At 33.9% G+C, this 116,880-nt stretch overlaps 15 protein-coding genes across 20 annotated transcripts; 8 read left to right on the top strand and 7 right to left on the bottom strand.

Moving 5' to 3' along the window:
- Positions 1–2,489: 2,489 nt before the first annotated feature.
- Positions 2,490–15,717, bottom strand: LOC108206566 (ATP-dependent DNA helicase Q-like 4A). 2 transcript variants are annotated; one of them, XM_017376905.2, is made up of 26 exons: positions 15,498–15,717; positions 13,121–13,202; positions 12,857–13,033; positions 12,046–12,103; positions 11,315–11,740; positions 10,795–10,968; positions 10,452–10,582; positions 9,827–10,178; positions 9,618–9,749; positions 8,912–8,998; positions 8,686–8,813; positions 8,054–8,174; positions 7,818–7,969; positions 7,607–7,742; positions 5,696–5,819; positions 5,538–5,608; positions 5,363–5,431; positions 4,857–4,985; positions 4,619–4,777; positions 4,402–4,482; positions 4,147–4,308; positions 3,842–3,897; positions 3,524–3,650; positions 3,326–3,420; positions 3,130–3,207; positions 2,490–3,052 (listed from the first exon to the last, which is right to left on the bottom strand). In XM_017376905.2, exons 2-26 carry the CDS (start codon positions 13,141–13,143, stop codon positions 2,668–2,670), a joined length of 3,633 nt encoding a protein of 1,210 aa, XP_017232394.1. In that variant the 5' UTR covers positions 13,144–13,202; positions 15,498–15,717; the 3' UTR covers positions 2,490–2,667. The 2 variants fall into 2 exon arrangements, with proteins under 2 accessions (XP_017232394.1, XP_017232395.1); XM_017376906.2 differs by having other exon boundaries at positions 12,857–13,030; positions 15,498–15,716.
- A 1,898-nt stretch (positions 15,718–17,615) lies between these two features.
- LOC108205712 (thiamine biosynthetic bifunctional enzyme TH1, chloroplastic) lies at positions 17,616–23,535 on the top strand. Of its 2 annotated transcripts, none has more exons than XM_064087696.1 (10): positions 17,616–17,735; positions 18,245–18,510; positions 18,604–18,678; positions 19,273–19,348; positions 19,424–19,499; positions 20,416–20,553; positions 21,350–21,414; positions 21,521–21,648; positions 22,482–22,738; positions 22,877–23,535. In XM_064087696.1, exons 2-10 carry the CDS (start codon positions 18,262–18,264, stop codon positions 23,418–23,420), a joined length of 1,608 nt encoding a protein of 535 aa, XP_063943766.1. In that variant the 5' UTR covers positions 17,616–17,735; positions 18,245–18,261; the 3' UTR covers positions 23,421–23,535. The 2 variants fall into 2 exon arrangements, with proteins under 2 accessions (XP_063943766.1, XP_063943767.1); XM_064087697.1 differs by having other exon boundaries at positions 17,637–17,735; positions 18,250–18,510.
- A 444-nt stretch (positions 23,536–23,979) lies between these two features.
- On the bottom strand, positions 23,980–29,835 carry LOC108210015 (serine/threonine-protein kinase SRK2A). The gene is made up of 9 exons (XM_017381247.2): positions 29,475–29,835; positions 28,832–28,906; positions 28,619–28,720; positions 28,445–28,498; positions 27,553–27,645; positions 27,373–27,465; positions 25,596–25,700; positions 25,420–25,518; positions 23,980–24,504 (listed from the first exon to the last, which is right to left on the bottom strand). The coding sequence occupies exons 1-9, from the start codon at positions 29,592–29,594 to the stop codon at positions 24,184–24,186; spliced, it is 1,062 nt and encodes a 353-aa protein (XP_017236736.1). The 5' UTR covers positions 29,595–29,835; the 3' UTR covers positions 23,980–24,183.
- Positions 29,836–32,101: 2,266 nt separating this feature from the next.
- Positions 32,102–40,949, top strand: LOC108209514 (transmembrane 9 superfamily member 1). The gene is made up of 12 exons (XM_017380456.2): positions 32,102–32,358; positions 34,237–34,429; positions 34,522–34,626; positions 35,981–35,998; positions 36,089–36,183; positions 36,258–36,410; positions 36,522–36,656; positions 36,729–36,895; positions 37,826–37,920; positions 38,012–38,385; positions 39,821–40,094; positions 40,444–40,949. Exons 1-12 carry the CDS (start codon positions 32,269–32,271, stop codon positions 40,509–40,511), a joined length of 1,767 nt encoding a protein of 588 aa, XP_017235945.1. The 5' UTR covers positions 32,102–32,268; the 3' UTR covers positions 40,512–40,949.
- A 1,776-nt stretch (positions 40,950–42,725) lies between these two features.
- LOC108206976 (MLO-like protein 4) lies at positions 42,726–48,603 on the bottom strand. The gene is made up of 15 exons (XM_017377431.2): positions 48,253–48,603; positions 48,103–48,160; positions 47,670–47,893; positions 47,472–47,588; positions 47,214–47,274; positions 46,730–46,821; positions 45,115–45,189; positions 44,772–44,857; positions 44,555–44,604; positions 44,439–44,479; positions 44,172–44,342; positions 44,044–44,079; positions 43,830–43,897; positions 43,528–43,588; positions 42,726–43,297 (listed from the first exon to the last, which is right to left on the bottom strand). The coding sequence occupies exons 1-15, from the start codon at positions 48,376–48,378 to the stop codon at positions 42,908–42,910; spliced, it is 1,656 nt and encodes a 551-aa protein (XP_017232920.1). The 5' UTR covers positions 48,379–48,603; the 3' UTR covers positions 42,726–42,907.
- A 1,035-nt stretch (positions 48,604–49,638) lies between these two features.
- LOC108209888 (cleavage and polyadenylation specificity factor subunit 3-I) lies at positions 49,639–53,348 on the top strand. Its single transcript, XM_017381086.2, has 6 exons — positions 49,639–49,777; positions 49,911–50,090; positions 50,204–50,301; positions 50,891–50,936; positions 51,048–51,197; positions 51,568–53,348. The coding sequence occupies exons 2-6, from the start codon at positions 49,938–49,940 to the stop codon at positions 53,206–53,208; spliced, it is 2,088 nt and encodes a 695-aa protein (XP_017236575.1). The 5' UTR covers positions 49,639–49,777; positions 49,911–49,937; the 3' UTR covers positions 53,209–53,348.
- A 1,122-nt stretch (positions 53,349–54,470) lies between these two features.
- On the top strand, positions 54,471–58,834 carry LOC108206309 (uncharacterized). Its single transcript, XM_017376564.2, has 3 exons — positions 54,471–54,702; positions 55,944–57,086; positions 58,176–58,834. The coding sequence occupies exons 1-2, from the start codon at positions 54,648–54,650 to the stop codon at positions 57,065–57,067; spliced, it is 1,179 nt and encodes a 392-aa protein (XP_017232053.1). The 5' UTR covers positions 54,471–54,647; the 3' UTR covers positions 57,068–57,086; positions 58,176–58,834.
- Positions 58,835–60,412: 1,578 nt separating this feature from the next.
- On the top strand, positions 60,413–65,693 carry LOC108209318 (uncharacterized protein At4g06598). Its single transcript, XM_064087694.1, has 5 exons — positions 60,413–60,706; positions 62,179–62,917; positions 64,343–64,422; positions 64,511–64,633; positions 65,017–65,693. The coding sequence occupies exons 2-5, from the start codon at positions 62,199–62,201 to the stop codon at positions 65,232–65,234; spliced, it is 1,140 nt and encodes a 379-aa protein (XP_063943764.1). The 5' UTR covers positions 60,413–60,706; positions 62,179–62,198; the 3' UTR covers positions 65,235–65,693.
- Positions 65,694–65,907: 214 nt separating this feature from the next.
- Positions 65,908–69,277, bottom strand: LOC108209319 (ubiquitin-like domain-containing CTD phosphatase). The gene is made up of 6 exons (XM_017380158.2): positions 68,947–69,277; positions 67,983–68,127; positions 67,145–67,259; positions 66,999–67,062; positions 66,665–66,830; positions 65,908–66,433 (listed from the first exon to the last, which is right to left on the bottom strand). The coding sequence occupies exons 1-6, from the start codon at positions 69,201–69,203 to the stop codon at positions 66,188–66,190; spliced, it is 993 nt and encodes a 330-aa protein (XP_017235647.1). The 5' UTR covers positions 69,204–69,277; the 3' UTR covers positions 65,908–66,187.
- A 1,046-nt stretch (positions 69,278–70,323) lies between these two features.
- On the bottom strand, positions 70,324–71,885 carry LOC108208034 (serine/threonine-protein kinase-like protein At5g23170). The gene has a single exon (XM_017378508.2). The coding sequence runs from the start codon at positions 71,720–71,722 to the stop codon at positions 70,631–70,633; it is 1,092 nt and encodes a 363-aa protein (XP_017233997.1). The 5' UTR covers positions 71,723–71,885; the 3' UTR covers positions 70,324–70,630.
- Positions 71,886–79,179: 7,294 nt separating this feature from the next.
- Positions 79,180–81,193, top strand: LOC108205675 (transcription factor TCP8). The gene is made up of 2 exons (XM_017375685.2): positions 79,180–80,843; positions 80,935–81,193. Exon 1 carries the CDS (start codon positions 79,327–79,329, stop codon positions 80,815–80,817), a length of 1,491 nt encoding a protein of 496 aa, XP_017231174.1. The 5' UTR covers positions 79,180–79,326; the 3' UTR covers positions 80,818–80,843; positions 80,935–81,193.
- A 1,840-nt stretch (positions 81,194–83,033) lies between these two features.
- Positions 83,034–90,700, bottom strand: LOC108209139 (probable magnesium transporter NIPA4). The gene is made up of 9 exons (XM_017379897.2): positions 90,198–90,700; positions 88,776–88,832; positions 87,385–87,475; positions 87,150–87,310; positions 86,811–86,938; positions 85,758–85,895; positions 84,614–84,706; positions 83,651–83,756; positions 83,034–83,400 (listed from the first exon to the last, which is right to left on the bottom strand). Exons 1-9 carry the CDS (start codon positions 90,367–90,369, stop codon positions 83,294–83,296), a joined length of 1,053 nt encoding a protein of 350 aa, XP_017235386.1. The 5' UTR covers positions 90,370–90,700; the 3' UTR covers positions 83,034–83,293.
- Positions 90,701–93,335: 2,635 nt separating this feature from the next.
- LOC108209138 (uncharacterized protein At5g49945) lies at positions 93,336–96,817 on the top strand. Its single transcript, XM_017379896.2, has 3 exons — positions 93,336–94,456; positions 95,912–96,115; positions 96,201–96,817. Exons 1-3 carry the CDS (start codon positions 93,404–93,406, stop codon positions 96,429–96,431), a joined length of 1,488 nt encoding a protein of 495 aa, XP_017235385.1. The 5' UTR covers positions 93,336–93,403; the 3' UTR covers positions 96,432–96,817.
- Positions 96,818–97,086: 269 nt separating this feature from the next.
- On the bottom strand, positions 97,087–109,578 carry LOC108209621 (embryogenesis-associated protein EMB8). 4 transcript variants are annotated; one of them, XM_017380621.2, is made up of 14 exons: positions 109,090–109,578; positions 108,263–108,352; positions 107,246–107,307; positions 106,749–106,837; positions 106,385–106,474; positions 105,863–105,985; positions 104,783–104,860; positions 103,525–103,610; positions 103,326–103,374; positions 102,699–102,755; positions 102,497–102,627; positions 101,120–101,203; positions 99,939–100,008; positions 97,087–97,873 (listed from the first exon to the last, which is right to left on the bottom strand). In XM_017380621.2, the coding sequence occupies exons 1-14, from the start codon at positions 109,380–109,382 to the stop codon at positions 97,364–97,366; spliced, it is 1,812 nt and encodes a 603-aa protein (XP_017236110.1). In that variant the 5' UTR covers positions 109,383–109,578; the 3' UTR covers positions 97,087–97,363. The 4 variants fall into 4 exon arrangements, with proteins under 4 accessions (XP_017236110.1, XP_017236109.1, XP_063943763.1 ...); XM_017380620.2 differs by having other exon boundaries at positions 106,749–106,840; positions 109,090–109,513; XM_064087693.1 differs by lacking the exon at positions 97,087–97,873 and adding an exon at positions 99,398–99,794 and having other exon boundaries at positions 109,090–109,386.
- Positions 109,579–111,781: 2,203 nt separating this feature from the next.
- LOC108207605 (exopolygalacturonase) lies at positions 111,782–114,421 on the top strand. The gene is made up of 5 exons (XM_017378042.2): positions 111,782–112,065; positions 112,383–112,688; positions 112,963–113,252; positions 113,342–113,558; positions 113,650–114,421. The coding sequence occupies exons 1-5, from the start codon at positions 111,808–111,810 to the stop codon at positions 113,884–113,886; spliced, it is 1,308 nt and encodes a 435-aa protein (XP_017233531.1). The 5' UTR covers positions 111,782–111,807; the 3' UTR covers positions 113,887–114,421.
- Positions 114,422–116,880: the final 2,459 nt, after the last annotated feature.

Genomic DNA, 116,880 nt, shown 5'->3' with positions numbered 1-116,880 from the left:
TTTTATCTATATTGTTATATTTAATTTTATCATAATAATAATAATTATTGATAAATATTGTCTGGAAGGGCGAGTCAAACAATTTTTTTATTAGTATTATGTTTGACAGAAGGGCACTTATATAAATTTTTATATTAATGATATGTTTAACGGGAACATGACTCAAAATAACTTTTATGCAATTATAATATTAATTCGTTTAAAAACTTATAAAAAAGTTTCTTAATTAGTATTGTGTTTGAGGGAAGGGCCGCCCAAATTAATTTTTATCTAAATAATAATTAATTTTATTGTGTTTGACGGGAAAAGCGGCTAGAACAATTTTTTTTTTTAAGTTATAATGTATTTTTTTATTAAAACGGGACCACGACTTAAAAAAAATTTATCCTTATAATCCAATTAAAATAATTTTTATCAAATTTTTAATTTTATCATAATTATAGCAATTTTTTATTTGTATTGTGTTTGACGGTAGGACGACTCAAACTAATATCTATATTATAATTTTTTGTTATTAGTATTGTGTTTGACAAGGGAGCTACTCAAACTAATTTTTATCTATATTATTATATTTAACTTTATCAGAATTATAATAATTATTGATTAATATTAACATGGGAGGGCGGTGCAAACAATTTTTTTTATTAGTATTGTATTTGAAAAGAAGGCTACTTAAACAAATTTTTATATTAATTATAATATTTTTTATTTGTGATATGTTTAATGGGAAGATGACTCAAAATAATTTTTATCCTATTATAATTCTAATTCATATCAAAATTTACCACGCCGCCGCGAAGGAGAATGCGGGCGCCTCTAGAATTCCTCGATTCAGTATTCTGATTTTTCTTAAATTTCGGAGAGAAAATATAATTATAATTCAAAAAATCATGTTCAAAAATTCTAAAGGTAATACAATTCTTTTCTTATCGGATTCTAAAGGTAATACTCTAGAATCTATTAAAAGACTTCTAACCGGTATAGGAATCTTAAAAGAAAAGAGATATAATTCTAAACAGTAAAGAAATAGGAATCTTAAAGAAAAATATAATAGTTAAAATCTATGAAATTCTAAGTAGTGAAGAAATAGGAATCTTAAAAAAAAGAGATAATTCTAAACAATTAAGAAATAGAAATCTTAAAGAAAAATATAATAGCTAAAATCTATGAAATTGGATATATCTATCCAATTGTAATTATAATTTTGTCATAATGTAAATGATTCTTGATTAGTATTGTATTTCAGGGGAGGGCGGCCCAAATTAATTTTTATCTAAATAATAATAAATTTCCAATTAGTATTATGTTTGACGGGAAAACAGCTAAAATATTTTTTTATCTAAGTTATAATATTTTTTTTATTCAAACGGACCATAACTTAAAATAATTTTTATCCAATTATATTCTTTAATTTTATCATAATTTTTATTAGTATTGTGTTTGACGGTAGGGCGACACCAACTAATATCTATATTATAATGTTATGTTATTAGCATTGTGTTCGACAAGTGAGCGGCTCAAACTAATTTTTATCTATATAATTATATTTAATATTATCATAATTATAATAATTATTGATTAATATTGTCTTTGATAGAAGGGCGGGTCAAACAATTTTTTTATTAGTATTGTGTTCGACAAAAGGGACACTTAAACAAATTTTTATATTAATTATAATATTTTTTTATTAATGATATGTTTAACGGGAACACGATTCAAAATAACTTTTATGCAATTATAATATTATTTCGTATCAAAATTTATAAAAAAGATCCTTTATTAGTATTGTGTTTGAGGGGAGGGCGGCCCAAATTATTTTTTATCAAAATAATAATAAATTTTCTGTTAGTATTATGTTTGACAAGAAAATAGGTATAACAATTTTTTTATCTAAATTTATAATAAATTCATAACGCCGCCGCGAAGCGCGGCTTTATTCACTAGTTGTATCTTAAAAAATACAAAAAGTTCACTTATTTTTCTTGTACACATATTGATTCCAACCAGTGTTGTAAAAAGCAGAAATAGATTTAATCAGTAAAGTTACGGAACAGGGATTAATTGAATTGATCGGGAATTAATAGAATTGATCGGTGATTAATCGGAGATTTAATCAGTTCGGCAAGTTACGGAACAGAGAATAATCGGTGATTAATCGTGATAAATTACCGACTTTTAGAATAGAGATTCAACTATTCTACTTCGTAATTTGTTCTAGTCAAATACAGATAACGAATGAATCTTAGCTTATTTAAGATAAACTTTATAATTAGGGGAGGCAAAGAATAATGGGTTTGTTTAACCTTTATGCTGCCTTTGGATTGAACATACAACCAAATATACATAGATGCGCAAGGACGTCAAGAATAACTTACATTAAGCTATTTATAAGCCTTATTATTACATGATTGCATGCATTCAACAAGTATTTAGCTAATTATCCAATATTAATCTATCTAGTTAACTAAAAAAAAAAAAAAAAAATCTAATTAGGGCGTGACAGAATATATTTACAATAACTATATTTATCCGGTTAATTTGGAACTGGATTATATAAAGACCGCTTAACAGATCAGTTTGTAAAGCATGTGAAGCAACCATGGACTGCTGATAACTTATCTATGTTAAGCTATTAAATTTTGAACATTACCGTCTACATCCTAGAACTTAGTTTCCTGCTGTCCTTGACCATGAAGGTAACACTCTTCCTCCGCTATTCTGGTTTGAACGGGAGCCATCATTTTCAATATCAATATTGGATTCCATAAACTCTACGCATTCAATGAGATCGCTGTCAGCGAGCTCCTCGTAATCAATAATGTTAACAGGTTGATTAGGCCTGCTCAGCGCCCTTTTCTTTGATCTTCCTGTGCTATCTATAACATCGTCATTGCTCATATTTTCATTTGAGTTATTGGACCTGTTTCTTCTCCTCTTGCCAGAATCTGTACTTTCATTGCTGCTGCTGCTTATTTTAGTTGTCTTGTTGTGTTCATTGATAGTTGCTTCAATTGTCTGCAACAATAGGTCTCCGTATCTGGCTACCTTAACCCTGAATCAATTTTAAAACAATCATTAAGCTCTTAATAAGCATTGATGTAAACATTTAAAGGTTTAGTTAGAACTTACTCGCCCATGCCATTAATCTCGAGAAGCTCCTCTTTACTTCTGGGTATTTTCTTGCACATCTGCTGCAGTGTCGCATTGCTAATCAAAAAGTGAAACATTAACAACCATCTAATGTCCTGGAATAAAGCTTTATGAATTTACAGAGTAATTATACTACGAATATATGATGATATAAGAAAAGTGAGTTATAGCTTACTTATATATGTGGTGTGCAAACACGTTTTGACCTGCTTCATTAATGAGAGCAGTTCGAAGCTGTCTCAAAGCAGGGTAGAGCTTCGCTGAGATGCCCTGCAGAACACAGTATTACTAAAAATTAGACTTTGAGCAATGAGTGAAGACAATAAATCAAATATTAAGCATAAAAATCTGCTCATTGACACACCAACCCTACCGATTCTGCTTGAGATTGGGCAGACGAGTCCCCTAATGGAAGGCTATTCTTTCCTGATGTTAATAAAGCTTTGGCCGGTGTTGCATCATTTTTACCAGATTTTGATGATTTAGTTGACGTGGGGAATCTGCATGATGCATCATTATTAAGTATCAGAATGAGAATCATGTACACCCGCTAGCAGGAACTAATTTGTGTAAAAACATAGAAAACATATGAGTGAAAATACGCAGTATCTGCCCTAGCCATGACTGAACATTAAAATGCATATTATGTGAATTTGGCAGGATACATGTCAGGACTGTAGAGTAAGGTGACCTTAATTTAATTGTCTGGCCACCAGCACAAAGATTGTACACCTTGCTTTCATTCACCTGAATTTAACACAATCAGTGAAATGGCATGTTAGCCATTACAAGCTTGTCTCGTAACAAAAATAAAATGAAATATTTGCAACAACTAAATTCAAGCATGACAGTAACGAATGAAGTAAAGGTAAACCAAACACTATTCGCCAATATGTCTTTAAAGCCACCTTTATCATTTTTGCCAAAGTAAAACCAGAACAAAAAATTTGTAAATTCTTATATCATTATCATAGAGGTGCTTAAGTTTAATCTTACCTTCACCACTGATGATACGGATCCATACGCATCACTTTTCTTTACATCCTCGAAAAGGAAATCTTCAGTGACAAGATAACGCAACACCCGGGATGCCTCACCCTTAGCTAAATGTTTTCCAGCACCATGCAGGCTCAAGGAATCATGCCTGTGCTTTTTTACCTAGATTTATACATAAATATAGCGAAGTTGGTGGAATAATACAAAGGTATACAGAGAAAATTATTGAAGTTCGCATTTGACAATTAAGCATACAAATTGGTTTAGAGATCCCCTGTAGACTTCCAAGATATGAGCTGCTGAAAACTGCTGTCTGACCAACTTGACTAGCTCAACCTATGTAATAGATGTCTCAAATATTAAATTCAGAGTAACTTGAACAGGGATTCCAATTTAGATATATCTTGTGCAGAAATAGTAGCAAATAATACGAAGTTTGAGAGTTAATGAAATTGGCCATGGCCTTCCTAACCAATTGCTTGGCAATTAGAGTGCAGTCCTTCTCGATAAAACTTTGAACCTTGGAGCAATTGTCACATGTTTTTCCACATCTTCCAGAATCAAACTTTTCTCCAAAATGAACAAGTTGTAATAAACGCCGACAATCTACGTCATTTTCACAGTAACTGACCTGAAATTTTATAGGAAAAAATCATCACGTTCCCATTGGCGTAACTTTTTAAATCAACTGTATATCTAAAGTGGAGTACCATTCGCAGAAGATTTTCAGTGTTTGTTTCGAGTACCCTCCCATGATTTGTTGTACTTGTACGGCTATAGCCAGATGAAAAGGAACTTTGCTCGCTAGCTCCTTGACTTAGCATGTGTTTGACTCTTATCTGAATAAGCAAATGACAATGACATAACGTGGATAAAATATGGAAGACAGAGATAAGAAGTATAATGTTATGGAAGACAGAGATAAGAAGTAGAATGTAATTATCATATAACAATATTTGATTATAGGAGTGTTTGGCATTCCTTAATTTTCAAAAATAAGTACTTATTTCCGGGAAAAGGTGCACATTTACATACTTTTTCCTAGTAATAAGTACTTGCAGATATCCCAGATTGTAAAAGATATAACGATGAAATAATGGGTGTAAAATGAGTAAAACAAATATACAGATTAGACAATTGCAATCACGGAATCATCAGTGTAGATCATTTATTTCCCAAGTAGAAAAGATTACTTGTAGCAATCAAAACTACTTACATAATCACTGTAATTGTAGTACAACACACAAGACGAAAGCTGACCATCTCTACCAGCACGGCCACACTCCTAGCACAAACATATAAAACACAATAATTAGAATTAGTGAATTCTCACTAATATATTGGCTACTTCTTGGTTAACTTATGCTCGTCCAAACGCCTCTGTAGATTACCTGATGGTAGCCTTCAATAGATTTAGGAAGTGAATGGTGAATAACAAAACGTACATCAGGTTTATTAATACCTGAGTCATTTCAAATTATAAAAGTTATCACTTAAAAAAAGCTCCAAAAGGCTGGTACTCACAACAGAAATCAGTAATATTAAATACCCATTCCAAATGCCACTGTTGCACATATTATGTTGATTTCATCTTTGCTCCATTGTTCCTGAACATATGCCCGTTCAGAAGGATCCACACCACCGTGGTAAAATGCAGCCTTGTGTCCATACTCCTATATAATGTGCATGATGTTAAAGATATTTATATACGTAGCAAGATTATAGACCTTAAAATCATATTCAGAAGACATTAGAATACTTCACAATAATCAGGACAAGAGAAAGTTATCAGGTTATAAAAGCAAGCTACTAGTTCACATCCTTCTAAAACCATTTTACTATCTTAGTTACTATGATATATTACTAAAAGCATTATCAGTTGGCCCTGTGTGTAGAGATTAGAACCAGCAAGTTACTACTGTCTAAGGAAAAGGATTTTCACTTCTAAATAGTATACTATTGAATCTAGTTAAGTATAAGCTAGGAAGTGAAGCAAGCAAGATGATGTCACTATAATTACATCATAGTACCGTAGCATGAGTAGCCAAGTAACTACTGTGGCAATCTTTAGGAGGAAGCTGAGTTTATCTATAAAGAGTCTTACAGTTGTAATAAGACAAGATAACAGAAAATGCAGCAGCAGTAGCATAGAAAATATACACAGTTCACTACACCTCTTGTGTTCATAATCTCTCTCTTTTCTCTCCATGTTCTCTGTCTAAGCATATAAATTTGACACATCAGAAGTAGTAGTATAAAATACACAAAGCTCTCTCTCTCTCTCTCACAACATATAATTATAACTCAATAAAGGGGGTTTTCAATATTAGTGATCAACTCTTTAAAACCTTAAAATGTGGGGGAAGGCCACTGACTGAATCAACTGCAGAAAATCCACTAGCCAGCAATTTGCATGGATCACAACCCAAAACAGGAGACAATACAATCTCAATTCAGCAATCTATCAAAGTCTTCCAATATTAGCATATTAATTCTCCGTATATAAAGGAGTAAACCCTACTACTTGACTAACAAAACAAATCCTTTTTCTGAAATCCAGATTCTAGAATATTCCTAATAACACTTTCAAATTAATTACAATAAATTATATGTAAATAATAACATTAAAAAAATGCAAATTAATATTTAAGTTCCACGCTCTGCATTAAAAACCCATTTGGAAATTAAAAGTGCATCACTAGCTTCCCAGTATCCAATGAGCGTTACCATGGGCATGGTGTACACTTTACACTTTTAATATTTAGGAATTGGGATTACCACACTCAAACACGCAACATTTATATATGATTAGCAACCAACTTTTGCAAAACCCACTTGGTATATGACTAATGACCAACTTTCCCAAAATCTTAAGCTGTGGCCTGTGGGGGAAGCCATTAATGGGATCTTCATCTCCTTTAAATTTTATCTATACTTTACATGCAGAGAAATATATTGAACAGATTGCATAGTCAATATAATTTAATTTTACAAACAAATGCATGCAAAATTTGTGGAGAATTGTCAGTGCCTCACAGAAGCTAAGCATTAACATGATTATTTTTGTTCCAAAATGGCAGCCTCTTTTTTTATAAAGAACGACAAACTTTTGCAGGAAAAACAACACCTGACTCATAATTCAACTGATGACTAACAATAAAAAGTTTAATATGAAACAAAGATCCAAAGGATAAGTTAGTATTATTATGCTCCCTTATTTTTGTGTTACAAGATGATAAATCAACTGAAAACTAAAACTAATAATAATCAAGTGGTGACTTGACACGCATTCAAAATCATAAGTATGACCGATTATTACTTCTGCAATATTTGGAGGACGCATACTGGCATAATCGTGTTTCCCAAACTTAACCAATTAATTAGCATATCTTTACATTATTATCATGACCCTATCAGAATTCGGAAGATTGAACAACAAAGTGCATTATAAAGAGTATACCTTCAATTTTTCTGCAACTTTCTCACAGTCCATTTTTGAAAGACAATAAATTATTCCACAATCGTCACGATGAAATTTCTTAATGAAGCTGTCAATATCTTCAACACATTTTTTTGTCTTGGGCATTACAGAATACCTGCAATATTGTAAAGTTTAGCATGGCAGCAACTATTAGCATCATAAGTCATAACAGTTTAGATCAAGAGCTTACTGTAAATTTGGGCGATTGAAACTTTGACGGAATATAATGCAATCAACCAGACCAAGAGCCTGCACAACATCTTCCTTGACACTTGACGTGGCTGTAGCAGTTAAAGCCAGCACCGGTGTGTCTGGAAACTTTTGCTTTAAGATACCAAGACCCTGTAATATGGCTTAAACTACTATAAGTTGACAAAACAATAAACAACTTAATTACAGAAATTTGTAAGATCCACAAAGCATAACCTGATAATCTGGTCTGAAGTCATGCCCCCATTGGCTCACACAATGAGCTTCGTCAATTACAATTCTAGCAAGCAATTGACGAGAATATAGCTTTTCCAGGTGTCGCAACAGAACATCACTCCTGAAATCAATGTTCAGTTTATTACAATTGTATGGACTACAGCATACAATATCACAGGGTGAGAAGTCGACTTATTTACTAACAGTATCCACTATCCAACTAGTAAAAATAATGGAATGTAGTTATCATGACTAAACAACCCACAATCAGATCAGTTCATCATGTGATTAGTTTAATTTATTAACCACCTGGCACCTAGTAACACTACAGATTGTAATGGAATTGTATCATTATCAACAAAGTCGACGGATACTCATAGATGTTCATTTAGTTATTTACTTGTTCGCACAATACATTCTGACTGATTAGAAAATTTTATGTGACCATTGAGCAGAGCACCAAATTAAATAAGCCTTATAATATTAGTCTATATTAGTCTTTAACGGTCATATGGTTCCTCAGTTTTAGAGTCGATTAGTATAATGATTTATTTTTATTATTATTTTTTTTTTTTGGGGGGGGGGGGGGGGGGGTGGTTTGCTGTCAAAAATATAAGGGGATAAGCAATTACTTGGCTACTTTCTCTGGGGTGACATATAACAGCTTGTATCTACAACTATCGAGACAAAGCTCTCTAAAAATATCTTGTTGCTCAGTCCACTCCATGTTGGCACTGAGATAAGTAGCAGGTATGTTTGCCTGCAACACAAACCACCAACACCGGACAGGTGAAATACAACAGATCTTCTTAGCTACACAAAAAAGTCAGTCAAACAAAATATTATTTATGATAATACCTGAGATAAATGCATTATTTGATCTTGAATAAGCGAAACAAGAGGGGAAATGACCAATGTGATCCCTGGGCAAATATATGCAGGAAGCTGCAGAAAACAAGTACGCAAAAAATGTTGATGTTACTATACAGATCATTTCAAATATTGTACTATTCAGTTCAAAAGTAAAAGAGCTTTCAATTTTACAACAAACGGTTAAGACAAAAAAATAAGTCAGATCCGGAAATTTGAGATAAATATTCAGGTTAAAGTACAACAAAAGTAACCTATATCTATACTATATTATTGCTAAACATGCAAAAGCTTGGTCGTTGGTTTGTAGTCTGGTTGATTATAATCAACCATTAGATCACTTAAATCAAATTGCCGTTAGATAAAATTTTCTATATTTATGCTACTAAAGGTCTAATGTTCGAGTCCCATCAACAACATATCACACACACACACACACACACACACATATACATATATGTATGCATGTATGCAGGTCAATGATATTTACAGTTATACACACAACAAAAAACACATAAAATGAAGAATATAAGAAAGGAGTAATTATCTAATGTTCATGTGATGATATTATGATATGAAGAAATTTCTAGTATTAGATTTGACACAGTTTTATACATACTCTCATATTTCTGATTCAGTAAAGTATAGCCAAACATTATTCCTTTGTGTGGAGTAAGAACCCAAGAACTTTCACCTGATATGTCAGGCTCTTTCCCCCTCCAGTAGGCATTAAAACAAATACATCATGTCCACTCATTGTGGCATTTATCACCTCTCTTTGATTGGGCCTGAAGGAGTGGTTTCCAAATATTGTCTTGTTATTGACCTGAAGAACAGAGAAAAATATTAATCAGAAAACACTATACAAATTTAGATATTAGACCAATGTGTAAACATACAAACCTCCAGCTTTTTTGTCCATGGAAAGCTTAGACTGCTCCATTTTTTATCATTTGAACCCTCAATATAATTAACATCAATGTACTTTGGGATGTATGGTTCTCTCTCTACAGGAGTTGGTGGTACACCATACGATGAGTTCCATCTATCAAAGCCATCAGGCTCATTGCGCATGTGAAATTGAGTATCTAGTCTCATGGGATCAATATGAAATGCAGCTGCAGAGGGAGTTTCAGAATATATTGTGCGCGAAGAAGCTGTGGATGCAGAAAATTGTGACTTTCGTCGTTCTTCTTCGACTGATGTGGTATGAAGATGTTTCTCAAGTTGCTGTATTTGCTTTTTCAGCTGTGCCCTGAGACAGTAAATATGAGCTAACATAAAAGCAGAGCCAAGCAAATTGTGGTATTCAAATGGAGGCAGAAGACAGCTGTAACATTGTAAAGAGTAAAAATAAAGGAGAGATATGGGAAGGGAGGAACAGATATAAACAGACAGAAGGAGAATGTAAAAATATTTTTCAGCACAGAATTGAAGGGGTACAACATTCTTAGCTATTTTCCTGCCTCTAAATCATAGAGCCTTTTTTCATAGGAGATAACTATTGTATAGAGAGGGGAGAACCAACCTATCTTGGTGAAGCTTCCCTATTTGCTCTGAATTCAGGTCAGTGATATTGTCCAGAAGATCATTCGAGATAGAAATTAGCATATCTTTCATGCTTTGCAAATGTTTTGCAGCTTCATAGCAAAGTCCTAACTGTGCCAGGATAAAAATAGGAGGTAACTAAAAAATGTATAGCAGCATCAGAAATCACTAACAAGAAAGTAAGGAAAGAATACCTGACAATGAAAAACATAATATGTACAGATTTTATTATGTTGAGTTCCCTTTTATATACTTAAAACCCCCTACCATATCTTGTGTTCCCATTGTTACATACTATTTAATATAATCTACATTACCAATACCTTGAAACCATGACTGCAGTTTACACACAACTCTGGTGGCAAACAACTCTCTTCAGGTCTTGTGTTATTATCCTTGCTGCCAGTTGGGGTAATTGACGGGAGTTTTGACATTAATGGTTGAGGTGTGCCACTTGATTGGTAGTGTTCCATAACTATCTTGTCCACATCAAGACTCTGAAACACAGTCAAAATGATGAAATGCAACATCCTTGCAAAGAAAGCAAGAGAATAAAAAACACATAGTGACATTGACATCAAAAAAAAAAAAAAAAAAAAATAGTTTTGTTGCATTTTGGAATAGCATGTGCTATACTTTCTTTATTAATAATAAAGGCATTAAAGTGCTAGACACTACTAGATGTGTAACTCCTTTGTTTATTATCACTGCATATGTTGAGTCTGAGAAACATTATTGAACGACCGAGGTTACAACGGGATGATATGTGTTATCAACAGATGCATTTATGCTGTAAGTCAGCCATTTAGCTCTACGTAATTTTGAAAAAGAGTCATAACTTACCCCAAGTATGTCATCATCATCGATGTCATCAGGAAAATGTTTCTGAAACCCGTTTACTGTACTCGCATGAGTAGATTGGTTGTATAATCCATCAGTCACATTCGGATGAGAATGATTATGTATTGGAGCTTGACCATTACTTTGCCTACAGGCAACCTTTCCAGCTTCTGCAATGCCATTAATTCCAGAAGGATATGAACTAGCCATTCCCTTGGGTTTATCAGGCGTCGTATTACTATCATTGGAACTTATATATGGGGGCATTTGGCCTAGAAAGTTGCCATTAGCACCACCCAGATTTTGAGGGATTTTTCTTGTTGCATCTCCCAATGGGATCGTACCAACATCCTTAACTAGTGGTGAGCTTCTGCCAGGTTTTATGTACTTGTTTGAAGATAGCTTAATTCTGGATATAGCTTGACAAGCCTGAGAAGTATAAATTATCAAAGACACATGATGTCATAGATGCAATAAATTCACTAGAAGTACAGTATATTTGACCACAAATTTCTTAAGACATCACATACTAGTTTTTTTGTCTTAATATATAAACTTACAAGTACTGTACCAAAAGCACAAACGAGCTTGTATGGAGGTTCTGTCCTAGCCCACCGAACCTTAATTGTACAGTGGGCTAGTGCATTTGGGCTTCAGATATAGTATAGCAAGTTATGCCTTTGAGTCAGTTAACTTTAAAATTAATAAAAACTTATACATGATATTTCTGTTACCTTTTCTACTTGTGCACTATTTACTCCTTCAATATTATGAAGTTGACAGGTGATTGACCTGAAAAGAATGACAGGAATAAAGTACACAAGAATAATAAAGGACTGCACTTAAGTCTAAAACAACCTTTTGTAAAACTTTAGACAAATATTAAGAAGGCCTCTTGAGACGGAACAATATGTAGGAAGAGTTGGAAACAGGGGATACGGGATAGAGACACAAATGAAGTCTGGGAGATATCAAATTTCATCGAAGCATAGTTTTCAATCTCCTTAATATTGGATGATTACAGCTCTTTATATTGGATATCCACTTTATTTTGCATTATAAGAACTAATAAATAATTTCCTAGATTTGTAACAGATAGCTATCATCAAATATAAATTATTTGATATATTTGACAACTACCAGGTCCTTCTCCAAATCACTTCTTTGAGCTTATTTGAAATTGAAAAATGGAAATAAAACATATGCTCTATATAAACAAGTCAAGAATCATTTTGTTTTTTGCTAAGTGAAAAAAAATTAGATTCAAGAAACCCAAAAACCTAAACCCTACCTATTTATAACACAACATAGAAGCATCCATAATATACACCTAAATATACTATTAAGTCAATCTACTCAATACATGCATCACTTTCAAGCATAAAGATGCAACCAATATAAACTAGATGGGAAAATAAATAAGCATTGCAGCAAAAATGTCTCCCACGTCTAATAACTGAAACCATATTATGATTTTTATATAATTCACACATATGCATACCAACAGAGTGCCATTAAACATATTGTGAACTGTTGCTTGCATACCTCGCTGCCATTTCTCCTTCGATATGAGGCTTATGTGTCGAAAGCGAATACAAAAAATTTGTCCTTAGATGCTTATTTTGGTTTGAAAAGTTGGCATGTGCGTCAGCATGTTGAGACCAATTATGTTTTGGACATTTTTCACCTGGTATGGCCCCTCCAGTAGAGTGCTTCTTACTACTACCAGCAACAGTCGGTAAAAGTAAAAACAAAGCATACACTTTCCCAAAGAAGATAGAAATGTAGAGTTATAAACTAGCTTCTTACCTCATCAGATTTCCGTTTACCATCAGCAAACATACTCAATTTTTCATATAAGGCGAAATGATGTCAAGGCTCCATATTTACCCTGCAGATTCAACATTTTTGTTGAAGAGTCAAATATAACAGAGATCAAAATAAATAAGAGATGATAAAAGGTAAGAGAAAATTAGATAGGATAAGCTATTAAAAACATGGAAGGACAAGATCACAACTACTAATAAAATAGGTCAACTACAGGTTAACGGATCTTTCCTTCCACAACTATTAATAAAATAGGCCTAAAACATGGTTATGTTGTAGAAGCCACGTAGCCCTAAATAAATGTAGAGGGGCCAGGCCAGCCCATGTGGGTGATGCTTCAAATGGAGAAAGAGATGAATACATGGATACTCTTGCTACTCAAATCCGCAGAGATAGAATTATAAACTTTTAACAATGATTTTGAGAGAATTTAAGAATATAAAGTATGCTTCAGATATGCTTTGTTATTCTACTATATTATGGACATATAACTCAAAGCATGACAAAAAACTGTTTGTGTTGTTTCTGCACTATGGATATGTTGCATGTTTAGAGGTTACAAGGTCAGGTGTCTGACTTGTGAGAAACTCACAACACATTTTGACCAACTCGCATCAATTTTAGTAAGTCTTTCTACAACCTATTTTGTACAGTTCAAATCATTTGTCGTATATCTATTTTACCCCGACTCTTCATTTTGCCTCGAGTACCCGTGTTGGACACTCGACACTCGGACATAGATATGTACAGTTGTACACTTCGACACTTATTATGCCGAAAGTATAAAATTTATAAATTATTGTTGAGTCCAACACTCAGACATGTATCCATTTTGAACAAGTTTAGCCAAGTCCGGGTAACATAGGTAGTATCAGTGCAAAACAAACTCAAAGATGTTATACAATATAATCATTCAGCATTGCAACAAAATCCGACTGGTTGCCAGTAACAACAGTGAGGTAAAGTGATGTAAGATGAGATGTGAATACTAAACATTTCTAACTCCGACAAAAAGTCTGTTATGAACTTAAAATTTAAAATGTAGGGGTATGTATTCTTCTAACGTGTTGATCATACTTATGTAATATGATAGGATATAAGACATTGTGTGTGCGTGTGTGTGTGTGTGAGTCTTTGACTGTGTTGTCTAATGTTTTACGCTCCAGTTATCCTACTTCTGAGGGGACTATATCAGTTATCTGAAAAAGTCGTGAAATCCTCTAAGCTCCGTTCATTTCTGCTTCAATTTCTCTTCCTTCCACCAAACCAAATGAATGCATGTGCATCAACCCAAGCTGATTTCTAGCATTTCTCTCCCCCGTCTGTCCGATTAAAAAGGCAAACCCTAATTGCAAGTATATGTCTATGCATCAACTACTCTGCAGTTAACTTGATAAGTATTTCAAGGATAGGTGAATAAATAATTGATAATATGTCAATATTTTATAGCTCAACCAAGCCGCCACATTGACTCCGCAGACATTGTATGCATTGAGATGCTTCTCACATTATTAGACCAAAACTTATTATGTTAAGACTAGTTCAATGTAAAAATGTGCAAAATAAAGTAACGTCGGACCACTCTTTATACTACAAGAAAGAAAATGGCCATGTTTGGCAATTAGCAGTTGGCTCTTAACGGATTGAATTAGATGTTTGGACTGGCTGATTGAAGTAGTTGGTTTGACTGGTGAATTTAATTAGTTGTTTCGTGTGAAACTGTTTGGTAAATAAGTGTTTGATTAGCTTTTTTGTATTTTAACTAGACACATGTCAATCCTATAATAAAAAAAAAACTCTTCCAAATCAACCGGATAACTACCAAAAACTAATATTAGGGGAATCATGTGATATAACCTCTGATATAGCCCAAACCTCTAACCTCCAAACAGGGCCAAAGTATCTTGTATCGAGATATTTATAAATAAGTTATTTACTAATTACAAGAGTTCAACTAATAATACATTTTACACATATAATGTACAAAAGCAGGTAAGTTTTTTCGTGTTTAGAATTACAACACCATACAGTTTCTCTACATTGTAATTTAGTGAATTCAAATAAGTTTATCGATATAGTGAATTATTATCAGGGTAAGCCCCTTTTTTCGCCTAATCTCAGTCTCGGTTTGAGTAAGATAAGGCTATTTGAGCTATTAGAAAGCATAAACACAACAAGTAAATTCAAATTAAAGAGAAAAAAACTCAAAGCAAACGGAGAGCAAAAATTGGCAGTGGAAGATGTGACAATGAATAGAATAACTAAACAAACCCTGGCAGCTTACAAGCAATACAAATTCAAAAGAAAACATGATTATTATAATGGAAATTAGCGGAGATGTGTGTGGATATATACTTACAGATGCGAGATGGATGAGAAATTGAGCCGCCCCCGACAATACGGTGAGAGAACGAAACAGATAAGATGGATGTGTGTGAGTGAGAGAGAGCGAGAAGCGAGAGAGAGAGAGAGAGAGAGAGAGAGTATTGGTAAATGGAGAAGAAAGCTTCAGAGAGAGAGTATGTGTTGGTAAATGGAGAAGAAAGCTTCAAATATCAAAGCGCGGTAATGACCAAAATGAGAAGCGGGATAAATCTGTAGCGCTACTGCCAATTTTTTTACCCGGCCCGTATTGTTTTGGAGATGGGTCGGGTCGTCGGGATGAACGTTGAGCATGACATCATTGTCCTTTATTTTGATTTAAAGAAAACTATACTGAACAGACCTGTAATAATTTACAAATACAATCAACTACTTCTGATTTTTTAAATTTATTTAAAATTCTCGATGATTATTAATTAAAATTTAAAATTTAATTTATCAACTTATTATTAAATATTTTGATTTAATTACAAATTTCAAATTCATCAAGAAATTCTCTATTAAATTTTAAATTAAATAAATTGATTAATTTCAATTCTCAATTTTTAAAATAAAAATTAAATCTCCTACTTATGCACTGGAAAGGTTAATTTATGCTTTTTTTTTTTTGCTTTTAAAAAAAATAACATATTACTGTATTAGAAAATAGCGTTGTTCTAAAAATCGATTGATATACTCGCTTTTAACCTCTAGCGCGATTTGAGTTCCGAGTACTTGCGTCCAAAAACGTTTTCATCCGGATCTAGGCAAAATAATTATCGAGCATAATTTATTTTTTTCCACTAACGGACTAAAAAGCTATAAATACATGATACCTCATTTAAATTGAGCTCTACGGTAACTCGAAGTGATCAATTACAGACTCTGAATCAATATTATCGACATATGTTTTTTCAATGTGAAGCATCATCCAACTCGAAAGATATCTCACAAAAATTGTTCAAAGCTCGGTAGTTCAGTTGCTGGCTCGCTAATTTTTTAGCTCCGTGTTCTCTCTTCTCAATCTAATTTCCAGGGATAACTCACAAAAAGATATAATATAAATGAAACAAATATTTTATTTTTCTACTTTTTTACCCAGTAGTATTTTTTTTTTCTTTTACTTAAAATTTTTCACCCAGCTCAAGCGGGACAATACCCAAAAACATAGATGTAATAATATTATTTATTCATTAATAAATTATTAATTATTAATAAATAAAATATTTTTATATAATAAATTAAAAAAAATTATACATAAGTTTCAAGTTTGCACGTTTATAATTTGTATACTAAAATCTGTTTAAAATGAATTTATTTAGGAAATGAAAAAATAATGATATCCGAGTAGCTGTGCTTAGGGGTGAGCATTCGGTTCGGGTATCCATATACCGAATGGATATAGCCGAAATATTTTGGTTCGGATATCGAACCGATAAAATATAATTCGGTATATGGAATGTTTTTAGATAATTTCGGAATTTCGGTTTTTTAAATCGGACTTTTGGATTTATCCGAATTAATCAAAAATCCAAAATTTTGGAATAAATATCTTTTATACTATTCTCATCTACTAATGTATATAGTTATGTTGTAACTTATCCTTTAAGTTTTTTTTGAAACATAATAAACAATATCAAATTTCAAACATTATCTATGTGTATGTTTATTATTTGGTTGTCTCTAATAAACTATGATTTATCAATTTATTTCTCTAAGATAAATTATGATTTGCACTTTGTTTTATTTAAATAAATGGTGCCTTATGTTCCTGTAGTTTGACTAGTTAATATGGTCTAGAATGAATATTATAATTTCATTTTAAGAATTTCATTTTCTTTTTAATTTTGTTATACACATGCAGTTTGTGTTATATGCACAATTAAGGTTGTGTTATATGATACTTTTTGTTGTTTGGTTTTTTGGAAAGTTTGGAATCCGATCCGGATTAATATTAATGATTTGGTTTCCATCCGAAATTAATTCGGTTCGGTATTTAGAAATGAAATTTCGCATTTTTGAAAATTTGGATATCCAAAATAATTTCGGTTCGGTAACCAAATTTCCGAATACTCACCCCTAGCTGTGCTATACTCATTCAATAACTATCCGACGTGGAAAACAATCTAAAAGGAAACGAAATTCAACAGAGTGACGAATTGATATTTGACGAAGTGAGCGCATTCTCACAAGCTCCTCCTAGAATTGTGCTCTGTCTCATCCATACAAACAAAAGGTACTCACTGCCCACTGCTCACTTGAAAGGTTATACACAGTAAACTTTGCTATTCCAATGATCCCATTATTCAAGTAAATATGTCGAGGGCTTTAACCATTCTCTCTTTTTCATCTAGTTTTACTTTGATGCAGCTACCATTGTTACTTGATTATATCTAGTTTTACTCTGAATTGTAAAATTACAATCGAATTTCTAGATTACAACAACTCAGCTCGGGGGGGGGGGGGATTCTAGTCTAGAGATACAGAAAGACGGGAGCTTTCGTTCAATTTTACCAATTTTTTATTGGGATGGCTCGATCGCCACTTTTTCAGTTGTAATGTAGTAGCGGATCGTGTTACTACAGAATCCATTTTAACAATTAGAACTTGACTCGATTTGTAACTAAAATTGCCAAGTCGGTTCACAAGAGGGACGGATATGTTGCATGAGCAATCCCTGTTTCCTGTCCTTGTAGAAGGGGCAAAGCTGTATTGTTATATGATATTAATCTTAAAATCTTTTAGGCCAGGCCAGAATCCAGATGCAAGTTTTTATGCTAGGATTTCAGCTGTCTGGGGTCTTGAATCTCAAGGCTGTGCACGAAACGAATGTTTATGCTGTAACAACTGGATGCTCTAAGCAAAGATTACCTCATGTTTTGACTGTTGCGGGATCGGATTCCGGAGCTGGTGCTGGAATCCAGGCTGACCTTAAAGCTTGTGCTGCTCGTGGAGTGTACTGTTCTACTGTAGTGACTGCTGTCACTGCACAGAACACTGTAGGGGTTCAGGTCAGACTGCGTCCTTTTTCTGTACTGGTTATTAGGTATCGGACTTCGTATTAGTTACCAATTTATTCTGGAGAATTCTTGTTTCATTAATAGGGTGTGAACATTGTTCCAGAGAGATTTGTGTCAGAGCAGTTGCAATCTGTCCTCTCGGACATGAATGTCGATGTTGTAAGTCACTACCATTTGCGTGTTAGTTTATTATCATTTATTGTTGGATATATAAAACTGTGTTTTGTGGTGTTCACTTATTGAGTTATTGTGAGTCAATTACTTTACAATTGATAGGTTAGATTATTTTTCTGTGAAACATTGTAACTATGATGTAATGACAACTGAATATGTTGTATTTGAAAATTCACACCCAAACTGCACCAGTTAGCATTGAATCTCTTACAGTAAGCGTACGTTTTCCAAAGATTACATTGTGTTTGTGTAATAATTTATCTTAGTCAGCTGATGCACAAAGTTATACTGTGGCCATTAAACAGATCTGTCAGAATGTTTGAATGGTTTGACCAGGAATTGTTACATTAAGTTTTGGATTGGCCGAGTTTGGAAAACTGATAGAAATGTTCAATAGGGTAAACATAATTTCGGATAGAAGTGAGCACAAATATTCCAAACATGCGAAGGTCCGCATGAGATAGTCACAGATAGCAAGGGTATCATGGTGAACTGATTTAATATATGGATCAGAATTTTGATGCACTACACCTATCATTGAGAAGCAACCCCCTAAAAATAGTATGATATTCATATCAGGTAAAAACAGGCATGCTTCCCACCGTGGGCATAGTGAAAGCGCTCTATGACCGTTTGAAGCAATATCCAGTTCAAGGTATGTAGTGTTGATATTTTCCGCTTGCAGATTTTGTTGATTCAGAGCTTATTTTAGCTGAATATATGAAGGCAGCTCTGGTGGTTGACCCGGTCATGGTATCAACTAGTGGCGATGTGCTGGCTGGTCCTTCTGTTCTGGATACGTTTAGGTAAAGAGAGCCCTGGCCAAATCGGTGATCTCACGTAGACACAAATAAGGATTAGTTATGTACTTATATTATAAGAAAATTAATTATTGTTCCATATATATGCTTATCATTAGCTCCTGGTCTATGTCTTCTAATGTTCACATGTACCTTCTATATCTTTTCATTTCAAGACGAGTTTAAGGCAAAGAGCTTTTGTTTTTGGAGTTCTTTTCCATACAAAAACTAATTTGTGGTAGGGACACCTATCATCATTATCATTATATTTTTTTTGTTATTTAGAAAATAATTTGGTAGAAATTTATTGTTGATCTTGTTTGCTGGTCGGCCTGGTCCAAATTACTTATGTACAATTCTACATAAATAGCAGTATGGTAAGGGACTAAATGGTGACAAACTTCGACATATATGTATTTAAGATACAATATTAACATTGAAAACATGTCGTATCAAGCTCCTAACCATAACGAGATAATACTTGTACTTCTTTCCATATATCCTATGTAAAAAGTCATCACCTGGTTCCACGGTTCACTGGTGTATCAAGAATGTAAAGGATTGTTTAAATTGAAGGTTCAGTGCTGCCCTTGCGACATATTTGATTTTATACTATATATGGAATCTGAACTAAGTCTTGGCTAAAGTAAGTGTAGTTAATCTTTCACCTGTTAAGGCCCTTTATTGTCTAAAGTCCTTATCTACTAGAACTGGCATTGGCTGTGCCAAATTGGTAGAAAGTATTTGAACGACATTTGTTCCATGTTATGCTGCACTTGTGTTTGCATCCTTATATCTGAACTAGTAGGATTTGACTTGTAATGCATTGAACTTTTAGAGTCTCTTTCACAATTTTACAGTTGAACACAAATTCTGGCTTGTTAGCAACCATAAGTAGTCATGGTTTTTGGTATATATACAGGGACCAGCTTCTCCCCATGGCTGATATAGCAACTCCTAATCTTAAAGAGGCTTCTGCTTTACTTGGTGGCATACGTCTGCAAACAGTGTCTGACATGCGTTCTGCTGCGAAGTCCATACATAATAATATGGGTCCAAGGTTAGTTCTTTCCTTAGAGATTTTTTTTTGGTCTCAATTGCTTAAAGTTTCCCAAATCTGAATTTCGTTTTTTCAATGAGTTGAAGACCTTTACATGCTTTGACAGATGATTTACCTTTTCTTACTTTAGCATGGAATACCTTGAACTGTAATTTATTTTTTCTTCTAAATATCTAGATCTGCCCCAGGAATAATGTGAATCAGCTGACACTTGATGGGGCCAGTGACCAGATTACTTGATGTAATCATATTTGTCACACTGTCTATGTAAAAGCGTTGCTGGTTAACTGGAAATGTATCAATTTTATTCATTAAACAATTTTAGTCATCATTCAAATTATCCTTCACAATTCACATGCTATTTCCTTAAAAAAGATTATTTTGTAAATCAACACCTTCTGTATAATTAGTATTTGATTTGCAGTAAATGCTTGGTAGTCATTATTGAATTCGATTCACATCACCAAATTTACATTCTAAAGAGAATTATAGATTTAATTTCAGCAAAATTAACAGGAAATATATAATTACTATTGTTTATTCATGGTTTGAAAAATTAATGAAGTATTCATGACTCACAGGTACTATGTTTTATACAGTGATCTGTAAAAAGTGCAAAACAAAAGATAGCAGTATTGTCTACATTAAAACAGCTTTACAAAAATATCATATGGGCACGTTTAAAAATTTATATTCCTCTTATCTTGTCTTGTTCATGAAGAATGTATGCATGTCGTTGTTATCTCCTTACAATCTAAATGGCAGTGTTGCTGATAATTTGGTGATTTTCCTTTAGAAATGTGCTTATCAAAGGTGGTGACCTCCCAGCTTCATCAGATGCTGTAGATATTTTCTTTGATGGTGTGTCATAAACTCTTTCCTGCTTTGACTATCAACGTAGTAATCATGTCCGTGCTTCTCTGTTTTTCCTTTATTGCTTACACAATAATCTGATTGGGTCATTAAGGTGTGGAGTTCTATGAGCTGCGGTCCTCAAGGATACAAACTCGAAATAGTCATGGAACCGGTTGTACTTTGGCTTCTTGTATAGCAGCTGAACTAGCAAAAGGCTCTCAGATGCTGCCAGCTGTTAGGGTAACTTATTTTTATTATATGAATTTAGGGCTTAAACAGAAACTAGTGATTTTTGTATCATAAAAGTTAAATGAACATCATCAGGTCGATCGTGCTCTAGGTCTTGCTATATACAGATTCCTAAAGTGTGTTCATAGAGCTGTCAAATGAATCGGAGAGAAGAAAGACATACACACTCACAGAAATTAAGATGTCATTCTGTAATTAATTCTAAATTCCTAATGCTATCTAGAGACTAGAGTTATATTTCAGATGAGCGGGGAAACTGAAATGGAGCAGAAACAGGTAGATGTACGTAGTGCTTACTTTCATGCAAGTGGATAGGTGTGTCTGTGTGTGTTTTCTGATTCCGAGTAGATAAAATTGGTTACTATTTTGGGTATAACCAATCTAAGACAGAAGACCTGGATGGCTCGGATACCTGTTTTGGTTATGTTGATGGTTCTCAAATATATCTAAGAAAATTTGCAAAATGAGTTGTATGGAGAGATCAAATTTTATGTATATTGGTAGACCATATCCCTTAATGGTAAAACTACGAGTAGCACATGAACTTAATTTTACTAGTACTTCGAACTTAAGTTGTATTTCCCTAAAAATTTAAGTAATGTCAATGCTGAAGATATTACAGTAGATATTGAAGTTGATAGACATTTCATATTTTCTGTTAAGACAATCAAGGTTACTCACTGTCATTGTCTATAATCTGTGATGTTGATTTGCATTTTCTTCTATATGGCGTCAGATTTTTGCAATACATATGGGCGGCGCTGTCATTTTGTTACTCATCATGTACATCATAAAGTAATTTGTTGACTACGGAATATTGGTAGGTTGCAAAACACTATGTTGAGACTGCATTGGATTATAGCAAAGATATCCTCATTGGAAATGGGCTTCAAGGTCCTTTTGACCACCTATGTAAGCTTAAACGGAACATTCGAAATTCAAGTAAACCACAACGATTTGATCCAGATGATCTCCTTTTGTATGCCGTGACAGACTCACGGATGAATAATAAATGGGGTCGCTCTATCACAGATTCTGTTAGAGCTGCCATAGAGGGTGGTGCCACCATAGTACAGCTAAGGTCCAGTAGCTTCCAATTATCGTTTTATCCTTGATCTGATTAGCAACCGTTCATCCCCCGTCAAATTGCTTCACTTTTTATATTGCCTGCCACTGTACGATTATCCATGTTTTATAATGCTTTATTCAATGTATGTAGGGAAAAAGATATTGAGACGAGCAACTTTCTAGAAGCAGCAAAAAAAAGCCTGGAAGTTTGCCGTTCACATGGTGTACCTCTATTGATAAATGACCGTATAGATATTGCTCTTGCTTGTGATGCAGATGGCGTGCATGTCGGCCAGTCAGACATGCCTGTACATGTTGCTCGCTCTCTTCTGGGGCCAGAAAAGATTATTGGTGTATCTTGCAAAACACCAGAACAAGCTCATCAGGCCTGGGTTAATGGTGCTGATTACATAGGTAGCGGTGGCGTGTACTCAACCAATACAAAAGCAAACAATATAACTATAGGTTTAGATGGCCTTAAAACTGTATGCCTGGCATCCAAGTTACCGGTGGTTGCCATTGGAGGCATTGGTCCTTCAAATGTTCGTGCAGTGATGGAACTAGGTTTGGAAAATTTGAAAGGTGTTGCAGTTGTATCTGCACTATTTGACAGGGAATGCATCGCCTCTGAGGCACAAAATTTACATACATTGGTATCGGAGACCATGAAGGCGACCTCAGTATTTCATGATTAGAAACAGAACCATGTAAATTTTAAGAGGCTCGAGCATTCTGACATGGATGTTGTGGCATCTTTGAGGATTTTTACGTATAATTTTTCATTCTATTATATACATTTCCTTTTATGCATTCTCTTTTATCCAAGTGATCGCTGCATGTAGAGCTAGTCCTACAAAACAAGATACACTCCAAAATCTCTCGTGAATATATGAAGCCGGTACAGCCCCTAATTGTTTAACAGAAGTTGCTCCTACTTCTTGCTTCTACTTTTCTTGACCCGTTTGTGTAAAAAGATAAGAAGTGTTTTTTAAGAAGTCGTGAGAAAAAGTTGCAAGTGGAAAATGCTGGCTTTTCTTTATAATTTTTACTTCTTTTCCAAACACTTTAATAACTTATAATGAGTAATATACTTCTTAATTCTACTCCACTTCTTTACTTTAATCAAGAAGTCACTTCTTTTAAACTAACCTAAACGACCCCATAATATTTGCTCCAAATCCAGCTCGAAAAGATTTCGATACTGAACTCGATATAATTTGTACTATGAGTACTCTGATTTCAGAAAATACTACCTGAAAACAACCTGAAATATGCATATTAATATAAAAAGACCTGAATACCTCCAGAACAATTTTCTTGAAGCAAAACATTCAACAACCTAAATTCAAAGAGTTCATCACCAAATGTACACAAACTTATTACATCTCCAGGACCTATCAATAACACGTTTAATACAAACATTTAATTATCTTGAAGAAAGACTAGAAGGGTGCATTCTTAATTAGCAGACTCTTGGGCAAGAGGAACTTCTCCGCTTTGGTGGGCCTCCTTCACTTGCTTATCATATTCGTCTTCCTCCTCCTCCTCTGTCGTTGCAACACCCACATCCTCATCTCCCCATCCAAATCCTGAAACTGCACGGCTAACAGGAGGAGGTTTCTTAGCTTCTTCAACAATTTTCATGATATCCTCCACACTCTGGAGAGAAAATGCAGGGTCTTCCTTTCTGTAGTACATGAGTTGAGCTCCTTCTCTTAGTTCCCTTGGCAAGTTTTTCAAAAACCACGGGTGGCTCTTGATTTCCTTGATGGTAATCCTCTGCAGCAATAAATCCAACTATTACACCCACAATTTTCTCTAGCATATCGCTGTGGAGATCAAACTAGTAACAACTAAAGATCAGGGGTATATCAATGGCAAAATACACTAACCGCAGAGGTGTACTTGAGCAGAAAACTCTGTTAGGTAAACAAAGATTTAAGGCTTTGCTTTTTTTCACTTTACAACTCGGGGTGGGGGGAAAGCAAAGGCAAAGAGAGGCCAAGCCTCCAAAGGAAACTCGTTTACCCAACTCTGCCTACATTTATGTATTCTAAAGGGCTTATACAGTACATGAGGGAAAAAAGAAAAAGAAGCTCCACGCCCTCCAGCCCATATTATTTATCTGTTGGGCAAGTAATATGCGGTAGAAATGCAAAATTTAACCCTATTCGAATTACAAGACAACATGTACTCTGCCTATATTAGCAAAACAGTGAACTATGTGAAGCTGTGTTGTTTATAGGAGATAAGGTGTATTAAAGTGTGCTGAAGATAGTGTACTTTTCTCATATCGTTATTTTCTGTACATTAGGCTTTGGGCAGATATTAAGTTGTGTCTGTGATTACTATCGACAATGCTCACCTAGTTGTAAAAGACTCCATGACCTTTTGTCAGTTTGTTTCATATCTGTGAAACTGCAGCGACTTTTTGTGTAGTATGCAGTGTCAGAAAGTTAATGAAGAATTGACGATGACTATCTAACTTAAATGTTATGACAAGCTAAATTACTTTTTCCATAAGAAAAACTAATAGCAATGAGAGACTTGTAAACAGATTCATGTCAAAAGGAAGTGCATAAAAAAATTGGAAAAGAGTGAAGTGATGTAACATCAATTTTAGAGTGAGGCATACTCAAATTGGTTTTTATAAACTTTTCACACTTACAACCCAAAGTGATGGATGGTACGTACCCTGGTTGCAGACGGAACAAATATGCGAGAAAGGAGATTCCTGCAGTCTTGAGATATGTGAACATATTCTGGAATCATGTATTTTACGGCCATAATCCGCTGGGGAGAGATAAAAGAGTTCAATATTAGACAGTAAAATACGGTACTATGATACTACAAGATCTTAGACCATTTACCTGAATAGTCTTCCTGAAATTTTTTGGATCCTCTTGGTCTTCGAAAGGATATGCTCCAACTAGCATTACATATAGCGTCACTCCACATGACCATACATCTGCCAACTGGAAATAGACAGACCCAAATTTAAACAATAATCTCCTAAAGTATGTGCAATCTTCTCCATGTTAGAAAGAGAGACAAAAATGGATTCAAAGATCGATGATGTCTTCATTATCCCAATTACTACATACGTGACATAATTTGTTTATTCACAAGCCAAATGATTATCTGAAACTAATATATAACATATATCTATCTATAGTACACTACCAGAGCTGGGCCATTACATCTTCAGTAGTCTGCCATTGGCCCAAGTCATAATAATAAAAATATGGACAGGTACGTCTTTTAGACCTTTGAAATAATTAATAATATATGAAGATCTAAAATTAAAATGTAATATATAGTTGTACATAATATAGACCACTTAGTCTGTCAGGCTGGCGTAGAATGATAAAGATATGTAATTTAGATACTATTCAATTGAGTTGAAAAAAGATGAAAGTTTAAAAATAAGATCATAAATAGTACATTAGAACATTTAGGTTAATATATATGTACTCTAATTTAAGAAATATATGTTTCAGGAAAAAAAAATCCTAAATAGTATATAGTAGCATAATGCATGTACTACTTATTGATAAGTTTTTTTTTATATAGAAGTTTCGTATTCGTAATCTAATTACCAGTACTTTTTAAAATTTTCAAATATCCAATATATATTAACATACAGGCATGTACTTTGCACAGGTTCTGCAATGCTTGCAGACATAAATTTCAGAGTGGAGAAGAGATCAATAAGGGTAAAGGTTATTTCAAATGTCAGTCTCGGCTGCAACACCACAGTGATACACAATTTGTCAATTTAACATATTGAGAGTTGACAGTCTGTCTTGAAAGGATCGGTAGAAAGTCTCAGAGTGAGGATTGGTCAGAAAGCAAAAAAATTTCATAATCAACAAAGCACATAAAGTGCTAGCAGATTACATTTACTTAGAAAAAGACACATTTTTCAATTTGATAAATGTATCTATTCTTGTGATGTTGGAAACTAAAACTGCTACACTGCAAAAACTATACTCTCCCTCCGTCCCACTTTTATTGTCCCCCTTACTATTAACACTCATTTTGAGGTGAATATAATATATAGCTCTGTAACTCTTTTTTTCAATTTATTTTTCTTACATAAAAATACAAACATTAAAATTTTATTCAGATAGAAAGAATTGAAAAAAAAAAAAATGGACCTATATTGTATATGCACCTTCAAATGTGTGCCAAAAGTAAAGGAGACAAAAAAAGTGGGACGGAGGAAGTAAAATATTACTAGTAACTGTTAATAGTAAATACCCTAAGCAAAATATTATATATTACACATATGCATGTATGAAATAAAAAAATTTAAAAATTAACGTTGCAGATAATGAAAGCTAAACTATAACTGTAGATTTAATGATTTATCCAAACAGACATAGATAGCTTGGTAAATGGTAATAAATCATTGCACACCCTTAATAATGGACACGTTAGGAAAAAGCATATATTCCAATGTGTTACATAAAGCCGAATATTATAGGGGAGTAGAACTGGAGATCTTTAATTTCACAATCCTTTTTTAAGATTGTAAATCCAGTTTTTCTATAAAAAAAGAATCATTACTTCTATTTTTATTTGTGTTACGACATAAATACCCATCGTTACTTCTTAGTCTGCAAGCAAAAACTTAAGGTATACCTTGCCATCATATTCTTTACGAGAGAGAACCTCTGGAGCAATGTATGCCGGAGTGCCTACAGTTGATTTAGGCCTAGAATGGAGCAAAGACGACTGCACAAAGGTATGGTATTAATCAAAATAGGGTTTATAAGATATAAGAGAGCGAGTCACCCAATAGGTTTACCAAAAAAGAAATACCTTTGAGTAGCCAAAATCACATATTTTCAAGCGTGGTGCAGGATTCCCATCCAATAGAGTATTCTCCAGCTTCAAGTCTCTATGGCAGATTTGCTACCACCAAGGACAGATTATATACATGATGTTTTTCAAAATGGTAAGCAAACCTATTCTGAAACATGTTTCCACTATGATAAAAATATCACTAACAAATTATTTATTACCCCAATAAGTTTACAGTCTGGTCACCCAAAGGGACGTATTAATTGAAAAGATTATATCAACTAGTAGATCAGGCCTATTCATAATGGGAACCACATGTACCGGATCCAGAAATATCGAAAGGGAGTGCCAACTTAATTCCCCGGGTATAGTATAAAAAAAATAAACAATACTTGAAATTTTAAAATCTAGTTTTATAAAACGCCTAGAAATATGGATAGTACAACTTAGGTCTGCATATATCAATATCAAAAAAGATTATCAAGATTTATAATAATTTAAAAAGGAGACATATGATTAAAAACATATGTTTCGTAATAAGTACTGTAATGGTGCAGTGCTTATGTTTGCCCAACCTAAAAAACTTATTGGCATTGGAGTAGAGGAGTTATAACAAGTAAACAAGAGCCAACTAGTGGGCATTAATCTTTTACCATCTAATACACATAATCCACTATTTCCATAAAAGGTGTCATAAGTATATGATCCAAAGATAGGCTAAGCTCACCCAGCCCCCTTCTCTGTATCCGCCTCTGCATGTACCTATGAAAGTAATCTATGGCCTAAACTAAGTTATCACATAATGATTAGCAACCACCACAAACGCCGCATGAAACACAATGTCAATATTCATGAAAAAACAAGTGCATTATATAAATAAGAGCACGTGCACATTAAAGATTCTCCTTACCATAGAATGACAATAGTTCACTCCTGATATCAGCTGCTGGAAGAAGTATCGAGCCTAAAAGTTTGATGATGAAAAGCAACTCCATATCAAAATTTGAAAAATACATAATATTTCCACACATACTCCAGCTTCTCAGAAATTACTTTCTATGATGTAAACATTATTTATTAATACCTCGTCCTCACTGAATCTTCCAGCATTGCAGATGCGCTCAAATAGCTCCCCTCCGGCTGCATATTCCATCACTATAGCAAGGTGGGTTGGAGTGAGTACCACCTGAAAACTTAAACTCACACTTAATACGACTTTCAACCAGTACTACATTAATGGTCCACAGGAGATATTGACAGCAACATTAGCAGAAAATCAGCGGAAAAAGATACTTGCCTCCTTGAATCTTATTATATTTGGGTGCCTTAGTGACCTGTGATTAATGATCTCCCGCGCAACATTCTCATCAATCTAAAATTTAAGAACATATATTAAGGTTAATCCGTGACATGGAAGTCTAAATTCGAGCAATAATGACGACAAAATTACATGTAAACAGAGAAACTTTATGAACATGCACTCAACACATAAGCATACACAAAAAAACTAAATCCTACAACATAGAAAAGGTCATGTTCACAAACTATATTATCATACAAATTCTACAAACCAACCAGAAATCATCTAAGCCCCAGTCACAAATACACTACAAATCACCCATCTGTAGTATGCACAAAAAATACTCGTAAACAAGCACCTATATTTATATCACAGAAAGCAAAGCTAACCAATCAAGTGGGTAGGTAAGTAAAAACGTGAACATTGCAAATCTTGTGCCTTTATAAATATAATCACATGTAAACATCACAACATAGTACAACAATGGTCCAAACAAAGTGAATTATATATTAAAGTGGTTCAGCTATAAACAATTTGCCATCCTTGTCTCAAACACAAACACAAACACAAAATCAATATATTATATATAAACAAAATTGATTAAAAACATTAAAAGATGAATAATTTATGTATGCAGTACCTTGTGTCCTCTCTCAATGTATTTCATAGCAACAAGCTCCTTAGTGTCTTTGTTCCTCATGAGCCGAGCCACACCAAAATTCCCAGCCCCAATATCCTTGACAAGCTCGTATTTTTCCATCTTCAAAAACACACCTTGATCTTTAATTTTCTTGAAATCACGGCCGTTTCAGACAAATCACCAAAAGGGTGTGACCAAAACAACCTCAAATCTCTGAACCAGACAAGAATTATAAGCCCCAGATGGGAACACAGAATCCCTAACGGAATTAATGATTGTGAAAGATTGTGTTTTGAAAAGGAAGCAAGGAATATTATGTTCGCTACTTTTTCATATTTTATTGTTACTATATTATTTTTCACGCGTTTGTAATACTGATATTCATATTATATTCACTGGGCCTGTATTCGATCGGATATTAATCGATTGTTTTAAGTTCATGAATTTTAATAGATTGTATGTAATTTTGATTTTGTGTAGATTTTTGATAAAATTTCGCAGGGTTGGTAGGATTTACGGGGTGTATTCGATTGGGATTTTAATGGATTGTTTTTGGTCTATAGATTTTAATGGATTATATGTGATTTTGATTTTGTGCGGATTCTTGATAAAATCTCGCAGAGTTTATAGGATTTAAGCACGGTACTTCAAAATCCCATTGATTTTGGTGGGATTTCAAAATACTTAAAATACACTGAAAAATGCCACAAAATTTATCATTTTATGAAATCCAAAAAAATCCATCTGCATTTGAATACCATCAGATTTTAATGGATTTTAAACAATCTCAATTGAATACCACCGGATTTTAAAGAATAAATTAAAATCACAATTGAATACCACCAGATTTTGTAGTATAATTTAAAATCTCAATTGAATACCTTAAGATTTTAATGGATTTCAAACAATCTCAATCGAATACCCTCGGATTTCATGAATGCAAAAAAATGCTTTTAAATCCCAATCTAATACACCCCTCTTAAATACAGTGTTTCAAAATCTCATGGATTTTGGCGAGATTTTAAAAAAACTTAAAATACAGTGAAGAATCCCACAAAATCCATCATTTTATGAAATCCAAAAAAATTCATCAACATTTGAATAACATCATATTTTAATGGATTTTAAACAATCTCAATTGAATATCATCGGATTTTAAAACATAATTTTAAATCCTAATTGAATACCGCCGAATTTTGTAGCATAATTTAAAATCTCAATTGAATATCTCAAAATTTTAATGGATTTTAAACAATACAAATCGAATGCTCTCGGATTTCATGAATAAAACAAATACTTTAAAATCTCAATTCAATGCACCCCTCCTGGTATAATGTGACCTTTACCCAAAATAAACATCATAGTATATAAAGGTTTAATAAAATACTTACTATATCATATGTATTTTTATATAACATGGTACGTTTGCAGTGATATAAAATGATCCGATCGGGAAGAAACCGACACCTTTCTTATGAAGTACTGGACCGTTTTATTTCCCCCCCAAGACTCTCACTTGCAAGTGGTGATGTAAATCAATCTCGGGTATTTGAGATTCGAATCTAAATTGAATATGAGCCCGTGTCGTATTTTTAATTTTCAATATACAATAATAACTAATGCGGTCACGTTGAATAAATCATATATTTTAAATATTTTAAATTTGAAGAAGATATTAAAAATTTATAAAAGAATGACTATTTGTTTACAAATATAATAGGTTAAAATATAATTTATAGACGAGTTTGAATTAAATACAAATCATGGCGAAAAATACAAAACTTAATATGAGTGGATGTAGAAGTACTCATATTCGGAGTCATAATTTTTTAAAAAAAAAAAATCTTGGGGGGCACGCGACTCCGGAGGGCACAACGTGTCTTCGCCACTGCTAATTAGTGATACAAGGCATCATCAAGATACTGCTAGATCGATTTTTTCATCAAATATCCTAAATTATTATTTAGAACATGATATAAAAGATATACTGAACTTGCTCTTATCTTACCGGGTGTAAATAGACGTGTGGACACTTAGGGGTAAATCTAGCCATAGACATGTGTTTTCTTAAATTTTTGATATTTATTTTTATCATTTTGAAATTTATAAAATTGTGGAAGTGTCCCAGGAAAAATAAAAAAGATACAAGTATTTTTCAAAATTTTACTTGGTGCCATCTAAGAAAATAATTTTGGATCTGCCATACAGACAGACGTGCCTGGAACTGAATTGTAATCGCTCGACTGGTTATTGTCTCAACTATAATTTTAATTATTTTTTAAAATTGAACTTAAAATTATATTTTGAGCTGAAAATCCAATTTGAGATATCGACTCGAGTTCAAAACTCAATTTGAAATTGCGATTTGAGATAAAAATCCAACTTAAAATAGTATTTTCATCTTTATCCTTTTAAAAAATAAGAGAAAAATGCGCGATGTTATATTGTAATTTTTAGATATAAATAATACAAAATTAAAATCGCGTATTAAGATGATCCTAAAAATATTTTGAATGTGATTTTTTCGGGGATAATTATCAAAATTGTTGCGTAATGAGCCTGACACTTCAATAACAAGCACGACCGATTGCTTAACTGTACTGGTAATCTTATACTGTTTTTTATTTATTGTGCATTGACGGTGAATTAAAAAAATCAACTCCTCTCTCAAAGTCTTCTTCCTGAAATAAAACATTTTTTAATTAACATAGTAACCCAAATCGAAGAAACAAAGACCCCCAAATCAAATTTCTCTCTTCCCACCGTTAGATCTATTTCACCGCCGGCGATTCCGATGCGGACCTTTTTCCGACTACTCTCTCTCCTTTTCCTCGCCGCACACCTCGTCGTTTCGCCGGTCTCCGCTTCCGAGTCGGATCATAAGGTCCGTTTCTCGCAAACCCTAATTTCACATTAGATCTTGCTCTCATGCAATTCAGATCCCGCGTGTTGTGTATCTTTATTCGTATCAGCTGTTATGTCATTGCTTTTTGTTCTTGTTTGCGTAGAGTTTAGATCCCACTTATTTTTTTAATTGTTGCTGTGTGTATTGTAATGTGTTATTGTTATTGCTGTTGTCACATCAGCTGTTATATTGCATTCACTTTCTAGGGTTTCACATTTTTCCAAACTTTAATCGTTTGATTCGGTTGTCAAATTAACAGGATACCACTTGTTGCATTATTCAATAATATAATTACGACCCTTAAACTCATTTTGTGTAGCTATGGTTTGCTGTCTGCTAATGCAACTATGAAACTTGTAGAACTGATTTAATCCAAGGCCTTTAATCAAGAAAGACCAGTTCTCTAACTAGGTCTGAACAGGTTGCAAATTTGCCCCATTGGTTCATAATTTATTCCTTAAATTACTCATTTCAAGTAATATTGTCAGAGAAGAGGACTGATGTCTATAATGGTGTCCCAAACTACCTCTTTTTTTTTTTTGTTGAAAGCGTCAGTCTTTATGTTGGAAATTACTAATATGTGTTTTTTAGAACGCTGTGACTATATATTATTAATTATTCTCTCACTCATGCGTACAACACTGCAAGTATGACACCCGCACCACCAAGGTTTGAAACTTTATCATTCGAGTTGATTCACAGAGTCCCGTCTGACTATATCATGTTATAACAAACTTCTAACAAAAAAGTTAGCCGTGCTTTTGTACTTCATAATTCGACCTGATGGATACCTGAATCGTTTCATTCCGATTGTATTTACCGAACTTAAAATTTTGGGTTTGGATTTAATTTTTAAACATGAATTGAGTTGGATGTGGATTTCATGTGTAAACCGATACAAAATGTGAAATGCAATTTAAACTTGTAACTGATTAAAATCCAATGTGTTTGTGAGTGTGTGTGTATATTTATTTATAAGTATAATATAATATTATAAACCATAAGTCATTACATATAATATTTTAAATACAGACTAATATGTAACCTTACTATATTATTTTATGAGTACCCGATAGGCTATACTCATCTAGTTTTAAATCCTAACTCAGGTAATATATCATATAGAGCTAAATATTAAATTTAATAATTGATAAATCTATTTATTGTTTATATGCAACTGATGTTTTAGCTTGCACTGGTAATATTGAACTTGATTACATTTTTCTAATTTTTTTGGATACTTAAAAAAACCTTATCTGCCTTGAAACCCGATGGATTTGGAGATCATATTGAATTTTGTATTTGAATGTGGTTTTAGATTCTATTTTATTTTATTTTAAAAGCCACAAGTATTTGGAATTGGATCTGAATTTCATGAAACCCTTACCGACCCGTAGCAATCCCTATCAAGTAAATGTATACTTATCGCATAATGTACATTTGTGTCTTTTTTCATGACTTAATTAATATAAACGTTAAAATTTCCTATCCTAGTAGCTGAACTTTGGTTCTGCACAATACTTAGTTGACAGTATATATTTAAATGGGAACAGCCTGCAATTTGAATCTCTATCCATCAAATGATGAGATGGAATTCTAATTTTTAATTTGATGATACATTTAGGTCTCGCTATCTATATGTAGAAGTCAAATACTAATGGAGTGCTTCATTAGTTATAATTTGTTTTATTGACATATGTAAGGCTTCCCTTGATGCTACAAAAAATCTGTGCTTTACACTATCCAGCAAATTATTTTCTATTTCCCTGGGTGTTCCGAACTTTTTCTAGACTTCTATCAACAGTAGTTCTGACATACGTATACCCTTTGTTGATGCCACATTCATATTCTTTGCAGTATCAAGCAGATGACTCTGTAACACTATGGGTGAACAAGGTTGGACCCTACAATAATCCCCAAGAGACATACAATTATTACAGTCTGCCATTTTGTCATCCATCTGGCCATGCTGGTCACAAGTGGGGTGGTCTGGGCGAAGTTTTGGGCGGAAACGAACTTATTGATAGTCAGATCAGCATAAAGTTTCAAAGTAGAGTTATAATAAACACCTTTGAGTGACAGGGATTTTATTTATTTTTTGTTGTGAGGTTATTTTAATGTCTCTAATTTTGTCTATTACAGAGAATGTGGAGAAGAGTACCATCTGTGAACTTGAGCTTGATGATGCTAAGGTCAAAAAGTTTAAGGATGCTATTGAAAATAGCTATTGGTTTGAATTTTTCATAGGTGTGTAAGTTTTCTATCCTCTTCAGCTGTGGAATAGTGTACAACTCGTTTTAATACAAGAGCTATCTGTACACTAGAGATAATGTAGGAACACATACATGAAAGTTCTTGTTCTGCACATTACTAAGTTGGGCTGAAATAGTAAAACAAATCATTTAAGTCTCTTTAAATTGATATTAATGGTTGCATTACAGTTGGATCATGGATGACAGTCTAAAGGGCACAACTGTCCTATAAGTTCTATATAATATCAGACCATCTAAATAGCTACTTCTGTAAAACCAAATGAAAATAATTACAAGTATAGTCAACTTATATATATTGGCTGGTCTAAGGATGCTTCTACTCACTATGACAAAATTTCCTTTCATATGCGGGTGCATACTTTGCTGTAATTGTTGGCGGAATTGGGCCATGTATGATAGCTTCCAGTTCTATTCTTTATGCAAGTTGAAGCTGATCTATGTTTTGAGAAACACCCATAAGTTTGAGATTGGAGTGAAACAAATTTTGTGGATGGCGATGTGTTATGAAGTGGTGGTAACTTCTGAAGGAGCATTTCACTTTAGACATTTTAGCATGCAGGGCCGGTGTTTTTAGATCGCGACTAATTTTGCTTCTAAGTAGGTGAAGGTTCTGCGAGTTGCGTATTTGCAATTTAGTGGGATCATCAAATTGGCATTATATCGTGCTTTACGCGCGCATACATGCAAAGCACAAAATTCACATTAAAATAGCGTTGCACTATGTATAGAAAGACTGAAATACCCTGAACTAAAAGAACCCTGCTTATATTTTTGAACACTAATGTTGAAACCAGCTATATGTACTACTTTTAATGTGTGTTAGGTTCTTTCCTATTGGACTCACTAAATATATCGATCGATAGTTTGATACTTTTGTGTAAGATTTCTAATATGGTTGCTTATATTTTTATGTTCAAAACTAATGTAGGTACCTATTGTTGAATTTCAGAACACACATTTTCAAAATTATATATGTTCAATATATATATATATATATGATTTATTTTTTGGCGAAAAATCATGTGTTGTGCTTTAAAATTGGATATTGCACTTTATTTTTGCGTATTTCACAACACTGTGTAGTCCTGTAATCTTTTCTGTACATAGAGTGTTTCATTTAGACATTTTAACATGTATTTATTTTTGCTATATTTTTGCTATTAGTCTATTACTGCTTTGTATTAATCAGCAATGTGATGATTTCTGATTATGTATAGCCATACTGCTCTGATTAATTTATATATATATTTTTTACATAACCTTGTAACTTCACTTTACTCTCTAATATCAATTCTTTGTTTATTGACATGGGGTGAATACAAGCTCAGATGATCTGCCGTTATGGGGTATGCCTTCTTGCAACTCTTTGTAATATACCTCTTAATGTTCTGTTCTGGGATTTTGTGATTTAACTTGTGTTTATTGTAAAAACTCAGGCTTTGTTGGTGAGCTACACCCTGATAGGAACAACGATAACAAGCATGTTGTCTACACACATAAGAATATCATTGTTCAGTACAATAAAGATCAGGTCTGTAGCCTCCAACACCAGATCCCTTCTACTCATTTTATCTGTTTCTTCTTTTAACAATGATTTTTTTGCAGATTATTCATGTTAATCTCACCCAGGAGAACCCAAAGCCATTGGAAGCTGGGAAGAAATTGGACATGACATATTCAGTAAATTGGGAACCAACTAACATCACATTTGCTCATCGTTTCGATGTATACCTGGACTACCCTTTTTTTGAGCATCAGGTTAATGTCAAGACTTATAATCATCCCTTTAAAGCTTTTCCTGATATGTTAAATTGGACATGATCTTCTTCTTTGTTATACAGATTGCAATTATTAATTTACTTTCTGCAGATCCATTGGTTCTCTATTTTCAATTCATTTATGATGGTTATCTTTCTCACGGGTCTGGTTTCAATGATATTGATGCGAACTCTTAGAAATGACTATGCTAAATATGCTCGTGAAGATGATGATTTAGAAACTTTGGTAAGTTGATGTTATTAGATTGCTTTTCCTGTTTCTATTTTGCCATTTATATTATTGACACTATGTAAACAGGAAAGAGATGTTAGTGAAGAGTCTGGTTGGAAACTTGTTCATGGAGATGTTTTTAGGCCTCCACGCAATTTGGTGTTACTCTCTGCTGTTGTTGGTACAGGGGCTCAGCTGGCTATGCTGGTTCTGCTTGTTATCTTGGTCGCCATAGTTGGTACATTATATATCGGGTATGGGCTATTACTTTCAAAAAAATTGTAGATTTATACACTCATTGTTATACCGCAAATAAATTCTATTGTAACAGTTGTCCATTGTCTTGCTAGTGTATAAGAATGCCTTTCTGAAATGTATTGGCGTTGCTAAACTGTATTAACCAAATATTCTATTTGGAAAAACAAATGCATGTATTACAATATCATCAACTATTAAAATTTATAAATGTAAGCATATAGTTTATTTATAATTATGTAGACTACATAACTGGCATGATGTAGAATGAAGGAATAGAAATAGTACCTACATATGATTGAAGTATCTTCTTTCGACGCATTTTTCTTAATTATGTTTATTGTTACCATGTCAGAGGTAGACACATAAAAGGCCACTTAAGTTCTAAACTCACTTCCCCCAAATAATTAATAACTGTGAAATTATTTTAGTGGAAGTGAAGTATCACACATTTAAGCTATTTGTGTACACTTGTACTGATATAAGTGCAAATGTATGATGTAGGCCTTAGTTTTGATTCTAATTGTTGTATTATTCCAGCTTAAGAAAATATACTAAAATTAGATAGTCAAACATTAGGGAGTACAATAATAAGCATGAAAAAAGCTCTCCCAGAAAAGAAAAATAATAGCTGAATATAGAGGAAACTTTACTATGTGACACAGAATTAAATGCAACCAAGACAAAGGAAAAAATATATAAATGTTTGCAAATTCTTGTTTATTATGTTTGTTATTAAAAATTCAATCATGGTTCTGGTTCTAGCCATAATACGTCCTCATATATGTTGTCCTCATTATTGCATCTCACTCTAGTTGTTACTGTGGAGGACAAACAATTTTTCACTGATATTTAACATTCTTAATGTTCTAATCTATTTTCCTTGTGTTGGTTTCTTAACATGTATGCCATCTTTTTGCATGACCCAGGAGAGGAGCAATTGTTACAACCTTTATACTGTGTTATGCTTTCACCTCAATTATTTCTGGTTACGTAAGTGGTGGGATGTATTCACGAATGGGGGGTATGAATTCAATTGCTTTATCTTTAAACCTTACATGGGGCTTATATGCCAATCACACTAACTCTTATTAAGTTCTTATGCTTGTTTACAGGAAAAAACTGGATAAAGTCGATGATCCTGACGGCGTCCCTGTTTCCATTTTTGTGCTTCGGCATTGGTTTTGCTCTGAACACAGTTGCTATATTCTATGGCTCTCTGGCAGCTATTCCCTTTGGCACAATGGTGGTTGTTTTTGTGATCTGGGGTTTTATCTCTTTTCCCCTGGCTCTTCTTGGTACTGTTTTTGGAAGGAATTGGAGTGGTGCTCCAAACAATCCATGTCGGGTAAAGACAATTCCTCGCCCAATTCCTGAGAAGAAGTGGTATCTCACACCATCTGTGGTGGCAGTTATGGGAGGACTCCTACCCTTTGGCAGCATTTTTATTGAGATGTATTTCGTCTTCACTTCGTTCTGGAACTACAAGGTAATAATAACAATTTCTATGTAGTTTGGTGGTATTACATATATAGATAGATAGATATGTTGGTCATTCAGTGGGCAACCTATTAAATGAGTAACCTAGCAACTTCAATCCAGTCGTTACTCATATAGTATGAAAAACCTGAACACGCTTTTTTGTGAGTGCAAAGTTTAAAACCAACCTAACAAAAGTCAATTATGTCTCAATTTAAATACCTAGCACAAAAATACAATGTTCCGTTATTAGAATCAGTTCTGTAAGAAATATTAAATCTAGAGGGTTCTATTAAAAAAAATATGGTATGCAAAAGCATGTATTCATATTAAAATTTATAAAGAAATATATTACTTTTTAAAAATATAATGTCCTGTAAATGATGTTTTACAACATATACAGTGTACTGTAAAATATATCAATATGTAAAAAGTTAAAATATAGTACTTTGCGAGAAAACATATTTTTAAATAGATAATTTAATACAGAGATTTGTAAAAATAGTTAATGTAAAATAATATGTTCTATATAAATTTCACAAATAGTATGCTCCTTGGTTTTTCTATAAAAATAATATTGTTTTGTAAAAATATCTATAGTTTTTTTGTGTGTACTGTAATATATTGATAAGAGAAGTTCTGTTTAAAATGAATATGTTATGTAAATTGTATATGAAAATTGAAAAGTATATATCCTGTAATTATTTAATTTTATAAAATTAGTTTGTATTATTATTGTGCTCTGTAGGAATTGTAATGTTGAGTTCTGTACTATATGCTGTAAAAGAAACGAAGCAGTTGTACTAATGAATAAAACTGTAAGATAACCGACTGATGTAAAAGTAAGGCGGATGGTTAAGCAGTTGCAAAATAATATTCGATGGCTGTTACTACAAGTTACCAAGTTAATGAGATAAAATAGTTACTCGTTGAGCCTTGCACTATGTGCTCTCTCTCTCTCTCTCTCTCTCTCTCTCTCCCTCTCTCCCTCTCTCTCGCTCTCCCCCTCTCGCCCTCTCGCCCTCTCCCCCTCCCTCCCTCTCTCCCTCCCTCACTCAAAAGATAACCGACTGATGTAAAAGCAAGGCGGATAGTTAAGCAGTTGCAAAATAATATTCGATGGCTGTTACTACAAGTTACTGAGATAAAATAGTTACTCGTTGAGCCTTGCACTATGTGCCGTCTCTCTCTCTCCCTCCCTCCCTAGTCCCTCCCTCCCTCTCTCTCTCTCTCTCTCCCCCTCTCCCCCTCTCTCCCTCCCTCACTCAAAAATTTTAATCGTATGAAAGGCCAAGAGATAATAATAAGCGGAATCAGCTTTTTGAAGTTTGAAAATTTTGAAAACTTGAGAATATATAGCTATTACAATAATTGGCATCATCTCCCTGGTTGTATTTTTGCTATGCTTACCTTTAATTGATCAATTTTTTCCCTTGTATATGCAGGTGTATTATGTCTATGGTTTTATGTTGCTGGTCTTTCTGATCCTCCTTATTGTGACTGTATGTGTGACTATTGTGGGAACATATTTCTTGCTGAATGCTGAGAATTACCATTGGCAGTGGACTTCGTTCTTCTCAGCTGCTTCCACAGCTGTCTATGTGTACTTGTATTCAGTGTATTATTTCTCAGTGAAGACTAAGATGTCGGGATTTTTCCAAACCAGCTTTTACTTTGGATATACTTTGATGTTCTGCCTTGGTTTAGGAATTCTATGCGGTGAGTATAATACTTTCATATCTTATTATGTATCTGGAATAAGGATAATAGTTGCTGATGTTTCAACTGCATGCAAATTAATTTTAAGATTGGTAGCTCTTGGAGTAGACTTAAATGATAGTGAGGGAGACAACTTGTGAGAAAAAACAAATGTGAATAATCTAATACTTGATGGCCTGCTAGCTTTAGTATTGTGAGAAAGCTGAAGCACTTTGACATCATGGATATATGCTGTTGTTTGGAATTCCTATTTTTTTCCGAAACTAATTACGATATAAGTATTCGCTCAGTATCATCATTTTCTATCTAAAATTGACTTTGGCATTATATGTCTGCATCAATTATTCAGGAGCTGTCGGTTACTTGGGCTCCAATCTTTTTGTAAGGAGGATTTACCGAAATATCAAATGCGACTAATTATTTGCAAGAAGAGATTCCAAGGTTGCTTCCTGATGCCTTATTAGACAATTTGAATGATTGGAAGCATTTACTTCTTTTCGGAACTTAACATTCTTCCAAAGTATAATCCACAACCATCAAGGATGCATGCAAGTGTTCTGATCTGGAAGGGCCCATTTATGAATACTTTTTTTTCCCTGGGCTGTAGACGAAAGCTTTATTACTTCAATCAGAAATCCGGAGATTGTTTGTAAGCTTAAAGATTAGTGTGGTGTTGTTAGACTCATCTGTAATGTAATTAGTGCCCTTTACTGCATCCCTTCCTTTTAATGCCTACCGTTGAGTGTTGACTGCTACTGCAGTAACATTCAGAGCAGTAGTTTGAGGAAATGAATTTTGTGGCCATATCTAGTATAATACATATTTCAGTATATTATCATATTCAGTTTTTCCGAATATTACTTGACCAGCATGTCATCAATTATAGGACAACTAGTTGAATCAATTATTTTCTCCAAACCTTAGACAAATATTATGAAACGTAGGAATAATATTATGATAGATTGCTGTGACGAGTTGGTGAATGACCCAGGAATATAGGGGGAGAATGGATGGATGTCAGCAGCTGCTAATGATCTTTTTAGGCTTGTCTCCGCTGTTGCACTCCTTGGAGACATGATATCTGGGGAGAACTGTCCTCCAAATCTAGTGACTACTACCACCATAAACAGGATGCATCATTTTAGAATGGTACTGATCATCGAGAAAAGGCTTTGTATGTCACAATTTTGATAATTAATGTCCAGATATAGATGTGAAAATGGTCCTAATTTTTCTTTTAGTAACCAATGACATTATCATTAGCATCATTTTCATTGGTATAACAAGAACATATGCATCCACATTTTTCTATGAAACATAGTTATTAATTATATCTTAAGTGCAAAATAATATCAGTTTTAAGTATAATATAATGTATATTTTTATTCAAAAATATGTTATATTAAAATTTTAATAATAATCATAATAAATATTAACATCTATAATATGTAAATTTTATTGAAATCGTTGAGAGAATTATTGTTATGGACAAATACAGTGACAATATTGTACATTATTATCCACCTTGCATTGTCCTCTGATGGCACCACAAATGTCTATACACGTTTGATTACATCTCAATTCTGACTCACTTCCCGGCGTACATTCAATTTGAGTATCTGGACAACACTCCATCTTCACATCTCTGGTCGCCATGTCACCTTATTAAAATATCACCAAATATTTGAATATTAATAACAAATATTAGTATGTCTTAACACAACTTGCAATATACCTGCATGTACTCAAATTAGTTATTTAAATAACAAAATTTGACAAATAATGTTTATAATAAGATGGTGTTTAGTATATAAACCTGAAATGAATAAAAGCAGAAGCAGAGCGATGAATGATAATGATGTAACTTGTAATCGAGCCATTTCACTTGTGATAATAAGAAATAATGGCTATTTGACTATATATAGGGGTTGAATAGATATTTTTAATAATAGTTACAGATTTAGTAACAGTATAACTGTTATAATAATCTACTAGTCATAACTTTGATAAGGGTTTTACGTTACAAAGTTGGTAGCCGCATGTAGTTATAAATTTTTATAAATATTATGATCTTTTTATGATTAATTTTTATTTAAAAGATGAGCGAGTTATGATTACTTTTTTAAAATTTTATGATAGGTGAAAGAATTATATGAACTCTTACGAGAATATTACTATATCTATTACCTTTTTGTCAATGAAAAAAATTATCTTTTCGTCAATCTAAAAGGATTATCTAGTTTATATCAAAATTTCTCCTTCACTTTGAAATTAGATGCTCACCAAATTTATGTATTATATCTGTATAAAAACGATGTTGTGAAAAACACATTAAACGGCCGCCTAAGCGGAATCGGATCTAAAACGTTTCGATTTTGTACTAACCGGGTGATTAAGCGTCTTAATATAATATTATCAAATGAACATTATTTTTCTGTCCTAATTTCAAAACAAACGCTACAAATTTAACTCGCTAAATACCTTAGTGAATAAATTATTCTATAATCTTTGAAGGGTCTATGTAGACAAAAATACGTTTTCTTTAAATTTCTGACATTATAATTGTTTCCAAGACCAAAGTTATGTAATATAAACAAAAAATATTTTTGATGAGATTTGTTAACATATAAAAATTAACGAATAAATTTTTCCAAGAACACGGATTTCCTTTCTCTAGAATGAACTTTGGATCGAAAAGCTACTCTTAAGCTTTAGAGGGGTTCAAATAATGTAATGACTAATGAGGTGCAGATGCTTATTAATTCAGAGTAATGGATATTGGATAAGCAGTATAGTTGACAGATTATGAACCTTCATGTGTTTCTCAACAATTCAAACAATGTCACAGTTTTTTCGTCCTTACGATCTTCCACATTCCCATTGTTCACATCACCTGTTGCATATTCAGATGCCCGAAAAGAATGCTCGTGTTCAAATTGGTCAGGACCATTAGTTGGTGGATCACTTGATGCTATGCATAGTTGGTTCAGTGAAGCATTAGAAGAGCAGGGTGATATAGTAGGAGATGCCACTGTAATGATTTCATCGCCTTCGTCTATTGTTGATCCCAGTGAACATGTAGACCTTGTTGCTATGGAGTTTACAGCATCGCGCTTAGACCTTTCTTTCACTCTTTTACACCAACTGTGGAGTGAGTCCCTCACATTTTCTGCTATCAAGGCTTTCTTGCACCGAGAACCCATCTGTGAATTAGTTACTTGTTGCATTAGCTTAGATATAGAGATCTAAATCAACCAGCTTAACTAAATTCTATTTATTAAAATTTTAAGATCATAAAATGTACATATTTAAATCGGGCTACTATGTGTTTTGTGCCTAAATATTTCTCTCTGAATTTACGTAAAAAGTGATAAAAAAAAAATAGAATTAGAAAGAAGATGAACAAGTATAGACTGCAACAGTGTGACCAAACCTGTGTAATGATAACATTCAGAGGCACAGTGCTATAGCTACACCAGAACTGGACCATAATCCTGCAAATAACAAGTAATATCAGGGCTGATACTTGAAATTTTTATCATCAAGTCGGTATTTTTAAATGATGCAGCTCATGTCGTGTTCAATATTGCAACCAAACAAGTCTTTTGGTTTTAAGCTTTTAGCTAGCATTTTATCAGTACCTATTGTTTATGTATTGATGTTTATCTCTTAATGACACATCTTACTTATATTTTGCTTCTGAAGGAGGAGAGAAAGTACAAGATAGAGATATACCCACAAGCCAGCCGTATGATAATCATTGTATGGTTCTTCATGAAACATGATCGTTGCTTTAATCCCCACTGAACGTATAGAAAAGGAATTTGAAAGGGCTTATGAATTGTAATGTGATTTACTTTGTGTTAAGCCTTTTTTCTCTAATAATTTGAGACAAACATGCGACTTTAACTATGTAATTTTGGAGGGCAAATACTAGTTTTCTTCTTACCAAGGACCAAATAAAGGTTGCCATCTCAAAGGCATTCTGCAATCAGAAAATGTGCCAAGAGTAGAATTTGTTAGAAGCAAATTCCCACCATTATTTTATTCTTGTGGTGGATATATAATAATAATCACCTGAAATGATATGAACTGTATTAAGCGCAACATTATTTCTGGTTTTCGAAACCAAAAAAGATGATCACTTGGCTTTACTTGGCTTCCGACAGATGGATCCTTTGGTTCCACAATTTCAAGCGCTAACAAGGACACAATGTGTTGTTGTTTTGTTCCCACCAACATGGCGAGCTTCATGAGGAGATTATATAAGAAAAACATGAGGAATGAACCACCAGGAGAAGTGTTGTTATAGCATAAAAGCAATGGATATATGGCAGGACTTACAATTGCAGGAATGAATGCAATCCAGAAGTAAATATTTAGACCTGTGTCATAAGACCTAATTAGACTTTAAAATTGAATGGCTCCATTTAAAATTATTTTCTGATTTATAGAATCACCATGTATGTTTATGAAGATGCATATTATGGCATAGCCCCATAGTGGCCAGCTGCAAAATTCAGAAAAAGTTCTAGTTGTAATTATGGAACAAAACATATATTCTCAGAAAAGTTGATGAACATAGATGTCAGACCCTCTAAAGCATATGACTGACTAGTAACTACACTATAAATGTTAATGTGTGACTATTATATGCGGAACTTGAAAATTTTCTACCTTATTCCCACCATTCCATAAAATTCTTCTTCCATGCTCCGGACCATATAATTGTGGAAATTATAAGAAAGTGGTAAGTTGTGAACCTGAAAAAAACAATTATACTGATAGAGTCAAGATGGATATGGTGTCAGATGCAGAAAAAGCTAAGAAAATCTGCAAGCATCACAAGTATTTATTATGTCCCATGTATACGGAGACATACATAAAGATCAAAGTGCATTATAAGCCATACAAGGTTGTCCGTTGTCAAGTAAAAATTTAAGAAAATACTCGACTGCTTATACAGGCACACAATCTTTTTAGTGTGGAAAAGACTAGAACAGGAAAATAAAATACCCACGGTGATGAAACCCAGTCGTAGTGCAAAGTAATCTGACTTCTGAATAGTAGTCCTAAACTGTCTGAAAAAACAGAGCTGCACAACAGTGAAAAATTTAATCACACATAGGTTTATATCACTATAATATGAAACCAATCGAAGAGAAGATTAGATGTGGGCGCCATATAGCTACTTTTTTTTCTTTTTATCTAAACTGAAAAATGTTAATAAGCCCGATGGCGTTTTATGATTTTAGAATTCACAGGAAGGCGAAATGGAAAAAATTTGATTAAAAGCTAAGAGCATCTCCAGCAGCTTCCCTATATGGTGTCCTAAGCTATTAATAGGGTTAAAAATGGGGCGGGGAAAATGGGGAACCCGACCCAACCCGCCCCGAATGGAGCAGATCCGCCCCGCTAATATGGGGAATGGGGTAGTGACGGGGAATGATTTTCTACCCCGCCAAAATATAGGGCAAGTATGGTATTTGTTGAATCCCCGCGGGTATTCCCCGCCCCGCCCCGCATATATTTAATATAAATAAATAATTATATTTAATATAATATATTTATTATATTTAATATTATTATTTTATAATACACAAAACTATAATTTTACAATGTATGACATGTCTATTTGACTTCTATTATATTTAGTTTTTTGCTTTTAATATACATGTCTCGTACATTTTTATTAAATTATGAAGAAAAAATTACTAAATTTTAAAGTAATTATTTAAAGTGTAATATTATAGCGGCGGGGCGAAATTATATTAAATCCCCCATGGGGCGGGGATAGGGATTAAAAATAAATCCCCGCGGGGAATGGGGCAGGAAAAATATATATGGGGCGGGGCTGGGAAATGAAGTCCCCGCCCCGAACCCGCCCCATTTTGAACCCTAGCTATTAATATAAGGAATATGACATAAAACACAACTCCAGCAGAGTCTTAGCCATCTCCTAAAAAGTGAAGATGCCCACTTCATTCCTCATTTTTAAGGATTGTGGAACCATTCCTCATACTATTTTTAAAAATAAAATATTCACTTCTTTCCTTTTCCCCCCTCTTTCCCTCCTTTCTTTCTCCTACTTACAAGTTGAATAGGGAATAGAAATAGGGAATGTTGTTGGAGTTCCCATTCAATAAAATGTAGTAATCCCTTAAAAAATGAATATTTTATTATATATTTAGGGAACATGTTAGGACTCTGCTGGAGATGCTCTAAGGGCCCTCAGTCGTCAGGTCTCAAGTAATCTTTTAGTGTTACTAGATATTGTTCATGATCTTAACTGTACCACATTGTCCTGCTAAGAAGATGAAGTAAAATCCGTCATGATCCTGCACTCTTTAAATCTAGTAAAAGGGTATGCATTTTATGCTAACCAGTATTTCTACATGCTTAGACTACATATTCTCTATGTTTCTTCTTGTCTGTACTTTTTACGCGTATTCACCTACAATAAAGTTTTATGTCACTCGGGGTTTAAAAAGGTTAAATATTCAAAATCCTCACCATATGACCTATATACGGTTAAATAAAAAAACACTTTGGAAATTTGTGGTGCAGAATCAATAATTTACAGTCCAGGGGAACGAAAACTATGTAAAACAGAGTGCTTGAGGAAGAAAATTTACCATCCAAATGAGAACTCTACTCCTTATCCAGGGATGAGATGCATGATGTAAGATAAAGGTGGATTGTCGTCTCATAACCTTGTTTTTCTTTGCTATACAAAAAAAGTTGAATATCAACAATCAGAAGCAATTCGCAACTTAACACCGGTGTATACATATATCACAGTAACAGATCTCCTGATAAAGGAATAAAGAGCATGACATAAATTAGACATTCTACCTAAAGTTCTTATAATTGTCACAAATTAAAAACATTTCTTGAGTGTAACTTGTCGGACAAACTCTTTTTACCAGTACTTTGGAGCATTAAGATGTCATTTTCCGGAAACTACAGGAAAACGGTAGTATGGAACCTCAAACTGCAGAGAGTTAGCATGACTACTTCGCTGAGTCCTCTTGATCTTTATATGTGCATGATATGCAACTTTAGAGCGGCAGCAACACTATATATATATAAAAAAAAAAGTTTAATGAAACCACTTGCCTTGAAAATTGCTTTCCGCTGAAACTCTTGCTAGATATTCCCATTTCCTCCAGCTGTAAATCTGTGAACAATTACATTAAAAAGAACGCCATAGAATTATGTTTGCTTGGAGACAATGTACTAAATTGTGACAGTGTGGCTGTTTAAAAACTTAAGTTATGGATATTTGTGGATGCAGTTCTTTAAGTATGCAAAGCATATAGCAATTTCTATTACTGAAGTCGAAGTAAGCAGCTGCAAACTGGCTTGAATGCATACCTTGCTCATTGCCAAACCAACGGCAACACAACTATACAGAACATGAGTAATGCCAAGAACAAACAAGAAACGATTAAGCTGTTCAAGACCTTCATGAGAAACAAAAGGTTCACGCCCCTGAAAAAAAGTATACACAAATGCTTATTTCGCTGCTCCTATATTACATTCATACATAAATCAATTTCTCCAGCTAATTACCTTGCCACAATGATGAGTAACCGGAAATTTAATTTCTTTAGATGGATCTTCAGTCTCATTCAAGAACACGGACTTTCTGAGTGTAATATGCTCTTTGATTTCAAAATCTTCTTGTGAACATAGGAAGAACTTGCTACTAAAAAGAGAGGAGTCTAAACAGATCTGTGAAATCACATTTGCCCACTGCCCCAACAACAAAGAAATAAGTCCAAGCAGCATCAGCTCTGATAAGAACAACATAACATATGAGATGCCCCTCCAAAATCCAATAGAATATAATCTCACTAGTCCCAAAAATCAATACAATAAAAATTGCATCATGGTTTATGCACACTCACAAGAACTGTCTATAAGTGGTAACTTTTGGATCAAATAATTTTGATAAGTTAACAAAAAGCTAAAAAAAACAGATAAATCAATGACAAAGACAAACCCTCCTTAATCTTTTCCAAAGAAGCAAAAAGAGCCTTCCTTCTAGTCTTCTTCAACCACTAAATCAATCCAATAAAATAAGACACACAATCAGAACCACCCAAAAACATAGTACCTAGTTCATGAGAAACCAAGAAAATTATGAACTTGCCTTTCCAAAGTTATAGATAGATCTTTGGGCAAAAAAACACAAAAAGACCATGACAGTAGTGACTGCTGCAACTGACCATGTTGGTGTCTCCTTGAGAGACCTTCCTTCTCTTATGAGCTCCTCCATTTTTGCTTGCTTTTTCACTTTCTTGGTCTTGAAAAGATTTCACATTTACAATTAATGAAGAGACAAGGGAAGATGCAGGACATGGGGAACTTAGATTCTGAATATAGAAGTACATGCACACATGTGTGGAAAGAAGAGTTGGTCCTAGTGCATTGGAGTTGATGAGATCTGCAGGAGTAGAGTATCTTTTTTGCGTCTCCAATACCAGCACTGCACATGCAACTTGAATTCTCTATCTTTTTTGTCTTGCTCGTTTGGGAGATTTTAAAATACCCGGGCTAGGCAGTACTACTAAAACTATTGTCGTGTCTTGTGTTGCGTCACGTGTTTCACGTGTTCTAAAAATCGCAAAGTCAGCCAAGTACTCATTCCGAGTACTTATTTTTAACCCATGGTCCCATCCGAGTTCCGAGTAATCAGTTTCAAAACTGATTTATACAAACCGATCAAAACTTGGTTTGACTCGAGTACTTGAGGTCAAATCCGATTTTGACTTATCAATTTTTTATTATTTTAATTGAAAATTATTTCAAAAGAGACTAAACATAAATTTATATATGTTTTGATCTTTTTTGCAAAGTATTGACATTACTTAGAAGGTATATGTGTTTTACCATTAAAACTTGTGAATGATTATTATGTCAAAAAAATATCAAATAAGTAACTTTTATTTGAATTTCATTATTTCAAGTGTGTTATTAATAAATTAATATTATTAAATAGTTTTATTATTAATCAATATATAATTATATATGATAGAAAAAATCAATAAAGAAAACACCCGATTAGTTATCCGATAATTCATTCCGAATACTCTTCCATTTTTCCGGAACCAAATCGAGTTGGACTGAGTTTCGAATTTTACAACCTTGGTTATATCTGTATTGTTCGGTTCTTGAAATTTAGAAAAATTTAGGTGTTCATTCGATTAAAAAAAAACTCGAGAATTGTCTATATCTAAAATAAATAAATTGTTGATAAAATTTTATAATTGGACTAGTATAAGTAGGATTTGGATATATAATATTTTATCTAGCTATCTACAAATAACATAATAAACATTGATGAAATGATTAGTTTAATTTTTTATGAATCTAAATATTTTTGTATTTCGATAAAAAGAAATTTAGATTTGCAAATATACAATCACTATTACCAAATTTTAGCAAAAATCAACCTAAACTTTATATACAGACAAAGAAAGACACATGAATTCATTCCAAATTTTACTTTCTCCAACAAAGTAGAAATATCCATTGCAATTTCACAAAAAACCCGACCCATTGCACCCGAACATTATTATATCCCAAAAGAGAGAGCGGGCAAATTAAACCTCTGAAAATTAGGGTTTCAGCTCTGCTTCATTCCTCTCTTTAAAATCACAGTGAACTACCAAAAGGTAAATTGTCTCTCTACCCTTTCTTCTCCACATTGAATTATACATACATATATGTGCAATATCTATATGTATGCTTGTTATCAGTTTAGAATTTGACTGTGGATGTTTTCTTGCAAATTCTTGATTTTGTTAGTTAAAAAAGGGGCGCTTTTAGGTGAAAATGGCTTCAACGGCACAGCCCACGTCGTCTTTAAAGAGGAGAGATTCAATGCCAACAAGAGAGAGTGATCAGCTGATTATAACTCCTCTAGGTGCTGGCAGTGAAGTCGGTCGTTCTTGTGTTTACATGACTTTTAAGGGCAAAACTGTTCTGGTATATTAATGTTTTTTAATAAAATTTTCATCTTTTATTATCTTGGAAGTCGGGTTTTGTGATTTTTGTTGTGGGTTTATGTTAATTTTTTTTTGGGTATTTGATTTTTTTAGTTTGATTGTGGGATTCATCCGGCTTACTCGGGAATGGCGGCATTGCCTTACTTTGATGAGATTGATCCTTCCACTATTGATGTTCTTCTTATCACTCAGTAAGTTCTTTTCGGGTTCTTTCTTGCTTGTTGTGCTGTGTTTTAGTGAAAATGTAGGATTAGCCATGATTTCTGTGTAAGTGCTCTTACCTGTTGTAGTATATTAGTGGAACTGGGAAAATGCTGATTGGACTTTGTCAAGGTTTTCTGGGGTGATGTGTAATGGTTTGTTTCATTCGAGGTTTTTTGAGAGGATATGTTACTTCATTAGTGGGGGGATATTTTGAAGGGTATTTGACTGAAATTACATGAACCTTTATTTCCTATTGCGTTCACTTGATGAAGGATACATAAGACTATAAGAGCCTGTTTGCTTACCTTATAACTGTTCTACAAATGCACACTCGAATTATATGCTAGAAAGTATACAGGGCTGACATTTGGTGTTACATTATATTTGTATGACTAATGACTTTGACTTTACTAGTTCTTGAAACAACTGAAGTACTGAACATCATTTGAGTGGTATTTAAAATGATAGATGTAAACTTAGTCAAATATTGCCTGTTTAACAAAGCTGGCATCATTTTATTTTATTTTATTTTAAACTGAACATTCTCTGTTTGTGTCTGATATGTTATGTCTGCAGTTTTCACTTAGATCATGCTGCATCTCTTCCTTACTTTCTAGAGAAGGTTTGTTCTTCTGATAACAGTTTTTTTTTTGGAGTGTATCTTGATTAAAATTTGTATAGTTTCTTTTCAGACAACAATGTTTATTTTTTGATTATATATAAACAATTTCAGACCACTTTTAAAGGGCGGGTTTTCATGACTCATGCAACAAAGGCTATCTACAAGCTGCTTTTGTCAGATTATGTGAAAGTGAGCAAGGTTTCTGTTGAGGACATGTTATTTGATGAACAAGACATTCTTCGTTCAATGGATAAAATTGAGGTATGCACTCTGAACATTACTATCTATTCATTAAATCTATATGTGTAACTCTCTTCCTTTAAGAAAGGTTGAAATTTTACTCTCTAATTTACTGATCTTTTACACAATGGGTGTGCGAATATGACCATAAATTAGCATCTGCATGCGTTCAAGGTTTGTCATGTTTGCCATAAAATCTTAAATGACAAAAGCTTGCCCGAATGTAAAATATAATTAATTATAATGCTATAATTAATGCCTGTTGTGAAAGACCAGTTAAAAAATTAATGACACCGCTGGGTTGGTCCCCAAGATATGCAATTTTGTTGTCTGGAACTTCACATCTCATGTAAGTTATAAAATATTAGTTTGTAACTTTTCTGTTTATCAGGTTATTGACTTCCATCAGACATTAGAAGTAAATGGCATTCGCTTCTGGTGTTATACTGCTGGCCATGTCCTCGGTGCTGCTATGTTCATGGTTGACATTGCTGGTGTCAGAGTTCTCTATACTGGAGACTTTTCACGAGAAGAAGATAGGCATCTTCGTGCTGCTGAGCTCCCACAATTTTCCCCTGATATCTGTATTATTGAATCCACATACGGTGTTCAACTCCAGCAGTCAAGAAGCGTACGTGAGAAGCGGTTCACTGATGTGATTCACTCTACTGTTGCACAAGGTGGCCGAGTATTGATTCCAGCTTTTGCTCTTGGCCGTGCCCAAGAACTACTTCTGATACTTGATGAATATTGGGCAAACCATCCTGAGCTCCATAACATTCCCATTTATTATGCTTCTCCGCTGGCAAAAAGGTGCATGGCTGTTTATCAGACTTACATCAATTCCATGAATGAAAGAATCCGTAACCAATTTGCCACTTCAAACCCTTTTGATTTCAAACACATATCACCACTGAAAAGCATCGATAACTTTGATGATGTAGGCCCATCAGTTGTGATGGCAAGTCCGGGTGGACTTCAGAGCGGACTGTCAAGACAACTATTTGACAAGTGGTGTGGTGACAAGAAAAATTCTTGTCTTATTCCTGGTTATGTGGTGGAAGGGACACTAGCAAAAACTATCATTAATGAACCCAAGGAAGTCCAGCTCATGAATGGTCTAAATGCTCCTCTGAACATGCAAGTTCATTACATATCCTTCTCGGCTCACGCAGATTATGCCCAAACAAGTACATTCTTGAAAGAGCTCATGCCTCCAAACATAATTCTCGTTCATGGAGAAGCTAATGAGATGGGGAGGCTCAAGCAAAAGCTTATATCTTTATTTGCTGACCGCAACACCAAAATCATCTCCCCTAAGAACTGCCAGTCTGTCGAAATGTATTTTAACTCAGAGAAAATGGCAAAAACTATAGGGAAGTTGGCTGAAAAGACCCCAGAAGTTGGAGAAGCTGTTAATGGCTTATTGGTAAAGAAAGGATTTTCTTACCAAATCATGGCCAGTGAGGATTTGCACGTTTTCTCCCAGCTGTCTACAGCTAATGTCATGCAAAGAATTAGCATTCCTTACACAGGTGCTTTTGGTGTGATTAAGCATCGGCTAAAACAGATATATGAGAGTGTTGAATCTTCGACAGATGATGAATCTGGGGTTCCAACTTTGCGTGTGCATGATAGAGTGACAGTGAAGCAAGAGTCAGAGAAACACGTCTCACTTCACTGGACTGCAGACCCTATAAGTGACATGGTATCAGATTCAGTTGTGGCTCTGGTACTAAACGCCAGCAGAGAGATGCCTAAGGTGGTGGTTGAGTCTGAACCCATAAAAGATGACGTGGAGGATGAGAAGAAAGCTGAGAAAATTATCAATGCCATCCTTGTTTCTCTTTTCGGTGATGTTAAGTTGGGAGAGAATGGGAAACTGGTCATCACAGTAGATGGGAACGTGGCGAATCTTGATAAACAGAGTGGTGAAGTTGAAAGTGAAAACGCAGGTCTAAAGGAACGTGTAAGGATTGCATATCAACGGATTCAGACTGCTGTGAAACCAATTCCCCTCTCTGCATCTTAAGCTTCTGATCACTAGTGTCTTTGTTTTGACATGATGTTTTCCCTTTCTGACTATAGATGCCTGTACCTGTATTCCGTTCAGATATATGATTACATTCATTGCAATTTTGTACTCCCTCAGTGTGACATTTTAAGCTCCTATATCCTGTTGCCGTGTTGCGTGCTTCATTAGTGATGACTGATGAGTATGCACCACTCTGGGTTTCGGTAAATTCTACTCCTTCCGTCCCAAAGCAAGTCACTTTGACTTTTTAAATGTGATTTGAGGTGTAAAAAAATTATACTTCTACATATTATTTTTCAAAATTTTTTTCTCTGAATAAAAATTTAACATTTATATTTTCATTCAAAAAAGAAAAATTTGAAAAATATGTGAAAGCATGTTTTTTTTTTACCCAACTTAAGGGTTAAAAATCAAAGCAGCGCTTATTATTTTGGGACCAAGGGAGTAAGTAATACTATTATGTTTTTTTTTTTTTTTGCCATAAGTAATACTATTATGTTTGTTTGCTGTGAGTGGGGGAGAAATTATAAAAATTAAAGAATTAAATGAAATTTGAATTATATAATAAATAATTATACAACAATTTCTTTATTTGATCCGTTTCATTCATTGCCCTCAACTTTCTTCTCAGATAATTTTTTTCTCAAATTTCATTTTAACAATTTTGCACCCACCCATTTCCTTTTTATTAAAAATGTCACCTACTTTTAGAATTTTGTTTTATATCATTTCATTCTTTTCGACCAAAACACAATATAGATAAACTTATCCTTGTATATTTTATTTTAAGGATCGGGACGATAATGTCAAACACGATATGAAATCCAACAAAAACTACAAATTAATATCCGCATCATAATAGTTGATCATTTTTTAGGCAACGCGACCGGAAATTTAACAAAAACTACAAATTAATATCCGTATCAAAAATTTTTACCTGAAATTTAAACATCATTTCTATATAACTTTAAAGATATGAAAATTATATTTTAAAACTAACTATATAATTACTAGTATAATATTTTGATTTTTTTCATAATTATATAATATATATAAATTTTATCAAAATTTAGTCAATTTGAACCGTAAAAAATGTCTCTATTATTTCCAATAAATTTTTTTTTATAGATAAAACCATAATTATTGAATAATACTAAAATTAATATTAGCACGGACCAATAAAATTTATATTAATTATATTTTTATATATTACTTACAAAATATCGTATATGATGGTCAAAACTTGATATCACAATCACATTGGTAACGTTTTACTTTTTCCCATGACCCCTTTCGGGCCTTGTTTTTCTTGATCCACCTCACGCGAAAAGTCCATCTTCCACCTATACAATACATGTTCTTTGCATTTTCTCATGTCATTTGCATATATATAACGTACCCCTTTTAATTCTTCTTCAAATTTCATAGCTTTTACCATGCTTGGCTTCGTTGCTGATCAATTTGCCGCTCCTTCTCAAGCTCCGAAACCAAGTATTTCACCCCCTTTCCTCTCTAATTCAATACTTTATATCAGATTTTTATATGTGGGCTTTTGAATTTTTTGTGATTTGTTAATGTGTGGAATTGTTGTTTGTACTTTGATGAATTCAAGATTGTGGTACATCAGTTGCAGTAAATGTTGTTTAAAAAATAAATTAATTGGTGAAGTTTTTAGGTTTTTTGGATTGTGAATTCTTATCAGGGTTTGCTTGATTGGTGTATGTACATGTGTTATTTATTGATGTGCAATTGTGGGACTTGCCCAATAAGCTTAATTTGTAATTTATTTGTGAGCAAAGAGAAATAAAGCTAGTGGTCTGTTGAACAAATTTTATTTTTTTGTTCTTGATTAGTGTAGGTACTGATATCAATGATAATTACTGATATAAGTGGTACAAGGCAGGGAGATATATGGTGTTCGGTGTGTTAGACATTGAATCTTTCTTTAGCAAAAAACTGAATCTTCGACTTCTGTGTGTGATGCAATGAATTGTTTTCTGTGTGCTATGAAGAAATTGATACAAGTATGAGAAACCTGTCAGAGTGATTATTGTATATATATAGATGTGCTTGGTATTTGGTTGAAAATGATTATATGGCTTTTGGTCTGTTAAAAATGATTGTATGTTTGGCAAAATTCTTTTGAATCTTTGACTTCGGTGTGTGATGCAATGAATTGTTATCTGTGTGCTATGAAGAAATCGATACAAGTATGAGAAACCTGTAGGGCTGATTTTTGTATATATATAGATGTGCTTGGTATTTGGTTGAATATGATGATATCGCTTTTTGGGGATTCAACATTATTTGTAATGGAGCCACAGGTGATTATACTTTTGGTAGAACTATTGCTTTGCTTGTTTCTTTTTGTAGGGTACTCTTACTTGAGTTGGATTGTCATTTGTATTTTCTTCGGGGAAATCCTTTTTTATTTGACAAGTTTGATAGGGAGTAACTATGTGGAAACAGGAACTTATGTTGTAGAACTGGATATCTTCTTTTGCATTCTCCTCTGCTATTATCATCTGTATAGAGCAATTCTTTTTCTGTTTGATGAAAAGGTTTCTTGTAAATGGTCTCATCTGCATGTAGTACTAGTTTGTCTAAAAGTTCTGCGGTGGTTTTCTTCATAAAGTATCTGTGAATTATGAATCGGGGTCTCATATTCATAAGCAATATGCAATATATTGAGGATATGAAGTGACACAATATTCCCTCTCATTTCTCTCCAGGGATGAGGAGAGCAAGATCATATAATGTTTCCAGTCAAGGACAAGATGGGTGGACCATTAGAAAGACCCTAACTTCGTCTGATGTTGATATCACTCATCCGTTCCTCACTTTGCCTCGTCAACCAGTTGAAAACCATATACTTGTGCATTTGACACAGCTAGAGCGGAATCAATTAAATAATAGAGAGCAGGTAACTATTAATGCTCGAGATGAGGATACAGGGGAGAATCATGTCATGAAGTTGAAGTGGCGTGGAAGTTATTATAACCTTATTGGGAAATGGGGAAAACTTGTTCGAGCTAAGGGACTTGATGCTGGAAGAGAAATAAAACTACGCTGGTTAAATGGATGCTTACATTTCTCAGTTCCAACCCTGCAGGTCATGACAGCAATACCAATACAGATGGTTGCACCACCAATACATCGAGAACAGTGGCCTATTAAAAAGGTTTTAACACTGTCTGATGTGGATACTAATCATCCGTTCTTACCGCTGGCGCGACGATCAGTTGAAGATCATATTCTTATTCATTGGACTCAGCAGCAAAGAGAACTTTTAAGAAATGAAGAACAAGTTAATGTGAATGCTCTAGACGTTGATAGTGGGGAAATGTATGTTATGAAATTGAGGTGGCGTGGAAATTATTATAATCTTATCGGGAAATGGGGAAAAATAATTCGGCGTAAGGGACTTGGTGTTGGAAAAGAGATAAAAATATGCTGGGGTAATGGATGCTTAAACTTTTCAGTTCCCTACGAACGAAATGTTGTCGTTCTACCAGGACAGGAACAATGGCCTATTAAGAAGGCACTAACTTTATCTGATGTAGATACCAATCATCCATTTCTCACTTTGCCCGGAAAAGCAGTCGAAGATCATATTCTATATTACTTGACACTTCAAGCACGCGAGCAGTTGAGAATCGAACGTCAACTCAATATTAATGCTCGTGATGATGACACCGGTGATCTATATATAATGAAGTTGAAATGGCGTGGGAGTTATTATAATCTTATTGGGAAATGGGGTCAGATTATTAGAGGGAAAAGACTACAGGTCGGAAGAGAGATAAGAGTGCGCTGGGATAATGGGTGCCTAATCTTCTCAGTTCCAGAATCATAGTTGCATTCATGGTGTATAGGTAGGAATTTCTTTATGTACTTTCTATATGTGTATCAGTTGATATATTATTTTGTACTATTTAGATGTGTTGAATGTTATTCACATGTGCATGAAGGATTTATAATCTAGAACAGAAATGTTTCTATAGAAGATGTGCAACTTCTCCTTGGTGTTACTGACTTTGGTTAGTAAATGTGAAAATATTAAAACCTTGGTGGCTCAAAACTGTAAAGTAAAATAGCGTAATTTGCTTGATTTTGTTACTTCAAAAGCACTTGGCAAGAAACATGTAATATATCTGAAGAAATCTTAGAGGATAAGTTGCGATGCTATGGGCCTCTGATTTTAGTTTGTTGATTCCAAAGGGTGCTATATCAAACCATTATGTGCTTTTTATAGATAGTGAAGTGTGTACTACCATGCTACATATGGAATTTTGTTTTACTAAAAATCAGATGTGATGAAACATCATTCAAGTATGATTCACCGTACCAGCCCATTCTCCATCTAAGTTAGCCCTTTAGGTATTTAAAGGCATATGGCTCTGACTTTCTTGTTGAGAACATTGTGAAGTTTTTCAGCACAAGATTTTTGTATACTAATAAACTTTACTAGTTTTATTCTTCGATTCAAAATTAAATAGCATTTTAGTTCTTATACATTCTAGTATACCATTAATTCATTACTAGATGATAACTTTTTTTTTTTTTTTTTTGTGTTTGTGTGTTTCCATGACCATATCTACGTCCGTTTCTTGTGTTGATTGTAACACTTGAACAACTCATGCAATTAGACTTGATGCTAATTTTTTTACTTTCATATAGCTTGTGTATGCCTCACTCAAGATTTTACTTTTTTTACCAGTAACTTGTTTACTTTCTGTAATTTGTGTACCCATAACTATGTTCTGGAAGTGCTGGTGAAATTGTTAACATGCAGATTGTCACTGTGGCAACATATATATAAATAGCGGTATTCGATGCTTTCTTTATGCCATATAAGACTCACTTTGACAATGACATGTAATTGATTTGATTATTTTATTGGAGTATGACGTTGCTATATAATATCCAACATATATAACTCCTCTGTTCCCTCTTATTCACAGATTCAGATATTTAAGTGAGCAGAGATTGATGTGGTTGCTGTGAAAATACAATTTTCAAGAATATTGAATTGCTTCAAGGCATTCAAAGCTGAGAAAGTATATATAAACTTTTGATTTAGCTCTCCTAATTCTACAAAATACCCCCCCCCCCCCCCCCCCCCCCCAAACGTTGAGCATTTTAGTTGGAGCATTCTGTTAAGTTAGAAGCCTTGAACTTATACATCATTACTCCAATGAAGGTTTTTTTTTAGATTGTATATTCAGTAAACCACCTTCTAATCTTGAGAAGTGATAACATCTCCTCTAGAAAAACAAGATACCGAGTAGAGAATCCTAGCACTTTTACAAGGGATCAAGGGTTGGAACCTGGAGTTGGCGCGGGGCAATATATAAATTTCTGTAATTAAATAGGAATTTAGGAATAGCATGAAATGGTCCTTTCATTTATTCATTTTGTAATGCTGATATTTTTGGTTCACTTTTGTTACATATGGGTCCCTCACTGTTTACTCTGTGCTTTATGCACCACTAAAGATTGGGGCTGGTCATTGATGTTGGAGATGCAAGTTGATGCCTTTAGTCAGTTTTTGGTTCTTGCTTCCCTGATTCAATATCTAGTCTTTGGGAATTGAATGGAAATGGTCCTTTTCTTTGCTTGATATTTTGGGTCCACTTTTGTTATCTTTGGTTTGTTTATTTGGCTCCCACATTTCAATTCTGGTTAAGTACCACTAAAGGCTGGACATGTCATTTTAGTTGGACTTGCAAATTGCTCTTGCTTGTCATTTTCAAATACACTATATGCTCACACACTTAAGATTAACATTCACAATAGGTATGGACTGTATTACTCCCTTAGTCCCAAATTATACTAGTTCGTTGATTTTGGACACGTACTTTAAGGTCCATTGACCGCATAGAGGTGGTAGACGAGGGTATATTAGTAGAGCCATTTAGGTACTTAGACAAATCATGTCCGCGGATATGAAGCGGCAGCCATAAATCACCGGAAGAAGGCATTTCAAACTGAAATTCACATATGGTAAACATGGTGCTTTCTGTGAGTTCTATGAAAAATTATACTGGGTTGAATTGAACCAGATTATTGGTTGTACCTGTTAGGATCAAGATTTTTCCCGGACTGGTAGCTGAGGCTCCGAATGCCATTATGCCATGAGTACGAGCCGGCCTCGAAGAAACTCAGGAAAGCTGTGGGTACAGCATTTGTAATGCAGAACTCTATGTTTGAAGAATGCAGTGTGATGGAGAAATAATCGATAAGAGCAGAGTGACAGTGAAACAAGTAGTAAGCGCAAAGTTTGTTTGCAGTGAAAATATTTCCCATACAACCACAGAAGCATGTTTTATCCTTTGTTTTTTCCTTAGGAACTCTCTGCAGTAGTTGCAGGTTGAAATGAAATCCGTAAGCATTTAAATTTACTTGCTAAAAGAATTTGGGGACCTTGACTATCAAAAAGAGAATAATATAGATTTAAATGAAATTAATTTTAAAATTACTTAAATATGGGAAATTGTTTATTGAATAAATTTAAAATTTCACTAAGATAAAATATATTTATAAACAATGTGTAAATTTGGGATATACCATAAAAACTCTAAAATTTACTTTGCTTAATTTTTTTTCTTCAAGATTATTGATTTCTATATTATTATAATTATGTCTATTAATTTTTTATACACTTTTAGTTAATATTTTTTATTTAAATTACTCGCATACTCTTTCATCACCAATATCATATAATTTATAAATTTTTTGTTGTACACAATTTAGTTTAAACTCAATTTATGCTCATGAAATTTTTTACTTATATTTAATTTGAGCTGATTAACACCACAAAATATGTCACCTTAATATTTGAAAATCGTCCCTCAACTTTCAAGATGCCAGTGTTGTAAAAAACGAAAAACGTACTTAATCGGTGAAGTTACGGAACAAAGATTAATCGGGGATTAATCGGATTGATCGGTGATTAATCGGAGATTTAATCAGTTCGGCGAGCTACGAAATATGGATTAATCATCGAATTTTAGAACATAGCAATATGCTCACCGTAGAAAGACAATTGTACTTAAAATAGGTCAAAAAATGAACTGTAAAATCGTGTCAACCACCCCCAAATCAGTCTCCAACTAATCATAGAGAGATTTTTCAATTGGGTTAGTACCAAACACTAAAATTTTGTATATATCTATCTTACACATGTATAAAAAGAAAGATATGAGTTGTATAACAACTTGCACATATTCATCACCGCCATTACCAAAGCACCAATGGGCTGTAATTGACAAAATAATAAAGTAAATCACTTCTTGAAAACAAAACTCAATTTTTTTAAGACCAAAAATATAGAAATTGCCTATATTGCCAAAAAAACTCACTCATTTTGTCATATTTGTTGTTAATTCAACATTCCAACCCAACCCATTTCGACCCGGGTCTTCAACCAAGTTCTAGAGAGAGATTGAAGGGGGTTCCAAACCTAGAGAGAGAAAGTGAGCTTGGCTTATCAGTAAGTATTTCTTGCTGTATCACATTGTATAAAGATCTTATCTTTTTTGTAGTTTGAGCTTAATTTGCTAGTTTCTTGATTTGTTTGATTGAATCTTGTGATTTGTGTTTACCCTCTACAGTTTACTTGAAATTTAATTTATAAAGAGTTGATTTTTACTTTTTTTGAGTTGGGGTTTGTGAAAATGTGGGTAAAGAGAGAGCATGGAGTGTAAAGATGTCATCTTGTGAAAAAGAATACTTGAATTTGAAGTTACTTCTATTTATACTGATTAGTACTGGTGAGATCGATATCTTGATAATCAATGATCAGGGGATTGTAGATATTCTGAGTTGATTTTGGAAAATACAAATATGCATCTCGCTTGCTAGTACTGGTTTTGTTATCGACACAGTTGGATGCTCACTTGCCTTTTATCGGGGGTGTAAACATTCAATCTTGTGACTTGGCTTATCAAAACATCGAACTATCGCGTAATTGTTTGTTATTATAGCAGCTGTTGCTGCAAAGTTGTTATGTTAGCATTCTCATACCTGTCCATGTCTTTTTTAGTCTAGAACTGTAGTGTTTTGATGTCATCGGTATATGCTTCAAATTATGCAAGAAAGATTTTAGTCAGATTAGATCGAAACGTGACTAGGAGTTCTTGAGGAATATTATAATATTGTCTGAATTGCTATGGTAGTTGAATATGCACAGTAACCTGGCTTATTTAAATTGTTTTGTTATGCAGGTTTATGTAATGTAATGCCTAGATGGAAAGAAATGTTTTGGTTTATGAGATTGAAGTTAGTGTTAACTAGGTTTCTACTTTTTTTTGCCCAATATTTGAATTTTTATAGATTAAATTTCCCTCTTGCCCATTGAACTAGTGGCTTTATGATTTCAGTGACCCTGCTGAGCAGTATAATATATACAGAGTCATAATTTCCAATATGATGAATTCCTCACCGCCCCTCTTTCTATTTACTGTTTGTTCTTTAGGTTTTTTTGCGCCCAATCCCCCATGTTGTCCTGTATACGTTAGAACTTTGAAGTGACCATTAGGGTTTAGAAAATTCTTGGTCTGCGCACAGATACTAAATGTTGATAAATGATGGTTTGTATAGGCTCTTTTAATGTAGACTGAGGTCTCTCGTTATGCTATAAGAAAATTCTGGTTCCTGTTATATATATTTTCTGCCTGCTCGTGCTGAAGTGTATAAACATGAATCTAAAATATCATTTCTCCCTTGCATTTCTGTTTTGTTTGCTCCTAAGTACCTCTATCGCTATTTGTAAATAATGGCAAAATATCACCAGATACAATAACATTGTGCTTGGTCTTCTCCTTCATTTAATCCCTTAATTTTATGTCCTTCAGTCTTGCAATGTTCTATTCTTACACCTCTGAAAGTCTTCTTTAATTTTATCAATAGCATGATTGTTGGTTAATACAACTTTCTTATTCGTTTGGGTGTATGTTTCTTCAGGAATTGTTTGTGGTTTGACTATGGCAAATTCAAAGGGGCCCTCGAGCTATAAAAATGTGTTGTATAATGGAAAGCACTCCTTACTGCCACCTAAAAGCCCATTCCCCAGCATTTCCCCTTCCTATCTTGATTATGTGCAGACTTCTACCATTGGAGTAAAAGGTTTGCCAAAGCCTAGAGAGGGATACCAGCACCATCAACGTACATCGTCTGAGAGCACCCTGATTGAGGATCAACCTTCTTGGCTGGATGAACTTCTTAATGAGCCAGAGACACCTGTACGTAGAGGTCATCGACGTTCATCCAGTGACTCTTTTGCATATATGGAGGTGGCTAATGCTAACTTGAATTATGCAACTCAAGATGAGTACAGATCAAGAAACATGTCTCCTGTGCCTTCAAGGACATCTCAAGACTTTGATTATTACAAAGATGTACGCTGTGATTCCTTTTATCCAGATGTAAATCCATTGGGAAAATCTAAAAGCAGGGTCTGGGATCCCCCATCAAATTCATTAGCACATCCAGTTGGCCCTCTTTCTGTCAAGGACAATTCTGCTATTCAAAATTCAGTATCATCATTTTCTACCCAAGAAACTGATGGTTTCGCGTCTAACACAACTGAGAAGCAGAATCCAATTGAATCTAGTCCATATGATGCAAAAGCTTCTTCTGAGAAAAAGGATTCCTCTTATGCTAAAGCTTCTGCATCTGAAACAGATACAAAGCGTTCCAAGCAGTATGCGTGCTCAACCTTTATTGCTCTTAATATTTTCCTACTCTCTCTTACTTTCTCTCCTTAGCTTTGAATTTTAATTTCACCTTTCACAAGTTTAAACACCATGGAAGCTAGTTCTTTATCAGTTTTTGAAAAAGAGGAACATAAGATTTGGTTTTACTCCCGCCAGAAAACTAAAATATTTAAAACTTGCCTAGACCTAACAATAGCGTGACATTGGTTTTCATGTCTGTCTGTTTGCTTGCAACAGAAATTATATATTTTTTGAGCTTGAGATGATCAATTTCAGACATAGATTACTGTCAGATCTAATACTAGTACTATATATGTAGAGTCATACGATTTGGTCATGTACTACCGAAGGTTTATCAAGTGATTAATGTTCAAGTGTGCAACATGTTCAGCTAATGAAAAAACAGACCTTAAAATAGGAAATTGTTATATACTCCCTTCATCCCAAATTAGATGATCCTTTTGAGAAAAAAATTTATCTCAAAATAGATGAGCCTCTCTCTTTTCAATGCATATTTATCAACAATCTTTCATTCTTACCCTTTCTTAATTATCATTTCCAATGTACCATCTAGCTAATACTATAGAAAGTCAACACAATAAATATGGGCAGAGATGGAAAAAAGAAGAATCATTTAATACTTCTTAGTATGTGTGAAATGAGCAAAAAGCTCATCTAAATTGGGATGGAGGGAGTACTTTATACAGTGCCATAGCCTCAAAGAATATACTGTTCTTCCCTCCATAGCATCTCCCCCAGATACAGTGAATAATCATTATTTTAAGATTAGACAAACAGGCTCCTACTTATCTTACAACTGCTTCCTAAATTGACACATGTTTTAATTAGCCACTAGGCACCAACAGATATTTTATATAATGTGTTGTGTAGGTAGGTCTAGATGTTATTTATATTAAATAATGTCATTAGCAAAAATAATAATAATTATTATTATTATAATTATAATTATAATATCATTGGATGGGTTTCCTTGATTTGTTCAATGTTTATGTTGCTTGAAAAACTTCTCAGTTTGTCATGGCTTCTAGCAGTGAGAATTAACGCATTGCAATATACACCTCCAAACTGTATTTTTCTCTATGCTACTATGTTACTGTCCCTTATAACTAGAAAAGACACTATCAAGGATGATTATCAATCAAATCCTTTCGTGTTTCATTAAATTTTGTTTGTAGAAAGTCTGTTTTGCCCTTCAACAGTAGAATTAGAATGGTTATAATTTAGTCCAAGTCTTATATTGTTGGGAGTAACTCATATTCCTTTGTATAACCTCGGAGAAATGTCAATCTCGAGTATCAAGAATTCATTCAGAATTGACTCATTTTGTGGCTTCTTTAGTTTTGTAGAATACCGATCTCCATATATTGTCTAATATATCATCTTTCATACAGGCAATTTGCTCAAAGATCCCGGGTCCGAAAGCTCCAGTACATAGCTGAGCTAGAAAGAAATGTACAGGCATTACAGGCAAGTATTAGTAAAAGCAAGACTTTAAAAAATTGTATCATTTGCATACACTTGGATAGTTACCATTTTAATACCTATCGATATGTAGGCAGAAGGCTCTGAAGTTTCTGCTGAACTTGAATTTCTCAACCAGCAAAACCTTATTCTGAGTATGGAGAACAAAGCTCTGAAACAGCGGTTAGAAAATGTATCCCAAGAGCAAGTAATTAAGTACTGTAAGTATTTCTCCCAAATTTTTTGTTCAGCTATCATACCTTCTTGGTAATCTATATATGTATAATGGAATCAAGTCCTTGCACAGTTGACAGATGCAATGATCTATACTAACAAAATAAAGATCTGTACCTATATATGGTATCATATGACAAGCAAAAGCATGTACCTTAACAAATAATTCTTATATCACGAGGACATGATTGCTTTAGGCACTTGCAGTTTTATTTGTGCACAAGTATTGTTCATATCTTGCCGAGAAAAAAGTATTGTTATACCCAAATGTAAATTCTGCCACCAATGCAGAGTTTGTTGTATTATTGCAATGCCCGTGAGTTATACACAATAATATGTATGTTACTAATGGATATAATGCTGTTGTCAGTGGAACATGATGTACTTGAGAGAGAGATTGGCAGACTACGGGCTTTGTATCAACAGCAGCAGCAGCCACCACAACAGCTGCCATCTTCCGGTCATCGGCGTGCCAATAGTAGAGACACAAACAGTAAAGATCTTGATTCACAATTTGCAAACCTTTCTTTGAAGCACAAGGACTCCAGCTCTGGGCGCGATGCTGTTTCTGGTCCGCTCCACATATAAAATATAACGTAGCTACAGGACCATGCTCCACCAGAGTCTCCCATTGATGTTGTTGTGCTTACAACTGAAACTCCAACTGGTTTCAAGGTGTTTAATTCAAGCCAAGCTTCTGCTTTCGCTTCTTTTTTCGTTGGCCCTTTTTGTTTTCGGTTCTATTTGTATCAGGCCATATCCATTTAGTAGCTCATCTGCACCTGGTGCCCCCTCAGGAATTGTAGTTCTGATCAGCGACTCATCGGAGGTGGTAACAATTGTTAACAGTATTGGCTTCTATTGTATGGTGGACATAGTAAACCTTGTTATCCTTTTATCGACCAAATAGACTAATGAGGTTGCTTAAAGTTGCGAGTCGGCCTTGCCTGTAATGTGCTCACTTGTACTTCAGCAAGCAGTGTGTTCAAACAGTGTGGTTGCTCCTTGCTTAAACATTTTAATGCAGTAGTGCTGTTCTATTTGCTATCCTGCTTTTATGGTCTGTATATGTTCATACAAATTAGTAGATCAGGACTTAATAAACCCTTAAACCACAAAATTACGCTTAACTGTGCATCTAATTGTGACTTCAATACAGACTTTCGTGATTAATATAGTTTAATTGTAAAAAAAATATTTGCATAGTACTATTTCACCTTTCTTTAGAAACGAAAACAAAAACCAAAAGCATAGCAAAAGATATACAACATTTAGGTAAAATTAAAAGCACTTTTGAGCCACAAAATGACTAATTTGGCGAAATAAAGAGCAGACACTTCTTAGCAATATTCATCCTATGGTGAAGATTACCGGAAACAGAAGGTCACTGAATCTGATGAAAATCTATCTTCAATATTTAACATTTGTAGGGTAGAAAACCACAAGGAAAGACTAAAAATAAAAGGTTCAGCAAGACCCAGCTTCTGGTATCATAACTCAAAACAAGCACCATCTCTTAGATGTTAGATCGATCCTGTCAATCATGTATGTCTCCGTCTTTTCGAATGAGCCTCGCTGTACTTCTCCCAGTGTTTGTGATCAAGGACACTGATGTCATCAAGATCAGCAATAGAGAGCAAGTATTGAGTTAGCTTCACAAGTTCTTGGTCAGTATCTCGATTTGCATGTGCCTTCCTGAAAGGTCTAATTGTCAACCCATTTTGAGGATTCATCACGAAATTCCTCCGTAGATCATCAAACATGATAGTGTTCCTTGAATTGTAAAACTGCAGATACAAGAATTGATGTATAAGTTAAATTTACTATTCAGATGAAAAATTTATCTATAAAACATTGCAATTTTCATGCTACATCATAACCAGACAGATCTCTTCTAAGTGTTAAAAACCAATTTCTGGCAATCTAATTTACGGTATAGGACAATATTTATTCACGTCTGTGCAGTGCAACGCTACTTTTTGAAATAAAAAGGTAATGTACAACATTATTTAGTAAACCTCTGGAAAGTGAGCCCATATCAAACCAAGAGGCTTGCACTCAAAGACACCACGACTCTCTGATTGAACATTTATCATTGCCAAATGATCCAGTAGAGCTGTGATTTTGTAGTTTGGATTGTTGAGTACCCCAAGTTGTTCCATCTTTAACTCGACCCACTTCATGCTGCAAAAGTGAATTCATTGTTTTCTTAGTTGTGCAAACATATGTGTTTGCAAAAAACCAAGTACAGTTGGGCATGTGTTTATTAGGGATTTATACTATGCGACGTATAACTTATATGAAGCAGCGTGGTGAGCCACAAACACTGTCAAAAAGAGTAATGAGACTGACCTGGTTGCAGACCATATAATTATATCATACTCAGCATAGACAGCTGACAGAAACTCGTGAAGATCTGTGTGATACATCAAGGCAATGCTCAGTATTACTGAATTGGGAAAATTAAAACATAAGTGGAGAATGAGAAAATTACTTACAAGGTCGCATGAGTTGAAGAGGATTCTCTGCTGTTGACCGGTGGTCAAATAAGGTATAATCAATATCTAGGACAAGCAATTTTTTGTCTTTACGGCACGGATTCCGGAGTACAATCTACAATTTCCCACCAGATAAGAATCAATGACAAATAATGGGCACATGAATTATTTAACATACTGTCTGTTCATACTATCACAAAATTTTCTGGCCGACTAAAGAGAGATGCAGATCAGCTCAACTAACCCTTAATGGGTCTTTCCAGCTTCCTAAAGTAGGTGAAATCATTTAGCAAATGCTTGATGGTAGAAATGAAAAAATTAGTAAAATATGACTTGGGACCTTGAGCAGAAGATATAAAATGGTAGTCTACATAATACATTCAAAAGATGATATTCTGAATTGGATTTAAAACTAGAAATTTTACAGCATATTATGACAGTAAAAATTTGTTAAACTTGATTTACTCTATCAATTTTAGCTTTGTCTGGAAAGATAAAGGTATGAGCAACATAACCTATCATGGGAACAAGCTCCTTCATACTTTTCATTACACATCACCTATACTAAGATGCTTTATAGTACTGTAAAAACTGTAAGTTGGCCATGATGATTAATTCAAGGTATCCGTTACAACCGCCAAGTAGCTTAAATTTCCATGAAACATCCGCATATCTAAATTAATGATGTGTAAATACAGATGCAGGAGTGGAAGTACCACAGTACAATATGTATGATAACTTCATATGTAATAACTTAATTATAAATCCACATATCATCATTTAAAGAAATCTTTACCAATCAAGACAATATGTATGATATCAATAAGAAAAGTGTTACCTTGTACTGATTAACACGCCTCTTAAGTTTCTGCTTATTGACAAATTTATCTTTGATATCAACAACTTCATCCTGTCCAAGTTCGAAATCATCAACGATTTCTGGAGAATCTACTTGGTCCACAATAATATCATCTTCAACTGTGCTGCAAATACACAATAACCTTTATAATATATGCATAGTAGTTCATACATTTAAGTAATTGTAATGAGGGCAATGCAGCAGCTTGTAGCTGTGCAATATAAATTTGAGCAATTACTTATTCTCTCTTCTTAACAATTTCTGTGTAAGGAATTTTTCACAACTGTATAAAATCCATGCCACCAATAAGACCAGACTAAAGAGTAAAGATCTAACAGATCATGAAAAGTCTTTGAGCCTGTCTCCATTCCCACAAGAATTTCATCAAAAACATCCCCCCTCCCCCACTGAAAAAATTGAAACTAAATATCTCCTCAATTTTGCTAAAAAGCATTCGAAACAACAAAAACTGAAAAAAACTAATCCCACTTCAGGCAAGAAAAGCAGTTCACCGTAACTCTCTGAGCAATTCATTAAACAGCAATTTAGTCAATCACACTGCTACTCAAGAAACTAACATTTGATCACAAATTTATTCACTTACCTCCACACCCACAAGGCCACAATCTTATCTACCGATGAAAAATAAAATTCAATCTCCCCCCAAATAAACAATAAAGCCCCATCTAAAACAACACATTTGAGACAAGAACATCAATCTCAGTGCAAATAATACTCATAACAAAAAAAAAAAAAACCATCAAACCTTTATCCCCAAAAAATAAATCCCCTCCCCCAAAAAAACCCATTTAAAACAATCCAGTTTAAACAACAAAGCATCAATCTCAGTGCAAAAACACAAACACAGAAATTTTTTTAAAAAAAACCCTTTATGAGCATAAAAAATTGGAGAAATCGAATAGAAAGAGAAAGGGAAACAAACCCAATCATGGTCATTTTGAGAGAAGATTTGAGGGGGAGATCAGAGAGGAGGAGAGAGTCATTAGCGAGTTTAGATCCAACTTTAGGGTAAAGAAGCTTCTGTCTCTTAGGGAGTACATTAGTAACTTCACATATACGCCTTTTCAATTCTCCAACGGCGTCGTCGCCGCATACTCTCACCGTGTATTCCTTCCCGCTCCACTTTACCGTCAACGTCACCTCCTCCTCCGGCGCCGCCGATGATGATGCTCCGGCCATCTTTTCTTTCTCTCTTTTTTATTTATTTATAATATCTTTGTGTTTGTGTGAAAAGCTTCCCCAACTCGGGTAGAATTTTTTGCTTATGTCGTGGGCTCTAATGTAAAATAAACCCGGTCGGTGAATTTTTTTTCCTAAAATTTTTAATTTAGCAAATAGTGGATTTTTTTTTTGACAAATAGTGGATACTTTTAATATTTATGAAAAGGGGCGTGTTTTTGTTTTCGCAAGTTTCAATTATTATTCTTCTGATAAATATTTGCAAGAATTTTGAGTTGGAGACTTTTACTCCGCACATTACTAATTTTACAATTTTTGTGACAAATATTTCACAAAATTTTAAAGATGGACTAATTTTACAAAATATTGTGCCGAACTTCTATAAATTAATAATGTTAAGATCACTAAATTTTATTAATTTTATCAAAATTATTAGTTAATCGAAATTACATATATGTTATCTTATTATATTCAGATCAAAATATCGTGGACTAATTATTTTTTTTTTGACAAATATGACTTATAATCTTATAAATACGTACCTGTTCTAACAAATTCTCGGATGAGTAAGGGTCGAACTCAATCTGCGCTCAATATTGTGGACTACTAGTATATTAAATAATGAGATTTTAGTGTATAAAAATGTCCCAAGGTTTTAAAGCTGAAATTTTCTGATGGATGGGCCATTTCAAGTATGTGCATCTACATCATAATCTAGGTAGCAGATTCCCCGTAGAACTTCAAAAGTTCTTCAGGGTAAAACATATCATCCTTTTGTCTTGGATTAACTTGTACTTTGGTGAAGACAATTTCCCTACATTACCTAATTAACTAGGATGAGTCTGATTTGCAGGTAAAGTATAAGATCAACAGGGCAGCTTCACTGTAATATTAATCTCAATGCATTGTCACTTTATAATGTATATTCAACGACCCTCGAGTCTCGACCAAACTCACCTGACATACATCTTAAACTAAACAACAGAGATCTAGTTGTTCAAACTTTAAAGTGTTTTGTTTTTACACGAGACCACAACAAAGAAATGTTCCTTTTGATAACATATTATAATACTTAAAATATTACTAGTATTAAAGAAAAAAGAAAAAGCAAAGGCAAATGTATGGATGATGATTAACTAATAAAGCACACAAGCAATAGCGCAATACTTTAATGCAAAGTGGTACAGTTTTAGCGATTCGCATGAGTGTGCATCAATATGAAAGCTGCTATTCTTTTCTCAGTGCTACCTACTTTTCAGAATCTTCTCTTTGGAATGCTTCAGCAGCCCGGTCAGCATGAATTTATATTTGCCAGTTGGCTCCTGTTGACCAATCAACTCGAGCTTCTTCACTCACTGAGTTGTATCAAAGTGACTCACCGGTTTCCGGGGATGTTGTTGATGAGATTCGAACCTTTTGATTTTCCGTTAACGCAATGTTGCATCGGCTAGTATTTCCCTTAGTAACAACTTTTTACTTGAAATGTCGACTTGCTTACTAGCTTCATGTGCTGCGCAAACTATGGTTGTGGTGGTTTTGTACCGCTTGGTGCCGATTTTGCGTCGCTTCTTCTGGAGAAAAATAATTCCGCGAAAAAACGATGTCATCCATATCGGAAATCGAGTCGGCTCGACTAGGCAAATTTGCAAATCGGTCACGATTTCGGAAATTGTTGGCCGATTGTACGGTTTTGGTGAAACGCAACGTAACGCTATATTTACAACATGCAAAATCATAGGTTCCATGTGGCGTGCCGGGGCGAGTCTTTTGTCGCAAAGGTCTAAGATTCGATTCTCGTCGATTAGCAGCATTGCCCAATGAACAATTGTTGCCGGCACCCTGTTAACATCGATTGCTTTCGAACAACTAATAATCTCGAGCAATACCACTCCAAAACTAAACACATCATTTTTCACACTTAACTTGTGCGGTGAAGTGTAACAAGGGTCCAGGTACCCTATGGTACCAGCCGGGCGACACGTCGAGTCACCTCGTTGACTCGACGAGTCGCTGGCCATTTCGGTCGCCAGACCGAAATCCGCCAACTTTGCGTCCCAAATCTCATCAAACAAAATATTCGAAGCCTTGATATCCCGGTGGATCACCGAAGGCTTTCTCTCGTGAAGAACCTGCACCGCTCGGGCAATTTGGACCGCGATTTCGATCCGTTTAGGCCACGCTGGCGGAGTCGGTGACAAGTGAAGGAAATCATGAAGCGTGCCATTCGGCAAGTATTCCATGACCAACACTTTGTTACTAAACGAGTCGTGACTAATTCCAATAATATTGATCAAACACTTGGAAGCTTTTGGGAGTGATGATAAGATACGTACTTCGTTATCGAGCTTGGAGTTGTCTTGGAGCTTTTGGAGGCCTAGTGATTGTGTTTTTATTGCGACGATTCTTCCGTCTCGAAGAACACCTTTGTAGACGCTTCCGTGGCTTCCTTTGCCGATGAGATGAGTTGCTGAGAAGTTTTGGGTGGCTTCTTCAAGTTCTTCGTAGGCAAACTCATGCATCTCTGCCTTGTGTGAGTTTGGAGTAGCTATGCTTGTGATTGCTAGTTTGCATGGACAAATAAGATGATTTATCAAGTTTAAGAATGAGAGAGGATTGGTTGATTAGTGATAGTGGAGAACGAGAATCCAACTTATGCATAAAATATAAAGAATTCTTGAGGTTTGGTTCATGATTTATAAGTCTGATTAACATGAATCGGATTCTAACTCCTGTAAAAAAATAATCATTTTATGGTAAAGAATAATACCTGATTCTCACTTGATGGGTGAATTATTTCTTGCATATTTCTAGAATACTCGTTCTAATATACATTTTATTTTTATATTTTTTATTTTTATTTCTGATTCTCATTCTCATCCGTCATCTAAACACCTTTAGAAAAAAGGAAGGAATAAAAAAGAAAAAGCTAGAGCAAAAGAAAGGGGAAGAAGATATTGGAATTGTGAAAGCAAAGGGCATCTCCGAGATAAAGAACATGGTTATGTGAGTAGGCATGAGATGCTCTTGAATTCTTTGATGAAATTAATTAATTAAAATAATAAAACTATTGGGACAAGGGAATTAGAAAAAGAAATTGGAGACCAAAAGTTGTAGCTGTTTCTGTAAAATTTCATAATGAAATACTTTATCAGAAAAAGTAGCCACCTTTTTCACATGGACAGACAATCTAAAAATCAAAAATTGATGATAACATCTTTTCTAGTGTGATGTTGGGATATGAATCATTTGCTGGAGCGAAATAAAGAAATTACTGGAATTTTCTACCTAATTCTTGTAAAAAAAAACTTGCTTTTTTATAATAATATTCTAGAAGAGTTTCTGTTTTATATATGATGGCGATGGATTTGGGAATATAGAAATGAAAAGCCCTGCCACATAAATTAAATTCTGAATAATTTACTGTTGCTATGCTAAAATAAACTTAACCTTGACGTATTCTGTACCGGTTTGTTGTTGAAAATCTCCCAAAAATTCCCATCACAGGTTCAGTTATCTTGTTGTTTATATTCTAACTAGCTGTAATTTCACAATTTGTACTCAATAATTTATGAATTCTGCTCATGGTTTGTGGTTGGGAGCTCATTGTAGGTAGCTTTTCTGCCTCTTTCTAGAATATGGCATCATTCAATATTAGATTACGGTGGTGTTTTTAGAATCCGCGGGAAGCACTTCTTTCTTAAAGAAGTTGATTCTACGTTTCTTAACTCGTTTGCATAACAATTAAAAAATCAGTAACGTTTGTAAGAATTTGACAATACTTGCTTTTGTTTGAATGGGTATCTTTATTTATTTCTCAAACACTTTAAAAATTTATAAATCTCGGCATACTTTTCACTTCTGATCTTCTTTACTTTGGTCAAGAAGCACTTTTTTAAGTTAACGCAAACGACTTCTGCGTTTCATCTATCTGATTTTCGTTGTTGAGTCTACTAAACTAATTATAACAATATAGAATATATATCTGAAATGTGTTTGGATGAACATAAAAAAAAATACAGATTTTCATATTTTTTTAAAAATAAATGACTTAAATTTAAAATGTGACCAGATGGGCCGCTAACTAATACTAATATCTCTCCCCTATAATCTTGGGCTTGGCTCCCTTGCTATTCTTACATAAGTTTTTTTACAAAGTCATGTGTTCAGATGATTGGGCTGCGCACCCAATTGATGTCGAGAAATCTGTCTAAAGGCGGACCAGTGTAGCCTAATATAATCTCCTCTTTGCTTCCAGTCAATTAAGCCCATTTGCCTCTTTCTCTTTGTTAAATTACCATCTGGATACCAAGTTACAAGTTGCCACAAGGCTACAAATAAAAAAGAAAAGTTTTCATACAAGATTTATTGTATACAAATTTCATCCGTTTTAACATAAAAAACTCATAATTAGCATGACACAAACTTTCCACTTCTTCTGGTTATTTTCCAAAATAAAATATTTGGTTCTGTTAAAAACTTTCATTGAGGTTATTGATATGAATATAAATAATATATTTAATTTAAAGATTGATTTTACAATGAATGAAAATATGTCCGTCACGCCAGAAATCATAAAACCTGAGGATAAAATACAAGATGCAAACTGTTTGTCATTAAATATCTTACTAGTATTATCCAGCCTTCTTTAAAGGAAACTTAAACCTCAAACTGCACGAAAGGCAGTTTTTTTGGGAGTGACCAAACACTCATTACTGTTGCTGCACCTGCATTTGTCACTGTGCAAAATCTTTGTTATTTTTACTTCTTTTACCATGCAATTGTTTCAGAAAAGGAGCAGTAAATATATAAAGATGCAAAAGGGAAAGTTAATGGAACAGAAACAAATGAAGATTTCAATACAATTAATTAAATATTAAAAATTCGAGAAATTTACAGCAGTGGCACACAGTTGTAGACTGGTTTCTCCAAATAGGTAAGCCCAAGTGGGGTAAAAAATATTCTGACAGTACTGTGATAGAATCATTTGAGAAATTGAATGATGCAATTTAATTTATATTTTGTTAGTTGGGAAAAAAAAAAAAGAATTGAGGAGAGAGAGGAGGAAAAGGAGAAAGGTCTTTATCAAGAATCCCTTTATATATGGGAACCAAACAAAGAAAGAGGGTATGATGTTTGAATTGAGTTATTCATATATGTGACCACTGTCCTTGCCTTTGCAGGCACAATACTGTGTTACTATTTCCACCATTTTGTTACAGAATTATTTAATGATTTTAGTTTTTCTTTGGGCTTCTTGGTAATATATATTTTTAAATGCAGGGGTTTGAATGGATAGATTAATTTTTAGTGCCGATATTAGTGTTCTGCAAAATATTTCGCTGATTTAAAGCACTACCTTACTTTATACTCTTTTTGTCCTTCTGGGTTCTTACGACTGACACGAATTTTAAAATACATATAAAGCAAGTCTTCATAATTTTTTTTGAAATTTCTATTTTTAATCTATTTTTACATTACTTTTTTGTTTATAAGAAAAATTTTAAAATAATTTGTGAAAATGTATTTTATAAGAATTTAAAAATATGTGTCAATTCCCAGTCTCCTGAGATAAATTATCTGGAAGATGGAGGAGTACTATTAAAAAAATATTAGATAAAACATTATTCGAAATCAAAATAGTGATAAAATAAAAACAGCATGATTGAACAATTACGTTGTACCTAATTGTCACATGATGCATGGCATATGAGTACGAAGAAAATAATAAGATTTGTGTCTCTCAAAGATTTCCCTTTAATTGTGAGAATATTTTAGCATTTTCCTTTGTAAAAACAATGGATTAAAGTATAAATAGGATGAGGATATGAGTGGGGTTTGTGTGGATTATAAATATTCCCTTTATTTCGTGATCATGATTCTCTCTATATTACTACTTCGTATACTTTAGACAAAGCGGGGCCAAGTGGAACTGCCTGGCTTAATTATTCTTCATTAGATTATACAATACGCCCGATATGATTTAATTAGAATATAAGTGAGATCATTAACGCACCCGCTTAACCTATGAATATTATAATAAGAAATGGACAAATCCGTCCTTTTCTTTTTCATCGTTTCAAGGGTCAAAAAGAAATTAGGTGCTTATTAGAGCATCTCCAACCATGAAGACCCCTTAGCTAAAAGGTGAGTTGTCATGCTAAAAATAAAAAATTTAGCCAACCATATCAAAAGTTCACACTCCAACCATAGTGGTCTGTTGTCTATAAATTTAGCCAACCTCCTATGGATGACTAAATTTGTCGAACCTCTACAGGTCTGTAAGAAATCTGTAGGAAGATTGCACATCATTTATTACCATATTGAACTGATATATTCTATTTTAACTCTTTAAAATATTAATAACATACTATTTTTAAATTATAGCCAACCAATATAGCTAATACCATTGAAACGAAATGTCTTACAGGTTCGGCAAATTTTACATTACGTCTTACAGGTCCAATTTAGCCAACGATTATAGCCAACGCCGTTGGAGATGCTCTTAGAGCATGGAGCTAGGCCATGTTTAACACATTCTTATCCCTTTGCGAGGAAAAAAGAACGTACATGTGTTCGGTCTGTCAAATTATGGACTTTGTTTTCCTGAACATATGTGATTTAGATTCTTATGAACAAAGACACTTTTCTATAGTTATTTATGTACATCAAGGTAACACCTCAATATATTTGAATATCTAATAAATTGTTTTTGTTAAATAAATATTTTTTGCAGCAACAGCAACAGAGTAAATTTCAGAGTTGTGATCAAAATTTACATCGATCTTCAAAAAGTTAGTCGGAATTTCAAATTCTCAAAAAAAAAAAAAAGATGGTCAAACTTTAACTACGTTTTTTTTTAAAGTTTGGCTCCCGTTGAATGTCACTAACGAGAGCCACATTTTTGAAAAGCGGACCAAAGTTTGGCCAAATTCTTATGAGAATTTGAAACTCATTTTTACCCTTTTGTCTGTGCCTCCGTTAGTGACATTTAACGGGAGCCACACTATTAAAAAATGAAGTCAAATTTTGGTCATTTTTCTGAAATTTTGAAACTCTGACCAACTTTTTAAAAATCAGTGTAAAGTTTTGTCACAACTTTAAAATTTAATCGCAACAATAATATACAGAGTAACAAGGAGTAAGGACGTTCTCATGAAAGTTGAGGCATGAGGGTATCTCCAACCGTGATCCAAAAATTCAAATTTGGGGTAGTTTTAGCCCAAATCACTCCAACCGTGGACTAAAAAGTGATCCAAATTTGGATCAGTGAATAGTACTGGTCCAAATTTGGATCACTACTATTTACTAATCCAAATATTTTTAACATTAAAATATTATACTTTTATTATTTGATGATTTTGTTAATGTTATTAAAGACTGATTAATGAAGATTAGAATATAAATAAAACAACGATTAATTATAAATTAAAATTTTAAAAGAAATAAAATTTCTAAATACATAAAATTTGAACAATTTATCAATCGATACAGAACAATCAAAGATAAATATTGTCCATCTTGAATTTCGAAATGCACTAATTGAGCATTTGTGGGGAAAATAATACTAATTCTGAGAATTAGTATTTTAATGTAATATTTTAATATTATCAATTTATTTTTATGTACCGTTTTAACATTTTCGAATTATTTTGTAATATTTTATCTTTGTCTAGTCATTAATTATATTATTATAATTAATGATGAAATTAGTTAATCGTTTTTAAAATATTTAAAATCAAAGAATATGAATATTATAAGGATGGATAAATTTGAATCTATATTTGGATCAAATGGTTGGAATAGGATTTGGATCACATCCTAAATTTGAATCATTTGATAATCCAAATTTAGATTTATGGTTGGAGTTGGCATGAGTTTCATGTTTTCGCTCTCATATAATAAAACAAATAGCAATTCTAGGCTTAAAAGTCCTGAATTCAGAGAGTTAGACTTAAAATCCTGAATTATAAATTATAAACAGGTTATTTGTACCGCTTTTTAAAGAATTTATAAATCAATTTCTGATTTACAAGTCATAATTTGATAAACTAAAAATCTTCATTTCTTTTAGTGACTTATTTTTAATTTTTCAGATTTGATTTCATAAAAATATAAAAGATCAATTGAAAACATAATTTATTATTGTATTAATAATCATTATATTAAAAATTATTATATCCTGATAACCTGTAGATATCTAAAAATTCATATGAATATATATAATATGTTTCTTAATTAAAAGTAATTTTATTGAATATAAATAATATATATATATATATTTAAATTAGAATAAACAGCCCCGATTACATCTCTATTTTGGGAGAAAACATGAACAAAATAAAGAAGCGAGAACTGAGAAGTAGCGCAGTAAATAAGAAAAGAAAGAGTGGGGCCAGGTTTAGAAATGAGCTGTCCTACAGCATTAGATGCTTTTTATCTGATGCTTACCTGCGCTGTCTATCTGCCACCCTGGACTTCCATTTTCCATCTCTTTTTAGAGCATCTCCAACGGTACTCCTAAATCATTCCCTAAACAATAATATAAAATGTGGCTCCTAGTAAGTTAATACACCGGAAAACGTGGGAACTCCAATGCTACTCTTTATATTTGGCTCCTTATTCACATTTTATATTTATTTTATATAAATGAGAGGAAAAAGTTAACTAAAAGAGAGAGAAGATTGAAGGAAAAATAATATAATATTGAGTTAGGAGCTACTAGATGCTCTTTAAAAGAAAGGAGAGAGAGTAAGCTCCTAAATTTTTAAAGAGCATCTAGGAGCCCATTGGAGCACTAAATTTTGATTTGCTCCTAAATTTTAGACTTAGGAGCTTGTTTAGAGAGCCCCTTGGAGTTGCTCTTAACACACTCAAATCTTTTTAATCTTTTAAATCACTGCTACTATCAACAAATTAAGTCCTAAATAATCCAACCGTTAATCAGAACTTTGTGGTTTGATGTCAAGTCCATGATGGTAAATTGGTAAACTACAAGATACTCTCTTTGTCGCTTAAGTGTTTTACGACCAGAGTCCAGATTTGACACGTATTTTAAAATTTTTATAAAACATAATTTCACAAATTATTTTAAAAAAATTTAATTTTGATAAAATTATTTATAATATATACAAAATAATGTAAAAAAATCTGTAAGGAAATGAGAAAGAACGACGAAGGTGGTTGGGGTGCATGGTTGTAACAAGTGCCATTGCTCTGCAGTTTCTGAACCGCAACCGTAGAGCATCCAAACAAACAAAATTACATACATTATATGTGGAAATAATGCATATGTTAGCATTGAGCAATGTGGTCATCCTCTAGCTGTGAAGTTTGAATTGTTGTTGAGATAAGGCTCGGAGAATCCCTGATGGATATCATGTTGTGACATGGGGGTGGTCTCTTGTAGAGGAAAAAGACACCGTTTTTGGCCTCACTAGATGACCATTTCTACTTAATTTATGCTTTGTGATGAAACACAACCTTGTGTTTCTATTCAAAACCACCACCTAAACTCTCTTTCCCTTTGTTTCTCTTTCCCATTGTAAACTTTGCTTCTTTCACATACTATCATCACTTCTCACATTTTTGACCAGATTTCCAAATCTAATGCATATCCTCTTCCATATTTATCCTTTTAAATGTTGCAACCGACTACGAATAATGAATTGTATCAAGATACAATTGACGAATGAGAATGAATTATAAATCAAGTCGTTGTGCAAATATAACGAGTCGAGTTGTGCCGACTTGTCGATCTGTGAAGCTCTAGTCTCCTGCTATGTGTGCTGTGCAGCAATAGAGAAAGCAAAGAAACACAAGTCAATTAGCAGCACCCACAAAAACACTCATGGTCTCAAAGTAGGTCCATTATCATGCAAGAACTTGAAAAGGGCTTCTCCTAAATTCTCTCTCTAGCTCCTCTCACTAAAATAAGCCAAAAATTCAAGAAATCAGATAAAATTTGAGAGATGGGGTTGATGAAAATCAATATCAATGATGAGGCAAAACTATAAGCATACAAAATAGAAACCAAAAGTTTCAAAATTGAACCACCCCCACCCCCCACCCCACTCCCCACCCCACAAAAACCCACCCCACTCTCTCTCTCTAGATAACACTCACCATGAAATATCAAACAATGGACCTCACTGATTCCCAAACCAACAACAAAAACCAAACCACCGCCACCTCCTCCAACGCCGCCGCGCAACACCACCAGCAGCACCACCATAGTCAATATGACAATAGATCTTCGTCTTTCAACATGGACCCCACCTCTATACAGCCTAATGAACAAACCCCACCAAACCAAACTCAAACTCCAACCCCACATCCACACACTCCTTCTTCTTCTGCCGGCGCCGGCGCCGGCGCGTCCACGTCGACTCCCACCGCGCAGCCACTAACTATCGACGCTTCGCTCGCCATCTCCACCACAAGATCCGACGCCATCACCGACACTTCCAAAAAGCCCACCACCGTGGCCAAAAGATCCACCAAGGACCGCCACACCAAAGTCGACGGCCGGGGGCGGCGTATCCGAATGCCGGCCACCTGCGCCGCCAGAGTGTTTCAGCTCACAAGAGAACTGGGCCATAAATCCGACGGCGAAACAATCGAGTGGCTGCTCCAGCAAGCTGAGCCCGCCATCATCGCCGCCACCGGAACCGGCACAATCCCGGCGAATTTCTCCACTCTCAACGTTTCTCTGAGGTCCAGTGGGTCCACACTCTCCGCGCCGCCGTCCAAATCCGCCCCTCACACCTTCCACGGCGCTTTGGCTCTCACTCATCATCCTTACGAAGAAGGCTTCTCTCACATGCTCGGCTTTCATCATCCCCATCACCAGACTCCTCATATTCTAACTCCTGATCAAATGGCTGGGATTTCAGTTGCCGCGGAATCTGCTGATAATGAAGCCGGAAATGATGACTACTTACGAAAACGATTCCGAGAAGACTTGTTCAAGGAAGAAGGCCAGCAACAACAAGGACAAGGAGGAGAGGTAGACGGTGAATCGAGTTCACCGTCTAATAAGCATTTCAAGGGTTTGCCTAAGCAACAAGAAGCCGGGTCTTCTAGGCACCATACGGCGAATATGGTGCCAGCTACTGCTATGTGGGCAGTAGCTCCAGCAGCTAGCAGTGGAAGTGGTAACACGTTCTGGATGTTACCTTTCACTGCTAGTGCTGGCAGTGGCGTAGCAACTGCTACGGGAGGCGGTGCTCAGTCTGATCAACCTCAGATGTGGCCTTTTGCTACGCCACAACCCAGTACTATCCAAGCACCGTTGAATTTTATGCCCAGGTTCAATGTTCCGGGTAACATTGAATTTCAAGGCGGACGGGCTAATCCTTTGCAACTCGGCTCAATGTTGATGCAACAACAGCAACAACAACAACAGCCATCTCAGCATCTCGGATTAGGAATGAATGACACAAATTTGGGGATGATGGCTGCTCTGAATGCTTATCCGAGAGGCGGGTTTAATATGAACTTGGACCAAAATCACCCAATGCATCATCAACAACAGCAGCAACAACACCAGCAACAACAACAACATCAGCACTCTCAAGCTGATGACAGTGGAGATGAGGACCCCAACAGCTCTTAGTCCATAATGCTTTCAGCTCTGTGTTGGTTAGTGATTACTAAACTTACATTTATGTCTTAATTAGGCATCTAATCATTATTTTTGTAAAATTAATATGTTTAATCTACATTGTGGCAGGTTTGGGTTTGTGAATCTTGTTCAACTTTTGGAGGTAAATCTTGAGAGAAATGGAGTGAGTGCCAATTTAGTTGTCAATTTATATGTATTTGCTTGTCACTATTATCTTTATTTTTTATTTGATTTTGTGGAGATTTTGAGTTGTAATTTAATTGTTAGTTTGGTCCAAATTTAAGAGACAGCAGTAGCAGTAAAAAGAGGAGATTGTATAGGAGGTTTATTATTGGCTTGTGCTTGCTAATATAATTTACTTGATTTACCTGTATGAAAAGCAGGAGATTAAGAAAATCAGAGAATAATAACTAAGTTTATGCACTAATAATCACCAAGATTTGATCTCTCCTTTTTGCACATTGTGGCATATAAAATCTTGCCTTTTTTTCTATTCACATGGAAAATTTGATCAAGAAAAAGACCTTTGTATTCCTTTTAGTATTATTTTTTACTTTTTGCTCACCATTGGTGACTTTTTTGTGAATTATAATCATGTGGGTCTGCTTAAAGTTTAGAAAAGCAATGATCTTGGAAACCAGAAGTGTTAAACATGTCAATGACTCAGTGAGTTGGCTGAGTTGACTCAACACTGTTGCTAATTTCTTGATCCACATGTTTCTGCAATGTACTACTGCATTCACATACACACACCAACTGATACTGACATTTGTTATTGACTTGTACAGTCAATTCAGATGACTACCTCATTTTCACTAAATAATCATTTTCATTACATTTATTGTGTCTTGTTAGAATGGTCCCCTCAATTTTTACCATTTATACTTTTCTTCACTCAGCCAAGTTTTGTTCCTCACCAGACCCCCTCCAAGATTGCCTAACCTATTTGGGCACACCTGTGGACTCATGAATCCTTTTTTTAATCTTTGACAAAGGAAAGGAATTAGTATATAATGATTAATAAACATATACTCTCCGTCGCTCTCATTTTTTCACGTTCTTATAAAACATGGTTTCATAATTTTTTTTATAATTTTTTATTTTATAAAAATAAAATTAAATTAATTATGAAACTATATTTTATAGAAATTTTAAAATATATGTCGATCTCTCCGTCTTCGATATCCTCCACCCCCTATAAAGAACCTACGGGGACGGAGAGAGTATTAAATATTTTTTGATTTTTTATGAAGTTGAAAATTTTATACTCTCTTGAGAAGCATCTGATCCTTGTTTTTCTTATCCAAATAATAAAATTGCTTGAAAATTGACAACCTTGTTAAAAATGCTGGTTGAAATGCCTTGTATATTGTGATTTGTGCACATCACTTATTGTCAAATCATAAAATATACAGTATAGATTAGAATACGTTGTCACAGTCAAGCCCTCAAATCAACTTAATTTTGATGCAACAGCATACTAATTATACTTCTAATCTGACACAATGAAATGGACAAAACTAGCTTATCATGGGCTATATTAAGGGCATGGATTAGCCTAATTATTTCTACATTTTACAAAGAGTCGCAGTCCAAAGCTTAGCATCAAGTTTGCAACATGAAATTTTAAAAATTATTTTTTTAATCAATTTAAGTCTGAGGGGCTTACGTTATCTTTCATGATAGATACTATTGGATGTGATATCAAGTTCGTATTTTGGTTGGACGTGTGGCAGTTCCACCGATCCATAATTTCAGGATTTTTATGCTCCAGTTGAGAATAAATAATAACTTTATCGAAAGTATTGAATTAAAAAACCGGGCATCAACTTCTTTTCCGGAAGAAATGATTGGGTTAGGAGATTCCTGCTGCAGGTGAATTTATTTATATTTTAAGAGGGTAATTTAGTGGCAAATATTTATTTCAAAGACTGAGAAACACAATTGGACGTGGGAAATATTTTGTTTAAATTAAGAAAATATTTGAGATTATCGCTATGCTCTAACATATGCTCTAACATAGGGGTGAGCAAAAAACCGAACCAAAACCAAGTTGGACGTGAAATATGGTCTTCGGTTCGATTTTAGGTGAAAAACACTCTGAATCACAGCACAATCCCTAGCTAGGGGATTTGCCATGTTCCAAACAAGCCTGCTCATAAAAACCTTGGCTTGTTGGTATGTACTAGTACTTTTCAATCTCAAACTGCCAAGAATGATCAGACATTTTGTATAATCAACATCCTTCCAGTTTTACATTGGCCGTTCTCCTTTCTACGAAGAAAACTACTTGCAATGTTACAATCTCATTGTGAAAACCTGCTCCTAGCCCTTTCTCAAAGACAAGAGCAAAGGGTTAATAATACAAAAAGAATTCCCTGTTTGTGCATTCCAGAAAGCTCTACTAAGGATGCGGTTCTGATGCCTGTATGGTATTTTCTTGTGTACATGCAATCACCTAAAATCATCATGTTGATCTCGATGTTGTTTCTTGCCGCCTAAGAGGAATACCTTCCTGACTGAAACCATCTTCTTCGGTGTACTTCGGAAGACGCACCGGCAAAGGTGCTGGGCCTGTGTTGCAACATTTGGAGAATGCCTCAGTATACAGAAAGTTGAATTGATGCCACTCAGGTTCATTATATACTAATAATTAAATAAACAATTCAATTAGAACCACAACTAAAAGCCTGTTACAATAATTTGTTTTCACTAGTAACCCAGAGCTATTTATCAAAACTAATCAAGATTATGTTTTCATTTTAGCAGAACAAATATGAATTAATGTGCTGCACAAGTGAAAAAAAATACAAAAAACCCATACCATCAGTCATGTCCTTTGTTCTGTGCAGCAAAAATGTTCCGGAAAGGATTGTCACAAACCCGCACATCTCTGTGACAATCTGGGTAGGGCTCTGTCTATCCCAATCCTGTTTTACCAACAGATAAATAAAGCAAAGATGATATTTTAAAGTTCGAAAGGTCAACAATAAAATTCACACACACAAAATGATTAACATATAACACTTAAAAGGTAGAAATGATTTATCAGATTACTGTGGTACATTAAAGATGCCTCCCTTCTTATAGCGTGTGTGATAAAAAATGAAATGGATTTGTTTATATTATGGCATTCATACATGCCATCACAGTCATACTCCAGTCACTTCGTGACATTGCCAAAGCTTCCACCATATCTTCTAAAACAAATGTGCATGAGCAAACATGGAAAGTCCTAAAAACAAAAACATGAAAGGTCCTAAAAACAATATATAAAATTGTTCCTATTAGGCAATAACTACTCGTACTGAATTTTTAAATATTTTTATGGTATATTTCTCAATTCGCATGCATATATATGCATATTATCAGGAGTAAATTATATAATTTTTTACAAGCAGCTCTTCATTTAAACTAATAACCTAATATAAAAAATTTGTTATTTGAATTATGAATTATGAATTATGAATTATTCAAATAAAATCTATGCATGTGGCTATATGACACAAAAAAACCTTGGGAAAAGGGGGAAGCTAAGATGTCATTAAAAACTATTGAATTTCTAAAGAACCGGTCATTTTCTTATCTGAGGCAAATATGCAGCATAGTAAATATACGGGGAAGCAATATGACTTGCATAGCACAGACAAGCAACTGAAGTCACTTTTAGCAGTAATTTTACATTATAAAAAGAATTCTACAAAACAACTATGCAGATGACCATACATGTAGCATGATAAGATTAAAAATAGTACTCAACCATGATTGTGCTTCTGATCGATAGTACCTTGAACATTATCACGCTTGCCAAAATAGTTAGTGAAGTAAACATAACGTAGTATATCGGGGAAACAACAGCTGTATTGAATGTGTCAAGGGCCTGCATTCAAGGTTCGATCATGAATAAAATGTTATGCAGTTGAAAAATGACGTGCACCAATTTAGATTATGTAAAAACACATCCTCATATCTAAGTAGCATAAATCATCATCACAATACTAACAAAATCAAATAGACTTGTAGGGTCCTACAGTTGATATTTAATAACACAACACGAAAAGGTCTTTAAGAGATCTGTAAAATTAGGCCAAAAACATACTTGAACCATGGAAGCAGAAATACCTTCGTCAAGAGTAAGATATTCTTAACTGCTAAAGTTAGAAACAGTGTCACATGCATTTATTGCAATAGTCAATCTACAATTGCTCTAGATTTAGCAAGTAAAAATTTTCTCAAATAAAAGAATGCAGATCTGAAGGGGCTCCTACCGTGATCAACAAAGATAATTAGATAACAGATATCAACTACTACACTTGCACATATGAATCCAGTTATTTGATTCTGAAAAAAAAAGAGTACTCAATGCTCACAGATCCGGCATCAGCAGGGTATAGTCGTTTGTGGATTTAATTATAACTAATAGACTCATACTAAAATATCAGTAGAGCCCAGTACACAAGATCCCGCATCAGCTAGGCCCCAATGGACACAATTTTACCCTTATTTTCCATAAGGAGACTGTTTTTAGAGCTTAAAAACTTGTAACCTACCGCTTAGCAATCACAAACTTGACCACAACACCAACCACGGCCTTTTACAACTACGAGACTTGTAAAAAAAACTCCTGTTTATTGTTACCAGAAGCTTAATATTTCTGTCATTTCAACATGTTTAAATGATGGTGTCAACTGTCAAGTAAGGATATCCGAGTGTAATATCTATGTTTCACTGACTATATTTATTGCTCGTGTTTGTCTTTCCACAACAAAATAGTTCTCACATCTATAGAAAGACCAATGTGTTTATTGGACCAAGTAAAAAGACACAAAAGCTTATCATTCATTATGTAAAATCAATTTTATCCTGTTGACAAATACCAATCAAGAAACCGAAGAAGATAAGAAAAAACAACTTTCAGTCGAATTATATACCTTGTTTAAATAATTCATTTGAGTGAGCACGCAAAGGATAACCACCGTTGTAAAGGCCCATGTTTGGGGATAAATTAGCTGATTCATTCCCGATAATGTTAGCTTTAAAGCAATTCCAATTGCTTTGACACTCATGACCTGTTAAATAATGCAATATAAGCAGTGTAATTTACTTCGCCCTGTAGATAAAACATATGATAACATATAGAGTTATTTGCAAATTGCACCCCTACACTTGGGACCAAACTCACTTTAGTACACATACTTTCCGAAACTGCAGTACGCATCGCCTTACTAAAATGCGCGATGCAGTACACACCCTTTCCGCCCAGTTCCATTAAATTTTCACGTTACCGTTAATTAAGTTGGGGTAAATCGGGAAAATCGTGTTTCAACAGTCTTCTTCCCCATATATATCAGTATATCTGCCCTAATAGTATATTCTTTGTGTTCTGAATAGCATGGTAAGAAATACTACTGGAGGCAGAAGGATGTGAAGGAGGCTGGAGATGGCAGCGGTGGTGTCAGCGAACGGGTCCGGTTGAGAAAGGGGTCAGTTGGGACCGGCATTTTCATCCCCCGAGTCACCAATCCTCTGCCCAGTCACTACCTCCGCAGGAGGCCAGGTATCCTGTTTTTCTTATGAAAATATTTGATTCCGATTCTTTAATTTCAAAATTAATCTTTTATTCTGCATGAAGATATATATAGAGAGAGATTTGAGAATGGAGGTTGGAGCACTGGTTTTAGATTTGAGCAGGGTTTAGTAGATGTAGGTATCGAGTGTGTAATTAACTGATAAGTGATAATCAGTGGGTTAGGGTTTTTCTTCTTTTTTTTTAATGCCATAATTGCCCTTAAATTTTTAAGGGCAGCGTTAACTTTTAACGGAAAGGGTGTGTACTGCAGCGCACATTTTAGTAGGGGGATGCGTACTGCAGTTTCCAAAAGTATGTATACTAAAGTGAGTTTGGTCCCAAGTATAGGGGTGCAATTTGCAAATAACTCTAACATATCTAGTTAACTACAATTAAAAAAAATACCACGACGTACTGATAGAGAACCAACTAGAGAACAAACTCCAATGTAGCACATAATATGCGTCTGGCCATATTGTGGCACAAAGCGAAAAATAAGTACGAAGACAGCTGCTATCACCAGTGATGCATACAAGAGAAAACCTGCAGTAAGTGAAAAATAAATGGCAGCTGAATTCAGTTGAACTGCTGGACATATAAGGACATAGAAGGTAGCATATACATACACGACTACATTTAATGATATAACTATATATCTATACGTAGGTATAACCGTGTAAGGTATATAATTACTCGTTGTAGAATGACTAGGAGTTCATAAATAGCTAGTCACAAAAACAAGCAAACATGATACCTGGCTCTGTAGCAAGATCCCACACTTCCTTCACAGACTCGATTGCACGCTCTTGAGGAGCATGCAAAACAATGGTGGTTGAGCCCACTACACACAATATGCAACCAAGAATACCAAAAATGTGCAGCTTCTCTTTCAACATTATATGCGCAAGTACAGCACTGCAGAAGGACAAGATGATATTAGCAGTCTCAAAACAATGACCCTAAAATGCACTTAGGAGTTTCATTCATGCCTGATAATAATGCTGAGAGCACCAAGAGGAGTGACTAGAATAGCTGGTGCAAACGCATAAGCTGCAAAATTTGCAATCTCTCCAACAATCACTGTTGCAATAGCAAATAGCAATTAAAATCTAGATTTCAATTGAGAATTACTTAGGTGGAAACTGGCAAGTACTGTAGCAGACAGACGACATGAACTTCCATAACTTCGTATAACCATAAAGTGGGTAAAACCCGTAAAAGGCTATTCATATAACAAGCATAATTAGTAAAAAGAAACAGAAAGATAATAGGATATACATAGTCCTGCAAATTAGAGCTTCACAAGTTTCCACTCCCACTCATTCTATTTTTAGGCAAATCTTGGCTACAGACAATTTAATGCATTTGTTTCCTATGAATACTACATAAGGAATGTGAATAATTAAAAAGGTTATACCTCGTAAAATAATCCCTAATTCGACAGACTAATTCTTACAATGCATTCCCTTGATTAGATTTTTTAAATCCAATTATTCGCAATAATTTTTTTTTGAAGGGTATGTTTTATAATAAATATGACTAAACGATTAATATGTTAAATATTATAAATATATAAAACATCTGATTATTGCTCTGATTTTCCAAACAATCCCTAATCAGTAACTCGACTTAAAAATGATTTCCGATTTCAGAGCCGTACTCATATTGTCTAGAAAATGGTTATGAAGAGGGGGTCCATACGAATTCCATTTAACTAAATAATAAATGGTGCATCTTATGCGCCTATACATATATGAACTCAAAGCAATAGCGCTATAAGAATGTGAACACTTTCCCTTTCATTGAATAGTTAAAAATTACAATAACTGATTACTCCAATTTCTTCTCAAAAATTGTATTCCGTATCTTCAAGGGTACCCTTAAAACTAGTGCTTTTAAGGTTAAGATCAGATTAATATTGAAGATATTAGTCATCCCTTCTTCCCATTAACTTCATATACACATACATTGAGCCTACAGGATCTAATCATACCAATGCAAAACATTTTTTATTTTTGGTAGTGACTCTAGCCTACAATTAGTGATTTTTGGGAGTTACTCTAGCCTACAATTATTTTTTATGTGTCTCAAGGTTCATAACACTTCTCATAAAGCACTAGACAAGTATACTCAAGTAGACAGTACTGAACAGATAATGGCGATTCAGAATAGTTCAAATTGATATCTTAGACCACAACTAATGTGATATGCACACTTATGACGAAGCTCCGGAGCACAACAACCCTAACTGTCCAATATCATTATATATTTATATTGTTATAATGTTATTGCAAATCAAGCAAGTAAACTGGGCTATCATACACGTATTACTAAAAGTATGTATTTTTTTATAAACAAAAAAGGAAGAGTAAGAACTCACTGGTTATCATGCCTACCCACCATAGTGGCTCATATAAGTATGAATATCCTCCAACACCTGTAGAAATATAGAGTTAGAATATTTTAAGTAAACACTTATATACTGATACACAAAGTATGGGTTGCAGCCATTAACATGGGCTTGGGGCAGGAAACTTTTGGATGCAGAGATGAAATAAGTTGCCGACACAAAATATATGGAAAGACAGCTAGTCCATAGGTTAGCAGAGTTTTGATTACCCATTTACCCTACAACATAATATTATGAGCACGGTACAGCAAGTATAGCATTCAATTTGATGTAACCTACCAAGCAGCAAAGCATTTTCGGAAACCGATTGCGAAGTAAACTAAAATTTTATTTTATCTCTGTTAAGCATAATCTAAAACTAGATAAAATGAGCTACGCCAATCATTATCTATTATCGTACTCATTTCTTATTTAGGGCCATGCTGAACCAATTGTAGCCTACCCTGTACAACATGCATTGAAAGAATGACAGTGGAAAGTAATGGATTACGTGTAGCCTCGGATGCTACGGCATAAGTATAAATGACAAACTGATGGTGTAGTCAACAAAAACTGCAGATATAATATAAATTGTGTTGTTTCAACATGAGACTGGTACATAAAGAAATAGATAAAGACGCAAGTGCCATAATCTAATGACCTAAACCAGAAAATGTGAAGATTAGTCTCTAGGATAGACGTGTTTAGATGAATATGTATTATTTTGGAGATTAGTCTGTTTGTTTACCTTATAAGAGACATAAAAGTCAGAAAACTAAAAATGTTTGCTAAAACTCCAATGTTTAGAACCAAAATCCTAAATTAGCTAACAATATCATTCCACTGCCTATACTCGAAAAAGAAGTAGTAAACTTCAATCTTATTATTAATTAATTTCTGAACACACAAGATGAGATAAAAGAACCTGCAATAGAAAAAGACATCTGGCAAGCAAAATTTATCAAAGCGTCGCAGTATTCTAAAGACGGAAAAGCCGTTGAGCTTGCCGAAAAACAAGAGGAAGAGCACTTATCATAAAAGGATTTTAGCTTTCAAATTAAACAAAACTGGCTTACTAGCCCCTTAGTAAACATAATCTAAAACCTAATACGCTGGTATGATGACCGATGACAGATAATTGATATGGTAATATAGTCTAGTTTGATAATTTCTCCAATTTACATACAGTAGAATCCCAAGTATCACATCATCTTCCTTCTGCTGGATACTATATACAGAAGCTGGATTGCAACAAGAAATGCAATAACACACCAACACTCAGAATAAATTTCAAGAACCAATTACACCCACATCAAATCAACCAAACAAAAATCAATTAAACTATATGCACAAACCAAAACATTTGAATTGCACCCACAAAATTCAATCAACAGAAGGGCCTAAATTTAGTACCTGCTCTAACACCAGTAGCACCAGCTCTCTTCAAGCCCTTTTTCTTCACAATAAAACTAGCACCAATAAAAAGACTGGAAGACAATGCTAACACTAAACCCTTTACATTGTCAGATGACATTCCTCTGTAAGAATCTCTCCAGCTGTGATGAATCACCTCTTCATTGGCCATCACTAATCAAAAAACCAACTTTATCACAAATTCCTCAACTGGGTATACTCGAGACCTAAAAATTCACAGTCTTGAACCCACAATCTCTAAAAAAAATTGTGGGTTTATATAAACATATAAATAGATAAATGGGTATTAAAAAGATGGGATTTTTAAGATCTCTGCAGCAGGGAGTAATGTATATATGTATAGATCGAAAAGAAGTGGTGGTGGGGTTTAAAGACTCTTGTGTGACTGCTTGGTGTTATTATTTCATGATCAAGATTACACGAAATCTCCACTACTAAGATACACACATTTATGAATATCTGTATGCAATCTTTTACGGAATAAATACAACAAAGTATCTTCCGGGTAATTTGTTACTCCCTCCGTCCCCTTGAGTAGTATACATTGGGGGACGGGGAAGCGGCACAGACTTTAATGCTCTTGTAAAGTGTAGTTGTGTAATTTATTTTTAAAATTTTCTTTTTTTGAATTAAAGTTTAGATGTTATACTTTTATACAGAAAAAGAAAATCTCAAAAATAAGTTACGGAACTATATTTTATAAGAGCGTTGAAATGCGTGTCGAGCATTTAAAAAGAAACGTATACAATTAAATGGGACAGAGGGAGTACTTTACTTTTGCTTTTACTTTATTTGGTCAAGGTTTTGTTAAAACAAATTTTTTATAGATATGATAATGATACCAAATTTATGGTAGTATCCAACGGTAATCCAATTTTGGACGAACCCTGAGCACGTTGTTCTTTGCTCTAGTACTTTGAAAATAATAATTAAATTCAGTAATGTAAAAATCGGTCTAGATAGCTGTCTAGGCGGCACCGAAACACCCCGATTCGGTCTTAGACGGTGAATTAGGCATATTTCAAAAATCAGTCCCAAGCGATCAACATCCCGCCTAGGCGGTCCAGGCGACCAATAACAAAAAATAAAATAAAATTGATATATAAAATCTAAAATTATAATTATATTAGAAGAAATTAAGTATTCACTTGTACTTATCTTAATATCCTATAAAAAAGGTAAAATGACTAATTTTATTTAATATTTCTAACATTATTTATAAGATACTGATTGGTATATATTTATTTAATCAATGATTTTGTGTTACAATCTTAAAAAAAAAAAAATTTGATTTCGTGTTACATGTTTCAAGTATTTATTTGATATATAATATTATATTGTTTACTAGTTTGACTCTACTAGTAGTGAAAAATAGATAAAATTATTAAATTACATTTAATTATAATAATTTAAAAATATAAATGCTCCAATTAATCTTTTTGATTAATCCCCGATTTCTCGATTAATCGCTCGAAAGTACCCTGACCATCCTGGAACGCCTAGCGATTTCTGAAACACTGATTAAATTAGGGATGAACATTCACCTAGCCCAACCCCATCCCCATCCCCTTCCCGTCTCATTCGGGTCTGGAATTTGGGAGAAATTTTCGATAATAAGCCTTAATGGCGAAGGTGTGTTTCTTCCCGCCATGATTCTCGACCCCGATTATATATATATATATATATATATATATATATATATATATATATATATATATATATATAATATTTATATATACTATACTAAATACATTATTAAAAATAGATGCCTTTATAATATTTGAAAAATAATCTTTGACTTTTATTGATCGATTATTGTATTATTGTAAAATAATATATTTTATAATTCTAAAAATTTTCATTTATTTATATTCCAAATTAATTTTAATATAATTTGATGTTAAAAATATGAGAGAGTATCATTTTAGTAGCATATTACGAGTTAGTAAATTATTTTTTATTAAAAAGTATATTATATTTTTTCATTAAAAATAATAAATACCCAAATTACCGCAAAGATCAGAGAGGGAAAAAACTCAAATTCAAGATTCTGGATGGATCGGGATCGATATTAAATTCGGCGATCATGGACGGGGACAACACTCTCGACCCCGAAGTGCTTCGAGCCAATCCCTAAATCCAAATTACAATTAATAAATTTAGAACGATACTATTTTATTAAGTAAAATGAAATTTGCCATCAATAATTGACAAATGATCATCTATTTTTAGTCATTTCTTTTATTTTTTCTATCTATCATCCTTTTGCAAGATAAAATAAAAAGATTAAAATATCTTATAAATAGAATATATGATAAAATTGAATGAATAATATGAATTATGTATATCATTAATTATTATAAAGTTTTATTAAATATGAGAAGAAGAGAAGATTGTTCATTTGAGTAATAAAGAGACGAATATATCATAAAAAGGATGATAATTATAGAAATTATAATTAAACGGTTGAAATATGTATCGAAATTAATATTAATATATTTGAATATATAATAAAATATAATAATTCGTTGGTTATTAGCGGCATCCCGAAAATATTAATTAGAACACAAAACTTATATATGCAAATTGATTTACATTCCAGGAACACAAGAATATTCAGAAGTTATTCATTTATTCCTCAAAAAGAAGGATTTTATTCATTTATTAAAGTTAATTCTATAAAGAAAATTATATTAGAGCATCTCCAACGTCGTTGGCTATAATCGTTGGCTAAATTGGACCTGTAAGATATTATGTAAAATTTGCTAAACCTGTAAGACATTTTGCTTCAATGGTACTGGCTATATTGGTTGGCTATAATTTAAAAATAGTATGTTATTAATATTTTAAATTGTTAAAATAGAATATATCAGTTCAATATGGTAATAAATGATGTACAATCTTCCTACAGATTTTCTTACAGACCTGTAGAGGTTCGACAAATTTAGCCATTCATAGGAGGTTGGCTAAATTTATAGACAACAGGTAGCATGGTTGGAGTTGAGTTTTTGGAGCTGTTGGTTAAATTTTTTTATTTTAAGTAAGCCAACTCACCTTTTAGCCAAGGGCTTTAGATGGTTGGAGATGCTCTTATGTTATTTTTTCTAAAGGACGCGCATTGTATTCATCGCCAAAACATAAATCACAAACTCAATCATCACTCACTCTCTCTCTAAAACTCATCAATGGCGAAACGAAGCTCATCTCTCCTCTCTCTCTCCTCATTCTTCGTCCCTCGAGGCGGCGACTCTCTCTTCTACCTCATCGCCCTCCTCTCCCTCCTCTCTCTCCTCATCCACCGCCTCTCTCTCTCCTCCGTCTCCGCCGCCCACTTCGAAGGCTTCGACGCCGACGACGACGATGAAGTCATCGAATCCTCCATCTCCGATCTCCCCGTACGATCTCATCCACCGCCTTCGACCACTCTGACTTCACTCTCCGATCACGAATCTCATCACGGACCTCCGATCTCGGCAGTCGAATCGGAGACGCAAGCTCCGCCGTCCGATCTGGCGGCGTCTAAACCCTTGCAGACGTCGTTTGAGTATTGGGATGAAGATGAGTTCGAAGGCTTGCCTGAGAAGACGCAAATGCCCTCGGAAGCTGATGAATTTACGGAGACTGCCACTGAGGTTGAAAAGGAGCAAGTTAAACCCAAGGAGAGTGTTAAAAGAGGTTTAAGTTATTATACAATCGAGATTATTTGCGTTGCTTTCTTAATTATGTTTTTGATCAATTATTTCACTGGAAAAAAAGAGAATGAGAATATTGCATTGGCTTGGGCCACTACTTTCGCCACCAAAAACTCGATCTTTGAGAAGAATTTTAGTTTGTTAGGTGTTGGGGAAGGCGATGACTCACCCTTGTTGTTGAAAGAAGGGCAGAATGTGTTCAAGTTTTACGCGAGTGGTCGGAGGTTTTGTCAGGGGTTGTTGGCTACCATTGAGCTCAAGAGTAGACATGATTTGGTATCTAGGTTGTACAATATGGTTGTGCCGTGTAAGGATGAGATTAGTTTTGAGATTTATATGAATGATGATGCGATGGATAATGTGATTTTTGCTATGGCTAAGAAGAAGGCGGCTAAAAGTATGCAGAAAGAGGAGAGGGATTTACAGAGGTTTGCTAATATGGTTTCACCACCAAGTAATAGGAAGTGGGTTGTGGAGGAGTTGGCAGCTGTTTCCGAGTCTAAGGAAGTTGCGGGCGATATGATAACGGATGTTGTGCTTGAGCAGGTACACTGGTGTAGTTAAATATCTTTTGAATTTTCTCTTTTTGTTAGATAACATCATTTACTCTCTCTGTCCCACCCATCTGTTTACATTTGGGTTGGGTACAAAGGCTAGGTAAATTTATAAAATAGTGGGAAAAGAAGTAAGAGAAGTGGGTAAAATAGTGGGATCAATCCATGTTTTAATTGATAGATTTGAAGATAAACATAGTGGGAGACATTAATTTTTATGTTGTAAAAGTTTATTGCTTTTAAGTAGTTTTGAAATGTAAAGTATTGAGAATGACATCTAAAAAAAGGAAAGTGTAAAGAGTTGGTTGGGACGGAGTATGTTTTGTAACAGAGAAAAGTAAAGTTATTGCACATGGATCCAATTTCACAATTGTGTACCGGTCAAAGGATTGTTTTAGGTGCATATGAGCGTTTTATATCAAACTTTAGTTTATATCTGTCTGATTTGAAGTGATAGTCTGTTAATTTAGATTCAAAAGTGTGTTGCATCCTCCATATTTTCTAGAATTTTACATTTCTGGGTGAGTCGAGTCATTTCCTTGGGGTCTGAAAATAACTTCTTTTGTTTGTCTGGTTGGAGGGATTAGGGATAAGGTTTGTTTCTTTTGGGGTCTTTTTTTTTTTTTTTTTTTTTTTAATTCTTAAAAAGTTAAGGCATCTCATATGCCATTATGCTCGGAGGAAAATTTTCTGGCAATTTTTATGAGACAAATTCTACCCTGCAATGAAGAATTTTTGTTGCTTCCATGGCCAATTTAAAAAAATGTATGTGGGGAGACATGATATGGTTTCTTCCTATATATAAACAGTGTCCTAAAGTTACTAGGCGTCCATGGCAGCAAGCTAATTTATTGGTAGACTGGGGTTCAACGGATGTGTTTTAATATTATTGTAACACTTTTTAATTATATAAGATTAATTTGCCACATACTTTTATGATAGCATTTGGGAAGATTTTGGAAACAATGAGTTGAGTGCAGACTTTTAATGAATGTATTTGGGAAGAAAATGGGTATATGATGAAGAATGGATCATTTCTTCTCAAAATGGTTAGTTTGAGCCCTAGTGCAGGATGTTGAACCAAATTTTTTGGATTTTCTGCTCATTCTACTGTTCATATTTCATTCCATTCCATCTCATTTATATTCATCCGAGCTAAACACAACGTAACTATCAAGTGAACAGTTGACACAAATAATACTATACTGGTCCCAACTCAGGGCAGCTATGGTCGCCTAGGCTGATTTTTAGAATACTGTATATATCTGGTGAAATGCACACTCTTCTTACTAAAGTTATCTACTTGATCTATGACATCTCCCTTGGATATTCACGTCCGTTAGATATTTGTTATTCTCTCTCACATGCAATGACTGTTTGGGTAGATCTTTATGACAGTCTCGAGTCTTGTTTGGTACCAGTAATGTAACCTCATCAATATCTGCAGGTCTTTGGTGAGAAAGCATTTGAAAAATTTGGGAGAAACTTCATCTCAATGCATTTCTCTGATCAATACCCAGGCTCACATAAGAAAATTTTGATGTTCAAGTTTGCTATCCCTGATATCAAACATATGGGTGACATGACAAGATTGGTGGCTCTTGTGCCGTATTACATTGATCTAATTGGTCGTTACAAGCTTAGTTCACAGGTAAGTCACGATCTGGAATTGCATATAATATTAATACTCAACAACTTGAAATCTGACCACTTGTGTGTTGATATATACACCCCAGGCTCGTTCTAAAACAGAAGTGGCAAGGAACAAACTTGCTCAAGAAGTATATAGAGAACTTCAATATGCTAGGCAAGAAGAGTTGCAGAAAAAGAAAGCTGATCGTAGAAAGATACTGGAGGAGGCTGAGGCAAAGCTCAATGCAGAGGCTCTTCGCAAGAAAGAAGCAAAAGAGCGTGCTCGCCAGTTGAAGAAGTCGATGCCAAAAGTGAAGATGACCCGAGCTCACTGAAATTAAAGAAGCACAAGTGCCATTCCTCATGCTAGTTTGCTTTCCAGTTGGTCTCTTAATACTGTATTTGACAATGTACTGTAGACATGATGACCAAAAAATCTCAAAGACAATTCTGAGGATGCAGTTTAAGTAGCTGCAATCTAGAATGTTGGAACATATGTAGCTAGCCACTTGTAGGCATTAGCAAATTCTGTTGCTACTTCTTCACTAATATTTGAGCAAAATCCCAGGATGCGTAATATTGTGAAGTCTGCTTTTAGCAAAATCGGCCGTGTAAACTTCCAGGTGCTGTATTTTTGTGGACTACGTTCTGTTTTGGAATATGTTTACATTCACACAGTTGAACATTCAGAGTTAAATAGGTGAATTTCATTTCTATTCAATTCTTTTTTATTTACTATCAAATATTGTATCTTCATTTCTCTCTAGGTAAATGAGTTTTTGCCTGTTTACTTTTCAAGATTAAATGAGTTTTGAACATATCTATACATGGGCATAAAAAAAACAAAATATTTTATTTTAATAATATATCTAGACAGGCATAAAAAACTATATATACATTTTAAGTTCCAACATTTTGATTTCACAACAATTCCCTACGTCTGCCAATGTCATCAACTTTTTAATCTCAAACTGCGGCAGAGAAATAATATACCCAACTGAAAAATAAATTTATTTCCAATCATTCTCTGATCATCATCTGAACAAATGCTCATATTGTTATCTGATTACAAGCATGAGTAAAATGTGTGATTATTGGGGATCAATTCTGTCAGCTCTACACAATTTCTCTTGCACTTCATGTAAACTCTTTGAAGTTCACCTTGTTTCTTTTATTCTCGCACCAAGGTGTCCTTTGGTAACCACTTACAAATGACAACAGGTATAGCACTACAAATGACAACAGGTAATCAGTGCATATAAACTTCTCATCTCTTTTGGACACTTTTTAACTTCTTTCTGGAGAGATATTGAAGAGCTGATCCTACGAAGGGCAAACTTGTAACTAGCGCGATGTAGGCAAGTAGCCAGAACGATTTCCTGGTATGTCGGGAAAGTTGGTAAAGATATTTCATTACAGGAACACTTGCATGACTACTGGTATCTGACTTCAGGGGTTCGACAATGGAATCAGGTGAATTTGGTTTGTCTGTCATATGAACATCCATTTCTATGTCTGGACTCGTGTATTCGTCCTGATTACTCGAGATACCATATTCATTATGCACAACTTCTGCTATAGTTGTTGGCTCATTTCCTGATGAAGATATAGCACAAGCTTCGACCTGATTATTAGAGACAGCATGCTCATTCTGCACCACTTCTGCATCTGTTGGCTCACTAGCCACAGCGGTTATCAAACCATGTTCCACAACATTGAGAAAAGGACTTTGATCTATTGAAGATTTTAGAGGGCTGATTTGTGGAGACATTTCGACCTGTTCAAGAAGATAGCAAGTCTATTAATAACTGGCGGTCATTATGCTTAATTTTGGATACCAAATGCTTATGAAGAATGTTACCTTAGTTCATTATCAAATACAAAGTTAAATGTATTTAGCAAAAATAAGAAGTTGAATATGGATACTTAAAAGCTTTACTTGACTGCAAAGCCATTTTCTTTTAGAAAAGGAAAAAAGCACCTTATGAATATGAACCTTAATTTCACTTTCAGACATTAAAATCTGTGTTAAGTTCATTGAAAATTTGACAAGCAATATATCCAACAAGACATGGCTACTATACTATTTCTCTTAAAGCTACAGAAAACAGTAATATTTTTGCCCTGGTTGATAATATTATGTCCAAAATATATACTCAGCAAGGGCTCATGAACATAAGACAAAAATATGACAATTATCTTGGAGAATATTTGCTCATTAATATATATTTATGGGAGCGATTTAAAAGCATATGACAGTGCAGGCCCGGCTCAATCAAAAAAGAGGCCCTGTGCTAAACTTAAATGTTGGGCCCTTTTATTGAAAAAAATGACACTGCATAAATAATTTCAATACATCCTCAACAGAAATTATAATTTTTGTTACATTGATCATAACTTCACAATAATTTACATATTTTATTATATAAAAAAAATAATAATCACCAAACTCTGCTATATGTTATTTACTTGTCCTTTTTTCTTGCAGAGCTCTGTTCTATTCTATGCGATACATATAACATATACGCCAAGGCCTAGACTAATTGGGGTCCCATAAAAATTTTGGGCCCTATGCAGTTGGGTTGACTGCACAGGTTAATAGTCGGCCCTGTGACAGTGATTCATGAATTAACGGGCCATCTAATTCTTTATGTCGTGGGAAAACATTGTTGCTTGTAAGTTGCAAGTAGATTATGTAATGAATTCTCATAAGAAGTTTAGCTAATTACACCTTCAAGTTCTAGTAGTTCCTCTCATTGATAAGCATTAACACCGTAATGAAACACAACCATTATTCCACCTACTAAGTTTAGTCATGCTGACATGAACATAAACACTATATATATGCATGATATGGGTACACTACCTATTGACATTATTTCTTTTTGTGCTCTTTGTTTGTGGAGGATTTAAAGATAACCTGGTGGAAAGGTCTAACGTCACCCCTGCCCCCAAACCACCACAATGACAAGGTCATGGGTTCTAAACTTCTAATTGTTGCAGGGGGGAGGGGTGCTCTCCAGAATCCCGCTCGCATTTCATAATTTCTCTCATTTTGCGATAATTAGCTTCTTAACAGATTCCAAGATAAATAGATGGCGGATTTAGTGAGTTATTAACCCTACAAATACTTTTTGTATATTAAGAGAGACCTAAAACTGTTTTTGTTAATGCTTTAGCAAACAAAGTTGACATTAATGATGAGGATAGTATCTCCATGCTCATATATTTGTACTAGGTTACACGGATGGGACAGTGAGAACATGGCTAGTAAAGTTTGCCATTGGACGAGAAAAGTTGATGAAAAACTGAAACTGAGGATCAAGAACTTTTACAACTACGAATCTTCAATGTTACATGTGTGGGTGTGGCCATCCATATTGATTTTTCTGAAGCAGTTCTGACAAATCTACTGAAATGACTTGTGTTGATAAACCCTCAACTAACTTTGATGTCCACTTTGGTGCGCTAAATAGTTTTCAATCAACTAGTTGAAATGTTTACAATGTTGGGAAACAATATGAAATAGATCCTAATGGACTGCACGTCAATTCTAACTCTCTTGTAAGAACTTGATCAAAGTGGTTTTGCTCATGTTTTTAGAGCATAATGGAAGTATTGACACACTTATTGTTTGGTCACTCTCCTTCAAAATCTTGTCAAGAAGCTACACTGATATCATTTGTAATGGACTGTGCCTATAAAACAAAGAAAAACAAGACAGATTTCCATATTTGTGTTTTAGTTTTAATCATTTTCGAACAAAGCAGACCCGTGCTTTATCTTTAGCACGCCTATGTTTACGATAGAACTATAGAAAATTATAATGATTCTGAACCTACCTCTTTTGGTTTGTGCATCAATTTACTAGACTGCAGGATGCCTAAAAATTCGTCCACCGCCCTTACCCACCTGTAATAAAGGAGAGAAGAAAACACATGTAAATGCAGATCCATAGTTGAAAAATCACAGCGAAAAAGGCCAAAAAAAATTAAGCTAAGAAATGAACGAAGATATCCCCTTTTCCCCTTTTCTTTATTGTTTCATTCTTCGAAGAGGAAGTACTCCAACCTTTTTATCAAGGGAACATTTATATATAAATTTATGTAATAGGTAGAGCTATTGAAGATCTGACTAGACCCGACCTTAAAGTATGCGCAGAGGCTAGGTGGAATTTATCTGGAAAATGATGTGGCCGTGTTTAATGTTTCAAAAGTCTAAGCCATTTAACAGAAGTAAATATCAGTTTTCTCTGTTATATTGACCTTCATGATCGTCGACTAGTGTTTTGGTTAGTAATCTGAAAGTTTTAATTGTGTTTGGTACTGTAATTGAATGTTCAGTTGATAAAGAGGCCGTTTTCCTCTTTCAAAATTGGAACCTATGGTTCTCCTCATAGGTCTAATATAATACAAAAAACATTAACTGATTTTAGTTTTAGAAGCTAATAGAGAATGCAGCATTCTAGATAACTTTAAATGTCATGCCAGGAGAAGATTCATTTATATTTTTATATATGGGTGTTCTCTTTAATCATAAGAAATTTATATTCTATACAAGATATGCTGTAGAATGATTTAGTATCACTTTGATATTTATGCATTTAATACAAAACTAAAATACAAACATATGTGCAAGTAGAGTCACAAAAAATAAACTACTAGGGTGGCATAAACTGGGAAATGATATAAATTTGAGCTTAGGAAATAAAGACATGCTATGCTCAATCTAAAATTTTGGAATGTCAAAGTATCATGTTCAGGTACCAGTACTTGTACTGTGTCTATACAACACTACTAGGATCTGGATAGTCTAAATCAATCACTAGCCTAGCTGCTAATAATTATATTTTCAATTATTTTTGGAGTCACCATATAATCTCTAGCCATATCAATGTATATGCATTCATATATCTGAGTTTGAAATCAAAAGGTGAAGGTTTTACAGTCAGCAAGTGATTAGAGGTCCGCCTAGTATTATAAGCGCTAGATCTGAGCTAATGAAGACAAATATTATATATTACCACAGGTTTGTAGCATCCATTCCTTCAAAATAAGCTAGATGTCCTCCATGCTCTGTCGTGGAAAGAATAATATTCTTATTCGTCCTGTATATGATTTCAATCAGATTAATCCCCAACAACATGCAACATGAAAAGGAAAGAACGTCAATAGTTCAAAATTCATGTACGTGTTACTTTTAATGTTCTTTTTAATTAACTAGTTTATGGGAAGCTAGCGGATTGTATAAAATCATTCTTCACTACTGTGCGCTATAGGGTTTTATATCAAAGTGGCCATCGTTCTCGTCAAAGTATTTCTCACCTAGCTACCTGATCTCCACAGAAAGTCATTTAAAGCACTCTGATAACTATATATATCACTCTTAAATTTTGGGGAAAAATCAACCAAATTGGGGATTTTTCTTTTTTAACAGATTAAGGCCATGTTTGGTATTGCTTGCAGACAGCACCGGTTTTTTGCTGAAAAGAAAAACTGTTTGGTAAATCTAAAAGCAGCTTTTCTCTTTCGGCTCAAAAGCTGCTTTTAAAAAAATCAGGTTCCCTGTGCTTTTAGAAAAAAAAATGATTTTCAGCTTTTACGCGAAATTGTCACAAATTTCACTACTAAATATCATCAAAAACATTATTTATTTCTATATTATAAATCAAAATATGCAAATATAAAAAACATTGCTAGAAAATTATTAGATTTCTACAACACTTTTTTTTACATACACTCTTTCTAACAGCATAGCAGTTTCCAACAACACTCTTAAACCGACCCAAAATTTTGAAGTAGGCAATTTGGGATTTTTGGTTTAATGTTCATTAAATCAAGTACAAGAGCGAATTAAGGTCAAAGGTGTCAAGAGAAAATTAAAAAAATAAAATATCTATGTAACAATGTTCATATGCGTATTCTAACGTGTCTCTGCATGTATAATTGTGATTTATTTTTATTATATGAGTCACATGTAGTACACTTCATCTTTCGACTAGAAATGTTATTATTTTTCCAAATTTTAACGTAGTCCATTTATCCAGATTTGAGTGTTTAAAATGAGTCCGCATGGAGATTGGATTGCTAGTTGAGATATTTTAGTGAGAACGGTGACCACTGTGTGACATAAAACCCCGACACTATATATTTATATAATTATAAATTATAATTGAGCACCTTTATCTATGAAATTATTAAATATATGCACCACACTTATGTGTGGGTTTTCTTTTCTAGCAATAAGAATCAGTAAGCTTATTTTTATACTTAGCAGTTAGCATATAAGATTCCTGAACAGAATAATCATACGTCACGGCCAACATTTCAGGCAGACTAAATTCTGATGGAGCAATTGAACTTTGTTCATGTCAAAAGATATAGATCTCTGTGCTTTATACCTGCATTCATCCCAAGGGATTGATTCCTTTGTACAAACTGGATCATCAACAGAGTTAATGCAGAGAAGTGGGACCATAACATTGCACACATAGCTAGAACTGCTGCATCGCCTGTAAAATGTATCAACAGTCTGAAAAAACAAAAATATTAGATTCTGCAAAATTCTCATCAGATGTAAAGGATGAATAAGAAGATTATGACCTCAAACTTTCCCACAATACGGGTTGCATAATTGTCAAAATCCCGAACAGTGCGTGACTGCAAAGCAAGACAGTAGATTTAGAAAATCATACAATGGTATAAAACAAGCAAGAAGTATACTCAATCATGACATTGACGCTGGAGACTTTTGATTGTGAGGACTTTTAATATAAGAAACAATATGAATTAGCAAACAAGAATATACGAAGTTTTGGCTTAAAAGTGGAAAATATATATCTAGGTTGAGTGCAGTGAAGGATGTAGCAAAAGTTGACGAAGGACTACATTATACAAAGGATCACTTATTGATAGTATCAGAGAAGAAAAGAGGAATATGGCTAGGCTTCACCACCCAAAAGTACTTTAATTTTTTGAGAGAGTATTTTTTTCATGAAACCGACTAATAGGAAATTTAAACATTTCATGATGCGTAATAGAAATTCCACGGACGTATGATTTCAAAAGGTATAAAACAAACACATCAAATTGTCAAGACACACCCATAAATAAGAGCAAACCAAAAGCGTAACTTGGCCCAATCAACTTTTTGCAAAGAAACCAGAAGCATGTTATCGCATAAATTAAGATGATGGTAGAAAAAGGAACACTAAAGAAACCATAAATGACCTTCATAATGCTGTCCCAGTCTGCTAATCGAGATAGAACAGGTTGGTGCCTGAAAAAATTATGTGCTGGTTAAATATAATTAATCAGCAGAATCGGACATATATGTGGAGTTAAGACTTAAGACAATAACGCAGGACAATTACACCACATTCAGTGTGAAAAATATACAGTAATGGATAAGAGGGTGATGCAAACATACAGCTGAGCAAAATCTTTTAAGCCAAGTGTTAGCACTTTGTCGTAGAACTTCTGCACCACCCCGCGGTTGAGAAATCTATCAGATATCTGCCACATAAAAGAAGTGATTTAAAGTGTGTAATTAGGTTTACTGAAACAAGGTATTAATTCATACACCCATCTGATCAAGCTTCAAATCAGTGCATGTTACTTTTACAAGAGAAGAACTAGCAAATCTTGGAATGGGAGAGAGCAGTAAATTAAATATAATATATATGATATGGGCTAATTTAACGAGCTCTGTGTGCTGATTATTAAATAATAAAGCTCAAGGAATGAAGGCCCAGTTAACAAGGTCTGATCCTATTAATTAATTTTGTAACTAATATAAAAAGACCTACTTATATTTTCGGCATTGAGCCCAGATCGTCAAGGTCCACGATCCAGTATCATGGATCATGGACGTCCAAGGTCCAAAGTTGTGGACAACCCACTCAAAATGGCACAAAACCACTAAACAATTCCAAGAAGGTTCTAGAACTCTATATAGAGTTCTAGATAACCATCAACAGTTACAGCCTTACAGGTAATGATCAAAACATACTTTTATTCCATCTCAAATTCTGAAGACCTAAACCTAGTCTAACTCAAAGACTTGGGAAACTGCTATATAAAGGGGTCTACCCCTCACAAGGCGTGAAAGTATGTAGGCATCTCGAAAGGAACTTCATAGTTCCGAATCTCAAGAACAGCCATCAAAGCTTGACGCTCACCTTTCACAACAGTTAATCTTTAAGAGATTTTGATCCATAACAATATTAAACTTCTACATCAGGCACTGCACGATTAATGTTTTTATAATATATCCATTTATCAGTAAAATGACTAAATGAGGCTCCATATACATCAAAGACGCTGCAAGAGTTTAGCAATAACAGAATTTGCTCAGATACAATGCAAGTATTTGGGACTTTGAATCCTTCATGCGATGGAAGCCATTATCAAACAAACCAAGAAGCCAATTGAGCAGAAGAAGAGCAGCAACAGCATGTGATTAAGGATCATATTTTTTTTGCTAAGTGATAAAGGATCATATTATCATACTGATAAATATTATATGTATTAAAAGAAGAACAGAACAGGATATAGACAGTGACCTAATTGACTCAGTATAAAGTCAGTTTATAAGATGTACATCTGTGAAGATTATATTAAATTTCTAGGGAGACAATGGCTGTATGCTAACAAAACTACTCTACATCATTCTCTCATATACTAACCAATAGATCATAAGGAGAGCAGACAGCTGCAGCCCCAGATATTGGGATATTAGCCCCTTCCTCTCCGAGATACTTGACCTGAAAGAGATGAACTACTTAAAAACAAAACAAACACTCACAGTCAGAACAATAGTAACCGGTGACAGACTGAACATTGCATGTCTTTTTACTCAACTTTAATGCATCACACAAATCGCATTGCAACATATATCTTACACATAAGAAGTTCTAAAAAAAAGAGGTGTGATTAATATGCTCATGATTGGAAAAAAGTAAAGCCGAGGCTGTAAACAGATCAAACATAGAAAATACATTGTCAGCATGCAGTTGGTAATCTATGAGAAGCAGCTGCACAGTTTAGTACTACTAACTTAGCCAAATAATGTTTTCTGGTCTCATTAAATGTCAATAATGGGAGTCAGCAGAAACTGAACCGAACTTGGAAAAAAATTAACTTGCAAGAAACGAGTAGAAATACTCTAGGAAACTTGCGGCACATGGACAAAAACCAGGAAGGGACACAGACAAGAAGTGGAATAAAATTTCACCGTGAAGTATATCCTTTGTAAATTTGCTATTTGTTCTGTACCTCATAATACATATTGCATATTCTACATTCAAGTTTTAATTTACATTCTTGCACAACAAATGTAATTTATAAAAGTTCAAAGCACGTCAGAAAAGCATCATTCTTGTATGAGGTACTTGGTTGAAAGAAATGGAATTAAAGTGCCCACTATTTTGTGCTTAACTATGCATTTATTTGCTCTTGTACCATTCAATCCTACAAATTTTAAACGAGAGCTCATTCATTCCAATTTGTGAATATATTAGCCTTCACAAATCTTTTATATTGAAAAGCCAAAAGAGAAATTGAAGAAGTAAGAGTTCTTAATAAGTCAAAGTGCATTTACTTATTGTTCATAAAGGAAGCATGTAAAGTCCTTAAAGTCCTGAGTGGTCTTAATTTATATACTATCAACAAGAAAAATCACGAATCAGGATGTTCATACATAGAGTATCATCGCATGCTAACTTATTTCATAGACAAGGAAGAGAGATGATTTCACGAATGAATACCACAATATTGGCACCAAGGCTGGTCCCAACAACAAAAAGAGGAGCTTCTGGATACCGTTGATGAATGTGCTTAACGACTGTACGTATATCCTCTGTCCATCCACCATTATAGAAGCAATCTGACTGTCAGATACACAAGATAACAAGTTACTGGACGTATTTTGATGTCATACAAGCTTGAAGAACAAAACACAAGTGAACCGGAAACACATTTACAAGCATTATTATCTTTAAATTAATATAAGTCACATCTTTCTCCATTCACTACTTGCAGAATTTATTGATACACATTATACACCCTAATATTGCTCAAGTAGCAAACGAGTGACTAAAACCAAATAATAATTAGATTTTTGTATATAGTACTGAAGAATAATATTTTTAAGTAAACAAAAACAACCAAACAAATTTACTTATAGAAATACAAATTTCTGAAGACACAGCAGGTGATATTGCAAGTTATATGATTAGAAGATAACAAAATTTCGGATGCTGCATGAGTAATTAGGTAATGATACTTACAGTTATTGATATGCCACCAAGTCCACGATGATTGCTCACAACAACTTTCCAGCGGCGTTTTACTATCTTGAAAGCAAAGTGCTTCACATACTGTACATGTTAATTGTAGGTATGATGTCTTAGCCGTAAGTTAATAGAGTTCATAAAGGAACATTCTAACTATATTAGAATAATATGTGATGTTTTCAGCTTTTCCCTAGGTTGGTTACTTTTTCCCTGTATACACTAGTTCAAAATAGCAGATAAAGAGTCAAGATCTTCTACATCCAACAATGCGTAGCATGCATATAATAAAGTACATAATAAATTACCGAAACAGATTCTTAAGGTGACTAGAGAAGAAAGCAAGGACAAGAAAGCTTACAGCAGCGTCTGAATCGCTCGTCAAGCCAGGAACCATGACCACTACAGGTTCTGTATCATCTGTATGAATTTCACCATTGACTTGCATGCCTGCTTTCATTTGAAAAAATTGTGACGGTACAGAGGAAAGGAAACATGTTAATCAATATAATGTGGAACGCTAAAAAAGACAACATGACTACATCATCAAAACTATCAAGATAATTATATTTACTAGTCAACACACGTTGACGTAGCTAACCATCACATTTCACAAGTAGTGTACAGTCACATACTGTTTACACCACTACTACATGCTGACCTTGTAGGAAAGAAACTACAGTTTCACATACTGGTACACCACTACAGTTGACTTTATATTGTACTTCAGTTATCTACCCTTGATAATATTATTTAGGCAAATATATTTATTGTGTCAATCCTTTTAATGATGCTGAACACGAGTAGGTATGGAATGGAGAAATGACTCCTCGGGGAAGAAGAAGAAACGGTGCTTACCATCTTGATTCATTGCCCAATCCAAAGCTATTGTTCCACCATCCGGTGTAATAAACAACTCTCTGAAAAAGAATTAAGATTAATACATTAGAGCTGGCAAATTTATGTTCTAAAAAACGTAATATTTATGTTCACTATTATAGAATTAAGGTCTAGAGATCCCTATCCTCATCATTTGGTACCATCTGAGATTTAATTTATTTTCAAGTCTACAAAAACTATCCAAGAATTTCAACATGCAAGATATAACTAAATCTTCACTGTCCATCAGAACTTGAAGGTTATATTTGTTTGCAAGGACTGTCATCCCATCACTACTGCAATTTGTACTTGTTTTATTAAAGTTAATTCCTTAATGACCTGTTTGGGAACTTGAATTTCATTTGAAATTCTCGATTTGATGAAATGACATGTTTGGATACACAAAAACAATTGGATGTGGATTTCATTTGAAACCCAAGACATAAGAATACTATTATAGACTTGAGAATTTGAAATGAGAAATCAAATCATGTCAAATCCAACATTTGAAATGAAATAACCGTTCTCAAACGCAATCTAGGATAATTCCAGGAACAAGCCTTGGTTACCTTTTAGTTCATTTGGGGAAGGTGCCACCCTCTTACTAGGCATTATCAATGGACATTAATCAAAAATATGGACCATAGGATAACCCAACGATGAAAATTTAAAGAAAATGAGCATATGATGAAACAATCAGGGCCTAAGAGCTACAGTATCCAATACGTTATAGATTTTAATATTTTAAACATCTGCGTGACGATGGCATTATGAAGAGCAATAACACTGATTTCAGGTTTTTATTAGGGAAATGATATCCTCCAACACTGATACTGGCTACATAAATGAGTATAGTGGAATCAATAACAATCATTGCGAATAGTCATTAAATAAAACTACCCAGCAATTGTTATGCTGCAACTATCAGTTAATAGACAACACAATCCATACATGATGCCAATGATAATAATGATGATACATGCACCAAATCATCACCTTTTGTATCTGAGAGAAGGAGCTCTGCCATAGAAACTTAAGAAAACAGTTTGGAAATGAGGACTTGAGAGCCAAGGTGTAGCCAAATACCTGCAACATAAGCAATTACTAAAAGACTCAGAACCTACATATCCCGATTCTATAGTAGAGTTGTCCTCCAATACAATAAGCAGAAATGGATGTGCTTCTGTGCAGGCATATTTTCGCTGGAAGCTTCACACTTTCATATTCTATTATCTAAGAAATTAAAATAAGCGAATTAATATGCATATAGCCCAGCATATCATTTTTCTTTCTTGGTTGAATAGTGAGCTCTTGAAAGCTCTTGATTAAATAGCACTGATTATTAACAAAAAATTTAATACCTTTTAGAAAAGTATGATCCAGTTTAGCTATTAGAGAAGGCGTAAAAGGAGAAAAAAATACTTAATACTATATGTCTCTACGATCAGTCCCGAACTGAGTATACATTGTTTGTTTAACAGAATTTTATACGCATACAGCATTATGATTCACTTTAAACTGAACAAACCAGCTACAGATCACTAGTCACGGAATACAATTCATAGTCACATTACCATATATCACCGGCTTACAATTTGTTTTATCTAAACAACACAAATATTTTACATACATATCTCAACTTTCTTCGTAACATAATAAAGCCAAAAAAAATATATTGGGACAATCACCCTAGGCAAGCATTACAACACAGAACTGACAAAACACACAAACATCAAAACCCAATTCATATCACATTCAACAATAAAAATTCAAGAAACACAAACCCATTTGATCAAACACAATAAGAAATCAAGAATCCTCACCTTCCATGAAGAATCTGACATTTGGAGGCAACTTCCTTGTAAAGCTGAGAGCAAGAATCAAAAGTCAACAACACAGGTTGCCCTTGAAACCCACTAAAGAAATCTTGAAAAAAATGAAATTCAAGAAAATTATATAAGAATGTGAGAAAGATTAATGAAAAGCCCAACAAGTAGTGAGAAATTGGGATCAAAGTGGCCACTTTAAGCAATTGTATGTAGGGTGAGCTTGAGTTTTCAATGTCAAACCCAAAATCCATTGTGAGAAACTTGAGTTTGAGTTCTTGAAAACTCATGTTTCTAATTAAAGACAGAGATTATGTGTGTTTATATATATACAAGATGATGGTGATGATGATCAAGGGGATTTGTCACCTTGTCAGTTAGCCAAATTGGACTTAATTTTGTTGACCGAAAGTGAAATATAATTATGTACTTCCGATTGGTGAATATATATATATGATGGGCGTTAAAAACAACATCTTCTCGTTTGTGACTCCCGCACGTTTGGGCATGTGTGTTTTAAACAAGATTTGCAAGTGCTAACCACTTGGTCACTTATGATTTTCATGATCAACAATGGTTGGCTTGGCCGCTTGGCTATGCCTCTTTAGGTTGTTGCGCATTGTCTTTTATAATAAAAGAATAATTGTGCTAAAATGTCTCATTTTAATTATTATTTTTCACAAGATTTCGTTTAAGGTTAAAAATATAAGGGAAAGGATTTTTTTGATTCTTCAAAAATTACATCTTTTTTCTTTTTCGGATAATTATTCTTGAATACAAGTTCTTGAATAATATATTTTGCTCAGCACATGTTGTATCATCCACAAGGTTTCAAAAAAAAAAAAAAACATCCACAAAATACTGTTATAATCAGTTTCATAATAAAAGAATCACAAATCCTACATAATAACTCGAAAAAGAAAAAGAATCAGAAGTCACAAAATATCGTATTATTCGTATGTGAGTTCATATATGAAGTCTTCAACATAACAAATATAAAGTTTAGACTAAACAAATATATCTTGAAATTACACAAAGTTTAAAATTTTAGATTACACAAATATATTTTAATAATTATAATATCCATTATATATGTATATATATGCACAAAATCAATAACAAATTAAAGAGCAAATTTGTGGAAGATGACCTAATTTCTGAAAATAGTTATGTTCGTATATAAAACTGGGTTAGAGCATCTTCAACCACGAGAAACTCTTAGGTAATAATCTAGGTGGCTTCCTGCAATTAAAAACTATAGCTAATATTAAAAAAAGAGCACTCCAACCATGGTGAGCCTTTGTCTATAATTATAGTCATCCCCTTATGGATGACTATATTTGTCGAACCACTATGGATCCGTAGTGAATTCCATGTCATCTCCTGCAATTTATTTTCCTCCTTCCCGCTGATTACTTATAAATTACTACTATATTAAATTGATATATTCTATTTATAACAATCTAAATATTTATAACATACTATTTTTAAATTACTCCTTCCCGCTGATTACTTATAAATTATTATCATATTAAACTGATATATTCTATTTATAACAATCTAAATATTTATAACATACTATTTTTAAATTATAGCCAACTAATATAACTAATACCATTGAGGCACAATGTCTTACAGGTTTAGCAAATTTTACCTAATGTTTTACCGATCCAATTTAGCCAACAATTATAACCAATGCTATTGGAGATGGTTTTACAACCAGGTTAAATTGTTTAAATTATAATCATTTGTTGTCACCTGATCGATTAAATTTCATGTCAACTTCCAACTCAAATGTCCGTCACTTAAAAAAAATATTATGAAAGGTAGTATATATTGTGATTCTAGTATTTTGAACGAGAAGTAATGGCGAAGTGTTGTCCAAGAGTAGTCTAGATGTATAAGAAAATTTGGTACAATTTATAAAAACTCTAAATAAGTTAGGATAAATCTAATTCATAAGTTTGAGTTTGTTCTTGCTCATTTAAAAAATTTTAGTGTAATGAATGAATTTTTCGAAATAAATCTTAAGCAATTCAGGATGAATCCGATTCATAAAATTAAATTTATTCTTATTCGCAGTATTTGAATTAGAGCTCGAGTTCGAACTTAATAATAACAATTTAATTGAGTCAAAATTTTAAATTTCAAGCTAACTCTATATTGAAAAATCATTTTTTTTCATTTCAAATTTGTTCGAAGAAAATTTCTATTTAGAAGGTAATAATTTGTGTATTATTAAAAAATATGATAAAACACGAAATATGATGTTTTAAGTTGCTTCACTCTAAATGTGACAATAAAAATCACGGTCCCAAACATTATAAAGGTTATTTTTATAAAAGGTTATAGGATATAGCTATGATTCATATTATTTTGATTGAGATTTTACTATACAGATGAACACTAATTATAGAGTTAAAGAATGACCCATTATTCGATATACAAGGTCTGAAATGAAAGTAAATCAGGACAAGATTATCGCTAAGACTTAGACTAACTGCCTGTATGATCGATTTGTGTCTTGTAGATTAAAACAACTTTAGCTAGTCTTTAGTACAATACAAATAATAAGTGGTTGACAGGTATTGTAGTTTGCTATTACTACCTGTTTGATCCTGCTCAATAGCTACTTGGAGTCTAAAATTAACACTATAAAATGCTAATAACCTTCACATTAAACACACCTGCAGATTTATTTCTGGGATAGATAACATGTCGTTAACAAGAAGTTTTCATGTTCAAGGAGTCATTCTTGAAGCCTGGTGCATGCTTTTGCTACTCTCATGTTTAGCCAAGGCTGATCAATATGATAATACTTTTGATCCCCTCACTCGCCGTACTATGATCGAAACTGACGCAGCTCACCCTGCTGCTCCTGGCGGCGACGACAAGTCCTGCCCCAACTACAAGGCTTTTGATGTATCAAAATGTCCCGGCGCCAAGGGAGATGGAGTGTCCGATTCTACTACGGTGAGTATAAGACATTATATATTTGCATGGCCGGTTATAGGGACTTCACCCTAGGCGAGATTTGAAAATGGTGTCCCGTATTTTTATGTCTAGACTTTTTTACACGTCTATTAATCAAAAATATTATATAACTTGTGTATGCAACACAAGAATAGGAATGTATCACATTTAAGCCTTCATTGGGAAATTTTGGTGCACTTGGTCGGGGTGGTGCCCTAGGTGCTCGTCTTACTCAATGACCGACCCTGTACATTTGAAGCATATAGTTTAAAAAAACATCACATTGTTTATAATCAGTTGATTTGGTGTTTTGTTAGGCTTTTATAAAAACATGGCAAGATGTTTGTAATTGCCCTACACCAGCAAAACTTCTGATACCCAAGGGGACGTGGCTAACCGCAGAGCTTGATTTCCGCGGCCCATGTGCTTCTCAGCAAATTCTTATGGAACTTCAGGGGACTCTGTTGGCAAAGCCAGATAAGGAAGCATTTCCGAAAGGATTTTGGATCAATATCATGGGCGTCCATGGTTTCACACTTAATGGTGGAGGCACCCTTAACGCGCAAGGGGAGAAAGTATGGGCCACCAGACCTCTTGGCGAAAAGGGCTCGCCTCTTCCCGACGTGAGTTGCCTGAATATCCCTCCATGGAAAATGCTTGGTGTACATAATTGTGTACAAAATTTTGTACATAATGACATGTGGTGAGTTTTAATTGGAATGAGCCTGTGTATTTACATCAATAACTCCAATTAAAACTCACCACATCAATTGTCATGTCATTATGTACAAATTTTCTGTACACCATTTTATGCATCTAGCACTGCTCATCTCTCTATTACTTAGTTATTGCACATTATGTATTTAGTTAATCACCTCGATCTCCTTGTGGATGCAGTCTCTTGTACTTGCCCAATCCAACAACTCTAGAATTGAGAACGTAAACCTGTTGAATGGGAAGGGATTCAATATGAAGGTATATGAGAATGAGAATGTCACGATCACCAACGTGCACGTAACATCACCTGGAGATAGTCCCAACACAGATGGAGTCCATATTGGTCGCATCAAAAACGTACAAATAACCGACTCTGTCATTGGAGTCGGCGATGATTGTGTTTCTATAGGCGATGGCAGCATTGATGTCACTGTCAGAAACATCATGTGCGGCCCTGGACATGGAATCAGGTCAGAAATTTTACCAATTCTTTTTTGACAATTTAGGCTTATATGTCTTACAAATGAGTATCTGTTCTAATAATTCTCGGGATGACCAGTGTTGGGAGTCTTGGAAGGTTCCCATACGAGACAGATGTGCGCAACGTTTGGGTGGAAAATTGTACATTTACCCAAACTCTAAACGGTGCAAGGATCAAGACATTCCACGACTCACCACAGATAGCGGCGACCAACATTACATTTACTAATTTAGTCATGAATGATGTGTATAGTCCCGTCATAATTGATCAGAACTACGCCTGCACTAAACCAGTGGTACGTACTATAATCTACACATTACGATACTCACTACTCCATATATAATCTTCTACTCATTCTGAGTCGAAACTTTTGGTGATGATTGCAGCCCTCAAAAGTGCAGCTAAGCCAAATTTACTTCAAGAACATAAGGGGAACCACATGGTCCAATATTGCCATTAGCCTGAATTGCAGTAGTTCTCATCCGTGCCAAGGTGTTGAACTAATGGATATTGATCTTAAATATACCGGCAATAACACAGTGGATCGGATTACTCACTCTGAATGCGCGAATGCTCACGCTAAATTTGGCGGTGTCATGAATCCGCCAGCCTGCAAAATCTAAGATCTTGTGAAAACCCAACCAAATAATGTTGATCAGGGTTGTAGCATAGAGACCAGAATGAACCTCGAGAAATTTTGTGCGGAAGCGGATCAAATTTAATACTCCCTCCGTCCCTATTTATCTGTCCACTTTGGAAGTAAAAATTTGTCCCTATTTATCTGTCCATTTATACTTTCAAAACTAATTTAATGATAGTTTTTCAAATATATCTTCATAATTTCAATTTTCAAGGCTTGACTTATTTAAAACTTGGTTGAATTCATGTTTTCAAGACATAAAGTAGGGGTATTCCACCATTTTCAAGATATTAATAAGAGGTATTTAATGAAAAAGTTTATACAATCAATTATTCCTTGGTATGTGTTTTTTTTTCCAAAATGGACAGATAAATAGGGACGGAGGGAGTAACAAACCCAACAAGAGTGAGAAATTTGTATCAGAGTGGCAACTTTAAGTAACTGCCTGTACGGCGAACTTGAATTTTTAATGTCAAACGTTATTATCCTTGTTGCAAATTTTGAGTTCTTGAAAATTTTAACTCTATTTTAAGCGCTTAGATAAAATGGACCTTCACATCTCAGTTGTGTGCGAAGAAGACATCATTTTAACAATCTCACTTGAAAATACTTATTCACATCTCACTTGAAATACTTGAAAATACTTTGCATCTCAGTTGAAACTACTTTTTCTGCCCACCTATACAAACGAGCTACAACTTATTTTATAATACATTGTAATTAAAATTATTTATAATACAATCAGAATTCCAACAAATTATTACTTAATTTGGTTTCTCTTTTATTATAACTAGTGAATAAAGCCGTCCTTCGCGGCGGCGTTATGAATTTTTTATAAATTTAGATAAAAAATTGTTTTAGCCACTTTCTCGTCAAACATAATACTAATAGAAAATTTATTATTATTTAGATAAAAAATAATTTGGGCCCGTCCTCCACTCAAAGACAATACTAATAAAGAATCTTTTTTTATAAATTCTGATACGAAATAATATTATAATTGCATAAAAGTTATTTTGAGTCGTGTTCCCGTTAAACATATCATTAATAAAAAATATTATAACTAATATAATAATAGAAAATTTATTACTATTTAGAAAAAATTAGTTTGGGCCGCCTCCCGTGCCGTCACACACAATACTAATAAAAAATCATTTACATTATCATAAAATCAATATATGATTCCTATTTTATATATCCTATTTTATTTTTTTAATTATTTTTATTTTATGATTCCTATTTATTAGTTAAAAATTATTATTCTTTCATGTTTCTAATTTTTTTGCTATTAGTTTTTTAATGATTATTATCTTTACAGTCTTTTATTTTCTTTTCAAAATTTAAGAAAATAATAAGACTAAATCAAAAATAAAAATTGTACGTACTACCTTACAAATCTTAAATGTAAATTGTATTTTATCTATAATTGTTATTTTAAATAAATATATTCCTATTCTTCTTAGAGTTCCTAAATAAGAAAAGAATTATATTACCTTTAGAATCCGAAACGAAAAGAATTGTATTAACTTTTGAAATCCTCGAAACTGATTTTTTAAATTATAATTATATTTTCAATTCGAAATTTAAGAAAATTATAAGATTTTTTTTTTTTAGAATCCAATAAAAAAATTTGTATTATCTTTAAGATTCATGAACTTGATTTTTTGAATTATAATTTTATTTTTATTCTAAATTCAAGAAAATTATAAGACTTAATCGAATTACTATCGAGATTGGTCGTAAGTTTATGTATACTATTTGAATGAGGTTTTACTAACATCAAAAATATTAAGAAAGTTTCCTTGGAAATATATCCGCCCACTTGTGACAGACACCATGCGATTTAACCAATTAGGGACGCCGATTTACGCAGACAAATCCAAAGTTTAGTAAAACTTAAGTGGATTGTATTGCCTTGTATTATCTTTAGAGTTTTTGAACATGATTTTTTGAATTATAACTATATTTTCTCTCCAAAATTTAAGAAAAATTAGAAGACTAAATCGAGCCATTCTAGAAACGCCCGCATTCTCCTTTATATATATATATATATATATATATATATATATATATATATATATATATATATATATATATATATATATATATATTGATGCATGAAAATACACGGGTTGTAGTTCAATATTTCATGTAAATATTTTATAGTAATTTTAGAAATAGTGTTTACCTTAACAAATCTCTCTTTATTGAGTATTTCGATCCAATTATTTGATTATTTTTTACTTAATTTGTAGTCTTTCGCTCTCCTCAGGAGAGTTTAGATTTGTTAGAATGCATGAGATTATAGCATTGTTCGAAAGTTTTATATTAATAAGTATTATTTCTTTTTTAAAGATATTTTTTGATATTCCCAAAAAATATTTCAAAACCATAACTATAAAGAACACTATAGAATTTAATTCAATATTTGACTTTGGATTGTAATTTTAAACCGATTAAGCTTTCATTATAAAAATATTAGTATCTCATGAGTTGAATAATAAATATGGATTCAAGATGCATAAATTTATATAAAAATTTATTATATAAATATATGATTTAAATATATTATGTGTATATATATATATATATATATAATATTTCATGTGAAAAATCATATACATTCTACGCATGATTCGTATAAGCTTCCGGAATATATAATTTAAATAATTTGGATGAAATTTTATACGTTGAGTGTGGTTGTAGTTAACTTTTGTAATTAAGCAGATTATTATTTTATAAATAATAAAATTTATAATATTTCTTTCAGCATTCTTTTTTGTTCTTTCTCCAAAAACAATTTTTATTGAGTGGGTGTGTGCATATATAAACTTATAATCCATGTTGTGTTCTTTATTATAAAAGTTCCACAACTGAGGTCACTCAATACTATCATTACCATTAGAATAAGTGCTCATGTTGCAGCATATAATAAAAAAACAAAATAAAAGTTTCATCAAACTTCTATCTAACTACG

The sequence above is a fragment of the Daucus carota genome, chromosome 2 (assembly GCF_001625215.2).
Source record: "Daucus carota subsp. sativus chromosome 2, DH1 v3.0, whole genome shotgun sequence".
NCBI lineage: Eukaryota > Viridiplantae > Streptophyta > Magnoliopsida > Apiales > Apiaceae > Daucus > Daucus carota.
This window is presented reverse-complemented; position numbering and strand designations above follow the sequence as displayed.

What these genes read in the sequence shown, in the direction of transcription:
- LOC108206566 (XM_017376905.2), bottom strand. Translation starts at nt 13,143, where the DNA reads ATGGTAAACGGAAATCTGATGAG. An exon ending in CATGGACAAAAAAGCTGGAG is followed by an intron (nt 9,750 to 9,826) that starts GTTTGTATGTTT and finishes TCTGTTCTTCAG; the next exon opens with GTCAATAACAAGACAATATT. An exon ending in CCGTATCATCAGTGGTGAAG is followed by an intron (nt 3,898 to 4,146) that starts GTAAGATTAAAC and finishes TGTTAAATTCAG; the next exon opens with GTGAATGAAAGCAAGGTGTA.
- LOC108205712 (XM_064087696.1), top strand. Translation starts at nt 18,262, where the DNA reads ATGCAAGTTTTTATGCTAGGATTTCAGCTGTCTGGGGTCTTGAATCTC. An exon ending in CGGACATGAATGTCGATGTT is followed by an intron (nt 18,679 to 19,272) that starts GTAAGTCACTAC and finishes TATTCATATCAG; the next exon opens with GTAAAAACAGGCATGCTTCC. An exon ending in GAAGCAATATCCAGTTCAAG is followed by an intron (nt 19,349 to 19,423) that starts GTATGTAGTGTT and finishes ATATGAAGGCAG; the next exon opens with CTCTGGTGGTTGACCCGGTC.
- LOC108210015 (XM_017381247.2), bottom strand. Translation starts at nt 29,594, where the DNA reads ATGGAAAAATACGAGCTTGTCAAGGATATTGGGGCTGGGAATTTTGGT. An exon ending in ATATAATAAGATTCAAGGAG is followed by an intron (nt 28,721 to 28,831) that starts GCAAGTATCTTT and finishes TTAAGTTTTCAG; the next exon opens with GTGGTACTCACTCCAACCCA. An exon ending in TTGTTCCGTCTGCAACCAGG is followed by an intron (nt 24,505 to 25,419) that starts GTACGTACCATC and finishes TTATTGCTGCAG; the next exon opens with AGGATTACCATCAAGGAAAT.
- LOC108209514 (XM_017380456.2), top strand. Translation starts at nt 32,269, where the DNA reads ATGCGGACCTTTTTCCGACTACTCTCTCTCCTTTTCCTCGCCGCACAC. An exon ending in ACCCTTTTTTTGAGCATCAG is followed by an intron (nt 36,411 to 36,521) that starts GTTAATGTCAAG and finishes TACTTTCTGCAG; the next exon opens with ATCCATTGGTTCTCTATTTT. An exon ending in TGGTTTAGGAATTCTATGCG is followed by an intron (nt 40,095 to 40,443) that starts GTGAGTATAATA and finishes TCAATTATTCAG; the next exon opens with GAGCTGTCGGTTACTTGGGC.
- LOC108206976 (XM_017377431.2), bottom strand. Translation starts at nt 48,378, where the DNA reads ATGGAGGAGCTCATAAGAGAAGGAAGGTCTCTCAAGGAGACACCAACA. An exon ending in TTTGGAAAAGATTAAGGAGG is followed by an intron (nt 47,894 to 48,102) that starts GTTTGTCTTTGT and finishes TGTTCTTATCAG; the next exon opens with AGCTGATGCTGCTTGGACTT. An exon ending in TTGCATTCATTCCTGCAATT is followed by an intron (nt 44,343 to 44,438) that starts GTAAGTCCTGCC and finishes CTCCTCATGAAG; the next exon opens with CTCGCCATGTTGGTGGGAAC.
- LOC108209888 (XM_017381086.2), top strand. Translation starts at nt 49,938, where the DNA reads ATGGCTTCAACGGCACAGCCCACGTCGTCTTTAAAGAGGAGAGATTCA. An exon ending in TTAAGGGCAAAACTGTTCTG is followed by an intron (nt 50,091 to 50,203) that starts GTATATTAATGT and finishes TGATTTTTTTAG; the next exon opens with TTTGATTGTGGGATTCATCC. An exon ending in TTCCTTACTTTCTAGAGAAG is followed by an intron (nt 50,937 to 51,047) that starts GTTTGTTCTTCT and finishes AAACAATTTCAG; the next exon opens with ACCACTTTTAAAGGGCGGGT.
- LOC108206309 (XM_017376564.2), top strand. Translation starts at nt 54,648, where the DNA reads ATGCTTGGCTTCGTTGCTGATCAATTTGCCGCTCCTTCTCAAGCTCCG. An exon ending in TTCTCAAGCTCCGAAACCAA is followed by an intron (nt 54,703 to 55,943) that starts GTATTTCACCCC and finishes ATTTCTCTCCAG; the next exon opens with GGATGAGGAGAGCAAGATCA.
- LOC108209318 (XM_064087694.1), top strand. Translation starts at nt 62,199, where the DNA reads ATGGCAAATTCAAAGGGGCCCTCGAGCTATAAAAATGTGTTGTATAAT. An exon ending in TGTACAGGCATTACAGGCAA is followed by an intron (nt 64,423 to 64,510) that starts GTATTAGTAAAA and finishes ATATGTAGGCAG; the next exon opens with AAGGCTCTGAAGTTTCTGCT. An exon ending in AGAGCAAGTAATTAAGTACT is followed by an intron (nt 64,634 to 65,016) that starts GTAAGTATTTCT and finishes TGCTGTTGTCAG; the next exon opens with TGGAACATGATGTACTTGAG.
- LOC108209319 (XM_017380158.2), bottom strand. Translation starts at nt 69,203, where the DNA reads ATGGCCGGAGCATCATCATCGGCGGCGCCGGAGGAGGAGGTGACGTTG. An exon ending in CTCAAAATGACCATGATTGG is followed by an intron (nt 68,128 to 68,946) that starts GTTTGTTTCCCT and finishes GTGTATTTGCAG; the next exon opens with CACAGTTGAAGATGATATTA. An exon ending in GGCGTGTTAATCAGTACAAG is followed by an intron (nt 67,260 to 67,982) that starts GTAACACTTTTC and finishes GGGAAATTGTAG; the next exon opens with ATTGTACTCCGGAATCCGTG.
- LOC108208034 (XM_017378508.2), bottom strand. Translation starts at nt 71,722, where the DNA reads ATGCATGAGTTTGCCTACGAAGAACTTGAAGAAGCCACCCAAAACTTC.
- LOC108205675 (XM_017375685.2), top strand. Translation starts at nt 79,327, where the DNA reads ATGAAATATCAAACAATGGACCTCACTGATTCCCAAACCAACAACAAA.
- LOC108209139 (XM_017379897.2), bottom strand. Translation starts at nt 90,369, where the DNA reads ATGGCCAATGAAGAGGTGATTCATCACAGCTGGAGAGATTCTTACAGA. An exon ending in GTGGGTAGGCATGATAACCA is followed by an intron (nt 87,476 to 88,775) that starts GTGAGTTCTTAC and finishes CTATTGCAACAG; the next exon opens with TGATTGTTGGAGAGATTGCA. An exon ending in CAAGCGTGATAATGTTCAAG is followed by an intron (nt 83,757 to 84,613) that starts GTACTATCGATC and finishes TTGGTAAAACAG; the next exon opens with GATTGGGATAGACAGAGCCC.
- LOC108209138 (XM_017379896.2), top strand. Translation starts at nt 93,404, where the DNA reads ATGGCGAAACGAAGCTCATCTCTCCTCTCTCTCTCCTCATTCTTCGTC. An exon ending in CGGATGTTGTGCTTGAGCAG is followed by an intron (nt 94,457 to 95,911) that starts GTACACTGGTGT and finishes CAATATCTGCAG; the next exon opens with GTCTTTGGTGAGAAAGCATT. An exon ending in GTTACAAGCTTAGTTCACAG is followed by an intron (nt 96,116 to 96,200) that starts GTAAGTCACGAT and finishes TATACACCCCAG; the next exon opens with GCTCGTTCTAAAACAGAAGT.
- LOC108209621 (XM_017380620.2), bottom strand. Translation starts at nt 109,382, where the DNA reads ATGAGTTTTCAAGAACTCAAACTCAAGTTTCTCACAATGGATTTTGGG. An exon ending in TGTCAGATTCTTCATGGAAG is followed by an intron (nt 108,353 to 109,089) that starts GTGAGGATTCTT and finishes CTTATGTTGCAG; the next exon opens with GTATTTGGCTACACCTTGGC. An exon ending in CCTTCTCTCAGATACAAAAG is followed by an intron (nt 107,308 to 108,262) that starts GTGATGATTTGG and finishes ATTCTTTTTCAG; the next exon opens with AGAGTTGTTTATTACACCGG.
- LOC108207605 (XM_017378042.2), top strand. Translation starts at nt 111,808, where the DNA reads ATGTCGTTAACAAGAAGTTTTCATGTTCAAGGAGTCATTCTTGAAGCC. An exon ending in GAGTGTCCGATTCTACTACG is followed by an intron (nt 112,066 to 112,382) that starts GTGAGTATAAGA and finishes GTGTTTTGTTAG; the next exon opens with GCTTTTATAAAAACATGGCA. An exon ending in ACGCCTGCACTAAACCAGTG is followed by an intron (nt 113,559 to 113,649) that starts GTACGTACTATA and finishes TGATGATTGCAG; the next exon opens with CCCTCAAAAGTGCAGCTAAG.